Here is a 144,179-nt window from a genome sequence, read left to right as displayed (position 1 = left end):
CCTCCCCCTCTTTGACATATTTTAATGTCACAAGAAATTAACAATAAAAAAAAACTAAATCCGATAATAGATGACCTACATAATTTATAATAAGAAAATGATTTTACGATGATTACAAATAAATTCTTACACGCTAATTAATACTAATGCACTACACAGATAACTTAGTTTTAGCACTATAATTAGTTTTTCGTACCCACTTTTCGATCACTAAGTACTCGTATAAGGTCTAATTGAAGTCCTTGTCGGCTTCCGGAAGATCAGCGAACTTACGGATCGAACGAGTGTAGATCCCCTGCCTGGTTCGTACACTGGCCACGCGTACGATTCCATCTGATCCAGGAAAAACCTGCTCCACACGTCCCAGTTTCCACATAAGAGGTGGAGCGTCTTCAGCGTTTCGTCAGCTATAAGGACTAAAGACCCAATTTTCAACTCTGGAGCCTGTTGACACCATTTTGGCCTCGACTGCATTTGGGATACCACCTCTCGACTCCAACGTTTCCAAAAATGCTGTTTGATTTTTTGGATTCTCTCCCAGCGCCCTAACCTCGATTCTGGTATCTCGATCACGAGTTCAGGCAGAGCTGTAAGGCTTTCTCCGATAAGAAAGTGAGCTGGGGTTAAGGCTTGGAGATCGGATGGGTCGGTAGACATGGGAGTTAAAGGACGGGAGTTTATTATGCTTTCGATTTGACACATAAGGGTTACAGCCTCTTCAAAAGTAAGATTAGCATTCATTGTAACTCTTTTTAAATGAAATTTTGTCGATTTTACGAGGCGTTCCCACAAACCCTCAAAATTGGGTGATCTGGGTGGAATAAATTTCCAAGTGATATTTGATTTAGTTAAATGAAGTTGAATTTTCTCTTGCGTTTCTTTGCTTGTTAAAAAGTTAAAAATTTCATCTAATTTACGTTTAGCACCAACAAATGTTGTTGCATTGTCACAATAGATATGTGAGGCTGTACCTCGTCTTGCGCAAAAACGATTAAGCGCATTTAAAAAGCATTCCATAGTCAAGTCACTAACGGCTTTGAGGTGTACGGCTTTTGTGACATACGAATAACGCGACCCAACCTTTGACTATTTTAGGGCTTCGTTTACCCCCTTGTTTTATATAAATAGGACCGAAGTGGTCCATACCGATCTTTATAAAGGGTCTACAAGATACGACTCGATCTGTCGGTAAATCTCCCATCTTTTGAGTAGCTAAACGCGGAGATACGCGAAAGCAACAAATGCATTGGTGTATGACACGTTTTACTTCATTACGTGCCCTAAGAGGCCAGTATTTAGTCCTTAGGGATGCTAGAGTTTGCGTTGCTCCTGCATGAAGCAGAGAGATGTGCTCTTTTTGAATAAGTAACTTAGTTACATGATGTTTTGCCGGTAGTACGATGGGAAATTTTTGACCAAATAAAACTATAAATAAGCCGCTGGCGCCACTGAGGCGGTTAAGGATTGTACATACAGATACGCTTAAAAACTATTTTTTTTTTGTAAATTTTTACATAAAATAAATAAAAATATTGATAAAAAGTGATGGTTGAGAAAGTTGCAATGATAATGAGATGTTGTAAGAAGTGGATGGTTGAAAAAATGCAAAACTTAATTAAGTATCAAAATTTTTCTATTTGCTTTAAATACGTAATTATTGCCGGCTTACCCAAGGTTTTTTTAGGTTTTATTGTTCTTGTAATTAAAAAATACATATATTGAGGCAATTGTGAAGCTTTTTGGAAGCTAAAATTGTAAATCTAGAGGATTCTTTAGTTCTTTGTAATGTTATATTCACGTATTTTGTAATTTGCACACACAAAAAACGGTGCTTAAACAATTTAAGACCCAACAACTTTCCAAAAAATTTGTTGTTTAATAGAAAGGGTATACCATATTTAATAGGAAAAATTTAAGAATTTTAGGGCTTGTATGTATTCAATCAAACCAAACTTAACCCAACTCAACTCAACCCAACATAACCTAACCTTACCTTATTCATGATAATTGTGACATAATTTCGATTTGGCAACGCTGTAGTGATCAGTTTTATTTTCCTGAATAGGTGAATGACAATATTCTGACAATTAATTATAAATGACAACGTTTCGAAATTAAACAATTTGGTAAACAAATGTTTCTAATCATTATATTTTATTTATTTAATACAAGAATAAAATAAGTATAAATATTTCAGATCAATATAAAAGTGATTAGCCCCTAATAATACCATAGTATATTTTCAATATGTGACATTTGACAGTCGTGATGATACGTGTATGTAAACATTTTTACGAAAAAAACGTTTTGAATGCGTTCTTTTACGTTTACTAGAACTATTTCTTATTTGAATATATATATTTTGGATGAGTTTATTTTTGGTGTTTGATTTTTCACGAAGCACGCACACTTCTGGAAATTCCGCTTTTTCTTCCTGGAAACTTAAGAGGCAATATGTACTAATGCTTGGTCACCAGACTTGAGTCCCTTGGATTTTTCTTTGTGGGGGCTTTAGTGAAGTTTTAGAATCATTTTCATGTGAAAGGTTTTTAGAGATCTAGAATATAAATCTGAAATCTTAGCAATTGTTATGCCATAGTTTCTATTTTAGCTGAAAAAAAACTCAAAATTTGTTAAGATTTTCGTAAATCAGTCAAATTTTTTACCCTGATTGGAAAAACCATTACCGTAAAACGGGGCTACTTTGGCACACGGGGTAACTTTGGCAGAGCGTGCGCGCCTTTGTTTATATTAGGCTTGTTTGTCTAGTTAATATTCAGAGTCCGAAAGTTGTTCAGACAGGTCGGTATGTTCCGCGGCGCGAAATATGGTGCGAAATTATAGTAGGTTGCCTGGATCGAGGCCCTATAAAAACTACACGAAACAAAATTTAGCGAATGCATTGCAAGCTGTTAGGGAAGGGAGGATGTCACAAGTACGAGCTTCCAAAACATGGAAAATACCTAGAGGCTTCTCTCTCACTCTTCAGAATAAGCTGTTTGCGAAACATGAGGGTCGTGTAGGTCACCCCACCATCCTTACCCAACAGGAGGAGAGGCTAATTTCAGAGACCATCAACTAGGTAGCAGATTGAAGTTTTCCCGTTACTTTTAGTGACGCCAGAGAAATCGTGCAAAAATATGTTACAAAGCAAGGCAGAAATATTCCTGGATGGCCCAACAATCGACCAGGACCCGACTTTATTGAAAAATTTAAAACCAGAAATAATATTAGCATTCGATTGGCATATAATATTAAGCGTGCACGTGCTTCGGTTGGGCGCGCCGATATAATGGAGTTTTTCGATAACATTAAACCTGTTCTGGAGTCCATCTGCGAAACAAGTGTTTAATTATGAGACTAATTTCACAGACGATTTCGGGGCCAAAAAAGTTTTAGTTCGTAGGGGTACTAAAAGGGTTGAAAGGGTTCAAGAACATTCGCGTTCAGCAATAAGTGTAATGGTCTGCGGAAGCGCAAATGAAATCCTACTACCACCAATGGTAGTCTATAAAGCCAACAACATTTACGAAAATTGGACTGTTGGTGGCCCTCTAGGGGCAGTTTATGATAACAGCAGCAGTGGATGGTTCGATATGAATCTCTTTGAGGTATGGTTTTTTAAACTGTTGCTGCCCCACGTCAAAGAAAATTGTAATGGTGAATCAGTTGTTCTTTTAGGTGATAACCTAGCCTCACATTTTTCTCCAACCGTGGTAAAGGCTGCTAAAGAAAATAATATTTATATATGGCTTTCTTTGCTCCCATGAAAAAGAAATGGAGGGCTATTTTAGACGATTGGAGAAAGACCAGTCGCGTAAAAGGCACTCTGCCTAAAGAACACTTTCCGAATCTTCTGGATCGCTTGTGGAGATCTCTACAGGAAAGAGTAGAAAACAATTTAAAATCCGGATTTCGTGCCACCGGAATTTGTCCATATGATCCGCAGCAGCCTTTATCCAAATTGCCAAAAACTCCAATTGATGCATCTACGAGTGATATTTTAAATGATAGTTTATTAGAGTTTCTTCAGGAGACACGTGGACAATCAAGCACTAACCCTAAACGAAAGCGGGGACGAAAAATTATTCCCGGCAAAGAAGTCGGTGAAGTAACTAAAGAGGAGCAAGACAAGGAAAAACTAATTGAAAATGAAAATAATGACAAAAAGAAGATTGCGGGAAATGGGAAAGGCAAAGGCAAAGCAAACATTTTTAAAAAATCGACATTAAAAGATGTCAATCTACCATCATCTTCAAGTACCCATAATGAAGACGAATGCGGAATTTGTGCTGCTTATTGGTCTGGTTATACTGGACCAGACTGGATTCTATGCAATGGTTGTTTTAAATGGACCTGTGGTATTTGTACCAAGGGATCCAAAGAAAAATATTATACCTGTGAGGCATGTGAAGATGATTAGTATTTATGTTATTTTGATTTAGTTCCTTTCTTTTACTGTGCCAAATATTAGAAAAAAATGTTTTGTTAGTTTTTAAGTGTTTTGTTTATTTTGTTTAAGAATATAGAAATTTCATTAAAAATATTGAATGTCTTATTTAAAAACTAAAAAAAAAAGCATAATTTGGTGCCAAAGTAACCCCAGGATGGGCCTACATTATGTTTATTCACATTTCTGTTTGGGTGCCAATGTAACCCCAAACACGGGGCTACTTTGGCACCCATCTTTTTAATTTTTTTTTCGAAAACGGTTTATTGTAAAAACACTATTTTAAGGCAGGTTATAAGTATGACCCGTATTGTTACTCTTGATTTTTTTCAAGTTGATTCGATTATAAATGCAGCGCCTAGAATCAAAAATGCCTCAAAACCTGCACAAAGTAGCCCCGTTTTACGGTAGTTTTTCCAATCACTTTTTTTAAAATCTTCTGAGCATAATAAAGTATTCACATGTGGCAATTTAGAACAGGAAAAGGCAGTCTTTTTTAAAATGTTATAAAATGTTTAATTTAATAATTTAAACCAAATTTGCGATTACCAAATAACTAAAATAAAGCACCGTACTTAAATATCTTGGTTTCTAAGTTTTCACACTTTTTTATTCGTTGCATTTACGTTTGTATATTATATTGTTTGTTGTAAGTCGTATTTACACAGCAATACAGTAATAGTATTGCTTGTCTTTCCGTTTTAAAATAATCCTATTTTAAAGTTGTTTTTAAAACAAATTGTGGTAAAAAGCAATTACCATTTTTAGTAAACATTATTTCAGAAAAATTAAAAAACATATTTACATAGGTAATTCAAGGTTGTTTCAATGTTCAATATTTGCAAAAACAATGTCGGTTCCGAAAAAATTCTCGAATAAAATTATACGATTGTTAATCGTCGCACCCGGCGCAGATGCTCCCAACTGTCGCGTTCGATATCAGCCCAGAACATTCGCCGGTGCTATATATACATCGAAGCCTGCCGTGACCTAGTCAGTCTAAATCTATCAGCGAACAGTTAAAAGCGAGAGTGAACCGAGCTAAATAAAGCTTACGTTTTGCGCAGTGGTAAGAAGTATTGAAAAAATTAGTAAAAATGTCTCTGTTGCCGTACTTGTTCGATGAGCCAGCTTATTACGCCATTAGGCCATCAAGGCTATTGGATCAACACTTTGGTTTAGGACTGGATGCAGATGACCTACTACAGCCATTAAACCTAAACAACCGTCTGGTTACCAGGACACCGGCCGGTTATTTAAGAAACTGGCGTTCGAACCTTGCTAGTCAAGATTCCGGCTCTACAGTAAGTTTCGACAAAGATAAATTTCAAGCCAATCTGGATGTCCAACAGTTTAAACCTGAAGAAATCACCGTTAAAGTTACCGGGGATAATGTGCTGACTATCGAGGGCAAGCACGAAGAGAAACAAGATGAGCATGGTTATATTTCCAGGCATTTTGTTAGGAGGTATGTTCTGCCGAAGAACTATGATATTAGTCGCGTAGAATCAAAATTATCGTCTGATGGTGTGTTGTCAATCACGGCACCACCAGTAGAATCCAAAGAGGTAGAACACAAGGCTATTCCAATTACACAAACTGGAGAACCTGCTAAACAAGCTGTAGAACAGAAGAAATAGGACGTTCAGGTTGGAATTGAGAATCGAATTAAGTAAAACACTCGGTTTTGTTCCTCTACTTTTATTTAAATACTGTATAAAATACATGTTATGATGTGTATATTAATTATTTATTTATAGAAAACCAGAAAAAAAATTTTATATTTATTTTATTAGGTTAATAAACTTAGTATTTAGTAACTATTTATCATCGTTTTTAATTTAAATATCCCTCATTTAAAAAAAAAAAAGAAAAAATATTTTTTCTTTTTATATCTATTTAAATAGAAATAAAAAAATAATATATATTCGTCATAAGTAAGACGTAATATGAATTCGTAACATAAATGCATTAATAGTAAGAATGTACCTTAAAATATCCCAGAAAATATATTAATCATTTCTGCCTTTGTTAACTTTATTGTTATGGGTATTTTCAAGAAAATGAAAATACCGTTTTTTTTTTAATTAAAATTTCTTTGTTTTTTTGGCCGATAGGTATCAGACAAATTAATTATTTAAAGTCGATTTACCTGCTTTTAACTGAGCTAATTTTTGTAGCGAACCTCAGAGAATCGCTAATATAAATAATTTTATAGCACAACATAAGCTAAATTAAAGGTTATGAAAAGTATTGCAAATTACTATAAATTATGATGACCAAAGGAAAAATGCGATGTATTGAGTATTTGTCACTATGATATATAGGAACTTTTTTTTTCTGTGCAGATGATGGAAATGTATATCGTCGATTTTTCATTCTTAGGGTTTAACCATGCTTCTCTGAGAGAGCTATTTCAGTTCAAACCCTAAATGACAAGTAGCATGGTGGGCACAATGGCTACAAACAAGATTATCACTTTAAAATAGAACATAAGAAAGGCGATATCAAAAGGAATTAAAATAACTACATATTGAAATTAACAGTCCTAAAGAGTGAAATGCAGCCAGTATAATGTGTAAATAATTTAAGATCAGTAGGATGACCCAGATTTGGCCTTATTTATGAACTGAAGCGTGTATGAAGCGCTTGTTCGGAATCGTATGGCGGCCATGTTGCTTGCAAAAATTGACAGGGAGGAACAGAAATGACGTTGTTGACATTGACTAAAAGAACGTCATTGTCATTTTGAGTCACATTTAAGTTTGTTATTCGTTTCAATGGATGCGCTGGAAGCCTGGCCTGGGATTGCTATTTTAAATTCACAACTTTCTTTTTCTAAAAAGTTGTCTTTTAATATCAGGAGTAATGTTTTAATTGATTTGCAGCAATTCCAGGTTTCTAATAAGAAAATGTGATTTATTATATTTATTACTATTATGTTTTTGCATTGTCGATTTTTAGTCTTGAATAAAATCAAATTCAGTTGATTTTAATCAAGAAGTTTCACTTTTTAAATATTTAATTTTTAGGTATAGAGACTAAGAGAGCAGATCACCCGGAATTAATCAGAATGAATGTCTTTGTTACAACTTGTGTTTTTTTTAAGTTTCTTTTCATTTTATGTAGATATCTGTCTTTATATTAAATTTATTAATAAATATATAATAACTATTTATTCAGTTTTTAAAATCTGTTTAATTTTTTTTAAGGAAACAGAAACAAGTACATACTAAACAAGGATATTTCATCCTTTATTAAATCTATGTTTCTGTTAGTAAAATAAGGATAATATTAATCTAATGATAATGCCTTTAGACGTATGATGAGAACATAGCACAAAAATCTTGACTACCTTTTCTAATCTGTTTAAAATTCGGATTAAATATTTTTAGATTAATTCTAATTTATATAATGTTTGTTATATAGAAGTTAGTTGTTAGTTAGAAGAGCGTTTGCAAATGATCCATGAACAAGCATCGGCTAAACTTCATCTAGAAAGTAACAGAATGAAATCGCGTTTTGATATCAAGGCGATAACTATCGGTTTTAATCGTAGAAACCAAGGGCAAGTCACCAAAGATTTAGCAGAATTGGAAAGATCAATTTTATAACGTTCCAGAATCAACAGCGTGGCGACAACAAAGATAAAAATTGAAAACATCGTCAGCCTTATGACTCAGGTGGCCTCATATTTGACCCTGGAGGTGATGTTTCATCTTAAATTAAGGATCAACATTGAGAGGAGATTAGTATTATGAAAATGTAAATTAATTAATTATTCTCGTATTCTTTGTACTCTCTTTTATTTTTTAGTTTAAGTGAGTTAATTTTATTTTTTAGGTTCTTACACTTCGCTTAATATTTTCGCCTGGTGAGCTCAGTTTTTAGTAGTTAATCTTGTTTGAGAATCCATTCGGGCCCAAACTTAAGTTATTTACGTTAATTTATTTTTATAAATCCTGGTAGTTTGAATTTTATATGACTTTGTGTAATAGCTTGCTTTGACTGTCAAAAGTTTTTTTTTAATAATTGGTCTTTAGCCGTAAAAGCAGTGTGGAATCTTCCAAGAATTTTTAAGTATCATATTTCATGGGCGTTTACAAGGCGATGAAAACGCGAATTAAACGCGGTTTTTATCACTTAAGCGACATTTTACTCACTTTTATTATTTGTCTGAAAACTATTTAAGGTAGAGAGGGAACGCGAGTTAGATGAAAGTGTTTACGTGTGAAAGTGCTGACGTTTTTAATAAAGAGATTATCACAGTCTAGTTGAAATCTATATACTTTGAGATTATGTTCCCAGCATAAATGTGTTGGGTTGGGTTGGGTTGGGTGGTTGTTTCCAACAACAAACAAACAACAAACAACAGTTTTGTAACAAACTTTTGTTGGGTGGTGTTTGTGGTGGAGGCTGTGGTGTGTTTTCCAGGAAGAAGTGCGTACCTGACTTATATTCGGCGACTTTTATCACAAACGGTGTAAGTAATGAGTTTTTTATTAAATTTATGAGGAGCGGGGATTGTATGAGACTATAATATACGATATAAGCAATACGTACAATGCATATTTCTCCGTTGTTCCATTTTGAGCCAATCATTTTTCAGAAATGAAAGAGTAACGTGCTATAGATAATAACACAACAATTCAGTAACACATGTCAAAAATAGCCATTCAATAGCTAATCTCAAAAATCCAAATATGCCACAACTCCTATGCAGTAACACCTGAATTCTGGGCTTATCCAGTCCAAGTAAACAGGGTCCATAGATAACATCGCAATAGTTCAAATTTGATCAATTAGCTTTATTAAATTTAAGCCTGTAAATAGATCTTACGCTACCATAATATAAACCTAAGACACTAGTAATGTGAGCTCTAGATATCAACATTTCATCAAAAGTGAAAGATTTTTACTCTCGATCTTTAAAGAAACAGAAGTACCATCCAGAAACAATCTAATAGTACTAATTATCTTATTTGGGTGCCTTTCTAAACCCACAAGTCACCCCTTTTCGGTACACAAAACACACAAATTTTTAGCAAACCCATAAACTTGCCTGATCCCAATAAGGTGAAGGTGAGGCAGTAAACGTGGAAAGCTTAAATAACATGTACCAACTGGAATCATAATAGATCAGAGCTAAACTCCACAAACCCATGAACAAAAAAGATATCGACCGATTTTCTCCTTCAATAGTAGGTAATCGGTTCTTAAATTTCCCCTCCACCTTTCAGGGAAATAATTTGTCGTTCATTGTTAAAATTTGCCGATTTATTTGCCGAAAATGATATGCATGAAAGCGTTGATTGAAGAGGCGAGAAGATACGCATATTTACGGGCAAAAACGTGACCCAAAAAGCGCGCGGCGGGTAGATGGCGCCACGCTCAAACGCGCGCGGAAATCTTTTTGCCGTTTGTGTCTCATTATTGTTTAGCGGAGCTCGCCAGCATCGTCTAAGGGAGTTTTTGCATGTTTGGCGTATTATTTTGTATTATTATTGTTTTGAATTATGTCAAATTCAAGCAAAATTAACGAGTGTGCTTATCGGGGATGTACTAATACTAGAAAGAGAAAAAACAATTCTCTTAGTTTTTTGAAAATTCTTTTAGTTTTTTTAAATGGGAAACTGAAAAATACCAGCAAACGAGAGAAAAACAAACTTCTAAGAAGCCGCATAGCAAAATACGTATCGTATCTAATCAATGATTGAAAACTAAATGTTGCCTCTTCAGTCAATGTTTAAACAAATAAAATAAAAAATATTGACAAAGATTGTTTAAATAATCTTTATATGTAAATACTTTTACTACCATTTATTTATGATTATTTCGTTATGTAAAATTTTCTGCTAAAAATATATACGAGCCCCGTCTTATTTCAGTCGGCCCGCTTAGTAACAAATGAATTTATTATTCTTTTATCGAATCTTTATTCCACAATATTACAATACCAAAAAGTATCTCATATAAACATTATGTGTTATCTCTAAAATTAGATTTTGGTTGATTGATGAATTTTTGAATCATATTTTAAATAGTAGAAATAAATTTCTTGTTTCTATTTTTTATTTTAACTCTTTAGGCATATACAAGGGTTCTATTCATTAGGTTCGAAATCCACTAGCAAGAAATTTGGAATAGTTTTAATCAGGGGTAGTATCAGAACTTAATAAACCCCATGCCTCAAAGAATTGCGACTGTTTTAAAAAATAAATATATGTTCAATATAAATGAGTTTACTTTCCCATTTTGTTGTGTTTATAGAGTAAGTAAAGCTTATTATTTGTTTAAAACTATATAACACTATAAAATTTGTCTTTTTTTTTTTGGAGTTTTAAACGGAAATTATTAAGAATTTTTAATTGGGCCAACTGAAGTGGGACGGGGCTCGTATAATATGAACAATGTAATTACATGGCGATTATTCATAATGCCCAATGCCCGGGCAGTTTAAGAAATATGATGCTATTTATTAAACCAGAATATTAACCCAAAAATAATCCAATTTTACCATTTTCTTTGGTTGGATATATAGGGTTGGATTGTTTTTGGGTTATGTATGCTGCTTATGTATTTTTGAAATCAATTATTTGCTTGGGTATTGGTAATTGTTAAAACATAAAATTTATCTTGCTTTAACATATAATTTTAATAACGTTTCGGTCTTCATATTCTTGACCTTTATCAAATCTACAATAGACATTTTTAGATTTAAAAAAAATACATTTAAAAGTTTTCAGCTAAAAACTTCCCTATAAAACATAAAAGTCAATCTAAAGGTGAGTAACATATACAGGGTGTTCCGTTGATCATGTTACAAACTTCTATGGCAGATAGAAAACGTCAAAAGAAAAACAAAAGTTTATATAAACATGGGTCCGGAAAAGCTTCCTCAGGGAGCTAGAGCTCTTTGAAAATAACCTTTAAAAACTAGTTTTTTTTTATAGCTCTGGAACTACTTTAGCTACCGCAACCAATTTTGGGAGGTAAATTATTGTTAGTACGTTTATTCTTTTGAACCTACTAAATAAAAAAAATATTTACCAGCTTCAGGGCTTCAGAATCAGAAGAGTATTTGGTAAATTTGGGCCCATTTATTTAAGACTTTAATTTCTGCCCCAACATGGTTTGGACATTAGATTATGATGTTCCTATACTTTTTACATAAAAAAAGGTGGTCTTAGTAAAAGTCGGTAAATATCACCATTTTTGTGGAAATTGACTAAAACCAAACTAAGATGCTGTATCTTGAATTAATTATTTTAATAATAATAATAATGCTAATTCATTGCCACTGTCAGTATTTTTTAAATTTGTCACTGTCAGTATTTTTTACATGATATTAATTCCCTTTTTATTACGGTTAAGTAATGGATTACACTTTTGCTGAATACGCCGATATGCTTTTAATTTATGGGGAAGTTCGATGTAATGGTAGAGCTGCTTCTAAACTATAAGAGTGGTTTCCCGAAAGGCGAATCCCAGCTCACACACTTTTTGAAAGGGTCAATCAACGGCTCAGGGAGACTGGCTCTGTTAAAATAAAACGCCAAGATAATGGCGCGCAAAGGAACATTCGAATCCCGGATTTTGAGGAAGAAGTGCTTCAGCGATTTGAAGATAACCCATCAGTAAATACTCGAGCAGTTGCTGATGCGATGCATGTAAATCATGTTAGGGTATGGAACGTTGTTAATGAACAGCTTCTTCGGCCCTACCACCTGCAAAAGGTGGCATCATTAGGACCCAATGATTTTAGGCCCCGCGTGAATTCTTGCCAGTGGTTTCTTGACCGGTGTACAGAAGAACCTCAATTTCCAAAATATGTCCTTTTTATTGACGAGGCTTTATTTACAAAAGAAGGCATTTTTAATTCTAAGAATAATCATGTGTGAAGTGAGGAAAACCCTTGGTGGATGATGAATACCCATGGTATTCATTTTAGCAGCTATCAACATAAGTTTTCGGTCATTTGTGGGCCGGCATTGTTGGAGAACGCTTAATTGGTCTAATTATGTTGCCTCCTCGTTTAACGGGAAATATTTATTTAATTTTTTTAAGAAATGTACTGCCAGAACTATTAGATGATCTGCCCCTAAATATACGACAGAACTTATGGCTACAACACGATGGAGCGCCAGCTCATTTTCCACTTATTGTCCGCGAGTTTTTAAATGAAAATTTTGGAAGGCGCTGGATTGGCCGCGGAGGCCCTGTCACCTGGCCAGCGCGCTCACCAGATTTGACACCCTTAGATTTTTTTTTGGGGGCATATGAAAAGTCTCGTATATGAAACTCCAGTCGAGTCAGAAGAAGACCTGGTGGCCAGAATTTCTGCAGCTGCTGAAGTAATCCAAACCACGCCTGATATTTTTAACCACGTCCACCTTAATATGGTGCGTAGATACAATAAATGTATCGATCGTGGCGGCCGGCATTTTGAGCAATAATTATTTTAAGTTTATTTTTGTAATACCAATTTTTAATAAAATTTGTTTACGTTTCTAAAATTGTTAATTTGTTGGTTTTTTAGTACACTTAAAATCATTTAAACATTTTATGCCTCAAGGTAATTAAAGTGACAGTTAATTAGTTTGAGTACCAATTTAATAAAGTGGCTACCTTAACTTTTTTTAAACATTTATTTTATATTTACGCCAGATTTTTTTTTAATTGTTTATTAATAATAATAGATAATTCATTTTTGTATCTCATAACTTGCTTTTCGTCAATTTTCACAAAAACGGTGATATTTATCATTTACCGACTTTTACTAAGAGCACCTTTTTTATGTAAAAAGCATAGGAACATCATAATCTAATACCCAAACGGGCAGAAATTAAAGTCTTAAAGAAATGGGCCCAAATTTACCAAATACTCCCCTGATTCTGAAGCCCCTGGTAAATATTTTTTTTATTTAGTAGGTTCAAAAGAATAAACGTACTAACAATAATTTACCTCCCAAAATTGGTTGCGGTAGCTAAAGTAGTTCCAGAGCTATTAAAAAAAAAATAGTTTTTAAAGGTTATTTTCAAAGAGCTCTAGCTCCCTGAGGAAGCTTTTCCGGACCCATGTTTATATGAACTTTTGTTTTGCTTTTGACGTTTTCTATCTGCCATAGAAGTTTGTAACATGATGAACACCCCGTATATATTTTTAAGGTTAATTTTTTTTCAAGGTATTTTTTTTTAATCTATAAGCCGTAGGCCCCAAAGCTTAAAACAATTTACCATATGTATATTTTTGCACCTTGTATAAAAAATAACAGCCTCTGGTTCTGCCGAAATTTATGCAAACTCTATTATATACTGTACTTTTAAAAATAAGCAAAATTATATTACTTATATTACTTATTAGATTTTATACTTAAAAATTAGAAAAAAAAACAAAATATGAAACTAAACCTTTCAATATTTTCTCCCAAATTTATACCATGGAATATGCGAATATGTCCTCAAACAGAAATAGCGCAATGCGAAAACTCCCATTTCTCTGCGATATTATGTCTGGTAATTTTTAATACCAAGGCTGCCAAGCGAGTTTCATCATTCCTACGTATGGGGGCGCCACCTTATAGCTTCTAAATTGCTAGATAAAGCAAAGAACGGCTGGCTGCCGCGGTCACGAAATTTTATACAGTATTTGCGCATCTTTTCCCTTTTCAATCAACGATGAAAGTGTTAACTCATTTTCTTGCGTTAGTAAAGACTTCGGTTCATAGATGTCGCTAGAAACTTTAAAAACTGTTTAAAACACGCCAACCCAAGTTTTGTCTGAAATAGTCGGAGCAAGAAGGTGTTAACTCTTGATAGTTGTGCAAGAAGGGGTTAACTGCTGAGTTAGCGCCTTCTTCCACAACAAACTAGTACGAAATTGTTTGTTTACATTACGTAGGTGTTGTTTTGGTGGTGCTGTACAACTGTTCAAATTAAGTGAATTTTTGTATTTATTGTGTTCCGCAAAATGAGTAAGTCGTATTTACATTATTTACTCAATATTATCGCTAATTTAAACTAAGCTGATAATATAAATCATAAATACTTTTTTACTTGACCTTGAAATGAAAAAATATGTAAATAACATAAGGAATTTAATTTTAGTTGTGATAATACTCTGTAATGGGTGAATTTTATGGAGAAAAACGTCTACCTCTTTGGTTGTCTCAAACCATTCGATGTTAAGTAACCAAGTAGTACAAATGCTGTTCGCCAAAAATCTTTTAGATATTTTGTAACTTTAGATGGAAAATCAAAACAAGTCTGCAAAAGTGCATTTTTAAAACTATTTAATGTCGGAAGAAAAAAATTAGAGCGTATTCGTAATCAAATTTCTTAGGGACACACTATTCGAGCTAAAGATAAGAGGGGTCGCCATATGACCCGCAAGAATCAAACACCCAACGAGCAGCTTGACATAGTTCGTCAACATATTAAATAATTTCCTGCAGAAATGTCGCATTATTCGCGAAATAAAAATGAACATCGGCTATGCTATATATCAATAAACAAAATGTATGAACTATACAAGAACCAATGTTCTGAACAAAATCTACAGTGTGTCAAAAATAATAGATATAGACAAATTTTTGTTTCCGAATTTAATTTTGGTTTTGGATCTCCAAAATCAGATACCTGAAAGTTTGTGACTCTAATGGAAATAATGACGAACACGTTAGGCGCTACAAGGCAGCATTTGAAGAACAGAAGAAGGACAGAAATTTGGCTCATGAAGGTACCGTTCTATACATAAATTTTGATATGCAAAAAACATTGCCCTTACCAAAGCTCTCTACTAGTGTTTCCTTTTATCTTCGACAAGTGTGGCTATATAATTTGGGGATTCATTGTGTAAGTAAAGGTGTTAAATTCTGGTAATAGGTTTTTTCACCTTTGGACTGAGGATAAAGGTGTTAAAGGCCCAGAAGAAGTTGGAAGCAGTATTTTATCATTCTTACAAAGCATTAATATTGAAAATGACCATTTAGTGGCCTGGAGCGATTCTGCAGGTGGACAAAATAAGAACTTTTTTATAGTTTGTTTATGGCATTATCTAGTCCACCAAGGAATTTTTAAAGTTATCGACCATAAGTTTCCTGAGGTTGGCCACAGTTTCATGGATATTGATAGAGACTTTGGGGCTGTATGACGTTAATGAGGGAAGCTAGAAAAAGAAATCCGTTTTTGTTAACTAGAATGGAAGATAAATTTATTGATCCAAAAGAATTGCCACGAAAGTTAAATTTGTTTGACAAAAAGAAAAGTAACAAGGGAGATAAGATACTTTTCCGCAATGTAAGATGGATAAGAGTTGATAAATTTGGAACAACGAAATATAGATATTCACTTGATTAGAAGGAAGAGTGGGAAGAAGTAGATATTATTAAACACAAATCGACCCTCACAACTGGCCAAAACAAAAATATGTTGGTTCCATTAAATAAATCAAGACCCATAGCAACCAAAAAATTTGATAACATTCAAGAGCAGCTTCTATTTATTCCGGAGAATTTACGGGGATTTTATATCGATCTGAAAGTGATTAATATTAAGTACCTACCTATTTTTGTATTTACTGATTACCATTTTTTGTATTTTTTTCTATTAATAAAATGAGTTAATCCTTTCTTTATTGGTCATTATTTCGAATAATAAAATAAATGGTTGCGCATAAAGGTGCTAACTCAATTTTTTTGTGAAAAAAATAAAAAACACATCTAAAACCAAAAAAAAAAATACAAGCTAATCTATACTTTTAAAGTTACTTCTATTGTCTGCCTATTTACGCACACTGATTTTAATTTGATTTTAAACAAAAAAACCTTCGACAACATAACTTTAACCCTTAATATCTCAGAACTGTTAAAAAGTGACTTGACACCTTCATGCACTAATAGCTTCAATTACAGAAACCATTATATAGGTTTAAAGTTCTAATAACTGTCTCCATATGTTAAAAATAGCCATTTGCCAATTTCAAAAATCTAAATATGCCTCAACTCCTATGCACTTATCTACTATTGTACCCTGCCCTACGCAGAAATTGATTGTGAATAAAATTTTCAGAATTTCTAGTCTTCACAAATTTTGACTAGTTGGTTCCTCAATTATTTGTGAGAGGTCGTAAGAATTAAGGTATTCTGTTAAGGGATTTGAAATATTGACAATAAGCAGCATATATTTATCTAATAATATTTAATTAAGTTGTTGTATACTTTCGTACAAACTTACACTTGGAAGCCTATAAGCTAAAACAAGTAATAAACTTTTAGTTTTCAAACCAAATTTCAGAAGCAAATATTTGACATTGCAACTTTAACTTTATAATATTATCTATAACACGTTTTTCCTCTGTGTTACCTGAACATTAGATAAAAACACTCGTTCGGATTGTCGAATTATATGGGATGGGATTACATAAAAAATGTTTATCTAAAGATCTTGTGGAAAAATGGATTTTGAAAATTATTCTTGAAAAAAAAACTGGTTCCTGTTAAAAGATATATTGGGAAAGGAGGTGGAAGTAAGAAGGCTTGGTTATGTCATATACAAGTAATGATATTAGTTAACAACCAAAAAATACAATTATAAACTGTGCTACATCAAAAAATAAAAGTGATTGTATTGTATATTTCAAATACATACATCGGTCAAGTGATTCGATCAGTTTATAATCTATGAAACGGCGATTAAAACTAATTAAAAGAATAAAGAATGCCTATTACAGTGTGGCAGACGGATCTGAAACACTTCGGCCTGAGGTAAGGGGAATGCAGTAGTGGAGACAACATGGCCGACTTCATTCATAAAATGGACAGTGGCGTGTGGTATTATGTGAAACTATAAATAATTTTAAAATTCTCAAAATAAATTTTCCTAATTAATTATTCATTTGTATGTTTTATGGTTTTAGAAATAAGTTCTTTTTTTTGGTATACAGGGTGTCCCACAATCAACGTCACAGCCTATAACCTTTTTATTTTTAATTATAAAAATTAAAAAAAAACTTAATAGCTATAGGACCACTACCCAAAATTACTCAAAAAACTACCCCCAACAAATACATCCCCCAAAAATGAATTTGTCAGGGGTAGTTTTTTTAAGTAATTTTGGGTAGTGATCCTATAGCTAATAAAAATATATTTAAAAAAAAATATACTTAAAAATAAAAAAGTTATAGCCTGTGACGTTGATTGTGGAACACCCTGTATACAGGGTCGCACGCAAATATCTCTGTTGCTAAGCCGAATTTAAAAACAAAGTTTAAACAAAAGTTCCTAAGGTCACAGGGGGCCACGTCACTGTAATAGTATGTATTTTGAAGGTCATTAAAAAAAACAAAAGAAAAGTCAAACGTCGACTAAAATGAGCCACCTGGTATATATTATAAAAAACGAACAGCATAAGCGTTTTGGCAATGATAAAAGTGCGATTAAACTAGGAACGGGAATTTTTATGTTTTTTTATGCGAAATTTTCACTCTTTTTGGTATTTCCGAAACAGTAAGGTAATTTGAGAAAAATATAAGGTAAATAACTTACCTAATTTTTCGTTTACTGTTATTTATGTTAATGTTTTTTTTAAGTCTCACACACTTCACTTAAACATGTTTTTATTTTCACTGGTGAAATAAGCGAGCTCGTTTTCTTTACCTTCAGCCTCGTATTCACTACTACTGCCATTAGTGTCACTGTCCTCATTTCCTATTGTGATGACAAGGGGCTCGATTTCTTCCAAGGTCAATTTCCCAGAATTTATCCTCCACAGTTCTGACGTGCTGGCAAAATTTCTGCCAATCATTTTCGGAAATCGAGGATATAGCATCCTCAGTAACCTCCTTTAAGGTTGTAATGTTAAAATTGTCAGTAGTATTCCGACTTCTTATTAAAAATTTGAGTCTTGCCCAAGCTAATTCAATTGGGTTTAACTCGCATAAATAAGGCGGTGTTCTTAATGGAGTATGCCCATGGGACCTTATAATCCGATCTACTATATAATTTTTTTGGTCACCAGATGGTTTGTGGCGTAAAACCAAATCGAAAAGATCAAATTTTCTGGCACTTGCATCGTGACTTATACCTATAACATATAGTATATGTAATACATATTAATATACAGGATAAACCTTATTCCACCCCATTTATTTCAGCCATTATCTTAAAAAAAAAATTTGCCAATCGATATTAGACTGCAAGGGACAAATTTATTTGGTATTTTTAACCCCTTAGCTTTAACCCCACGCAGGGGTGACTATTAACACCAAATTCTTAAATGGTAAGGGCCACATCATCACTCGACACCCCTTCCTATTTGAGATTTTGGGGTTGATAGTCACCCCCGCATGAAGGTTAGAGTTAAGAGATTGAAAATACCAATTAAATTTGTTCGCTTGAAGTCAAAAAACATCATCGAACATTTTTTTTAAAGAAAATATCTGATAAAGAGGATTTTGTTAGGGTTTTATCCTCCTGCACTGAATGATGAGCATTGTCTAACACTATTGCCGAATTGGCAGGTATATTTGGGAGAAGTTTTTCCGTGAGCCATCTAGTAAAATTTTCCCTATTCATTTGACCATGGTAATCACCTGTGGCCAATCCGGCTTTAAATATTAAACAGGCATTGTCCACAAAACCCTTGTCGGAACCTGCATGAACAATAATTATTAGCCGACCTAAAATATCATTTAAAATACATTGTACATGTATATATATTTCTCAAATTTAACGGGTCCTTGCCCGTGAAAAAATATATGACTGTAACTTATACACACTGTTTTGTATTGTATGCTTACCCCTTGAACTAATATTTTTTAAAACACCAGTAACCGTATCGGTCTGTCAACATTTCTTGAACGTCAAATCGTTATCCACCCAAGTTTTGTCCAAGTAAATAAAGTTTCGGCCTTCTTCACGATATTTTCGTATTTCGCGAAGATATTTGTATCTCCAGGAAAGAATATTGGGCCTCTCCATTAAGATTTTCCTCTTATTTTGACACTTACGCCAAAAAAAGCCATTTGACTTTAATAAAAGTCGAAGCGTTTCCCTGAAATAAGAAAAATTTGCCTCTTGTTTTAATTTTCTTAACAACTTTCTAGTTGTCGGAACCACTTTATATTCCAGATAAAATCTGGTGATACAATGCCTAACTATTTGAAAATGACAACTGTCATCTTTTTCGACGACAGTTTTCCGTGGCTGTTTTTTCCCTGGACTAGCTAACATTTCATCAAGCTTATTTTGTCGCCTTTCTTCATCTTCCTTGTGAATTTTTCTCACAGATGATACAGAGACTTCGGTATAAAGGGAAACGCGATCAAGCTTACGCTTAAGAGGCAATTTCAACGAATTATTTGCAGCTTCTTCATCGCAAATCCTAATAACAACATTTTGAATGCATAGTTGGTATACAAAAAGCAATAAAATATAATATGAACTACTGTTTTTTTAAGAGGCACAATGTATTTCACTTTTTTTTAAATAAATTATTACAACTTACCTGTAAACGTTTGCTATCACTTCCCTTGTTTGACTATGAAGGACCTTACCCTCAGTCAATTTATTCATTATAATAAATATTATTATTCGTATATATGTAGACAATAATAAAACAAACTAAAAAATTAAATATTAGGTATTTCATGTAAGTAATAAAACAGTGAAACTTTAAACCTACGAAAATTACACTACCTACTTATAGGTATACACAACACTAATATCAGTTTTTTTAATTAATAGCCACAAATAAAACAAAATAATAAATAACATATAAAATAAACGGAATCCAAAAATCAACGATAAAACCTACGCCATGTCCACCCTTCAATAGTAATCAATGTTTTTAAACGGCAGCAAGCATTGTAAATGGGTGACAAAGACGCTGTCCAATGAACTGTCGAAATAATTCATAACAAAAACACGTGCGGCGAGGGAAACCAATCACAAGCGTTCAGGTTCATAATGGCTGACCCCTATTATACAAGAAGTAGAGGAGTAGAAGTAGGAATGTAGAGGTGGAACGTAATGTTGCCAGATTTACTAAACATGATCCATTTTTTGGACAAACATTTAATTGTACCATATTTAATGGTAAAATAATTGCGTATTAAAGCTAAAATGGAATAACTATTCAGATTATAGTTCTTAACATTTTACCCTCTATATCTTGTGATTGTAAAAAATCTTATATTGCATATTATTAGAAAGTAAGTCCCACACAATTACGTTTTGAGGTTAAACGTGGCAACATCGAATATTTTGGCCCACATTCCTGCCGCTGTTTCAGATCCACTAGCCAGACTTTAAAAACTGATACAGGCTGTCTTTTATAAATAATTTGTATACCTACATGGAATAAGGTGATCTAAGCAAAAAACCCTTGTGATTGTGAATTATTCAAAATTCCGACCTTATACCATGATTGAATATTTGGAGAGATACGCAACCCTGTGTTATAAATTATACCTGGTCGACTATCGATTACCGTCCAATTTCATTTATCGACTGGTGCTACCACCAAGCGGCAAACCCAGGAACAATTCATTTCAGCTGCTGGCTGCGTTGAGTGTCATTTAGGGCCAAGTAATGTATTGGAGGGTGCTGAAATCTCGTACAACTTAAATTTTATTAACAAATAATAAATTACTTCCTTGATAAATTACTATCCTTTGTTGAGACAAAAATGAATAAATGAAAAAAAAATTCAAGAAGTTTTTATTTATTAATTACAAAATTAACAAAAAAGTTAAATAAAAAGTTACAATTCCAACAAAACTAACATGATGCTTTTTACATTCTGTGTTTAAGAGTGTAAAGTTTTTATATAAAAAGCATGTTGCACTTAATTTACTAAAAACGAATGCACAAAATATGCGGGGCACATTTTGAGATATAAATAGATTAACCTAAATATAAAGAATAAACTAAATAAATAACTTTTTGCAAAGAGTAGCTCGTATTGTCACAAAACGGGCTTGTGAAACCAACCAATATCTCAAAAACTGTGCAGCATAGTGAGATACAAAAGTAAAGTACAACTATTTTAGATAAAAAAGTATTGAAAAATAAATATCTTCAACTGAAATTGATATAAAATTAAAAACAAAAAAGTTACACACTATATATTACAATAACACTATATAAAATATGGAAAATTGGTCACATTTTAATTTGCGAAACAGGTTATATGGCAAATTATACCCTTAATTATATATATTATATTATACCCTAATTACCAGTTACTAAAACTATAACTAAAAAAAGTTAATATACAAAAAAATAAATAGTTTGTTTAGCAGGATGAAAGGTCTCATCGCGATAATACAGGATGACCAAAATATGGATGAGCAGTATAAAGTTAAAGAGCCAAAAACTTGAAAAATGCCAAATACTTCCTAATATTTAGGAAAAAAGTGAAATTTGGCGAAATAGTTTGTTATTTTTCTGGCGTTATTTGAAAATATAAAATAAATTAATTAATACATTATTGTGAACACTGTTTCTCCTCTACAAGATTAACTTTTAACCCTTCACCATGGACCATGAGTCTCTCGGACTCCGCGCTATGCGCATTACACTGCTACTCCCACCACAATCGGCGTTCGTTGCTGCCGTTTCGGGTACCTTTCGCGCATGATACTAATACTCCAGAAGATATTGGTATCACGCGCGAAGAAATACATTGAGATGAGCCTATCTCTCTCGCACGCCTGACGTCATTCGATGACAAATTTCCCCAGGAACAGCTTTTAATACATGAACAGAGTTTTATTTAATACATTTTAATATGACGTTTCGTTTTTGCTTTAGATGTTCGATGGATTTAGGGTTAGGGCATGGTTTATTTATTTTGTGTGTATTTTGTGTGACAAATATGGCAGAGTTTATTAAATTATAATAATTAAATTTTTTTATCATGGTGTACTGTGCAGTTGTGGGTTGTTCAAGCAACAACAACAAAAAAAGTAAGGTAGTTTCGGATTGCCGATTCTTTAGATTTCCAAAGGACAAACAAGTCTGCCGACAATGGATTACAAAACCATTTTAATAACACGTCTACCCATAAGCAATTTAAAAAAATATAGATTATAGATACTTAAGAATGTGAAATTAATTGGTCGTATGTCATCAATGGCATCATGTTTTTTCTTTTGGCATTTACTGGTAACACTATTATTACCAACAACCAATGGGTACTCATATGTATACTTAGCGCACACAATTTTATGAAAGTTAATTGTCACAATAGGCTGTATATCAATCCTCCATTTTCTGTTTTATTTTTTTTTACAACATAATAAAATATGCACATATTATATCACTGATATTTTTCTGCAGAGGCATTCGTCTAAAGTAAAAAAAAGTTAAATAAAAACCATAAATCCTTTTTTTTTGGCTATAAAGTATTATTAATTTATTATTAATTAACAAGCCTTCAGACGTTTAATATTGTGTATATTTATTTTCAAATTAAAATACCTTAAATAATAAAAATCGTTTTTTAAACCTTATCCAAAACCAAAATAGGCATTTATATTATATAAGGCTTTACTATCCTTGCACGGATCCACGAAACCTACATACTATTAAGGAAATATTTTACATACTATTATAATAATCATAGCATATTTCATATAATAATACTTAATAAGTAATGTTAAATAAAAAAGGCTTTAAAATACTGCTTTTCCAACCGACAAATAGAATTTTTGTCATCGAGTGACGTCATGCGCAAAGTCACACGAAATTGCATCGCCAAGTGGGTTTATCTTGCCAGTAATAGTATCATGCCTTTGGCGCTTTTAGTTCTCTACCACGTCTGAAAGTGATAGAATTGTCAAACTTTTCTTTCTTGGCTTTTTCGTGTTTCGGAGTCTGTCAGACTCAGTGTCCGTACTTACATTATAATAAATCTCTACATTATGGCAAGTTCTTTGCCCGGAAAATCGAAGCAAGCAAATCGATTCTGATAATAGTGATATTGAGGAAGATAGTGTTCTGTGTTTAGAGCGTGATCATGATTCTGCAAGTGAACAAGAAGCTAGTGATGATGAACACGAACAGGAATATGTGCCCAACGAAAATAGCATGTCTGAAAATAATAAAGCTCCTAGTGAAAGTGACTAAGTGGGCAGAACTAATAAAAAGTGGACCTAAAGAAAGTGATAGTAGTCGACAAGAACTAAAATCGACTCAAAAATATATCTATGGAAAAAACCGTTTTAAATGGAGTACGCTGAAACCTGTGAGGAATGTTCGCACCCAAAAGCATAACATATTACGGTTGCCATTGTCTCGTTTAGATATAGAAGATCGGACTAATCCAAAAATATTTTTCTATAAACTTTTTTCTGCAGAAATGTATGAAGTTATTATAGCCCATACAAATAAACAACTAGAAAATATGAGGCAAAATTACAAGCGGCTTGACAGACCTGAACTTTCTAAACTTACAATTGATAAGCTAAACGCTTTTATAGGCTTACTACTATATACAGCAATTTTTAAGTCGAATGATGAAGACATCCGAAGTATTTTCGCTACAGATGGTACAGGTCGAGATATTTTTCGAGCGGTAATGTCAATGGAACGTTTTGCGATTTTATTAGTTGCTCTACAATTTGATAATGCCGAAACCCGAGAGGAAAGAAAGAAAAACAACCCAGCAGCAGCAATTAGTGAGATTTTTAACATGTTTATTGAAAATGCCAAAAACTCATATATAATCGGAGCTACAGCTTGCGTGGACGAAATGCTGGTAGGATTTCGAGGAAAATGCAAGTTTAAAATGTATATACCATCGAAACCTGAAAAATATGGGCTAAAAGTTATGGCATTGACAGATGCCAGAACTCAATATCTTTATAATGCATATATATACGCAGGGAAAGATATATATATATATGTCCTTCTAAATTAGGAAGAAAGACTGCGTTCACATGTAAGTATATTATGTAAGCGGTCTATTTGTCTGCAATGTTCAAAGAAATGTTGTATACACTGTATGGATTGTATATTTATATGGATAAGAGCGAGATAAAATAAAAAGAAATTTTTTAATATTTGGTGTTAGTATAATAGTATTTTATTTGAGGCGTGGTTCAGTGTTTTCTCTAATTATAAATCCTCATTTTTCTTCAGTTTTATATGAAACATTTATACTTTTTTGTAATAAATAAATAAAAAGTACATTGGGAATTTATTATTTACCAAAAAAAATAAAATTTTTAAAATTGAAGCACGTTATTACACACGGTGTCAGGCAGACTCCATGTCCGTAGTTGTATAATAAAAGTTGATGTCCGTAGTCAAGGGTTAAATACGACGCTCCGTCTTTAGAGGGCCTTCATCAATTTTGCTTCATCTTGTCGGCCACTTGCAGTTGCCAATAGCTCTTTTAATAATTTTTTCAACAAGGTATCTTGAATTTCCAATGAGTAGTTGGAATTATCCTTATAAAATTTTGCACACCTCTCTCTCTTTCGCTCATGGCGCAGTTATGGAAAGTACCCAAAATACATGTTGGAAATGCATGTGTGACAAACTATTAAAAAGATAATTAAAAAATGCTATTTAAAATAACAAAACTCAAATATGCCGCCTATAAGAAAAAAGTTGGTGATATTCCTCTAAATATGAAACACCGTATTTTAACTTTGCAGATACCATTTAGTAAATGAAACAATGGACAAAATAAGTGTGATTATAATGTTTGTTTGGATATATTTTTTAAAATAACGATACGAAAAAAAAACGAAAAACTAAACTGCGTAACTTTTCTCTAATTTAGCCGACCTTATATTCTCTACTGTCTCCGAGACCCCATGCACTTATCTTTTACACCCTGTATCGTCAACTTTTTGTAATTTTGGGACTAAAAGTTTAGCAAAACCGCCATATTTTTGATGAATCTTGACCAGTTTTTACTTAAAGACCTTAAACATAAAAAAAAAATATATTGATTTATTTAATAATAAATAAATTGATTTAAAATTTCTAGAAAGAAGAACAGAAATTGGCTCATAGAAATCAAGAGTCTCTAACTAAGATCTCTAAGATAAGAAGCTTTGGGTTTTGTAGATGAAATGCATAATTTTCTGTGAGGTTTATAATTTAAAAGATTTTGTAATATGGTTTTGAGATTCCCATTTTAGGTTCTTATAAATCAGAGTCTTAATTAATAGCTGTAAAAATTTATCAATGAGACGTTGGCGTAGGTTTGGTTTATTTATATGTATTTTATCTAAGAATACTTTATTATTTGACTTGTATATATTATTACTTACTCTTAAAGTATCTAACTTTTATTAAATGATTTCATTGTTTTCACATAAATTTAAGAAATCGTATGATGGGTTTATTAGAGACGATAAATTATTTGATTTAGCAAAACTTTTATTAATTAAAAATATTACTGCCTTATCGTCTATTCTGATTTATCTTTTTTCACAAAATATTCACAATTGTGTTCACAATTTGATATTTTTAGATGGGAAAAAGTAGAACTACTTATATTGTTTATAGATGCAACTTCAAAATAATAATTATTAACATTTTTATTGGATTCAATATCTAAATTTAAAACTTTTTTAATCGTCTGACTTTCCACTGTCCAATGATTTTTGCAACCTAATACACACCCCACAAAAATTATCGCATAAATAGTATTTTAAGATATTTTTAATATTTTTTGGGAAAATTTGTATATGTATCAACTTAAAAGATATTTCTGGTTTCTTATCATGGACAAAAAATGATCGGAATTTGTTACATATTTTTTTGAAGCAAAAATGCTCGCGTAGATTATTCCTGTATTGGCGAATGCATTGATATCGAAAACGTTCCAAGCAAATACTGTTATCCTAAAGTGAAAATTTACATTTATTATTAATAATGGATGTGCCTGAACGTTTAACAAGACATATGACTAATGAAGAAGCCGCTAGAATCATTGCGCTCATAGAAGATGGCCGCATTCAAAGATACGTCGCTCGGATAATGGGAGTTCAACAAAGCACCATATCCAGAGTTGTTAATCGCTACCAAGAAACAGGACAACTATCCAGACGACCCGGACAAGGCCGCAGAAGGGTAACTTCGGCAGTAGATGATCGTTACTTAAGGTTAACGGCTTTAAGAATTAGGCATACCACCTTTAGAAGACTGCAAACAGATTTGTTGGCTGCTGGTAATGTCCGAATAAGCCTACAGACAGTTCGAAATAGGCTGGTAGAAGCAGGTTTACGAGTCAGAGTGCCAGCTAGAGGTCCACGTCTTACCAGAGAACATCGAGTAGCAAGATTGCAATTTGCTAGAGAACACGCGAATTGAAATATTCAAGATTGGTCCAATATTTTATTCATGGATGAATCAAGATTTTGTCCATATTTATCAAATAGGCGTGTACCAGTATATAGGCGACGTGGTGAACGGCACGATCAGGTTAATTTTTGTCTGAACTTTTGAACAACTGAAAACTTTGGTGGTGGCTCTATCATGGTTTGGGAAGGAATTTCTTTCGCGGGTCGTACGGAGCTAGTTGTGGCGTTAACTTTACAGTGTTACTATTTTGCCAAGAGTTTGCAGAAGGTAGCTCAGAATTATTGGAGGCTTGGGATTGTTCGAAGGTTCACTTATGACCGGCTATTAAAGTATATAAACTTGATTATAACTATTGAATAAGAGGGCGCCACTTAGTTTTTTTTTTATAAATGAAAGAATACTAAGAAAACAGATTTGGTATATAGGTTTCAATTAACAATTAAATGACCCTGGATAAAGTAGATTTAAAGAGGCAAAAAAAAAAATCTTAACAATACAACCAAATTATATTTACATCAAAGATATGTATACACCTCATTTTCTAATCTGTTAAATGTTAATAATTTATTATGAATTAAAATATGAATAATGTTGATATGATTAAATAAAATAAGTTTGTCAAAAGTAACATTTAAATTATGATTAAGCTACTAGGTAGATTTCAGCACTTGAAAAATAAATTGCAATTATTAAAGTTTTTAGTAAATATTTGTATTACGCAGGGGAAAGTTCATGAACCTTTTTACCTAAGGCATATCAGCCTTAACCGAGTTATATCTACTTAACTACCAAAAAAGGTACTGAAAAATATTGAACAAAAAATAACTAAAATTATAGACAGGAAATTGACATATTAAATTATGATATTGATTAAATATTTGTAGCAATAAATTGAAATTAAAAGTATATTAATAAAAATTTAAATAAGTGAGAGAAATCTATGGTTAGTAATATTTAAATAAACGGAATAGACTGGCCTGTATATTCCTCCAAGAAATGAACGGTTAGCCTTCAAAATCAAGGCTGTAAATGTGTGCCATTTGTAGCTTAGCTATCCGGACTGGGAATCTCTAATACTAGCTCTAACTCTAGCTCCAGCTTCACCGCTTTCAGCAATTTCCCGGGGAAATCAACAGCCTGTAGCCATCAACAATTGAAGAAGAATAAAGAGGAAAACGGAAAAGTAAATCCCTAAAACAACGGTTGCCATTGTGTTCACTGTCGATAAAAATGAAGGGCGTTCAAAATGTGACACACTCACCTTGCTAAGTTTCATTATCTATCCATCAAAATCTCGGGCATCCTGCACCAGAATTATGAAATAGACAGTTCCCTAAAGGAACAAGATTAGGGACTATAAATTATAAACCATATTGGCCACTTCCTGCTTCACAAACTTCGGAAATAAAAAAACTGGCCTTTTACGTGCGCTTCTACCTGCGACACGGGAACAAGTCCTCAAAAAATGGATGCAGTACCGACTAAATAGGTTACGACCCCACCTCTCGCCTGAGCTGTCAATGTCAATCCAATCAGAGAAAACATTATTTAAGACCAACCAGAAGAGTGACGGACCGTCAACAGAAAGCATGAATAATAAAACCAGGAGAGTGATGCGTTACAGCAGTAATGTAGTAATGCGTTACAGCAGTAAAGTTTTCAATGCAAAACGATGCTTATAGCCTCTATTTTGTCGGGTTATAGTATAAGAAGAAACAAAGATGACAGTCCAAAGTTATAATCGAAATAAAATTAGATGTACTAGGAAAGAACGCTGAAAGTCCATGCGTCAGCGGAAAAAACGCTGTGGATTGAATGGCGCCTTTAAAAATATTACTTCGTAATATTATAAAAATATCACTTTTAAATCAGTGCGACTGTGTTGTTGTGAGTGATAACTGATAAATATTGTAAAAAGGTGCATTTTTGAGGTTATGGAGAATAGTTTGCCTAGCGCTCTGACGAAAAAACGAAGGAAAGATGGACGTATTTGTGATACTACAAAGAAACTTCGCTTGAAATCTAATGAGACTGGCAGTGATTGTAAGTGTAAGAATTTGAAATGTTTTTCGGTTGTAAACGAAGAAACGCGTCGTATAATTTTGCGCGAATTCAATAATTCTTTATCATCATACAATGAGCTGAACTCGTATCTTGCCGGACTAATTTCCGTAGTGCCCATTCAGCGACGACGACCCCGTAAACCGCAAAATGAAGTCACCAAGTTTAATCAGTCATCATACAAATATAGAGTTAGAGTCTTGGGGCAAGACGGTGTCACTTCTGACGTTCAGATATGCTTCAAAGCGTTCCTGTCAATTCACGGAATAAGTGGGCGGCGTGTTCAAACAATTCAAAGGTCTCCAGTTGACAACAGAGGTAAGCACAGAAATAATTGCGTGTGTAAAGCAGCACATCTCGTCTTTCAAATCCCGTAGCAACCATTACAGCTTAAGTAAGTCCAAGAAAACTTATCTATCGGAGGACCTAAATGTTGCAAAAATGCATAAACTGTTTAAACAAAAATATCATGATATGAAATTATCTTACGACAGCTATGGAGAAATTTTTAACAAGAACTTCAACATTAGTTTTGGGTACCCTCGTTCAGATACCTGTTCTTTCTGTGACGAGATAAACGTCAAAATACAAAATCTTCAATGAAAACTCTCAAAGACGGAAAAAAGTACTGCTGAAATTCTCAGAAGACTTTAACTGAAGAAACTGCAACTGGATAAAGATATTCATTGGAGGAAAGCAGATACCTTTTACAAAAGGAAAACAGCTGCGAAGAATGAGAGTAGAAAGACCATGGAAATGGAATCAATATGCATCGATTATGCCAAGAACTTGCCAGTTCCAAACATTTCCACAAATGACGTGTATTATTGCCGTCAATTGTCAATTTACACATTTATTATTCACCTTTTATCGGATAATCAAGCTATTTTCTATACGTATCCAGAAGTAATAGGCAAAAAGGGAAGCTCGGATATTTGTTCGTTATTGCATTATATGCTGTACAATCATCTTAATCAGCAAACGAGGAAACTAAACATTTTCTGTGACTCATGCCCAGGACAAAATAAAAACAGGACTATGTTTAGATACTTGCATTATGTTATACATTTCCAGAAACGTTTAGACTTTATTCAAATGACATTTCCGATTCGAGGCCATTCATATATGGAGTGCGACAAGGACTTCGCTGCAGTGAATCAAAAGCATAGAGCAGAAATACGGCAAGACTGGATAGAGGCTTTCGAGTTAAGTGCGGGAATAAACCATCGCCCTTTAAAACTGAAAATGTTTAACAACACTTTTTCCGGCAATGGGAAGTGCTTCTAAATACATTTTACAAAAAAAATGTCCCTTTCCAACTAGAGTTATTAGGGAAATAAAATTTTCAAAGGAAAATCCAAGGCTTATGTATTTCCGGACAACATTCAACGGGGAGTGGCAGTCAGCTGATATCGTCGGAAAACCATTGGTGCCAAATATTGTTTGAATTTACAATACAAAGTTGGGGGGTTTGGGGGGAAGTTTGAATTACCTGGAATTTCTTACGAAGGTATAAATTTGTATGCATTTTCCGATGAGATTTTACCTTATCCAGTTTGTCATGTTTCAGGTCTACTCCCTTTATCAGGTGCTAAGTTCAAAGACCTAACTAAGCTTGCAAGATTTTGTGGAGAATCGGCACAGGAGTACATTTGCAGCCTGCCACACAATTGAGAATTTCTATTTTATTTCGTAGTCTCCATTTTGTCACCAAACAATAAAGATTTATTTTGTAAAATTGAGCTTTTATTGAAAAACCGTATGTTCTTGATAATAAGAGGAAATATCGATGAAAGTCACTGGACCCTCATCTTTCTTTCTCAGTCTTTTGCGATCTCTGCTAGAATTTTTTGTTGAACGGTTTCAACCTCAATTTTATCGATATTTCGATTTTATGTTTCATGCACTTTCATCCTTATTCCCTCTGGCTCTTCATATGTATGTACCCCATGTATATGCCATATATCGGTGATAATTCTGTGCTAATGCATGATAATGCTCGTCCACACGCTGCTAGAGTTGTTCGGCAATACTTAGAAGAGGTCGAGATACTCACCCTAAATTGGCCTGCACGTAGCCCGGACCTTAATCAAATAGAACATGTCTGGGACCATCTAGGATGGCAAATTCAGCAACATCCAGCACCAATAAGAACACTAGATGATCTTCAAAATGTTCTTTTTGACTTCCGGGCAAACGTGCCGCAAGAATACCTCCAGAACCTGTTTAGAAGCCTTCGAAGACGAATGGAAGCTGTAATTAGAGCCAGGGTCGGTAACACACGCTATTAGAAATTCATTGGCTTAAATAAAGTTCATTTTTTTTGTATACATGTTTTGTACAATTTTTGTATATTTTGGTATATCAAAATGTTTGTCCTCTGTAGATTGAACTGATTTAAAATAAATATTGCAAAAGTCGTATTATTTGGTGATTAATTATCAATATCAATAAAATTTAAAAAAACAGGCAAAAAATTTAAAATATTTAAGAAATAATAAGTGATGCTATAATTTTTGTGGGGTGTGTATTAATGTTGCATTGCAAAGCACTTCGAAACTACTGCACACTTCTTAGCTTTGCATTGTATCCACACCTATTTCTTATTACTGAAAATAAATTCTCTAGGGGATCTTGATAGAGGTGCGTAGTTACAAATATTAACAATCAAAAGAGTTTGTCAAATGTCCAAATAAATCTGTTAATGCTTCAATTGAGCTAAAATAATTAGGATCAAATTTGAGGTTATTTTACGACGTAGGTTGTCTATCACGATTTGAATCAAATAAAGTTTTACTATTGAGAGAGTCAAATGTGGTGTTACAAAGTTTGCAGTGTTTTCGGCAGTATCACTGTCAATTGCATGCAAATAGAAATATGTTTTTATTGCAGATGTAAATGAATTGTAAAAAATTTGGGTAGCCAGTTTAACTCTAATTTTTTGCCAATTATTTGAATTTATGTGGATATCAGTAATTTTCGGTAATGCTCTGGTGGTTTTGCTTTCTTTATCTAATAAGTACGTTTTAATAACCTCTTGCCAAGATACAGAAATTCCAGTTATTCGAAATTCTAACTTCGGATTTATTATTTCTTAGGCGTTTTCGTAAGCGAGGAATATTAAACATGGAAAATACATTAAAATTGTTAATGTTAACAATGGGAACTCCTATAGTTGGTGCCCTGATCACAAACTAGAGTGACTGGGAAAAGTTGTATATTTTGTACATCACATATATATTTTTTGAATAACATATGCATATGCTATTATTTATGCCAGCATATTCCGTTTTATTAGCCCATTTGAAGTAAAATAGTATATCTGAACTTTTCAATTCTCAAACGTGCCATTAATAAAAAAAACTACTACGAAGTTGGCAACCTCGTTTTTTCGCCCAAGAAATCCCAAATCCTCGTATCCTTCAATAAAATACCAAGCAACACATTATATTATTATTATTAAATATATATTTATTTAACGATTTTTCAGTAAATATTTGGTATATTTATCAATCGCATATTTATTAAACTAAATATGCGATTGATAAATATTGAAAAATAGTAGAATATATGTGTATAATATACTATTCAGTTTATAAAAGGGAGAAACTTACGCCATTTAAAAAGATTGACATGGAATTTACGTCTAGTTTTTAAACTCGATTACTCCACCTCAAATATTTGATGAAATGACCTCGATATATGCCAGTGCGTAGCATATGATATATTCAAACAAGTATATATCTTATAGTGTAATAATAAAATATCAAACACAGGGATATCTAAAAAAACTAGGAAATGCCTTAACGTGTATGACACACAATAATTATACCAAACAGAAAATACAAATAAAAGAACTCAAGAATACAAATTTGCTTAAAACTAAACAAGGATTAAAAATAAAATTTATTTTAGAAGAATGCAGTGGGTGTACTTTTTTTATTAAATAATATTTACGATAAATCCCTTATGGAAGCCATTGATAAAAAATCAATTTTTTTCTTTGTACGTCAAAAAGTACCCCATGATTCATAAAACATATCTGCAAATTTAAAACAAGAATATCTACGATGGAAGTAAAGTTATTTAAAAAAAAACTTTTTTTTAATGTTTTAACACCTTGTAGATCTGAAAGTAAGACGTTTAGAACATACATTTACATAACCATTTTTTTCTTCCTTTTTGTTGGAGAATCACCCTGTGAAGTTTGTCGGTAGAGTTCCTGGACAGTCAGGATATTATACCACAATTTAACCTTTTTTAAAAATTCCATATCGTCGACGAAATGTGTTAACCTGCTAACTCCACTTTTTCACCAAAACGGTTTTTTGTATGACTAATATTAGAAAAAAACCTTGCTTTCGTAAGCAAAACCGCTACATCCATTTGAGAGACACGTTAGCGTATTTTTTGGCCTCAATAATCCCTGCTACCTCCACCCGATATAAATTTGACACATGCAATACTGCTATGTCCAGTATTTGCATTACGATTTGTGTGTAGACGTGCACGTGGTTTTGTTGCTCTTGTATTTTTGACGATTTTTCTTAGTTTTTTTGAAATTAGTTATATTCTAGTGTTTGTTTATGGCTAAGGTACGAATAAAACAATGGTTTTATAACATAATTTATCAAAACTACATTGTTACCTATTAAAAATTTGTATTGTTTTGATCAAAAATTATCACCATTTACTAGAATGGAGTTAGCGGCTTTTACATTGTAAATATTTGGGCATTTAGTTTAATTGAAAGGATTAAGCAGTTTTGCATTCTTTCTGAATGATAGAACAAAAAAGATTTTTTAATGTAATAATTAAATATTTTTTGTAGATAACGAAAAAAATTAAATTAAAGAATTATTCAAAAAATGTTATTAAAACATTTAATATTTCATTATTATTTGTAAATATGTTTTGCCTAATATTTTTAGTTGGTATAAACTGAATGAAATATTATTCTCTTTACACGAGTTATAGGTTATAGATCGTTTCGTTAGTATTTAATTAGTACAATAATTATAATAAATTTAAAAAAAATAAAATTAGCTTTATTCACTAAACTATAATTGTTGCAATCATTTATTAAAAAACCATTTTTTCGGTACTATGTTCTTAACTTTCAGATGAGTACCCGTGGAAAGTTAATGGTTGCCGTGGCAAAAGAAGCTTCTAATAAAACCAACTATAAAGAACCATCAACTTCGATTCTTAATAATAGCCAAGAGATTGCTCCCTCTGTAGATAATGAGATTATAAACTTCACAGAAAATTATAATTTTGTACAAGATGCTGAGAATGATGTGAAAGAATGCGAAAATTATTTTGATGTTCCTTCGATAAGCTTAACTGCAGTTGAAAATAATGTTGGATTTGAATTTTTGGAAGTACTTTCCACTGAAAAAATGGAAAATTGCACAACAGAGATAGTGTTTTCTTATTCCGGTGACATTGTACCTACAAGCGATACGCTCTTATCTGAAGATTCTTATGCCGCCACAGTTTTGGATATTATAGATAAATGTTCTATGGATATAATCCTACCAGCAAATAATGAAAATATGGAAGCAAGCAACACATCATTAGTAACAAAAGAAGGCACTCAAAAAGAAAAAAATGTGACACCCCTGAGAGAACCAAATAGACGTTTAGTTGATCCTGACGAAGAAATTTCAGATGACAGTAATATGGAAATACGAGGGGCAAGTAAAAAGTAAGGTTCCCAATGCTGTAGCTCCGCCGCGCGTGTTGCTAGGCGAAATTCGGCAACACCGCCGTGTGCGTCTGTTCCCCCTGTTCATTCTTAGCGGCCGGGAAAGTCGCTACGACGCTCAGTACCGGCCTGACAGCCGTTCGAGATGGAGCCCGCAATCGCCGTCCGTTTTCTCAACGCCAAGAAGTTACCGCCTGTTGAAATTTATCGGCAGTTAACAGAAATTTATGGGGAAGCTTGCATCAGTGTGCAACACGTCCGTAAATGATGCAGGGAGTTTTCCGAAGGACGAACAGACGTTCACGACGAGCCAAGAAGTGGAAGGCCATCGGTGTCCGACGACGTTGTGGCAAAAATCAAGCGTCTTCTCCAGGAGGATCGGCGAGCAACGCTTCGGGAACTGGCTGAAAAAGTGCCTGAGGTTTCAGAGAAAACAATCGACAACATTTTGACTGAAAAACTCGGTTATCGCAAGGTGTGTGCGCGGTGGGTACCGCATATGCTCTCAGAAACCCACAAAGAGAACCGCGTCAAGTGTGCTCGGGAGTTTCTTCAGCAATGTGCCGAGAATACCGAAGAATTTTTGGACTCTATTGTAACGGGAGATGAAACGTGGTGCCATTACGTCACGCCGGAAACCAAACAACAGTCCAAACAATGGCGCCATTCCGATTCGCCCAGACCGAAGAAATTCTAGCAGACGCTCTCCGCAGGAAAAGTGATGGCAACGGTTTTTTGGGACCGTAAAGGCGTCCTTCTCGTGGATTTCATGCCTACTGGGACCACCATAAATTCGGAAAAATACTGCAAGACACTAAAGAAACTCAGAAGAGCCATCCAAAATCGCCGGATCGAGGAAGACTCACGAAGGGCGTTAGGCTCCATCACGACAATGCGCGCCCACACGTCTCTCGCAACACCAAAGCCTTAATCGAACAATTTGGCTGGAAAATCGTGGAGCAAGCTGCCTATAGCCCTGATCTTGCACCGAGCGATTTCCACTTGTTCCCGAAATTGAAGCAACACCTGGGTGGACAACGCTTCGCTACGGACGAAGAGGTCCAGAATGCAGTCACCACGTACCTCAACGGGTTGGCGGCGGAGGTTTTAGAGGCAGGTTTTCAAAAGTGGATTTCTCGACAGCAAAAATGTGTAGAAAAATTTGGCAACTATGTAGAAAAGTAGCTAAGAGACCAAGCTTTCAGATAGTGTAATTCGCAATTTCAATAAAAAATGTCTTACACCTGAAAAAAATGTGGGAACCTTACTTTTTACTTGACCCTCGTAACTTTAGAACCGTATTCAGGCAGGTCTACAACTAGCTCAGAGTTAGAGGATTTACAAAAAAAAACGAAAGAGAAAATTTGAAGTAAATAAGATGGAGTGGTTTGCGGAAAAAAACAAAATTCAACGAAAAAAAAGTGAATCGTATTTAGGTTGGGTAAAAACCAATAATAAATTGACTTATCAGAAGCCGAAAGAACCTAAGAAGATGAAGAAAAGGTGTGAATGTCAAAATAGAAAAGGGGGTTTATTGAAGTGTAATTTAGTGACTCAAAGCATAAGATTCTCATCATAAAATTATTTGAAACTTTTTGGAAACAATTCACATGGGGTGAAAAGAAAGTGTACATAAATACAACAGTAACAGCTCAAGGAACAAAGCGACATCGAAATAGAAAAGAAACGGAAAAATCTAGGAGATCCCAGTCACTGATCTATCACTTAAGAGTTGACGAGTTTAATGTGAGAGTCTGTAAAACCATGTTTTTAAACACATTAGATATAGGTAGATGGACAGTCCTTCATTGGAAAAATGACTTTAAAAATGAAGACACTCCAAAGCGCCCAAGCGATAAAAGACTAATAAACGAGGATCGAATTACACCATTTCTAGAACGCAATGAACAGTTACAAGCATTTTTAAATTCTCTTCCGGTAATGGAATCCCACTATTGTAGGGCGTCTACCAATAAAAAATACCTTTTACCAGAATGGTCATCAAAACAATCGCTTTATCAATTTTATGCAACAGATTGGTGTAAGTCACGACATAAGATTAAGCCGCTATCAAGAACAAAATTTAACACGGCTTTTGAATTGAAAAACCTTGCTTTGTTTAGGCCCAAAAAAGATGAATATGAAAAATGTACAAGATATAAAGTAAGCCAAGTTAGTGAAGATGAATATCAGTTGCACATTTCGAGGAAAGAAGAAGCAAGACTAGAAAAGGAGGCAGACAAAAAAAACAAGCATGTGTTTTAACTGCAGATATGCAAGCGGTTTTGTTAGCGCCGAAATAACAGGTGAGCAGTTTGTACTATAGGACGAAACTCCAAGTTCACAACATGTGTTTTTATAATTTAATCAACCATGCCGGTTTCTGTTTTCTATGGAATGAAACCGAAGGAGGTGTTAATGCCGAAGAATTTGCTTCAATTTGGGCATATTTTTGAAAAGAAAAAATGTTACCTTCTATAAAGGCAAACGATAAAGCTGAAATAATTATATACAACGATGCATGCAGTTACCAAAATCGTAACGCAGTTATGGCAAACTCGTTATTAAATATGGCTGTTATAGAACAAATAACCATAATACAAACATTTTTGGAACCTGGCCACACCCAGGATGGAGGCAGATAGCATGCATTCTTGCATAGAAAGATACTTGCGCAAAAAAATCGTAAATGTTCCGGCTGAATACATAAAACTTTGCATGACTGCTCGACGTAACCCTAAACCTTTTATTGTCCAATATTAGGAACACACATTTTTTAAGAGTTTTTCCGATGTTATGGCTTATAAAACTCATCGTCCAGGAAGAGTTAAAGGAGACAGCAAAGTTACAGATATACGTGCTTTAAAGTACACACCCCAGGGCGAAATATTTTATAAAGAAAGATTTGGTGATGAATGGACAATTTTACCTCAAAGAAGAAATGTGATACAAAATAAAGCTTGGACTGAACTAAAGCAGTTACATGGAAATAGACTACCCATTAAAGCACGAAAATATGCTGATCTACAACATATTAAGAGTACTTTGCCACCAGATTACTATGATTTCTATGATAACTTACCATACACTTAGTTTTCCTTTATCGCCTTTTATAAATAACAATAACTTATGTTTAATAATAAGAATAACTTTTAGTTTTGAATTTTTAAGATTTAATCTTGTTTTTTTTTTTTAAATAAAAATTTTTAATTTTTTTTTGTTAGGTGAAAAACTGCTATCTCCAATTTTTTTTAATAAAAAAATATCTGTAATACAAATTGGATTTTTTTATTTTTTGAGATGTCATATTACTGGGCCGACATAATATGCTAGCAGTTTTTTATCTGCAGCTAGTCTTAAAATATTTCTATGACGTTTTAATGCTCTCCTGACAAATTTGTTAAATTGGAGATAGCAGCTAACACATTTCGTCGACGATATCAAGAATTATTTAACGACTAAAATAAAGGTTTTATACTAGTTTTCGATAACTAAATATTCAACGTTTTATTAATGGTAAGTATATTTGTTTATTAAACATATAAATAGTAAACAATAGTCTATAGTATAGTCTTTAAATAGTAAACAATATACCATACTTAAACGCTTAACTTACTTAATACTTAAACGTGTAAACCAAAAATAAACCTCGCGTGTTGCTTAGGATGATAATATTTATTATATTGTGACTTAGGCTCTTATTTAATTGCATTAAAAAAGACTACACATGCTCGTTCTCTTCTATCATGGTTTCGACCTTAGAACATTGAAAGAATTAGTATTGCAATTGAACTATGGGCCGTTTGTTTGCTAGCAACATCTCTGATGCAATGATGCCAAATGCTTATGTAGAAATGACAAAAAAACCTACTTTATAATATCGTAAAAATGTATCACTTATTTAACAGGCGCAAAATAATAATATTCCTCTTTAACAACATTTTTTTTTTCATAAAATATGAAAAGATATTCTATAAAGAAGTCAAACGTCCCTATATTAGAGAAAAAGGCAACAACATCGCAACGCCGCCCGATCGCATTGTTGATTGACCAATGACGACGTCGAAAAATATTTACATGATAAATATTTATTATTATATTACGCTTTAAATTATAAACAATGTTACCATTCATGAACTCTTTATGCGTTTTTCTAACGTACTTCGTTAGAGTAAAGGTACTTATCTAATAAAAAGCATTTTCATGGAAATTAAATAATTTATAATTATTATAGATTCCTTAATAAATTTCTTTTTTATTAAAGTTTTTATTATACAACAAAGCCGTTTATCAAGATGACATCAGCTTTTGCCTGTAGTGTTGCCAGTTCAAATTTTTTAGAAGCGGTTTTAGAAATAAAAATGTTAATATTTGTTTTGCTTTAAAGATGCTATTTTCACGTTTAGAATAACATATATCTATTTATACTTTAGTTAGGTTTTTTTAATCCAAAATCTGACATCAATAAGTTAAATTACGATTATTATATGTGTTCATACATAGCCGAAAATGTCCTCTTTTTAAAATGCGTGTAAACTTGACAACAGAGAATCGATGACTATGTTTATAAACAAAACACCCTCCTTACCCCTGGCACATGTTGAACTCAAACAAACTTATTGCTTGCTAATTCTAGGCTTTCAATGTTCGAAGGTTCCGACCTTTTTTTTAGTTTATTTTCTTTGTCAAGATATTTTCCAAACCAGTTTTTAAATACATAACTCGAAGCTACGACTGAATCGTACGAATGGACGGCAACGAAAACCGCAATTCTTCTCTTAAAAACTTGTAACATGCAGGCGACTTATAATAAAAAGAAAGTGCCAAATGTCGCTCATTGGTCGTCCAAAATTTTTTCTTCGTTGGGGATAACTGCATGTTAATTAATGTTTTAACAGCAGTACTTTTTCCTGTTAATAAATGGGCGAAAAAGTTCTTAGACGCTAGATTTGCCTTCTTTTTAAGACGTAAATATTCATTTTTTTGAGCTTTTAACTTTTTTTCTAATGAAGTTAAAACTATAGATTTTTTTTTAATAATAGATTTTGTAGAAGATGCGGTATCTGGATAATCTACAATGTTCTTTGGAACTGTCCGTGTGCTTTGGGAACTGGGAGTGTATTTTACAAATTTAACATTTTCACGTTGACCAACGACGATCTCATCTTCGTGAAGCCTCTTACGAGAATAAGTTTTTAATGGTTTATCTGAAATATAAAACAAATTATCCATCTTCTTAAACATTGAAGGATCATTAGTTTATTCAAAAAAGTTAGCCATAATTAAGTATAGTCGCCTTCGCTCTTATCGTGCGGGTTCAAAGGTCACCAAGTAATATGAATCAAATTGAAAAATCAGTGGCTGCCAAAATGTTGTTTCCGTGAGAGTTTGACAATACATTTAACGCCGTCATGTGACATATTAAAGCCGCGTATACACCTTAGATCATAATTATTAACTGACGTGATGCCTTTAACGCCGTAAAAATGTCTGCGGAATACTACGTATCCGAGATTCGACATGTAAAACATACGTTGGTTATTTCCTTTAATGACATGAAAAAGCCCATAAGTATAAAGCCCGTTGGGTATACGCCTCATCGGTATATGCCTAGAATCCCCGATTTTCTGCTAAGTTGCCAGACATAATATTTACTTTTCTTTTTTGAAAAATTGTCCGAAATAGACGGAATTCTTAATAACAATTTTTCTTTACGCAATAATATCTAAATCTAAGCATTTTATATTTTTTTATGAGAGCAAAAATGCCTCCCTAACCTTTCATTTAAATTGTACATATTTCATTTAAAAATGGTTGCTACCTAAATTTTTGAGAAATTAGTATACGATTTAGCATGACCCTATGTATGTGCCTAACATACTAATTTGTCGATTTGAGGGCACAGAGTCTAATTTTTAACGATTATTTGATCTTGTCTTCTTCTTTGTTTATGTGTGAAGGTGTTTTTTGTAATAATTATTGGGAAACTATACATTTTGGTATAATGACAAACAATTAATTTGTATTGTGTGTGATGCAGTGCAGTCAGAGACCAGAACACTGCTTTCTTTGTTTAAAGGCAAGTTCATGTTACAATCTCACTTTTAAAATGACATTTTAATTTTATGATTTATTATTTGTCGTTTGACCCAATCTATACAGCTTCAACCTGGTCAGATCTAAGCCCAGCACCCACATGCTTCTCATAATAAGATTTTGACCCTGCCCATATAAGCTCAATGGCATTAAACTGCCAATGGTATGGTGGCAATCTTAAAACTTCATGGCCATATTACGTACTATTTCGTCAACAGCATATATTTTTGGTCTTTTCAGCGATTTTGCAATTGAAAGAAGTTCGGATTTTAGCATATATGGCAAGGGATTCTGATTTTCTTTTACTAACCATTCATAAATTTCGCTTTTTCTCCAACTTCCATTTGGTTGTTTAATCAAAATTCTTGAATGATACGACGCATTGTCTAATACTATTAAGGAAGGTTCTTGCAAGTTCTTGCAACTGTTCCTTTAACCATTTTTCAAACATTTTGCAATTCATATTGTCATGATAATCCATACTTTAGAAGAAAAAATTAAACTTGCACCTGGAACGAGTCCCGTTGAAGACCCGGCATATAAAAAAATAAATCGTTTTTCCTGACCACATCCTTTCTTTTCCACATCCTTTCTTTTCACGCTTTTCACAGATTCATCTTGCCGAGATTTTATTCCACTCCCGTTTGAAAATATTCAAGTTTCATCTAAGAATACCACTTTCCTTAACTTTGATTTTTCATTTTGTGTATATTGTCTTAAAAATCTCATTCGTTGGCTCACAATATTTGGTGGTTCACACAAATATCTTCTATTGTAATCTTTTTTATAGCGAAAACCTATACTTTTAATTAATTTTGATAAAGCAGAAAGTCCAATTTCCAAAGTGCCGCGTTGCTTTAAAACATCCCTCAGAAATGGCAGCGTTATATTTATTTTTAGCCTATATAGTTCATAAATCCTATCCCTTACTTCCATTTTTACACATTCACTTAAATCTTCAGTCTTCAGCTTCTTCCTTTTACACTTTTTTTCCTTCTTGGGAATAAGATTGTTCTTGTTTCCATATACAACCTTTTGCACCATTCTTAAACTTATTCCAAGCGCTTTAGCTACTTCTTCTTGTACATTCTTAGGCAACCCTTTATTTTCTTTTTCGTTCTCGAAGTAATTAATAACATTAAGTACCATTTTTTTGGCTTGAGGATTTAGAAATCCACAAAAAGGCTTTTTCTTTTCCATAATTTGAAATTTAAATTATCTTGTGACAAATAATGTCATCCGTCAATCGAAACGAGACAGGCATGTTTGTTATGAAAGTAATTGTTTTAGAACCACTGACATTTATCATTTTATCTTCTTTTGATACATTAACGCTGCATATATATGTTTCGTTTATCTGACGCGTTGTAGTTAAAAAACGTTGTTGCGCAAATTGAAATGAAACGTAACTACAAAAGTTGATAATCCGATACACCCGCACGATAAGGGCGATTTTGACTATATTTAAAAATACAGACTAGGTATTTTGCAAAAAACAAATGTAATCACTATTGTGACATTTATCATACCTCCTAGAGTTGTAGAAATGCGAGTATGCTGCCAAGTATTCTCCTTAGTTTTCGAATAACTAGGAATAACTTCCTTAACTGAAAAAAAAAAGTTTATTAACTTGTATCCTTAATTTACTACCAGCCAGTTGTTTTAACTACATTTGTGCGATATCACTAAAAATAAGACGACTGAAACAATTTGCGAACAATTAGGTAAAAACTTTTTAAATTCTTTATACAGGGTGATTCAAAAGTAAGCGGCATCCTTTCAGGGGCGTAATCCCTGTATGAAAATAAGGCAAAAAGTTCATATTAATATGGGCTCGAAATTGCTTCCTAAGGGAGCTACGCCCCTTTGAATAGGACCCCTTGAAGACAATTTTTTCTCTATAACTTTAAAACCCTTTAGAATTAAATTTTGAAAATTGGTGTACTGCATAAACATTTCGTTGTGAATAAGATTCTAAATTCAAATTTTTTAAATTTTTTTTAGGTGCGTCACATGCGGGGGTTGGTAAGGGTAAAACATCCCTTTTTCTTTTACTCTTTAGGTTATTGTGATTTTGTTTGAAAATTATACAATTTTAGAGTCTTATACGTAAAAAAGGTACTCTTAATTCAATTCGATAGAGCGTACCATTTACGAGAAAATCGACTTTAAAAATTTTCTGATTGCGCATGTTTAATACATAATAAAATTACTGGATACGCATTTAAAACGAAGTTGTTTGCGGTTGTTTTTTGGTTTTTGGCATTTAAATGACTGATAAATGTCATTGTAAAATACAATTTACTTTGTCAAAGTAAAATTAGTTTCATAGAGTGTTTTACAAATTACTATTTATTATTAATAAGAAGGGCATTGCCTTTGTTGAGTTTGGTACTTTGTGTTTCTAAGTTTAAAAAGCAAACATGGATTTTACGTATCAAGAACAAGCTGATATTCACATTATGTTTGGAAGAGCATTAGAGCAAGACGATTGTATCATGAGGCATTTCCTAATCGACGAGTGCCACACCGTACGGTTTTCGCAAGAGTAGATCGTAATTTAAGGGAAACAGGTAAATTCAAAAATGTGAGTAATATCGCATAATATCTACTTAAATTTTGCTTAAGGAACATTTCAAAGACAGGAAGTTGTTGGGCGACCAAGAAATGCCAGAACCCTAGCATTAGAAGAACGCGTGCTAGATCGTATTGAAGAAGATCCATCTTTGAGCACTCGCATCATCGCAAATCAAGAAGGGTCCTCTCAGTCAACCGTATGGAGAATTTTGCACGATATGTTACTCTACCCTTATCATATTTAACGGGTTCAGGCTTTGGAAGAGCGAGATTTCCTTCCTCGTGTACACTTCTGTAATTGGCTAGAAGAAAACCGCGTTGCTTTTGAAAATTTTAAGAAGAAAATTTTATTTACTGACGAGGCCGGCTTCACAAGAAACGGAATTTTCAATATCCACAACAACCACCTATGGACGGATGAGAATCCCCATGCTACGGTACAGAAGGCACATCAGCAGCAGTTTAGTTTAAATGTGTGGGCGGGAATAATCGATGGGCATTTAAAAGGACCTGTATTTATGCCGCAACGACTTAATGGACAAATTTACACAATTTTTTTACAGAATGAATTACCACAAATATTAGAAAATCTACCACTTCAATTACGAGCACAAATGTGGTTTATGCACGATGGTGCTCCCCCATATTTTAGCATTCTCGCTAGAGAACATTTAAATAATGCCTATCAAAACCGCTGGATAGGTCGTGGGGGTCCAGTGCCATGGCCACCACGTGACCCTGACCTAAACCCCCTTGATTTTTATTTATGGGGACACCTAAAACAACTAGTTTATTCCCGCCCTATACCCACTATTATGTTCTCAGACAAAGAATAGAGGAAGGATTTCAGACAATTAAAAACAATCCAAGAATTCTACCACGTGTGCACCATAATCTAATAAAATGATTAAGAGCTTGCTGTGACGCGAATGGTAATAATTTTTAACACTTTCTATAAATTGTTAAATAAAATGTGATTAAAAAGTGTCTTTTTTGTCGATCGTAATGCGAATTAATTTTCATCAATAAACATACGCAATCAGAACATTTTCAAAGTCGCTTTTCTCGTAAATGGTACGATCTATCGAATTGAACTAAGAGTACCTTTTTTACGTATAAGACTCTAAAATTTTATAATTTTCAAACAAAATCACAATAACCTAAATAGTAAAAGCAAAAGGGATGTTTTTACCCTTACCAACCCCCGCATGTGACGCACCTGAATAAAATTTAAAAAATTTGAATTTAGAATCTTATTCACAACGAAATGTTTATGCAATACACCAATTTTCAAAATTTAATTTTAAAGGGTTTTAAAGTTATAGAGAAAAAATTGTCTTCAAGGGGTCCTATTCAAAGGGGCGTAGCTCCCTTAGGAAGCAATTTCGGACCCATATTAATATGAACTTTTTGCCTTATTTTCATACAAGGATTATGCCCCTGAAAGGATGCCGCTTACTTTCAATCACCCTGTAGATACCAACAAGTTTAAAAGAAAATTTTAACTTTCTTTATTTAGAAATATATGGTTTATCATATATCTAACATACACTCACTGGTTGACATATGCTTGATCTATTCCAAGACTGGAGTTTTGAAGGAAATATATCCACTTAAAATTCAAGTAAATAATTTGTTATTTAGATTTTATTGCAAATACAAACAAACATAGAAACATTTACCAAACACTTACCATTTTTTGGATTAGGCTGCGAAATATTCTCTTGAATTTGCGAGGTGCCAGGAATTATTTTTGTATCTACAAATAAAAATTTTCTCTAAAGACCTGTATTACACAATTTGGTAAATTTAAATTGATCAATCCATTCAGTTTTTTGTTTCTTATTAGTAATGAGAGCTAAAATTGCTTTTGTATAACATCTGCCTCTATATATTGTTTGTACGGATTCATATTTAAAGCTACTTAATTGGATCTTTCATAACTCAATTCAATTAAGTTTTTAACTATCTTAATAATATTGGAAAGAAGGAAGAACCAATTACATTAACTTTTAATTATTATAAACAAACTAAGATCAATCTCTAAATACATTATTTCACTTAAGGTATAATACATTCTTTATAAAATTATAGTTTGCCCGGCGAATAGACGTAGACAGAAAGAATTTTTAAAAATCAGAAAACAAAAATATGTGGCATTTGCGAGATTGTCAGACTTCATTTACGAATTTCGTTATCTATTATTTCTGATTTTTTGTATTAAAAATTAAAATTAAAATTTCTTTTGAATTGGACTAATTTCATTAAAAATATCGTGATATTATTGTTAGTTTCATAGTTTTATACTATCAATAGTCTATTTGTTAAATTAAAAATTCTAATTAATATACCCAAGGAATATTACGTTTTCAACTAATGGCTAATAAGTGACAGCAACGGCCTAGAGGACGCATTTCGGGTTCTAAATGGGTGGGAGCTTACCGGCACTCGACGTACGCGATTTTTTTATTGGTCAGCCATCAAATATTTAACCCATTAAAGCCGAGAATAGCAAGTTTTTTAATTTAACGAGTTTTTAGCATTTAGCTTGTTACATTAGGTGTTCAAAGCATCATTTGAAGCTTTTTACAAAATTTGATATGCGATAAATAGAAAAGCAAATCTTTAAGCCTTAGTCTACTTCTAAATACACATACTAAACAAAAATGTTAAAAAACAGTCTATACAAAGGCTTGCAGTGGTAAACAGATTGTCGACAAAAAAAGTGGTATCTAATTTATTTTTTTTTACCCAATTCGGCAATCATTTGTAGAGACATGTAAGAGACATGCTGCCGGCTTTCCAACTATTTGTTCATAGTCTATAGGTTAGATCTGGAAATACCGACTCATTGACTTATTATATGACAGAATCTCTTCTGGAACGAAATGCTGAATAGATTTTGTTTTTAAATTATTAAGTGTACGAAGTTGATACATCTTGTCAGTTAGGTCAATCTTAGAATTATCGCCAAAATGAATATATTTGCAAATTTTAAAGAATCTCTCGCGTCTCATAGCATCTGATATCATGATGTTTTTCATGTCATCTGAATTTTTCCAGTAATTTCTTTTATACTACTCAGGGTAAGTATTCCTATGAAAAGATTTTATTCATCGATAGAAATGTTTGGATCTGCGCTGTTTTTTAGTAAGGCGTAATTGGTGGATTCGGTTATAATCTTTTGCGACACATCATTAAAGAAAAACAGCTCAAATATATCCACACAACTTATTTGCTATACTTAGAATAGTTGCTACAAACTCTTTGTTACTGTGTTTGTAAATCGCCCTAAATAAATTTCGGTTCAGTAGGTCTTAGTTTTGTTCAAAAACAGTGGGCTGCGAAGGCAGTTGTGCATATAGGTCTCCTGATGGACCCGACATGGCCAAAATAGGGCTTAGTTTTAAAGTTTATTTTTTAGTGTCACTTCAGTGTTCTACACGGGTGCTTATGGAATGAGATTCAACAGTTTCATTACCTTGTTAAAGTATTTCAATTGAAGTGTCCCAAAATTAGTGGACAAAACGCTAACCCTGTATTCTTTGGTCAAAAATAACCTCACTTTTTCCTATAAACATATATCGGCAAACGGCCTCCAAGGGAGCTACGCCCCTTTTAAAGGGGGCACCTGAAGATGGTTTTTTCCACTTATTTTCGAAACGGGTAAATATAAAAATTTTAAATTTTGGTATTCTCCCAATTTTCATATGCTGAATTTAGTTCTCATTTCATAATTTTCATTATTTAGTCAAATGCGTATCATTTAGGGGGTGAGCCTAAAAAAATACCTAAAAAAAAATTGTGTGCAATTGTAAAATTTTCCATTTTTTTTGATAAAAGAAAAAATATTTACGCTAATTTGACATTTCGTATTTCGCAGATGAATGTTGACATTTTGTATTTAATATTAGATAAATGTTGCCAGTAGCCTACTATATAATGTATTAAAGAAATGAAAAATACGCGTCAAGATTTTTTTTTGTATAAAAACGGCGCCACATACAAAGAAAGATAAGAGAAGTTTTTTGTCACAAATTTAACTTGGAATTCAAAAATTATTTTAATTTAAAGTATCTAAGTAGCGTACCATTTTTTCCTTAAAAAAATTGAGAATATTACCCGGTTGCGCGCCAATGGTGAACATAAAATTCTTAATGGAATGCCAAAAAATACGCGAAAACTACCTCTTAAAACCCTCCAAATTTAATATGCATATCTCGACCGGTTTCAGAGCAATAAATAAATCGTCAATTTTTAAAAAAAAAACTAACACCCCGTATCTCGGAAAACGAAACATTTGCGAACATACGTTTATATAGCAAACTGTCATTATTTTTCCATGCTAAATCAGCCTGATGAGGTTTGGTTGGATGTATTTATAAAGTGTATTTATACGATGTTATTGGACGCGAGCTTAGAACATTGAAAGGCTAGAATTAGTAAACAACAACTTTGTTTGAGTCCAACATGTGCACAGGGGCAAGAGGGGTGTGTTGTTTACAAACATATTTGCCGATTCTCTGTTGTCAAGTCGACGCGAATTTCCAACAGAGGAAATTTTTTGCTATATTTTAACAACCATTATAACGTTAATTTAACTTACTTGTGTTGTATTTTATAGGAAAATTTAAATTAAAAAATATAAATACTACAATTAACCTATTTTAAGAATAAATATAATATCCTTAAGCAAAAAAATAACAAAATTATTAACATTCTTATCCCTAAAACCGTTTCTAAAAAATTTGAAGCGACAACACGGGAACTTAAGCGCCTGAGCCATACGCATAGTGTCATCTGTCAAACGGCTTTTTGTTTATGTTCGGGATTCGTGTATTTTCTTTAATTTTTTGGTTTCAAAAGGAAAAAGGCCACATTTTAGTGTTTTTTTTAATTGCTAGGATGGCAAAAACTTGTGTCGTTTGTGCCGCATCATGATAAAAAGGTGATTCAAGCCGATCTTTTCACAAGTAAGTACCGATACTTTCATAACATCACATCATGGGGTAACCATCATCATAAACGTAGAATAGGGGATCTTATAGATATAAACCTAATAAAAACTTGAATGTGAAAGTGTGTGTAAAATACCAAAATATTTATATTTTTAAATCTAAATATATTTTTAAACATATTCATCTATCAATAGGCTATAAAAAATATAAAACTAGAATTTTATCCCTGGTTTTATTGCAGGATTTTATGTTTTTTTTGTTGTTTTGGCAGAAAGATGGCATAATACCCATATACCTATCTATATATAGTTATGTTTTTTAATATAGACATTAGGTAGATAGATGAAATTACTAATTTTTTATTGCCTTTAAAGAATTTTGAAATTTATTTAGATATTGATATCTAGGTATGTATAGTTAATTTTGTCTTTCCCTAAAATTTGGTCGATAATTTTTTTTTTGTTTTACCATATTGCAACTTATAATAATATATATATAGTAATTGGCACCACATATTATTTTATTACTGTAATTTTTTTTGCTTTTTGATTAAATATCAAATACTTATTATAAATTGCCTAATATATGCCCAAAGGGAACAATGGATTTCATTAATCGAAATCAACACAATTAAAAAGAATATATTTGTTCAGATCACATCCTTAGAAGTGATTTATTATATAAGGAAGATAATATTATCAGTAGCCGGACTTTATTAAAAAAATCAGCTCTACCTTAAAGGTAATTTTTTTTTTAATATATTTTTCTAGTATAAAAAAATCGTCACAAAAAGTATTAGTGTTACTCATATAAGCTTTATTTATACCTAATACTTATTAAATTAGGTATGTGTGTAAAACTATTTTTTTACATTAACATTACATTAATTTACCAAGTGATTTACCCTTCAAAGCTGCAAGGGTAGTTTTCCTGAAGAGTGCAAAAACTTCTTTAGCTTCCAAAATGGTATATAGTACAAACAGTGAAGCTAATATAGACAAGTATGGATAATTAAACTAAATTAATATTCTTGATACACCAAATTTTGTATAATTACAGATCTGATCATTCATCATCAACAATAACTGCATCTGAGATTAATAGTTACTGTGGGGTCTAGGTCAATAATTACTATTTCCCATCCAATCCGTTTTTGTTTAACTGCTACACATTCCCTGACTCTGCCAGGGAAAAGGTAAAAATACACTCAAAATAGACATCATTATAGCAAATTTAAAAATTATTGTTCAATTCTTTCTCTAAGTACAAATAAGACTTTTATGCCATGTATCATCTTATTCTATATATCTTATTTAAAAGTGATATAGTATTTTATTGTGTTATATTTGTAATTAAATGCAATTAATCAAATGTATGATATTTCAAAGATTCTTTATAATAACATACATTTTATTGATTAATTGGATTATCATAATACATTTTTTTAATTTTTTCTTTTTAATATTGGTAATACTATATTTTTATGTATATTACTCTAGGGTCAAATTAAAATGATATCCTGAGGACTTTTTAAAAGCTAAATCACTTGTCACCAAATTATGGAAAAAAAAGAACAAAAAATTAAAATTCGAAGATTGCAACAAACAAATTTGCGCCAAAGAAATTGAATTAGATGTCTCAAGTTATTATTAAAATACTTAAGAAATATTACATATTTTATTTGACTTGTAAAAGTACTTGTTTGTATATTACTACTAATAAACTATCTAATCTAATCTATTGTACATAGTCTTTATTCTTAGGTAAGCTTTGTTTTTTAGTATAAATTAATCTGATATAATAATTGGTATTAGGTATTATATAGGTCACTGTTAAATATCTCAAAACCATTGTACAGGCTATATACTCATAATAAAAATCTTATAACCTATAAAAAACCTGCAACTCCTTCACAATTTGAACCTCCTTGTAGTTTTAACTCTTTCCGCTGAAGCCATACTGTCCCTTTGAAAAAGTCAGCACCATAGAAGTATATATTATGTGATTTAAAGTAAGTGATGTAAAACTGAGTTTTGTATAATATAATAAAATTTTGCAAAATGTTAAAAATTTGTGTCTTAAAACATGATTTATTAAGAAATCTATAATATTATATTAATAAAATATTTTATTTCCATAAAAATGCTTTGACAAAAATGCTGCATTTTATTAGGACCTGTTACAGGTTAAAATTGGCATTTTATACTCTTTATTAAAAGCACTGATTACAGTTATATTTTCAAAATAGATATTTTACAAATATTAATGATTGATACTAGTAATGCCCTCTCTGTAATAGCCTCCCAAGTAAACCATAGTTCTGTTCTCTAGCCATTTCAAATTACAGTATTCTTTTTTTTTAAGGACACATTTAGTTTTGTACATTTCAGCTTCATATTGTACTGGTTGTTAATGAAATTTTATTTATACTCTTATAAAACCCGGTTCTGGACTAAAGAAATATTTTAGAATTTAAATTATATCCCATATTGATTATTTAATTATTTTATAACGAATAATGATTAATTGGGCATGTACAATTATTGTGTATGTTGTACTGTTTATAGTACAATATCTGATTTTGGCTTGACCATACCAGATATGCTGGTTGATTTTACTCGGACTGACCTATCTAATTTTTGTCTCTTTTTATCTAATGTAAATATTAGTTTTCTTGGAAGATAGCAAGAAGTTGCTGGTCTAGGCAAAATCGAAATTGATTGTCATAGTGACACATATTTTCATTGCCAACTTCCTTGGGCCACAAATTTTGTTATTTATTTTTTATAAAAGGTTTTATGGTACTTATAAAAAAAGTTAAGTTATTTTGTTATATATTTCGATTGGCAATACACTTTGTGCGTGATTGCTTAAATACGGGTTTGACCTCTGCGGTCGTTCCTTTTTCCCAGACCGCCGTCATGAAGTGAAGAGTGCTTTAGTTCTTTTTGAAATTCGTGTGAATTTTACCCATATGGGGATATAATTGACTAAATGTGGTGATAGTAAATCAACTTTTTGGGCGTAATGCTGTAATTTGTTGTTTTGTTGAATTTACTGGCCTTTATGGCGATTTAAAACCTAATAATTTTTCACGTGCCCTCGAACATCGGCAAAATAGCGGTTCTGATTGGCATTGGCAGGGGACAATTTTAATTAGCAAGTAGGTATTCTTGAATTTATCGTTTATACTGATAGTATAGGTTTTTTCTTTTCTTTTGGCTACTAGAGCTACATAACATGGATTTTGAATGGATTTTTTTTTGTACGGACCTGATTTCTTCATGCCACATGGTGCTTTCGTTTTGGGGTTATGTACTCTACTGGCTCTAATCTAGAAGGAGATTTTAAGCAACTGTGAGTTAACGTCTAACCTAGACCACTACCAGAGCTTGGCGTATTGTGAAGTGGAAGAGGTGAAGCTTGGAAGCCTGCAGTTTTTCTTTGACTGGGAATTGGATGTCTGGGAGAGTCTCGAATATGAAGTAGTCTGCTGTGTATGGAGCTAAGTGACAGAACATAACATTTTTTTTTTTTATTCACTTGTTTTATTTTATTTTTATTATCACGACTTTTATCTTTGAGTTGAGATACATACATAAGCTTATTCAAAATTTTATTGACATTATTTAATCGATGCTATTTTATTATTGAATATTACTGATATGAGTACATATATATGTGACAAGTGACTCCTGTGAGGTAAGACGCAGCCGGCTTCGTAGTACTACGAGTATATACTTGGGTTATATTACTTATTTTCAGACTACTCCTAAGATGTCAAATTTTCTCAGATTAGCTAGTAAATATTAGAGTAAACTAATAAAAGGGTAATTTTAAGTGGGGAAGCTTCAAAGTTAGGGTTGTTATTTTTTTTTGCTTAGGTCAATGTCCGTGGCGGGATATACCGGGCCATGTAAATTATTAGTTTAATTGAATTGAAGCTTCATTCCCCAAAAGGTTTGGGTGTAACATAACTTATTTTATTTTGACAACCACACTTTGATTGTGTATTTTTTTTGTGTGATGTTGTGGTTCCTTATTACCAACTTAAATAATTATTCCTCGTAACGATAAATAACATAACATAATTCTCTGTGATAATCAAGACTTAAATAAATTGTTATTTTCTGTTGTTAATTTGTTTTTCACTTGAGTTGAGTAGGTTGGAATATCATTGGTAATTTGGAAACAATAGTGTATACTGATTTGACTTTGATTTTGTTTTCCAAGTTTCGTTTTGAACTTGCCTAAATAAATTTTAATAAACATTGGGCGTCCTTTGGGATTATATAAAATCCAAAACTTGGTGGCGCTATACTGATTTTGACATTTAGTTGGGTAACTCTTGGGTAGTTACTACCTAAGAAATTTTGGTTCATTTGGTTGAGAAAGAAGCTAGAACCCACATCGGCTTGAGCTAGCAGCATTGTGAAGGATTCCTTCTCTGGGCGTTTCAGGTAAGAGGGGTTAAGTTCCTCCGGGCATCAAACAACTTTTGGAGACCCTCTTAAGGCCAGAAACCTTTCACTATTTTTAGTACTTCTTTTCTTTGATTAACTTGGCATTCATCGCTTCACCACCATCATTCCATTTTATTGCACTTTAGAAAAAAAAAATATAACAGACCTTCCTCTAACGAAGTCCGTTAAAAAAACACATAAATAGCTCATCAATGGTAATATTACTTATATTTAAACTCTATAATAATTAATAAAAATTTATCAGGTAAATATTTGTTGACGACGTCACTGGTAGAGAGTGCTTGGATCGGTGGCGTCAACAATGCGTTCGAGCGGCGTTGCGATGCCATTAACGTTTTCTCGTTGCTTCGTACTTTATTTTCATTTATTTAACGTATATTGACTTCGATATAGAGTATCTTATCAAATTTATTTTTAAAAAATGCTTGATATTTTATTAAAGGGGAGCAGTAGTATTGTTTTAAGTTTTCGGAAAAAACTGAAAACTTTTATGATATTATAAAGTGATTTTTGCCATTTCTCTATAAGCATTTGGCATCATTGTATCAGAGATGTTGCAAGCAAACAAACCTGCCCATAGTTCCACGGCATGCTACTTCTAGCCTTTCAATGTTCTAAGGACGCGAGCCTGCGGAGCAGACCACGCTCCCTCAGAATTCGGATTTTTGGCTGATGAGAAAAGGTCGGGCGAAGGTGTGAACGTAACCGGTCTTTTACGGTGCTTTTTGATAATGTTGTAGGTTTTTGGCGTTTGGATTGGGTTTTATGTGGTTAGTACGGATGAGAATTGGGATTTGAGCACACTAAGAAGGAAACGAATGAAGACTGAGAACTTAGACCTCGACTCCTAGCAATAGGTTAATCGCCGGGTTAGAATTTAACTTTTCAAGTTTTGCCATTAGGTTGTCGATTTTTTTTCCAACATCCCGTCAGGCAAACTTAGAAGATTTAAGAGGTTTGTGTTTTTGATAGGAAACTCGGGACATTTCATGTGCGATGATGAAGTGCCATCCTTTGGCTCCGCATTCCTGGTGTTAGAGTCCGTGTCGATCGTTTTTCTCAAGGTCTCAACGAAGCTTTTTTTTGTTTGTTTATGTTTGGGTTTTTTGGGCTTTTTTAGCCCCAATAACTCGGATGCGGATGGTCGCCTCCGCAATTGCACCATTCTGCCGGGGTTGCTCTGTTCTTATCACAATTTGCATAAAAGTGATCGCCCTTGCGTTTATGGCAACCCGGCTTTGCGTTGCAATTGCTCGTGACGTGACATTATTCTTGGCAGCGATGACACTGCCCAATTTGCTTCCTGTTCTCAATGGAATGGCTCCTTAAGCACTCGACCCGGACCCTAATTTTTAAAAGGTTTTCAATCTCAAACACCAGCCTCTTCCTCTTTAGGGACGAGAAACCTGATGAGGTCCGTGGGCCTGGGCCGGTTTTAAACCAACCCAGTTCCTCCGGCTCGAACCTCATCGTTCTAAGTTCCTCCTCCACTTCTTCCAGTTTGAAGTTTTAAACAAGTCCTCTCAGTATCACATTCAGTTTCCTGTCATCTTCAAGGAAGAAAGAATGGAATTCCATTCCCTTTTCCTTCAGAAGTCCTGTAAGTGCTCTATGGTCTTTGGGCGTTTTGGGTAAAAGCGCTAATCTCAATCTATTCTTTGGACTTTTTCGATGTTTATTTAATTTTCACAATATAGCTTGTACTTTGTGGCCCAGTTGGTTGTGTCTCTTAACACTACGTTTGGGACTTTGTTTATATTGGGATCAGCGCTTCTCCCCTTACCCGCTAAGGAAAGGCTGTTTAGGGGCACGTATAGTGAATTTTTTTAAGCTTTTTCAGTGGATTTTTTAAAGCTTTTTCCGTTCAGAGGCCGGCTCGCTTCCGCCTTGTGAAGACGGAGATAGGCACGCATCTTCCTTGGTTCTTTTCTTTTTTTTTTTCATTTTGATTACTAGCCAGACCCCCCTGCATCGTCAGATACTCTTCGAATTTGGTGTTTTTGTTGATAAGGGCGTTGTTCTGGTTATACACCTCCTCGAGTTTTCTACTTAAGTCGGAGATCTGCGTCTTGAGAGCATGGTTTTCTGAGATAATAGAGTTTATCTTGTATTCAAATAGATGTAGTTTTCGGGTGAGCTGTGTGTTTTTGAGATTAACCTCGTAAATCTCGTTTTCCCTACTCTCAATTCGCACATCTCTTTCTGAATTTCCTCCTCGACTTTCCTTAGGCGTTCCTCACTTTGCCTCAGCTTCGCACTCTGAGGTGTCGCTTTGCCAGTTCCCAGGTAGGGGAATGGAGGGGTTTTAAGTGTTTTGGACAGTCTGGGGTCGATGCGGGATTGTGAAGAGTTTTTTGAACTTTGCGGAGTCATCCGAAGTCTTACCCCGCTCTCTCTCTTGTCTACTTTTTGATCTCTTGTAGTCCTCGCTTTTAGTTGACCTATCTATTAAGTATCCATCCGATAGGTTCATTTTTTGATCTCCTTCCGGCGTTGGTTGAGCCCCCCACTGCCAATGGGAGGCGAGTCGACACTTTTCTCCGCCGTTTGTTCTTTGGAGTCTTCTCTGGTTAGTAAATAAAGTGGGTGGTTCACGCTGTGTATATATATGTACAGGGTGTCCAAATTCGAAAACTCTGGGTTTGAGGTTTTTGCATTGCTACTTTTTTAAAACGAAATCTTATTATATTTAATTGTATCTTCATTATTATATAACATATTATTATGAAAATGTAAATACATAAATTATTCTTCTAGTTTTTGCACTATTTTATTCGTATTTTGTAGTTAAAAGTTCATTAGTGAGGTTTATTTAGGGTTCTACTTCGTTTAGCTTAGTCTTTGTTTCTATAGTGTCTAGTTTTTAAATAGTTGATCTCCTTTGAAGATCTCATATTTTCCCCAATTTACTTTATCTAGGTTATATTATTGTAAATCCTTTCTAGAATTTGTACTTGTATACTTTTTTGCTTTGACTGTCAGTATTCTCCTTCAATTATTGGTGTCTTTCGGCAAAAACAATGAAGAAAATTCTAAATATTTCGAATTTGTTCCATCGGACTTTAAAAAGGACGCGTTTCGTGACATTTTATTCAGTTTTAATTGTTTAGTCAGTTTTATCTTGGAAACAAATAAACGACAGTCAAGGCGAGTCAGGTTAGAGTTTTTATCGTTGACAATAAAAGTGTGTTCCTAAATTTCGTTACAATATTTAAAAAGTAAAACTTATCTTGATATAGTTTTTTGGTAGAACACGATTATGTTATCTGGTTTCTTGTAGAGATGTAGGATTTTGAGATAAAAAAATATACCTATGTTTTTTTTTAAATAGAAAACTCTGTATATTTTAGCACTCGTCTATAGGCTAATTAATTCCTTGTTTAACTACTCATATATAGCACACAAGCATACAATAATAGATTACCAGAGATAGATAGCCCGGGTTCATGTACTTACCATAAGAACTTGAAAAGGATTTTTTTTCCTCTCACATAATCCTTTTAGAAAGTATTGCACATCAGATAAGTGGGTCCTGGATAGTATACTGGACTCACTTATCTGATATGCAAGTGTGTTACTTGAAAGGGAATTCAAAAGTTTATTTTTTTCTTATAATTCTAAAATACCCCAATCAAACACATACATAAATAAATAAAACATACCTGTGTTCTGTAGAAAAAACTAAATAAAAACTGTTTTTTACTTTTTAAAAATTTTAAATAATAACAGAGATACAAAAAAGTTGCAAAATCATAGATTTTCATAATTACGTTAAAGATTAACAACTAGGAGAGCTTTCACATTTTTAACAACCGCATACTTCAGATTATAAAAAAGTAGCATCGCAAACAACAAGGCTCATCTCCCATAGCAACCAAGATAACCTAGTGTGAAAAGTGTCATAATTTGGATAGCCTTTACAATTTACATACAGTGACCGCGTAAAGTTCCGCATAAATTCGATAAAAATTAGAGACATGATTTTTTCAGAACACGCTCGAACCTGTCGATTTTTATTTTAGGTTGCGCATTATTTCACATAAATTTTTGTATACAGGGTGGAACAAAAAAAAAGATATCGCGTCAGCGGTAATTTTTTTAAAATGGAATGCTATATTTTTTATTGCATTTATGAAATATAGGCGAAATTCCAAGCAAGTTTCGTATAACACACCTTATCTCATAACTCAAATAAAATGGAGGATGTTATAAACTGTGAAAACTCTTATTAATATATCAAGTATTCAAACTGATCCCCATTTACATCTTGGCAGAAAGCAAGACGGTTTACAAACTCATGTAAAACACAATCAATTATTTCGGGTGATATACGTCTAATTTCATATCTAATTCTATTTTTCAAATCTTCTACGTTGTTTGGCTTCTCAATATAAACTTTACTTTTCAGGTACCCCCATAGAAAATAATCGCAGGGATTTGGGTCTGGTGACATGACCGGCCATTCTATTGGCCCTCTTCATCCTATTTATCTTCTTGGGAACATTGTATCCAAGTAATTACGGACATCTCGAAAGAAATGTGGCGGTGCGCCGTCTTGCTGAAACCACAAATTATCTGTCGGAACAGCAGGGTCTTGTTCGTCTGGGTATAGGGCAGCCAATGCATGGATAAGATCTTCTTGAAGAAAATTGAAATAGCGTTGTCCTGTTAAGTTTTCTTCGAAAAAGTATAGCCCTATTACTTTATTTTCCACCATACCAGCCCAAATATTAATAGATTTACGGTACTGTGTATGAGCCTGAGTTGCCCAGTGTGGATTTGACACTGACCAGTACCGACAATTTTGCCGATTTACTACACCGTTTAAACAAAAAGTTGCTTCATCCGAAAACAAAATTCGTAACACAAACTGACGGTTATTATTGCAAATGTTCATCATTTGTTCACAAAATTGGTTTCTTCGATCAGGATCGTCCTCATTTAATTCGTGTATTACTCTAATTTTATAAGGGTGGTATTTTTTTGCTTTTAAGATGCGTCTCACTGACGTTCCGGCTATTCAACTGAAATTTGTGAAGTTGCATTATTTGGATTTTCTTCGATGGAGAACAGAACGTTTAATTTTGTTTCTTCGGAAATTTGTGGACCACCTGATCTTGGTCAATCCCTAACTTGACCTGAAGTTATGAATTTGTGCTCTATTCTACTAACTGTTGACTGAGAAATAGGATAATTTGAATATTTGGCATTAAACAGTTCACTTACATCTTTTTGCGTGCGCACTCGATCCCCGTACCCTAGCATCAAAGTATATAGATTTCAAATTTTTCAGGTTAGACTGTTTTTTTTTATGGTAAACACAAGCACAAGAGGAAAGTCCTATGTCACTCTTGGAGTGGTGCTTGCGCGAAGATATTTCTGGGCATTTATCTTGAATCGCTGTAGGTTGTATAAACTGTGCTAGCATCATCAAAATTTAACTTCGTTGGGTTTCCGTTAAAAGCCATAATTTATTCTGATAAAAACTATTAATTTTCAAACTGACAGTGACATTCGAAAATGGAGAGCCTTTACAAGTGCAACCATGGAAATAGAAACAATTGTCAGTGTTTATAACATTATTTTTATCCTCGATTTTATCTTAATTTGTAAATAGACGTACTTATTTGTTTTCTTGTTATTTAAATGTACTGAATATTTCGGAAACAGTTGCGTTTTGAGATAAGGGTGTTATACGAAACTTCCTTGGAATTTCGCCTATATTTCATAAATGCAATAAAAAATATAGCATTCCGTTTAAAAAAATGACCGATGACGTCATATCTTTTTTTGTTCCACCCTGTATACAAAAATTTATGTGAAATAATGCGTAACTTAAAATAAAAATCGACGGGTTCGAGCGTTCTCAAAAAATCATGTCTCTAAATTTTATCGAATTTATGCGGAACTTTAGGCGGTCACTGTATGTATCAGTACATCATATTGTACTGCTATAATAATATTTGACTTTTAAAATTGCAAATTAGGCTGAAATAGGGTCAAGAAAATAATATAATATAAGAATAAAATCTATTTAGCTTTTTAAATAAAAAATTAATGTATTTTTTTTTAATTCTATAAAATAATTAATTGCATTTTATACATGTTGTCACAACTGTACCTTCACAAAATAAAAGTAAAATAGACAGTCGTTAAAAATTGAAGTTCAATTTTTCAAAAACGTGTCTAGTTCGTTTCGTTTTAACATTGATGAGAAATTAAAATTTTAATTAAATAGAATGGCGAAATACTCAATTTAATATTTTAAAATTTGCTTTTATAAACCTATATAAACTTAGCTCAGAAAAAAGCTACATAAAATGCTCTTTATACCTAATTATTAAAAAAAAATATATTACGATTATTGTGTATATTTTTGTGGAGTGGTTGAAGTATTATATGATATTTATTAATATTTTGTTAGTTAGCTCAGTAAGTATAAATTAAATCGTTTGTTATTCGATATATTAAAATATTACCTTGTACGGCATTATATTTTAAAAGTAGAAAATGTGTTAATGTCGTTATAAGTTGCACGAGAAAAGGGTCGAACTCAGGTACAGATTTCTGTAGCATTTTATTACTCTGTTTGTATAGCGATAAGAAAGGGAAGGCCTTGGCAATATACATTTTTTGGACACTTTTGGACACAGACGCACTAGTCTAGTAAGTGCGGGTATACAGGATGCGGTAAAAACGGATGCGTTTCTACCGCATGGGATATTCGCTATACACACAGCGTTGCAAACGGATATGCACTAAGAAAAATTCCAAAATTTAATGGCTTCGAGAGTTTCATCGAGAAATAATGTCTTCATTGCTAAGAATTATTTGTGGTCTTAAAACAGAAGATTTTTTGCCAGAGTCAATATAACGTAAACATTGAAGACATCCATATTTTGAAAGAGGTGTAGAAAAAAAAGTCGACAAACTTTATACATAAATATATACAGGGTGTAACATAAGTGATGACTTTAATTTTAAGGGGTGATTCCTTGTAATTTTTTAATAAAAAAAGTTCATATAAGCATATGTCCGGAAACGCTTTGTTTTCGAGATACAGGGTGTAACTTTTTTTTTAAATCGATTTTTTATTAATATCTCATAAACGCATTTACCGAATTTGTTGAAATCTTTACATTTTGTTAGTCACTTTATAAGGTACTTTTTGGAATTCTCACATCTGGCCTAGAAATTTCAGGAGCGTGCCCACGGGCTAAGTCGGATGATTTTTTTGTAAAAAAAATATCGCCCGGTACATTTTTTGATATTTTTTTTTAAATAAAGCAGCTAAAAATGAAACCTTTTTGTCTCTTAATTTTTTTTCGTATCTTGCTTCGTTTAGAAATAAATTTTAAAAACCATATTTTAGCACGTCTCCGGCCTCCATAAAAAAATGCTTCAAAATTGATTTTATTGGGAATACTACATATCAGTGGCGGCTCGTGGGAAAAAAAGTAGGTGAAGATCTGCATGGCCCAGAAAACAGTATTATAGCTTATTATATAAGCGAATCGGTTAATAATATCCTCGTAAAACGGATGTTGCATTTGCATAAGTTCTTTTAATAGTTCTTTATGTAGTGAAATAATAGCCAAACTAGAAAATCTTTCTTGTGAAATAGTATTTCTTGTAAATGTTTTTAGCCTTTTTAAACATGAAAAACTCCTTTCTACGGACACGCTTGTCAATGGAGTGGTGAGAATTAGACAAAATAAATTATAAGCTTCCGTAAAAATGTCTTTATTAGGTTTTAATTTTATTATTACTTCTTGCAAATTCACATTTTTATAATTTTCATCGGCATACAGAAGGCAAAGTTCATTTTTTAGTCTTTATTGTTTTGTGAACTTTGTACCATAAAATTCCAGTAAATTTTGAAAAGTGTTCGAAGGAAATGTTAAACTGTACGTTTCAAACTTTGTTGAATCTGCTAAGCATACAAATTTTAATTTCTCACAATCTTGAAAACGTACATCCATTTCTGATAAAACATGGTCATATATTTCAAAATATAAAGCTCTATATTATTTGATAATTTTTATTTTGTTCAATCCAGCTTCACATCTTTTCAATGTATTTAAGGTAGTCAGACTGCTGGCTTTATCAAAAATTGTATTAAAAACTTCTTCATATCTTTTATTGCTTAACAATTGACGCGTTCCTTTTATTTGATTTAAATAATAATTAATATCCAGGGATTTTTTTTGAAGAACATCATATAAAATATCTGTTAAATTGACAATATGGCTAAACACTGTTGCTAAAAATGTAAACTTAAAGTCATTAAACTCTCTTAAAAAGCCTTTAGCCAACTGAATTGATTTACGATCTGACTCTTCAGAATTCATAATATTGTCAAAAGTCTGTTTCAGTTTTTGCCAGTCATCAATAATTACATTAATTAATTTTTAATTAGAAGTCCATCGTGTCTCTGTAATTGTTGGCATACGTCTAGCTGATGTAGATGTCAGAGCGTAGGATCGTTTTGGTGAACTATGGAAAAATGATGGAATTCCTGCAATAGTTGCAAAAAAAAATGCGGCATTTTCAAATCTTCCTAAAGCTCTGTTGTAAAACAAGATTAAGTCGGTGTGCTAGACAATGCACAAAAATTGCTTGTGGGGCATGTTCTTTTTTATTTTTTGCTGAAGTCCATTCAAATGCCCTGACATCACACTCGCTCCATCATAACACTGTCCTATTAGCTTATCTTTGTATTCTAAAGGTTCTAAAACTGTTGCAGCCATAGTGAACAAATGATCAGCGGTTTTCCTAGCACTAACATCATAAAATCCTACTAATATCCCTTGAGAATTAACAAATTTTAATATTATTGATGACTGTGAGGTCTGAGTTATGTCAGTAGTGTCATCAATTTGGAGGGAAAAAAATTAGTATCCTTAGTTTCAGATCTAATGTAGTCACTAATGTAATTTGAAATACGTTCAATTATTTTATTTTATTTTATTTTATTTTAATTACACCACTCCACAGAAAAAATTCCAATTATTGAGTGGGGGAAAAAAATACAATATTATACAAAAAACTAGAGAAAAAAAAGAATACATTATTAATAGCAATAGTTTCCTACAATATTATACAATACTTGAATAAAAAATGATTTTGTTTATGTCTACTATCTAGGAAAAGCGTACTCTTTTAATTTCGGACAAACTGCAGTTGAATATGTCACATTGATCCTGAACAGAATTAAAAGTGCCACATGCTCTACGCATTGGAGAATATTTACAAATATTCGTTCTATATAGGTAAAATGTGTCAGAATTTCTAGATGATATGCGGGGCACATGAAGATTTACATGTCATAATAAGTCTGGCGAATCAATTTTATTATTAAGAAGTTTAAATAAAAATTTAAGATCAGCAGATTTTCGCCTCTCCTCAAGACTACTAAAGGAGTACCTTTCTAGTAGGCGTTGATGTGAAAAACCAATTTCTGGGTACACTCCGTCACATATATATGAAAGGAACTTTAAGAATTTACGCTGAACATTTTCTAGTTCATGTATATGATTCATACAAAATGGTGACCACACAGAAGAAGCATATTCCAGTATTGATCTCACATAAGAAAAATACAAAATTTTAAGACTAAAGATATTATTAAAGCTATGTGCGTTCCTAATGACAAAACCCAGCATTTTGTAGCTCCGATTAACAATGTCCTGAATGTGTGGCTGAAAGGAAAGAGTGCTGTCGAATGTCACCCCCAAATCCTTGAACTCCGTTGATCTCGGGACAGTCTCACTGTCCATAGTATAGTCATACATAATCAGGTTTTTCTTCAAAGAGTAAGAAATAACTTTACACTTGGCAGCATTAAGAGGAAGATTGTTATTTTTGCACCATGCATTGAGGAGATTAATATTATTTTGCAATTCCATACAATCTAAGATACTATTGATGCCATAATACAATTTTGTATCATCCGCATATAACAAATTATTTACAGTGAGCTGTTCCGATATACTATTAATAAATGTGTTGAAGAAGAGCGGTCCCAATATGGAGCCCTGTGGAACTCCAGACGTTGCAACTATCTGAGCCGAACTACGGCCATAACATTCCACGTGCTGAAGACGACCCGTAAGATAAGAGGTAAAAAAGTGTATTAGGTGAGAAGAAAAACCGTAGTTTTGGTTAAGATTATTTAGAAGAATACCATGATCCAGACGGTCAAAAGCCTTCGAGAATTCTGTATAAATAACGTCAACCTGTGACCTGGCATTTATTGACTCAGATATATGTTCTGTAAGACAAACTAAGTTTGTGGTGGTAGATCTACCTTTCATAAATCCATGCTGACGATGATCTATAAGACCCCTCATTGAAGGAAATAAGGCCGAATGAAGAACACGTTCAAAACATTTAGAAAAGTTGTTGATTATTGTAATTGGCCGATAGTTCTCGATGAGATTTTTATCATTTTTTTTGTGTACTGGAATTATCTTTGATGACTTCCAGAGGTTCGGGAAACATTCTTGTTTTAGAGCCAGATTAAAGAGAACTGTTAACGGTTTAGCAAAAATACAAGCACAATCATATAAGAGAAAAGCTGGTATTTTATCAGGGCCAACTATTGATTTTGGCTTGATAGTCTTTAAGGCCAGTAAAACATCATTTTCAGTGAAATCAGACAAAATTATGGACTGTACATAAGGCTTTTGAGTTATATCAACATTATTTTGCGGCGATTCACCAGTAGTGTAAGAACTCTGGAAGTAATCGGCAAATGCATTGGCAATACCCTGAGGGCTACTTAACAGCTCTCTTCTCTGATCAAACATAGATTGTAGTAACGAGCTATTTTCTTTTGAGTTCTGAATTAACATAATTTTAACTCATCTTCAAGCCCTCTACAATATTGCTTATAAGACAGATTAATATCTCTTTTAATCTTAGAACGTAATTCTTTAAATCTGGCTAAATCTTGAAGATGACCAAAACGTTTAAATTTTTTCCACTTGTTATGTTTTTCTTTTAGGGATTTCATTATCTCTGCGGTAAACCATGGCGGATAGGTTCGTGTTCGTTTTACAGTTTTTGGAACAAGCTCATTAAGACAGGAATAAATTTTTTGATAAAAGAGCTCCAGGGCATTATTGACATCCCCAGCGACTCCCAAATCACTCCAATCAATTCCAAGGAAGCTATCATATAGAACTCTAACATCAGCTCTCTTAAAATTATAGAAAATATTTTCTACTTTACAAGTATTACATTTCTTGCTCTTGACGTCATTAATTCTTATGAGTAAAGATGGATGAACTGCTTCCTCCTCCACCAAAGAATCAGAGCAACCCTCCACTGTGCAAAGCTCAGAATCAGACGAGATGACAAGATCCAATATCCTACCTTGAGAATTCCTAATAGAATTAATTTGATGCCAGTCGAAAAATTCCAAGAGGTGAATAAACTGACTTAGTCTACTGGATGAGGCAGAATTAACTGAATAAGAAGTAAACTCGGGGATATTAAAGTCACCCAAAACAAGTACTCTTTGATTATATAAATAGATTAAAGTAGATAAATATTCAAAAATATCTTCATATTCCTGGGAGTTGAGTCCGGGCGGTATATATAATAAAATAATAAACAAGACAGAAAACCCAAGAACCAACTTAGTTCCTACAATCTCGACCATATGTAGCACCTCATAAATATGGATTTAAAAATAATATCCAAAAGACATTTATAGCATTTAAGTTTGTTTAATCTAGAATATGTGAATAGGCAGTTTCTTATTTATAAGTATGTAACTAAATATCTGTGTGTCCAGAAAAGTCATTAATAAATACTTAAGTGCCCTATTTAGTTGACAGATGTAGGGCCCCGGCACGGAATAATAGTTGTTTGGGACTGAAGAGAGTTTAGTTTTAAGTTGAGACTCGGAAAGTAATTGTATTAAGATTGTGCGAACCATTTTTGAGTTTTAATTAAAACAGTTAATTCAATAATCACTGTTTTATTTTGCCCACAACACATAATAATAAGATTTTGAGGTAGCTTTAAATTTAAGTTAATGACCGAAAATGTTTGCTTCACGGCTAAAATAACACCGCTACCCCTCTTCTCTCTCATCTCTGTATAGTTACGATCACAGCGGTATACCGAATATTCATTTGGAAATAGTTCTGACGAAAAAATGCCATCATTCAGCCAAGACTCCGATATCGCAATAACATCGAAGTCCGTCGATACAACCGCGTTAAAAAACAACTTAGTTTTCGTAGGAAGTCCCTTGGCATTCTGATTCGACTGCAGCCGATGACGCTCACGAGTGTTGCGAGAGGAGGAGGCCGCGAAGTCCGTCCTCGGTAATTGCTACAGGGTGCCCCCAAACACATCCGATTTATATTTCGCATTGGCTTGTTTGAATGCGTAGCAGGTAGAATAATTCCACACTGCATGATTAACTGCAATATTTAATTTATATTTATTTTTTAAGGAAACGCAATTATTACATTTGTAATAACTATCGATCGCTGCGACAGAACAAGCTTTAAGTTCATGTGCTCCTGCGCAAAGTGGACAAACTGTATCACCCCTGCAAAATTTCACAGAATGACCAAAACTGTTACATTTAAAACAGCGTGTTATTGATGTTGAATCATAAATAATGCAATTGTCGAGACCTACAACGATTTTTTTAAGATCTATCAACCGCTTATATGTAACATTATCCAACTGCAGAACAGCCTGGAAGATAATTGCATTCTTTCTAGTAGGCCATATTTTAAGAACGCTCATCCTAGATGTATTATTAAAAATAAACTTATTTTGAGATTTTAAATGATTTTCAAGAACTTCCTTAGAGTAATCTTCAGATAGACCAACCAATCGTACTAATGGCATAGTCGCTTTAATTTCACGAATCTCATATCTTCAGCGAGTTTCTGATTGGCCAAAGTTTTCATTTTGTCTGCACTATTCGCTTCAATCGTAACAAGAAGACCAGCATTCGAAATGTGCTTAACATGACTGAAGGTAATATTTTCATCGGATGGCTTAATGCGATTTAAAATATCCGTCTTCGTATGACTGTTATGTTGTTCAGCATTTTTGGGTTTTATGATAAGCTTCCTCTTTTGGTTGCTTAGCGCGTTGGCGTACGTGACTTTTGCTTGAGTTTCGGTGGATTGAAGAATGGTAAGTTTATCTTCAACAATCTGCAAGATGGATTCTTTGAATGAGGAGATATCAGTCTGCATGGACTCTCTGATGGTATTTTTAATATCATCCAGTGGAAAGTGGCGGCAAGATGGACAACGCCAACTCAATCCGGGAACCGTAGTTATAAGGTCATTTATAGCGTCACCCGGTATTCGCATGCATTCAGCATGGTACCGTATTATCTCATTTTGAATTTTTTTTGACCCACTAAAAACATTTTTAACTTTGTTGTAGTGGTTTTTGGTTTCGATAGGGCTTACATCCATTAACAAATTTAATAACTCTTTAAAATTTCCCCTGTTTATTGAGTCAATTTTCTCGTCATGTCCGCGAAACGGCAACTCTTGTTTACTGAGATACAAAACTGCGTCGATAACTGTTTTCATACAAATTCTATTTAATCTAACATTTTCATTAAATTTTAATTTATATAGTCGAGCATTTTCTTTTAAGGCGTCGGCAATGGTGTTTTGATTATTTTCAAAGTTTCTAAACATTAATTGGCATTTTAAATGCTCTCCAGAATCTGCATGTTTATGTAAGGACCTATTAATATTAATAAAATCTGTAAAGCCATCCCTATTCCATACAGATTGTTTGTTTGAAAGTAGTAAACAGGGCCAACAATATAATAATCTTTGCAGCACCGTGCTGCTACACAGCCAATTAAATTCGGTAAACCAAGAAGGCTTAAAATTAATATTATAAGACTTGCCTCTTTTCTTTTTAATTCTATGCTTAGAATATTGGTTGGTCGACGATATAACAGCACATCCCTTTTATCTTCATCCATCCAATGCCTGAAGGGAGTAGTTCCAGTATGTTGCACACTACGTCATTAATCGGGTTCATTTTTATTTAGTTTATTATAAATATTGTCTAAAAAAATATTAAACATGAACCAATCTCCAAATTCAATCTCCACAACCTCAAAAAATCTAACACACTACTAACTAATATCCAAAATCCCAAACTAACCACAAATAAACGCCCGACACCGAGAAAAACAACAGGTGAATACCAAACTGATTGATCTGCACCCGCCTCAGTTTTTTATGGCCGATTATGTGATGTCGCGCGAGGTTGACGTCACGTTGCCATGTAACACGGGATCTTCACTTGGACATAAATTAGTATATAGGGGTTTTGCAGGTTGCGGCGCGGAACTGATTAATAGAATTTATTGTTTATTAGATAAACTGATATACCTATTATTTAATAAAAACTAGTTATTTTGGTACTTTTTGATTGTCTTAGATCAAAAAAGAATACTCATATGTTGTTTTTATTTTCTTATTTTATTTATATTTTCTGGTGAAGCTCACCTTCACCTACTTCACCTGACGAGCCGCCCCTGCTACATATTTATGCAGGTATGTATAAAAATTTCTCTGATAAGAACATTCCTATGTCTTACATTAACATTTACCAGGTACTGGGTACTGTTAGTTGAATGTGTTTTACTGTGCAGATAACTATGAATAACGCCGAATTTGCTCAAATGCATTTCATGTATGGCCTTGCAGATGGAAATGGTGCAGAAGCATATAATAATATAAGCAATAATGACGCCACAACTAGAGGAAGCAATTCTGCAAGAAGTGGAAGACGATTCGTCAACTAGCACGCGAAGATTATCGTTACAGTTTAACATCAGCCACGAAAGTATTTGGAGGGTTTTGCACACAACTTTTTTATACTTCTTTACTTTATCCATTCCATATTCAGCTGGTGCAGGCACTGTTGCCAACAGATTTTCCTGCACGAATAGAGTTTTGCCAGTGGTTTCTTCAAAAAACTGACCAGAATCCAAATTTTACGCCTAAAATTCTTTTCACAGATGGGGCCTGTTTTTCACGGGAAGCCATCAGAAACTTCCACAATAACCATCTTTAGGACTTTGAAAATCCCCACGCCATTGGAGAAGGTGGATTTCGACAGCAGTTTTCCGTGAATGTTTGGGCCGAAATTATCGGTGATCATCTTATCGGACCGCACTTTCTCCCTCCTAGGCTGAATGGTGATACTTACAGACAATTTTTAGAAGAAATATTGCCAGATTTATTAGAAGACGTACCACTAGCAACAAGAAATACCATGTGGTTTATGCATGACGGTGCACCTGCTCATTTTAGTCTTGTCGCTCGAAACTATTTAAAGGATACTTTTGCTCAGCAATGGATAGGTCAGGGGAGACCTCAGCTATGGCCAGCACGATCTCCAGATCTGAATGCTCTGGACTATTTCTTTTGGGGATATCTGAAATCGCTTGTTTATGCGACGCCAGTTGTGGATGAAAACGATTTCTACGCAATGTCATACGCAACACACCAGGAATTTTCGAACGTGTGCACCAGTCGATGGGAAGAAGATTGCGTGCTTGTATTGACAGTCGTGGTTCTCATTTCCAGCATTTGATTTAATAAAATTTTGATGATATTTAAAACTAAAGTAAGTTTTTATTATTTTTCACAAAAATTAAGCGATCGTATTTTTAATTGCTACAAATATCTCGCACAAAAAAAATGGTGGCGTACACAAACAACAAATAAATTTTAAACAGGTAACCATTTGCGACGCCATTGCATTAAAATTTAAACATCAAAAATAGCATCTTATTAATTTTTGTTTTCGGTCAAGTATGCGTTTTGCAAAAAAAATATTTAAGTTTTTTCTTAGTTGTTAAATAATAAACATGCTGGTAATTTGTCAGTTAATTTTAAAGCATTTTATTTTTTTTATGGAGGCCCGAGACGTGCTGAGATATGATTTTTAATTATTTATTTCTAAACGTAACAAAAAATTCTATGTTATACGCAAAAAATTTAAAAGACAAAAAAGTCATTTTTAGATTCTTTATTTAAAAGAAATATTATACTTACAAAAAATGTACCGGGCGATATTTTTTTTACAAAAAAATCATCCGACTTAGCCCGTGGGCACGCCCCTGACATTTCTAGGTCAGATGTGAGAATTCCAAAAGGTACCTTATAAAGTGACTAACAAAATGTAAAGATTTCAACAAATTCGGTAAATGCGTTTATGAGATATTAATAAAAAATCGATTTAAAAAAAAAGTTTAACACCCTATATCTCGAAAGCGAAGCATTTCCGGACATATGTTTATATAAACTTTTTTTACTTAAAATATGACAAGAAATCACCCCTTAAAATTAAAGTCATCACTTATGTTACATCCTGTATAAATACTCGGCAGTTTAATAATAAGTTTTTCAACTATTACAGAATGTCTAAAAAATCATTTGGCGAATTGTAAACAAGATATTTAACCCTTTATAGGTTTCTGGTACATATATGTACCACTTGATGTTTCAACAAAATAATAATAGATGGACGTGTATGGTGCTTCTTAAAATGTAGGCATAATATCTACTAGCGAGCAGTGGTCTATTTGTATACCACTGTAGGCATCTGGGTTCTTGTCGACGGCCTACTACGTCTAATCTAATAATGTGATCGCCAGTTTAAGACGCGCTGGATGTTGGGATTAATCCTTTCAATGGAAACTACCACACATAACTCACAACAACTTATTATATTTCTCGCAACTTAATAAATTAATTTAGACATTTAGCCTCTTGCCACACGCTCAAGTTACTTTTAGAGTTCAAGCTCAAGAGAGCTCTCAAACACGAATAATGGTGGGTTGCGTACCTCGCACATTCATTAACCTGAATAAAAAGAGACAGATATAACCGAGGACAGAGATAGACATGTGATGGAAACGCAGTTCCCTACACACTCCCTCCCCAGTGACAACGACATTAAAGAAAATAAAATAGATTTACAAAGGTTTATAAAAGCTTAAAACTTAAGTGTTAGATGAGATGTAACATACTTAGGTCTTAAAATAAAATCGCCTTAAAATAAACATTGATTATATAGTTATCAACTAAAAAAAAACAAAATATAATTATTTTACACTGGGTGCAAAAGTGACTTTCTTACGAGGGTAAGTTCTAAGAAGAGGTGGTTTCACAGTACCATCCTGATTAGAAGTGCTTTCGGAAGGTTCCACTGGGCCGTTGAGTTCATCAGCAATAAAAAATGCTGGTTTTAATAAGTCAACCGAGATACTTTTCGATTTACCATTGATGTCAATATCAAAAACACGATCAGAGACGCGGTTTAAAACTTTATGCGGTCCAGTATAAGGCCTTTCGAGAGACTTCTTAGCTATGTTTCTAAAAAATACATGAGTACAGTTATACAAATCTTTAAAGTAAAAAATTCGTTTTTTATATTTATGTGCAACAGGCACAGGTCGAATTTCACGCATATATTGTCTAAATTCTTCGATAAAAATGTTTGGATCTGGAGTAACGTCGTCCGGAAGAAAGAATTCTCCAGGAAGACGTAGAGTAGAGCCAAGCAAAAATTCTGCCGGTGAAGCTTCAATATCTGCTCTAACATGGGAACGAATTCCCAACAAAATGGTGGATAAAGAACGAGTCCATTGTTTGGATTCAGTATGGCACATGATAGCGGCCTTTAGTACGCGGTGAAAACGCTCAATCATTCCATTCGATTTAGGGTGATAAGGGGTAGTACGAATACGCTGACAACCAATTAAAGAGAGTAGGGCCGAGAAAATGCGTGATTCGAATTGAGTTCCTTGATCCGAGGTAAGCAATCTAGGAGTACCATAACGCGAAATCCAAGTATCATAAAAAGTTCTAGCAATAGTTTGGGCAGACGTATCCTTAATAGGAATTGCTTCAGGCCAGCGAGAAAATCGGTCTATCATTGTCAGGCAGTAAGAGAATCCTTCAGACAATGGAAGAGGACCAACTATATCAATGTGAACTTGATCAAATCGTCCATCAGGAGCAGAAAAATGTTCAGGAACAAGTTTCACATGACGGCTAATTTTGGATTGTTGACATTCTAAACAGTTCTTGCACCATGTTGCAATGTCACGATGCATGTTAGGCCAAACATACCGTTGCCGAACCATCCGATCAGTAATTCTACTACTAGGGTGAGCTGGATCATGAATTTGATGAAAAACTTTTTGGCGAAGGCTGACAGGAATAAAAGGACGAATAGTCTCACCTGATAATTCGCAATACACACTAACCAAGTCTGGACCCCACTGAAGCTTTTTTAGCTTTAATGGATGATCCAACGAAGTAAAAATCGATTTTAATTCATCATCACCGTCTTGTAATTCCGCGAGTTCTTTCACATTAAAATCAGGAGGCAACTGTACAGGTTCAATACGAGACAAGGTGTCGGCCACCAAATTTTGAGAGCCTGCAATATGCTCAATATGGGTAGTAAACTGGGCAATAAATGATAATTGTCGTAACTGTCGCGGAGAAGCTTTATCAGAGCGTTGCTTAAATGCATATATGAGAGGTTTATGATCGGTGAGGATTTTAAAATCGCAACCTTCTAGCAAATAACGAAAATATTTAATAGCTTCAAAAATAGCAGTAAGTTCACGGTCATAAGCACTGTAACGGAGTTGAGACGGAGAAAATTTGCGTGAAAAAAAATGCTAACGGTTCCCAAACACCCTGATTCTCCTGCTCTACCACTGCTCCCATAGCAAAATCAGAAGCGTCAGACACCACGCGGAGATTTGCCTCAGCACGGGGATGAACAAGCATTGTTGCGTTAGAAAAATCATGTTTGGTTTTATCAAACGCCTCAATAAGCTCGTCAGACCATGCAATCTCACGTTTGTCATTTTTAGTTGAATTGACAAATAAAGAGTTCAAAGGAGCTTGAGTTTTCGCAGCATAAGGAATATTGCGGCGGTAAAAATTCACCATTCCAAGAAATCGACGAAGGTCAGCTATAGTTTTAGGTTTAGGGGCTTCTAAAATGGCAGTCACTCTATCAGGAGTTGGACGTAGGCCTTCAGCACTAACCATATAACCCAAAAACTCAAGTTCTGGAACGCCAAGAACGCATTTGCTAATATTCAAACGAAGGTGAAATTTCTGTAGTCTCTGGAAAACTGTTCGTAAATTATCAATATGTTGTTCTAGTGAAGAAGAGGCGACTAAGATATCATCGATATAGATAAAGACAAAATCCAGATCGCTCAAAGCACGATTAATATAACGCTGAAAAGATTGGCTTGCGTTTCTAAGACCAAAAGTCATATAAAGAAATTCAAATAGACCAAATGGCGTAATTAATGCAGTTTTTTCAACGTCTTCTGGGGCCATAGGGATCTGATTGTAGGCTCTATGCAGATCTAAGGAAGAAAAAATAGTCTTACCGTGCAAATTGACTGTGCAATCGTGCAGGTGCGGCGTAGGATATTTATCAGGTAGAGTTACTGCATTCAAGCGTCGATAATCTCCGCAAACCCGCCAAGAACCATCTTTTTTAGGCACTAAATGAATAGGACTTGCCCAAGGACTAGAAGAAGGGCGGCAAATACCTGCCTCGACTAAAGCTTGGAATTCGTCTTTGGCGGCCTTAAGTTTTGCAGGAGGGAGACGACGAGCACGTTCAGATACAGGAGGACCAGAGGTAATGATATGATGAAATACATCACTGCAAACAGGAGGGCTCAAAGGAGAAGTGCCTGTCAATTGCGGAAATTCGGCAAGGACCTCGAAAAAACTAAAGTCGGAACTGAGCTTATTAATAGACTGGTAGGCAGCTGGTCTGTCGATTGCTTTTAAATGGACGGCAGTTCTAGTATCAATAATACATTTCTTCTTAACATCCACCGTCAAACCATAATGCGAAAGTAAATCCGCACCAATAATAGGATAAGGGACTGCAGCTATAACAAAATTCCAGCGGGTAGGACGCCTTAGACCAAGATCAAGTTCCCTAAAAGATTCTCCAAAAGTGTCGATTCGAGTGTCATTCGCAGCAAAAAGTTGTATTCCCGAGGGATTTCCCTTAATTTTAGGAATGGCAGGAAGTAGTGAAATGTCAGCACCAGTGTCAATCAGAAATAACTGACCACTAGTACGATCACGAACGTGGAGACGATTAGAAATTCGAACACCTTCTCCGACCATCTCCAACCGGGAAGGTTCACTTAGTTTTTTGGTTTATTGACCCAATCGTCATACTTAGAACACCACTTCCGACAAGAGGTTGGATTATCTGGGTATTGAGTATGAGCGCGGCAGAGAGAAGAAGAATCTTCTCTAGAGTTTGACGCTCTACGAGAATTCGAAGACGAGCGTGAACGTATTTTCTTAAGCTCTTTTTCAAGGTGTAATACTTTCTTGTTGAGAGCGGCAATACTATCCATAAGTTGCTTCATTTCTGAAACTGCAGGGACTGAGGTAGCTGATGGCTTAGAGGCAGAAGCAATATAAGGCTCTGAACTAGTAGATGCACATTCGGCAATGCGGTCAGCAGCCTCAGCTAGACGATTAAGGTCTGAGACACCTGCTGAAACGAGAATTGCACGGTGCTCTCGAGGGAGCTGTTCAAGAAAAATTGATCTAATAATATTGTCATCGACCGTGCCGTTGCTAAGACCTCTAAGACGGCTTAGCATCAACGACGGCTTGCCATCAATTCCTACTTGCCCCTTCAACAGTTTACGCAGCTTCATCTCATCCGACTCAGCGTAAGTTGCAATAACACGGGCTTTAATTTGCTCATAGATATTTACAGGTGGCGGATTCATGATTATAATGTCCCTAACACAACCTAAGACTTCCACATCTAATGCTGCAAGAACAGTGTCAGCTTTGGTGGATTCAATAAGAATACGGGCATTTCTCATGGACACTTCAGCCTGAATAAACCAAAGGGCAGGGTCCACTTGCGAGAATGGAGGTAATTTGGGAACTCTATAATGGTCCAAGCGGAATGAAGACTGCACGTTCACACCATTAGCACCAACAGCCTCACCATTACCATTAAAATTTATGCCCGGCATTGCAGCAGGAGCTGCTTCAACCGCAGGCTGATCAGCCTCAACCGTGAGCTGATCTACTTGCGCCTGCAAACGAGCAATTTGCGCTAGAGCAGTAGCCAAAGCTTCATCATCGGCCATTGTAAACAAATAATTCTAAAATATACACAAAATTTTAAAAATACCTAAGCTTTAAACCGTTTTAAAAATAAGTTTTAAAGAAAACCTTTATAAAATCCAGCGAAGGCTGTCACAGAAGAACTGCAGGAATGTGGGCGGGACATCAAAGGTCTATCATCTCAGCATCAAAAAAAGTTCAATGCTTCCAGGAGATCCAGTACACCAGTCGGCAGGGCAGCAGTAATCCTAGTCCAGGTCCAAAACAGCACATTACCAGGTCAACATCCTTAATGATAGTTGAAAGCAGCAAATGCAGCAGCAGGGCTTTCAAATTCGAGTTATATATGAAAAAATATCAAAATGGTGGAATTAGTCATTTTATGGTGAACACTCTGTGGTTATACTACCACCAATGCATGCGTGTATTACGGGTTGCATACACGATATGCATAATATGGCGGACGGTAGATTCCTGTTTTACCGATGTAGCCGGTACAGCAGATTCCTTCTCCAGCTGTCAACGTCATCAAATGTCAACGTCACCATGGAAATTCAAAAATGGCGGACCGGAAATACGTCATGCGGCTACCTCGTGCAATCAAAAACCAAACTAGGATAATTTGTTCATACCAGACCATAAATTCCAACGGCGGTTGTGAAAAATGTCCATAATATGTTAGCAGTTACCCAAAGGAACTAAACATCGCGTCATTTTTAGCAAATCACGTCGGGGTCACCAAATGTAGGCATCTGGGTTCTTGTCGACGGCCTACTACGTCTAATCTAATAATGTGATCGCCAGTTTAAGACGCGCTGGATGTTGGGATTAATCCTTTCAATGGAAACTACCACACATAACTCACAACAACTTATTATATTTCTCGCAACTTAATAAATTAATTTAGACATTTAGCCTCTTGCCACACGCTCAAGTTACTTTTAGAGTTCAAGCTCAAGAGAGCTCTCAAACACGAATAATGGTGGGTTGCGTACCTCGCACATTCATTAACCTGAATAAAAAGAGACAGATATAACCGAGGACAGAGATAGACATGTGATGGAAACGCAGTTCCCTACACCACATTTACTCTCAGCTCCATCTAGTACAAAATAAGTACACTATTCGTCTCAAAGTGGTACAAATATATACCACTGGCATTTTTAAAAACTACAGTGCTCTTAGAGAGTTTTTTAGAGTTTTCGGCCTTTTTTTTAAATGTGGTAAAAGTTTTTTAGTGGAAATTTTGATATATATGGTAAGTACAAACTAGTTAGTTATAGATTAATTTACAAGTTTTAGTATGTCAGTATAAATAATCCTTGTTTACGACGAATATTGGTAAATGTTCATTTTTAGGTTATAATAAACATTTTCAATGACCTGATATATTTTGTAGGAAATACTTATTACAGAGTTTCTACTACTTTAAACTAGTGTGGTATATACCATAGAAAATATTTATTCCAACCACGGATGAAATATCAGTGCCGCTACGATGTTTTTTCCAAGAAACAAAAGTGGTACATATTTGTACCACTAAGCGTTAAACATAACTCTTAACGAAATTTGTTTATTTTTGTTTTTTGTCGTTATTTTTAGATGAATGATAATAATAAACATGTTTTTGCCAGGTCTTTTTTGAAGATACGTATTTTGGCACAAAAGTCGTAAATTAGGCTTATTTTTATTGAAAATCTTGTTGTATAACATCTTTTTTTATATAATTTATACACATATACCATAATAAAGTATTTTTTTAGATGGATAAAAAAAATAAATTCAATTAAGAAAATCCCAATGATGTCGAGTATCTTTTATCGGTCATAGATGATGACATGGCCATAAATTCAGAAGCTGAAGGTGATTCAGACGCTGATGACGAATTGCCTCTTTCTACATTTGCGAATACTTCTTTAACCCGATTTTTAAGTCCAACTCTCTCTGATCAATCTTTTCTAAGTACTTACGTGGATGAAGGTGAGATTGGAGAAGAAAGCGCGAACGAAGAAGAAGAAGCAACCAAATTTGCCGAAAAACCGGAAGAAGCCTCTCCTAGAAATATAAATGAAGAGGAAAGGGATGAAACAAGCTCATCAGATGTTTCGGATGAAGAGGCGGGCCTAACTACACAAACAATATAAAACAATAATATTGTTTTGTGATAACTACTTAATGATAAGGGTTTATTTGTTATAATATGGATGGAGATTGATTTTATGTATTATTAGAATATAACCTGATATGAAAAAAGTCTGATGATATACCTAATAATATGTATTTCTTTAAGAATTAACTTTTTTATTTACTGTTTTAACTATAAATAAATAATAAATGCTATTTTAAGTTTTGTTAAATAAATCAGATACAAGCAAATGCAATATGTTTCATTTATTATAAATAATTTCTTATAATATATTATGTGGTACACATATGTACCACTAAACATATTGGTTAGTAAGTTTACGGAATGGCTCTCTGGTACAAATATCTACCACCCCATAACTCAAAATAAAATCAAAAAAACTTTCTTTTCACACTTAAAATTTCTTAAAAGGAACATACTTAAAAGATATTTTTCAAAATTGTCTGTATTAAGTAACCCCCAGGGTTCTGCCCTATAAAGGGTTAATATAATAATTTCGGTGTAAATGACTAAAAACGCGCGTAACAACCGGAACGTGTATCGCAATATTAAGATTAAAACGCACTTTCAAAGAGAATAGATCATATTATTTTTTTAAACCGTCACAAATATCTTTGATAAAAATTCGATAATAAGTGAACCATTTATTAAAAAAAGAGTACGATAATACTTACTTTTCCAAGATAAGGGTACCGCATTTTTTCTTAATAGTTTTCTTTGACCACTTATGTAAATATCATTTTTCAAAAAATGATTTTCACATATTCGTTTATTTTTTAGTAGTGTCTCCTCCATTAAAAAAATATCCATATTTCCACAGTTCTGAATCCACTCAAAAAGTATATGTGATTTAGACACTGGGAACTTAAAGAAACTCACATGATTGTTTTTATGTTTCTTTTTATTAAGACATCCCCTGTAAACACACCTATTGTTTTTTGTCGTCGCCATAAGTGCGTCTTTTATGCTAAAGAAACAGCTTTTATACTCTATTCCAGAAGTGTGTAGAGCAATAAAACCTCATTAGGTATGCAAAAGTGGTACCTGGTGATCCACCAATATTTTATGCCACTACCTTAGTTGGGTATTAGTTTCAATGTAAAATTCTTTCTTTTCGTTGATTGCAGGTAGTGCCACCCGGTTTTGGGTCAATTTATGAGTTTTGCCCATTGTTACCTACTGATAAACATTGAAAACGGTTCGCCAAAGGCGTGTAACTGGGACTTGTTTTTTACCTTATAATTAATGTACTTAAATGCTATTTTATTTCAGAAAGTTACTTTTCTTTAAATGGAATAATATATTTTTTTCACAAATTTATTGAACATAATATAGTAGTAGAGTAAAACAGTTGAAAATGTCACTTTTGGATCTGGCACTTTTTGAACAGTGTATAACAATTTTAAATTATAATAGATTGTAGTCTTCTTCGTCATCTGACGAACTGTCATCACCTCTCGACATTATAATTAAAGGATCGACTGTCTGATCGATAAGGTTGTCAAGATCCCACATTTTGTCCTCTTGCTTAATTACATGCTGGACTGCTTTTCGCCAATTCTCTGGTGTCGCTTCCGTAATGGCTTGATCAAACAGTAGCTTAACATCTTTCATTTTAAAAGTCGTGTTTTGTCTTGCTACAAATCCTTTTACCTGCGCCCATATCAGTTCTATAGGATTTAGTTCGCAATGATATGGCGGTAAGCGCAGTACAGTTATATTATATTTTTCGGCTATATCTTCCACGGCGTATTTCATGAAACGAGTTTTGTGTAAGTTTGCTATTGCCAGCAGTTCTTTTTTTATCAAATTTGCTTCAAACGCAATACCTTTTGCAGTCAGCCAATCGATAATTTCTTGCTTTCTCCAACTTGAAGTTGGCGTCTTCTCTATTCGCCGTGAATGATAGCTTGCGTTATCCATAACCACTACCGAATTAGCCGGAAGAAATTTTATCATTTCACCAAAATAGTCCTAGAAAACGTCTGAGTTCATGTCTTCATGGTAATCTCCTGTGCGAGTCGACTCAAAGGTTAGCAGACCTTCTTTTAAAAATCCCTTTTCGCTTCCAATATGTGTGATTATAAGTCTTTTTCCTTTTCCCGAAGGTACTTTAATACCCGTAGACAGGCCTTCTATGAAAGCTTGGCGAGCACTGGTTATATTTTTGTCTTGCCACATTTTTTGGACTATATAACCTTCGTTAATCCACGTCTCATCAAGATAAAAAACTTTCTTTTGCTCCCTGCGGTACTGCTTGATACTTCTCAAGTATTGTCGTCTCCAACAAACAATTTCGTCGCTCTCCAGTAAAAGTGCTTTGCGGTTATGCTTTTCCCAGGCAAAATCCATATTTTTTAAAGTTTTCCATAAAAGTTTTCTACTTATCAACGGAATACTGTCATCTCGGCCAAGCTCCATTAAAATTTTGTCTAGGGTGGGTATTTCCTTTTTAAAATAAAAAGAGTGAACTTTTCTTCGAATTATACATTTAGCATTTTCATCAAGGACTTTTGTAGGTCGTCCTGGCTTTTGCTTGGGAGATTCCACTTGACCTGCTACTTTTCTTTCCCGCAACAATTTGAAAATGGTGGACTTTCCAATTCCACTCATTCCAGAACATTTTTCAACAATTTCTTGCACAGTAAAACTAGGGTAATCGTGTTTTATGCAATCATGTACATTTAAAATAATAACTTTTTCACTCAGCGATAGTGGAGAATTTTTAGTACATCTTTTCGTTGGACTGAATACCTCCATTTTTTAAATATTGGGATAATAATATTGTGATTACACTACAGCGTAGCAGTGACTACTAACGTTTAAAATATGATTTAAAAGTATTTATAGTCTGTATATATTACCTGACCCCATTTTTGCATGTTACAAAGCGTTAAAAGATAGGTACCTATACAAAAGGATTAAAAGTATTTATTTAGTATTTAATCTCTTTCAAAATAAAGGCATTTAATCCGTGAAAATTAAATTCATAAATATTATAAGTACCTGCGCCTATGAACTACCACGAAATGTAGCCAAACAGAACGGAATTCCCCAGTTTATTGCTCTATACACTTCTGAAATAGAGTATAACTACTTTACTAAAACAAATTAATGTTTATTACACAAAAATCCAAAAAGCACTTCGAAATATACCTGTTAAAAGTATTTATAGAAAATAGATTATGCCGACTCAAAGCGCACGAGTTTTCAGGGCGTGTCATGCAAGGCAGGCACGCAATAACTGTTAGCATACGCCTTTATCAAAATTCTCGGGTTCGCCAAAGCACAGTATAAAGAACAAGACAGTAGGTTCACTCTCTTCTAAACAGTGCCGACTTTTTTTACGCGGTCGTAAATCATTATTTAGTTTCGACGGCAATCCTTTACGATACGGGGGGTATTTGAAACATTTTTAATAAGGAATATTTTCGTACATCGCGGCGGGCAGCGTGTAATATATGGAATTTTTTGAAATTAAAGGCACTTTGTATTATTGTTAAAATGAAATTGAAAGAATATTATTAAGTATCTCTTTTGAACAAATAACTGTAAGAAAAACACTTGGTAGATAGCTTTAAAATTAAGTATATTAGAATGTACACTGTGTCCCAATTTGGTTGTATTTGCAGGTTATCTCTGTTATTTTTAAAGATAGAGATGTGCGGTTTTCGCGAACCTGTGTCACTTTTTTGTAAAACTTTTATTGCCGCAAACAGAATTGAGATACCTTTTTTTGTTTCTGAGATACAGGGTGAAATTGAAAATTTTCACTTTTTGACGACTTGCTCTATCTCACGAACCATATAAGTTATAAAAAAAGTAAAAACTGCTATGGATAGATAATTTTAAATAAAATTCAGTGGCGTAGTCAAAAATTTTATTAAAGGCATTATTTAAGAGATATGACCCAAACTTGCATTTTTTTAAATGGAACACCCTGTATCTTTTCATACCAATAAATTGCGCTATTTTTTCCGATTAAAATGATATATAATACTTGGTATCTTGTCATGATAAATGGCCAAAATATGCAAAAAAAAACAAATCATAGCGAAAGAAACATTAGTTGGCCATGAAACAGAAAAAATTGAAGTTGGCTGTTTAAATAGGGATAGAGCGTAATTTTTAAGAATGACTAATAATTTTGAAAACAGTCACAAATATGACATGATAGCTTGTTTTATTGAGTGCCAAGAAAATAGTGACAGGGCATCCGATTTGTATTTAAACAGGTATGTGTTAGTGTCGTTACCTAATATTTGCTATTATACTTAAAACAATTTTTCTAAGATATCCTGAAAGGCGTCAACCAAACAAGTCTATTTTTCGGAGAATAAAAATGAGTTTGATTAATAATGGATCATTTACAAAGCCAAGAAATAAAAATTACCATAGGCAAAATCAGGAAAATAATGATAATTATAATAATAAATGATAAATAAATAATTGCGGTTTTAGCAAGTGTTGAGGCAAATCATTCAAATTCCTGTCGAAATATTGAAACTAATTTAGGAGTGTCAAAGAGTCAAACACAGCGAATATTAAAAAAATATAAATATAAACCATACAAAGTTAACATAGTTCAACAAATACATCCCGGGGATGCGCAAAGGCGAATAGTTTTTTGCAATTGGTTTTTAGAGCAAACTCGAATTGTTCCAAATTTTGCCAGAAAAGTTATATGGTCCGATGAAGCATATATAAGTTGCACTGGAATTTTTAACCGTCATAATAACAGGCATTGGTACACTCAGAATCCATACTTATTACGGGAACGCCAACAACAGGGCAGATTTGGATTTAGTGTATCATGCTTTATTTTGGGCACTAAAATAAAGTATGTTTTTTATGAACACACTTTAACAGCAGCCAGATATCTGGAAATATTGCAGCGGATTTTACCAGAACTTCTAGATGAGATACCGTTGGCATTGTTAAATAGCATATATTTTCAGCAAGATGGGGCGCCAGCTCATAATTCTCAAATAGTAAGGCCATTTATAATCGAGACATTCGAAGATCGATGGATTGGTACCCACGCTCCAAATAGGTGGCCAGCTAGATCACCGGATCTTTCTGTTTTGGACTTTTTTGTCTGGTCTTTCTTAAAAAACAAAATTTATTTAAATGTGGTGCATAATTTGCAAGAACTTCAGGATGCTACAGTTCAAGCCTTTGAAGCCTTGCAAGCAAGGCCGCTTATTATTTTAAATGCCTTGCGGAGAATAACAACTCTATGCCAATTATGCGTTCAGGAAAATGGCAACCATTTCGAGCAATTTAATTAGTTTTTACAAATTTTTTTATAGGACTGTAGAATTAATAAATAAAAAATAGCTTGTTAAGGTTCTTTGTTAAATTTATTCAGTTGTTACAATATTTTTTTTAATAAAATTGCTTAAAACAAGAGTTTTTATTTAAAAACCTTTTAATTATATAATATTTAAAAGTCTTAGATAACCAAATGGTTATAAAAACTTCTATCACGGTACGATTGACATCTTTAAACAGCCAACTTCAATTTTTTCTGTTTCATGGCCAACTAATGTTTCTTTCGCTATGATTTGTTTTTTTTTGCATATTTTGGCCATTTATCATGACTTAAGATAACAAGTGTTATATATCATTTTAATCGGAAAAAATAGCGCAATTTATTGGTATGAAAAAATACAGGGTGTTCCATTTAAAAAAATGCAAGTTTGGGTCATATCTCTTAAATAATGCCTTTAATAAAATTTTTGACTACGCCACTGAATTTTATTTATCTATCCATAGCAGTTTTTACTTTTTTTATAACTTATATGGTTCGTGAGATAGAGCAAGTCGTCAAAAAGTGAAAATTTTCAATTTCACCCTGTATCTCAGAAACAAAAAAAGGTATCTCAATTCTGTTTGCGGCAATAAAAGTTTTACAAAAAAGTGACAGAGGTTCGCGAAAACCGCACATCTCTATCTTTAAAAATAACAGTGATAACCTGCAAATACAACCAAATTGGGACACAGTGTATACAATTAAATCTTAGCTTTACGTTCCTTTCATGCTCTTTTCTTAACTGACCAAGAAACTACCTACCTAATATTACATACACTTAATTAATAATAACTTCGTTAATATACCCATTTTTAAATAGTTAATAAAATTTACATAATAATGTCATAACAACACTCAGCATATGGAACTCGGTAACAGTGAAATATAAAAAGGCAGTTAAATAAAAAAAACTTATTAAATGCCTAATTATTTGCTTTTTAAATAGGGGATGAAAGAACAAACCACTAAAATTCAAATAAAACGAAAATAGGTGTTTTACAACCTAGAATTCATATAAATATGCAAAATAAATATAGTTTTACATTGTCATTACAAGATTATAGTACACATCAATATTTTGAAACTTAAACCCTTAAAAACCACCCTTAATAATGAAAAAAATGCAGTTTTAAGTATGGTTAGACAGTATAAGTGGCTAAAATTTATATCTTTCAAATGATTGCAATGCAACTAATAATAAATCGGATAGCTTTCACTATTAAAAACCACCACTAATAACAGAATATTACCAAAAATTTTGCATTTTTTAGATTAAAATCACGATTTAAAAAAAATATGTACTCTAAATCGCTGATACTTTTTGAACATATTATTGGTACCTATATATAGTCCATTGTAGAAGGCTACGCTTTAATTTTTGAAATAAATACATAATTTTTTATGATACATTTTTTTAAAACTGCAATTATTTTTATTTTATTCCTAACTTTTTTAATTTTTATGCTAATGACTCAATCAAGTTTATTTTTAAAGTTTTTGATAGTACATACTTAAAAAAATGTGCTAGATATTTGTCTAAAAAACGTGATTTTTAAAAATTATTTCACGTTATTATTTTACGTCATTATATTTTGTTATCTAAAAAAAGGGTTTATGTTCACACAGTTGTATCTCAGCGCCTATAGCACCTAGATAAATCAAACAAAAGCCAATCTTTTATTTTTAAACCAACTTTTGTTTATTAGATTTTTTTGTAGGATCTCAATTTTCCGAGATATTTAAGAAATACTGAAGAAAAGCGTGTATTTTTTTCAGTGAACTCATCCAATTTTGTTTAAAAAAATTGTATATAGACTTTCCTCCATTTATATAACCTGGTATTATTTGCCATTACAGAGATTTCCATGATGTTTATTCTTATCTTGAACACAATGTTTAGTGATATTTCAGCCTGTACTAACAAAAGAATTTTGATTAGCTCTGAGATGAGACCTCGTATTGTTTTTACTATTCACTGTATTGAGTCGGATAGTCTTTCCAATAAAAAAAGGCGGCCGACACTCTAAATATAGAAGAGTTATGGTGTCATAATAAAATTATATTTAATATTTCATAGCTCGAGTTTTAAGAAACAATGAAAAAAATATTTATTTTTATCCAACAGTACTCTATTATTTGATGATAAACTAAATAATATGCATTAATCACAGCAGTAAATTATGTAATATTACTGTTTAAAATATTATGAAATCAGTCTTACCAGTGATAAAGGCTACGATTGAGGTAATAAATGATTTTTCTCGGGTGATCAATGACCTACCACTGTTCCCAAAAGAAAATGCCTCCCAGGCAAGATTTTTCTTTATTTATAAATGTTGTCCGACTCTATATTTTTTAAGAACAGATAAACGAGTGCAACAAGGTGAGCTAATCACAAAATAATATGGGTAAAATGTGGAATAACGTAGCTACTATGTACATAGTTACAAAGTAAAAGGCATAACGCAACAAAAAAATATATCTAAATTAAATAAATTAGATAAAATACGTAACGTTTTACAAATTTTTTAAAATGGTTAATTTCATATTTTGTTTCTTATTCTTTTCTTTTATTTGTTCCTTAATCTGTCTGTTAGCAAATTTTATAGTAAAATATATTCGGACCCTAATATATAAAGATACAAAATAATCACAAGGAAAATATTCGCATGGGTGTACAAACGAAATATTTTTGAACAAATCTTTGAGATTTTTTCCAATATTATTTTGGATTGCCATTTTGTTAAACTTTTCTACAAAAATATTTTCTAAATTTATAATAAAGTCTACGATTTGTAAAGGAGGCGCATTTAACCCTCCAAATTGTTTAACTTTAGAATAAGCTTTCGACTTTAAAAATACTGTTGCTTAATTCTTTAAATTATGGCGGTCAATATAATTTAAACAGACTTCACACGAATGTTGTAACAAACTTTTTTTTAATAAGTAGCCAGTAACATGAACCAACGCATTACCATCAGTACTAGATATATCTCTATAATCACTTGTAAAAACTTTTAATGGATTCACCGTTGTTGGTTCTGGGATTATTTTTTTACACTTTTCTAATAACTCAGGTGTTATTTCTAATAAAACTTCTATTATATTATCTATGCAATTTGCACCGTCAACTTGATTAAAATACTTAAGTGTAAATAATTTTTTAAATGCTCTTGAAAACTGTATTGGTGTTGGATTTCTAGAGTTACCACAACAATTTCTAATTTGCCCAAAAAAGTTTTCAATACAGTCTTGGTTTAGGTTTCTCGTAAGCAAAAATGTATACTTTTTAGATTTTAAGATTTCCCACAAGGCTTTAATGGAACTGATCGTTAATTTCCATCCATATATAAAATGCATTTGTTTATTTAAACATTTTTCAACCCATTGTTCTTCGCCCGATTTTTTAACAATTTTTATGACCTGCAAATTATCAAACATAGATTCGATTTCATCTAGAAATTTCAATTGTTTTTCAGTGCCCATAAAAGCGTCAAAATTGTTTAAATGGCAAGAATTTAATAAATCAAATAAACTATTCATTGTTTTTATAAATTTCGCGGTAACACTTGCATCTGGTGGTAAAACCTTAAAATCTATATAGGTCTCAAGGGCAGCTGCTAACGAATGACTGAAGACTTGCGCCGCATATTTTACTTTCATTTTCTGAAAGTTGCCAGGATATAGATGTTCATTAGTCAACTTATGACAAAGTCTATATTCCTTTTTTTTTGTCACATTCATAGAAAGTATCTAAATAACACTTTTTTGCTGTCCTTTCTGACAACCGGAAGTTGTAGGAAAAGAAATTATTTCTAGTAGATTTTAGAAGATGTGGTACATCAAACAAGTAAACAAGTCTTATATCATCTACAAAGAAGTAAATATTTTCTGGAGTAACTTTAAGAAGTTTAGTAACTAATTTTCTAAAATTAGATCCCTGGTCTGAAACAACTCCAACCACGTTAAAGCCTATTGCACTTAATTTTTTGACACTTTCAAATAAAATTTCTTTAATCTCCTCCGGTGCTGTGGAATTATAGAAAAAATATGCAATGGGTTGTTTCCAGTTACTGGCTATCCCACGCACCATAACTACTAACGCATTGGTTGCTATTTTTGTGCTATATGAATTATATGATTCCTGAAAACCCACTATTTTATCTCTTGATATGTCATAAAACAAATGTGATTTTAAGGTAATTTCGTCTAAACAAATGATGCAATCTTTCTCTTTTTCTTTAAATACTTTTATCCTAAGTTTAAGTAAACCAAATATAAATTCATTAAAATCTGGGTTTATCGTCCATTTTCTGGTAAAACGGTTAAGTGTGCTTTTTGAAGGTAACCTGTAAAATGTTGAAAATTGTTTGTATGCCTTGGGACCTAAGAAATAAACACTCAAAGCGAATTTCTTGAATTCATCAGTATACCTACAACCTCTTGGCGATTTTTTTAGTAAATTTAGTTGCATTTTTAATGCATTACATTTTGTATACATATTGTTCTGAATAATTCTTTTCAAAATATTTATGAATATCTTCTATAGTTATTCCTGTTTCGAGTTCCATTTGGCATTTTCGTTTTTTTGATGATGTACAAGGTGTTGCAGCTTATTTCAGTGTTTTCGTTTCTTCCTTTAATTTTCGTTTTCTTGGAGTATTGGCTGAGAGGGCCAATACGGTTTGTGTAGATTTATCTAAAATTTCCAATAAATATTATATTGACGATTCAGTTAAAAAACAGAAACACCCTGTGTTTGTACTTGTTTTTTTTAAGGAAAGTTCAAAAAACTGCAGCAAAAGGAAAATATTTGCGCCATCATTGATATAATTTTTCAATTAAACCGTCCTTTTTATACTAGGTTTTTTTTTCTTCAAGTGGCTTAAATCTAATATATTTCACCTTTTTAATGTAGATTTATAGGTTGAGTAGATATTTACTTTTAATAAGAACGGAAGAAGTAAAAATCAAATCAATAATAAGACAGAATTAACAGATTGTTACCATAAAAAAAGTTTTAAAGGAACATAAAGAATATTTATTTCCCTCTTTTTTTAAATATGTAATAACTTTTATAAATACATGCCTCAAAAATTATTTAACTTATATACATAAATTTGTTATTATAAAGTATTATACTCTATTTCAGAAGTGAATAGAGCAATAAACTGGGGAATTCCGTTCTGTTTGGCTACATTTCGTGGTAGTTCATAGGCGCAGGTACTTATAATATTTATGAATTTAATTTTCACGGATTAAATGCCTTTATTTTGAAAGAGATTAAATACTAAATAAATACTTTTAATCCTTTTGTATAGGTACCTATCTTTTAACGCTTTGTAACATGCAAAAATGGGGTCAGGTAATATATACAGACTATAAATACTTTTAAATCATATTTTAAACGTTAGTAGTCACTGCTACGCTGTAGTGTAATCACAATATTATTATCCCAATATTTAAAAAATGGAGGTATTCAGTCCAACGAAAAGATGTTCTAAAAATTCTCCACTATCGCTGAGTGAAAAAGTTATTATTTTAAATGTACATGATTGCATAAAACACGATTACCCTAGTTTTACTGTGCAAGAAATTGTTGAAAAATGTTCTGGAATGAGTGGAATTGGAAAGTCCACCATTTTCAAATTGTTGAGGGATAGAAAAGTAGCAGGTCAAGTGGAATCTCCCAAGCAAAAGCCAGGACGACCTACAAAAGTCCTTGATGAAAATGCTAAATGTATAATTCGAAGAAAAGTTCACTCTTTTTATTTTAAAAAGGAAATACCCACCCTAGACAAAATTTTAATGGAGCTTGGCCGAGATGACAGTATTCCGTTGATAAGTAGAAAACTTTTATGGAAAACTTTAAAAAATATGGATTTTGCCTGGGAAAAGCATAACCGCAAAGCACTTTTACTGGAGAGCGACGAAATTGTTTGTTGGAGACGACAATACTTGAGAAGTATCAAGCAGTACCGCAGGGAGCAAAAGAAAGTTTTTTATCTTGATGAGACGTGGATTAACGAAGGTTATATAGTCCAAAAAATGTGGCAAGACAAAAATATAACCAGTGCTCGCCAAGCTTTCATAGAAGGCCTGTCTACGGGTATTAAAGTACCTTCGGGAAAAGGAAAAAGACTTATAATCACACATATTGGAAGCGAAGAGGGATTTTTAAAAGAAGGTCTGCTAACCTTTGAGTCGACTCGCACAGGAGATTACCATGAAGACATGAACTCGAGTTGCTCGACGTTTTCGAGGACTATTCTGCCGTGCTAAGAAAGAAGAGCATAAGTCGATTTTTTTTAAATTTCTGTTTTTTGCATTTTTGGAATCTTTTGGGATTGACTGATCATATAAAAAAAAAAAATTCCCAAAAAAAATTATTTTTTTTTTAAACGATTTTTTTTAATTAAAAAAAGCACAAGTGCACTCCATTAAATATTTTTATTCAAAAACATAAAAAGAAAAGCATAAAGACCAACTTTGTTCCTAATACATAAAAAGAATGGCATAAGTAACCATGAACATGGGCACTTATGCTGTTCTTTTTATGGAATTAGCTCAAACCATTTGAACGTGTGTGCTTCTTGTGCCAGCTATAATAGCCGCATATGCTTTTCTTTATATGTATTTACAGGCCCACATAATTTGTTGAATAAGCGTTAGTCGCAAATTAATAATTGGTAAGAGACGACGGACGTTCGTGTAGGTGGCTTTAATTTGTTTTGCTCTGGTTTCTCATTTTGTTGGTGTTTTTTTGTTGTTTATGCAATTGTGATGGAACGTAAAATGGTAAGTAGTATTAATGTTTTTATTATTTTTTTTTAAGTGATTACAAATCAAATGATTGCAATTAAAAATATTTCATGCTTTTATCATAATTATGGGACTAAAAGTTGGTATTAAGACATAGGTTCTTATCATGTTTTACCGAAAAATTTTTAGTGCAGCTACTAATTTTAACTATACAGGGTGTCTCAAATTCGGGGAGGGTGTTTACATACGGGATCTCGAAAACCGCAAGAGTTACAGGGCCGATTAAATGGAGGCAAAATTGTGCGTTTTGGACTTTTGGAAGAAAATACCTAACGTTTTAAAAAGTAATAAAATCCCGAATACCTAAAATATATCCTGGATTTATAAGTATTCGAAACTAATATCCGAGATTTCCGGGAAAAACACGACATTTGACTAAATGGATTTTATTTTGTATAGACTTTATTCTAAGAGATACCTACTTGAATTTCATAACTCCTTGTTATGTAAAACATGTACTTAAAAGTCATGTCCCTATGCTGTGTCTTACAGTTGGCATTCTTGCTAAGCATGCCTTAATACTATCAACAGGAATGGTCCTTTCCATATTGACATTTTCATTTGACAATTTTCCTAAGCGCTAAGTTGTCGTGTTTTGCCGTTATCCATATAACCTGTAAGGTGATGTGTAGGGACATGACTTAAGTCTCCGATAGTACGTAAGTACCACATATTATCATTTGTGAAAATTTTGTTGCAGAATATTCCATCAACATCCAGTATGCGATCGCGAAACATTATGGCGCTGTCTTTGAAAACTTCAAGCCCAAATATTGTCCACACCAACACCACTGATGACAGTGATAACAGCTTTAATGAGTTCTTGACATCGGATGTACTGAATGTGAGTGTACAAGACATTAATTTATCTGTTTTTGAAAGATCAGACTTAAACGAAAATATCGAAAACGCCGATCCCAATATTATAAGTAATAAAGACAATGTTAGAACCCCAGAGGAAAATGTCGAGAATAATATCGATTTATCTGAAAGTGAGGTATCGTCAGAAGAAGATTACTTTGCTGTGGTTGCTGGTATGAGAAAAAGAAAAAGATATGTTCATTCCAAAGAAGAACGTAACAAGATTAGAAAAGCGAAAAAAATTCAATCTTTACGTTGTACGGCCACCTTGCAATTGCCAAAACAAGTGTAAGGAAAAAATTATAAGCGAAAGAAGATTGGAAATAAATAAAAAATTTTGGGCTTTAAATTATGAGTCAAGAAAAACATTTATATCAAATATGTGCGAAGAAAGTTTAGTTAAAATACGTAAAACAAAAAACCACAGTACCTTTAAAAGAAATAAAACCATTTATTACTTTTTAAAGACATCAAATAATGAACGAGTTAAAGTATGTAAAGAATTTTTTGCTGGTACACTTGGCTATAAAAAAAATAATGGTTCTCTATTAAAAAATATAACACCTCCAAAAGACAAAAGGGGAAAACATAATAACCAATTAAAAAAAGTAAATACAGAGAATATAAATTTACATGTAATGTCATTTTGCCCTACAATATTGCATTATCGAAGAGAGCATGCCCCCAAAAAGCTATATTTGCCTAGTGATTTGACAATAACAGGTATGCATACAAACTTTTTACAAACTTATGGTCATTCGTCCTGCAGCTATGAATCTTACCGTAAAGTAGTTGTGAATGACCTTAATATAGCATTCACAAAACTAGGGCATGAAGAAGTGAGTGTGAGAAGCTCACAAACTTCATGAAGTCTCTCATTCGGAAAATGAGACCGATGAATGTGGTGAATGTTCTAACCATAAAATCCATTTAAAAAGGGCTAATGATGCTCGACAAAAATACAGGGCCGGCGAAAAACTTAATTCATCTAATGACTTACATGTAAGTGTGGACTTACAAAAAGTTATTATGTTGCCTCGTTTGGAGGCGTTTAAAGAGGTTATATTCACTCCCCGAATAATTGCATTCAATGAAAGTTTCGTTCCTTTGGGGAAATTTAACAAAAAAAGACCGCCATTTGCTGCAATTTGGCATGAGGGAGTGACTGGAAGAAAAAAAGAAGATATCACTAGCACATACCACAATTTTTTAACCACTTATGCGAGGGACTATGAAAATATAGTGTTTTGGGCGGACAACTGCACCGCACAAAACAAAAACTATTGCTTGTTCAGCTTTTTAATTTACATTATAAACTCAAATGAAATATGTGCAAATACTATAACATTTTGTTATTTTGAACCTGGACACACGTTTATGGCAGCTGATTCCTTTCATCACCTTGTGGAAAAGCAGCTTCGAAAGCAAGGTAGAGTTTATGATTTTCAAGATTTTTGCGATGTAGTTCAAAACTGCAGTTCTGTTAAACCAATCGTAAAAGAGATGAAGAAAGACGATTTCTGTCACTGGCCATCGCTAAGCTCTACTTACCAAATTAAGTCCAAGTCGGTATCGATACGAGATTTTAAAGAAATATCAGTTAAACGTGGATCAAAAAGCTTATATTTTAAAAAAGAAATAAATGGGACAGAAGACATTTTTGAGTTTTTACCAAAAAAATTTTTAAAAGGAAATTCTCAACTAAAAAAACCAGAACCTTTGGATCAAAATAAAGGCATATCTGTTGATAGAAAAAATACTATTAATAATAAATTACTTAAATTAATGCCAGAACATAAACAAAATTTTTGGAAGGTACTGCCAGTTAACCAAAATAATCAAAATATTCCTGTTGATAATGACGAAAATGATGAATAAAAGCTGTTCCAAATAAAACCCAAATTTTAACATTTAATTAGACTCTAAGGCATTTTAATTTAAAATTAAGTTAAGCAAATATTTTAAGAGAATAAATCTTATGTTTTTAAGTAATAAATTTACTGTACTAATCTCTATATGTATTTTTCCTTATAAATTAGTAAAAAAATATACTTTTTTTATTATTTAGGCTTCTTTCAAATCATACAATGCAATTAAAATCAAATAGAGCTTAAGCCTATTTTACTATGTACGTTGTAATCTGTATGGGTTTATAATACTTACCAAGAAAAGCATATGTACCGATTAGGCGATATATGCTTTTCTTTCTAGGGATGTTGGCATAAAATAAAAATTAGATACCCTTATGCTTTTGTTTTTTCTTATTTTTGAAAGAACTTTTACATATTTAGAGATAATATTTTAAAGATATAGTTAAACACATGCAAGGAATTCAGTAGGCAAAAAAAAACCGTAGAATTTGCCATAAAACGAAAGACTTTTAATAAAATACAAAAATAAAACTTTAAATGCGTTTTTCTCAAAAGTAGCAAAATGGTACTTATGCTCTTCTTTCTTAGCACGGCAGTATTTTGGTGAAATGATAAAATTTCTTCCGGCTAATTCGGTGGTGGTTATGGATAACGCAAGCTATTATTCACGGCGAATAGAGAAGACGCCAACTTCAAGTTGGAGAAAGCAAGAAATTATCGATTGGCTGACTGCAAAAGGTATTGCGTTTGAAGCAAATTTGATAAAAAAAGAACTGCTGGCAATAGCAAACTTACACAAAACTCGTTTCATGAAATACGCCGTGGAAGATATAGCCGAAAAATATAATATAACTGTACTGCGCTTACCGCCATATCATTGCGAACTAAATCCTATAGAACTGATATGGGCGCAGATAAAAGGATTTGTAGCAAGACAAAACACGACTTTTAAAATGAAAGATGTTAAGCTACTGTTTGATCAAGCCATTATGGAAGCGACACCAGAGAATTGGCGAAAAGCAGTCCAGCATGTAATTAAGCAAGAGGACAAAATGTGGGATCTTGACAACCTCATCGATCAGACAGTCGATCCTTTAATTATAATGTCAAGAGGTGATGACAGTTCGTCAGATGACGAAGAAGACTACAGTCTATTATAATTTAAAATTGTTATACACTGTTCAAAAAGTGCCAGATCCAAAAGTGACATTTTCAACTGTTTTACTCTACTACTATATTATGTTCAATAAATTTGTGAAAAAAATATATTATTCCATTTAAACAAAAGTAACTTTCTAAAATAAAATAGCATTTAAGTACATTAACTATAAGGTAAAAAACAAGTCCCAGTTACACGCCTTTGGCGAACCGTTTTCAATGTTTATCAGTAGGTAACAATGGGCAAAACTCATAAATTGACCCAAAACCGGGTGGCACTACCTGCAATCAACGAAAAGAAAGAATTTTACATTGAAACTAATACCCAACTAAGGTAGTGGCATAAAATATTGGTGGATCACCAGGTATCACTTTTGCATACCTAATGAGGTTTTATTGCTCTACACACTTCTTGAATAGAGTATAATATCTAAAAAAATCGCAATCATTCTATATTGTGTCGAGCTGTGCCAGGGATGCAAAAGGTACGTGGTTTTTTTAATTAAAGGTAAAAATGGACTTTTCTGGGACATTTTTCTATCATAGAAAAAAATAACAGTCAGAATATACATTTCAGACGAATAAAAAGACTTTAATCCATCATCATTATTGGTAAAAAGATGCACATTTCAAAAAACAGAAGAGCTAATTTTTTCCTTTTTCCTTATTTTCACTTTGGTGACAACATTTTGTGCATGAAAATTATAAGGTATATAATAAATGCTAACAGCCTTTCTTTCTTAATGTTTTACTGAATAAACATGAGCAAAGAGAGGTAAAAAACTATCAGAATTGAAAATTTTGTGATTAAAAATATCATAAATCATAAGAAATTCTCATGTATTTTTTTTAGGGTTAAAATTAGTTTGGTATTTATCATAACAACAAACATATTTTTTACTTTAGTTTTAGTTTTATTTACGATAAAATAAAAATAGGGTGTTTCCATTTTAAAAAATTAACTTATTTTGATTGATATTGATTAATAAAATTACGATGTTGTTATGGTTGGCAAACGTCATTTTTTAACTAAAAATTGAAATATCTCAAAAACGGTTAAACTTGGTTTAAGATATTAAACATAAAATGAGTTTAGATTTTTTACACAAAATGGAAAATTGTAGTAATATACAGGGTGTTGCATTGAAATTAACGGAGTTGATATCTATTTCCGGCATAACCGGAATTGTTGCCAGATTTTTAAGATTTTCATAGCCATAGTTCCCGGAGGACTACCCTATATAGGATTTATGTCGATTAAGTGTTTTTCTTATATTTTTGTTAAAGCTAAGTACCTAATTTGAGGGTTCATTCCATTTGCAATTAATGGATAATCGAATTTTTAGTAACCTCTAAAAATTTTACATGAATATTGAAAATAATCAATAATATCTTTACATATAAAATATATAAAAAAATATCTTAATATTTATACCTATGTATTATTGGGTATTTAAGCTCGCCCCTGCTTATACTGTAATGTAGCACCGAACATAAACTAGAATTAATAAAATAAAACATAAAATAGAATAAATCTTGTTCTTTATACTGTGAATGTAGGTATAATATGTGTAAATACCTTCTATTTGACCTCTTGCAAAATCAAGTGTTTGAAGAGAAACATTTTTGTATGATTTTGCATTGTTTTGATCTTGTTCCGTTTGCACAGCGGCGTCTTTGTAATCTCTAACCTCATCTAAAATATTTATTAAAATTTAAACATACAGAGGTATACAGTAAAAATATAAATCTACCTATAAAAATGGCATAGGAGTTTTTAATTTCGGTTAAAATACTTACTATTTTTTAGCAAATTCAGCGAAGGCACAGCATTATATTGCAGGTAACTCTTGACATTATTTTTCATATAACTGTCCACGGGAAAGTGTAAATCGCAAATAATTAATTTACTATAACACTGCTCAGGTGTTAATTGGGCATATTTATGCGTACCCAGGAACCCTAATGCGAGTTTCCAAGTTTCACATCTAAAGGTATAATTAAAAAAAAAAATAATATCGAAACAGAATAGTATGATAAGCTAATAAATAAAGTATAGATAATTAATTTAAATTATATTACCTAGTTTTATCTTTCGGGCATCGAAAAAATGATCTTCCCGGTTCCCTTTTACTTCTGCAGCCATCTACGCAACATATCGCCGGCATTTTTAAAGACGCCCCTGTATAACTAACCACCAAAAGTTTTATGCGATAAGTAAGCCTGTACGCGGACACGAATAAACATCGACGGGCCGAATGAGACCTAAATTCGCCACCGGGCAGCAAAAAAAGAGTAGCATCAGAAAGCGAGTGAGAAAGGCAACATTTTGGGCGGCGCTTAGAGTGATCCTTCTATTCTAGTTTATGTTCGGTGACCAAAGCGACGTTACGGTATCGCCATCGCATTGTCGGGTACATTTAAGGCATAGAAATAGAGAAGGATAGAATGGGCCAAGACCAGTGTTGCCAACTCACTGAATGTTTTCTCCACTGTTTAAGAGCTAAAATCCGCTAGACCCTAAAACACGGTGTTAACGGTTTTAAACGGTCGCGGCCGGCAGAGGGTTATTATAGTTATAAAAAGTATATTATATTTTTTATTTGGCTAGTTATAAGAATAAAACAAATAAATGAGTAGAGTAACGAAACTTATAATTACCAAATTCCCAGGAAAATACAAACAGATAATCTGATTAATTCGCATTTTGTATTTAAAACTACAATCTACAAATAGTTAAATAATATAAGTCATTTTAGCTCAAAAAAAAATCATTTTCTAGATCATCCGTGTCACCGATGCCTATTTCTTGGGAGTTGGTTCTGATCTTTTTAATAATATCATTTGGCAGCAAGAAATCTTTACAGCAAATACCATTTTTTCGTAGTCCATTACGAATGGCGGGAATTGAATTAATTAATGGAAGTTTCATGCGATTTCTAAGCTTATTTTTAATAATGTTCATTAGGCTGAATTGTCGTTCTATTTCGACATTCGAATGCGGCAACGATAAAAACCCTAAGGCTACCAGAGCCAGTTCTTTAAATACGACAATATTTTGAGAATCCTTGTACAGTCAACAAAATTGAAAATGTCCCTCGCTCCGTGGCTCTTTACCCATTTAGACGTAATTTAAGCACAATTTGGCTACACTGTATTAATGAAGAAAGTATAGCAGCATTTTTCGAAAATAAGTAACGGGGGCTGATGCGGGGGCAGCTTATGCGATCGATCCCATTATAACATTGTGTATAAGGTACCATTGTAAATTTTAAGATCTATTTTTAAGGAGGGTTTTTCCATATTAATTGGCGGCACGATGATGCAGGTAAAATGTATAAGGTGGTAATTATAAATAAATTTGATGGTAAGTAGAATTGTACTGTCTTTTGTGTTTATAAGTGCCTCGAGTCTATTTACGTGTTTAATTTTTTTTATTTTTTTAAGTGTTTTATGTAATATTTTTTCATAATGCCAAGATTGCCTGGACAGAGGGAGAGTATCATGGAAATTCGTACTAGAATTATTGTTATGCATGAGATGGGTGCCACCTTACGAGAAATAGCAATGGCTACGGATCTTTCAGTAAGTTTTTTTTGTATGCATTTCGTTTCAATTTTTTGTTAGGTAAAATCTATTTAAACTAAACTATGAAATTTGTCAAGAAAAGTTTGAAGAATCTTCAAAAATTCTCTTTAACTTTCATTTAGAAAAAAAAGGTTTGTTTTTATATGGAACCAGCTTTTTTTGATATCCCGAAATAAGCTAATAAATTTAATAGATCAAAAACGAAAATTATTATCTCATCGTCCTGGGAATCTATTCAAATAGGAGTAATTTCGAGGGTAATTTATAATTTTTTCATTAAATTTTTTATTTAGAAAAATAGCTGAAAATTACATATCTTAAGTTTAATTTATCGATAGATATGTAAAAAAGTTATAAAACTTACCTATATTTTTTAACAAAGAAAAATATACATGTAATTGGATCTATCAAAATAAAAAATGTTTTTGTTTTATTTTTAAAGTAAAATCATTTTAGATATGATTGATTGTTTTTTTTGAGGTAGTATTTTTTAAATCCAAGCAACTCTTATACAGGGTGAGTTTTTTAAAGAGTTGCAACGCGATATCTTAAAATCATTCAAGTTTTTTCTAAATATTTAAAAAACGAAGGTATAGTTTTTTTTTAGATAATAAATAAATTTAACGCAGTACCATACCCTAAAAAAAGTATTAATGGGTTTAAAGGTTTCTCAAAAACGGTAGTCGAATGTAGTATAGATAGGCGATATTTTGAATATTAAATTTAATATCCGACTCACTATGGCACCAGTTGAGGGTTAAGGGGAGTGGCCCTATTAAAAAATGTTTATTAAAATAATATTTAGTCCAAAACGCACCGTAAGCCAATCCACTACCTATTTACCGCATTATTTGTATCCATCTAGTATATTTTTATATCTGTATTATTATTGTATTTATTATTATACCTGTGAATGGGTTTTTTTATGCCAAATTTAAGCTTTACCTCGTTAATTATATTTATTCGATTTAGTAATATGATACATATGTATATGCATTTTACGATATTAGACTGAGCATTGACATAAGTGAGCTTTGACATAGGTAATTTACGAAAAAGAAGAGAAGAATTCTATCGCCTGCTTTTATTATAATTTAAAATAATTTTGTCTCTTCGCGCCGGTTGTTATTTTTAAATATGAAGGTTTTATAAAAGTCATAGCAAACATTTTAATCTGAAATATTTTCACTTTGAAAACTTTGTCAATATTTTCGCTTTATTTGCTTTTCACCATATATTAAAAAAAGTTGTCATAGAAATATATTTTGACGTAACGCTCTGAATGTTTTAAAAAAACACCAATAAATAATATAAAATTATATTATTGTTAAGAGACGCTGTTATTGCTTTTTTAGTACCTACTTTATTAACTTATTCTTAATAATAAAATATTTACTGCTATTTTTTATCTATACCTATACATATAGGCCACCCCTTTGCTAAACTGTTGTCACTAACCTAATAGTATAATAGATATCTATTTAATTAATTAATACTAATTACTGCATTTGCTTTTAAACAGGTCAAATAAGTTAGACGCTGGATCCAACGTCAAGAAGCAGAAGGGTATGTAGAAACCAGACAACATCCTGGAAGGAAACCAGTATTGACCGAAAATATGAGAGAAGCTATTGTTACCCAAGTAAGAAATAACCCTTTCACAAATAGCCGGGTGGTCAAAGAAACCATGAACTTGGATGTTAGTATGCAAACAATTAGGAATACTCTTCGTTCAGCTGGAATAAATTGTAGACGACCAGCAAAAAAGGCCAAATTAACGGTCGACAACGCAGAGCGAAGGCTTAGGTTTGCTCAAGAAAATATTGACCGAGACTGGTCAAATGTGGTATTTACTGAAAAAAACGTTTTCTTCGGATATAAGGTCCCATCAATTAGTGTGGAGACCTACAAGTACCAGATATGATTCCCATTATGTCCAAGAAACTGAAAAAAGCGGGAGAATAACATTGTAATTATCGGGTTGGATGACCCAAAATGGACCCGGAATGCTGGTAACCACGCCACCCCAAATGAATTCCGCGGACTACGTGGACATTTTGGAAAATTCTTTTCTGCCTTCATACAGAATATTATATCCGGCTGGACCAATATCCTTTATGCACGATAATGGTCCAATTCATACCTCCTGTATGGCGAGAACATGGTTTGAGAAACATCCGGAATTTAATTTAATTCCATGGCCATCCAGAAGCCCCGACTTAAACCCCATCGAAAATTTGTGGGCTGAAATGGTGAATTCTTGGGATACTTTTAATCAAGGCCAAATTAGATCGAAGGAAACGTTACTAGCCCACGCTCAAAGAGTTTGGGAATCTTTCAGAGGGAGACCCGATTTTAGTAATTACGCGGGATTAATGCGGAAAAGGCTGCAACAATGCATTGACGCAAATGGTTTTTATACCAAATATTAATTAAGAAGCCATACCAATACCAAATGCACCCTGTGATATTAAATAATTATTATTTAAAAAAAAGGTATAAGTTTCGAAAAAAACACAATACGTAGGCTATTTAAAAGTTTAAATAAAAAAGTATTTTTATTGTAGATTTAAATTTATTTACAAACGGAAATATTACTTTATTCATCACTTCAGTAAAAAAGTGTGCTTTACTCATGAAAACCACATATATTTTTTTCTACCTCATAAACAATTTAAAATATGGATTTGCCGAACAACATTTTGAATTAATCGAACAAGTGGGGACAATTTTGAACAGTTTTTGTAAAAACAATGTCCACTTAACTTCATAATGAGTAAAAAAAAATTCAATAACGCAAACTAACTTTCTTAATATGCAACTTATATCAACTTATATCAACCAACTTCTTTTGACGAGTTCTACACCCTGTATTTTTATATAGGTATACGTATAAATAAAATGTGAGGAAAAAGAAACAAAAATCTTAATTTTTTTCCCATATTATGGTAGTACTTAGTACAAGTACTTAGTTTTACAGCGCTAGACAGGGTATTCCAAAATAAGTAGTTTTGGTAGTATCTCAGCTCGTATTGCGTTATTAATGCTAGGAGGCGGTGCTAACCATAGCGCGCTATTTTTTATGAAACCTTTAATGCTTTAAACAGGTTTGAGTTCGCGTTTTTCATTTCCTAGACACAGGATGAAAGAGAAAAATCTCAACATATACCTATCGTTTCTGTTGTATCACTTAAAGTTTCTATTATTATAATGTTTCCCTTTTTTATGATTACCTATATTTTGGTTTACACTCACTACTGGTTGCTGCCAGAATTAAAAAACTATTATTTTATCATAGAATTACATCTGTTTGTTTACTTATTTTTAAATACACACCATATATTTAAAAATAAAAAAAACAAATAGGTATTTTTTTAAATTATATTATTTTATACAATAATGCACACTTTAAAAGTAAAAAACAATTTAAAATTTGGATTGGTATTTTTATTTAAGTTGCATTTTATTTTTCAAATGTTGGGTGAGTAATATAAAGTAATACTTTGATAAAAAAAAATTCAAAGAAAACATCGATTAGATCGATAAGATCAAGCAAACAAATTATAATTTGGAGTTATAGTGTCCCAATAAAAAAATTACTGAAGTTAATTTCTCAAAAGTGATGAACCAAACAGAATTTTGAAGAGCGCATTTAGCCAACGTATAAAACATTATAGCGCATTGTCCTAAAAACTTTACATAAGGAAGAAAAACAAACTGATTGATTTTTTTAATATCAGCTAGCACAGCCACAAAAATATTCGAAACGTCCCATTGCAAAAACCCCACCTACTGAAAAATGAGTTCCGCCACCCCTGCCTATTTATACACGACTAAACTCGATCGATACTCTACACCCTAGCGCCCGCCGTACGCTACCCCTTTCAGTCAAAAGCCATGTTGCCAAATTGTAAGGCAACGAAGTCCGAGAGCAGACGCGAGGGACATTTTCAAATTTGCCGACTGTACACAAAAACTTCGAACCAAAAATGGTGCGTATTGTCAATACTTTTCCATGGAATTAAATGGAGTTTTTTCCATTGATTGTCGATCAGTGCTATTTCTTCGTTATTTTTATTTATTAATTTTAATAAGTCTATAATATCTCTCTCATTATGATTTAAACAATTTTTAACCGAAAATAATGAAATTTTTTTAAAAACTTTTATATTGTCAGGGACTCGACTTTTGATTTCGACTTTTTCGTCTTTGTCGTTAAAACCTTTTGCTACCATAGTTTTTAATTTTTCAAAGAGGTATCCGAGGTAACATCTTTTATCGATATATTCCTCCAGCTTATCGGTGAATACATTAAATTTTGAGTTTGGTGTAAAAGCTTTATTAACTCTATTAACATCAATTAATATTGATTTTAAAAAACAAATATAAGCATAATTGAAGTCATCTGAGTACATTTGATGTAACAAATCCGCAGTATAACATTTATCGTTACTTAATTTAGCTGTTTGCAAGTGAGTTTTAAACTCTAACCACTGAGCTGGTATGCGACTAACAGCTGGCTCAATAGACAACCATCTAGTTGCACAAGCTTCCACTATCTTAAGAGATTCAGAACCGTCATTAATTGTTTTATACAATTCATTATATAATGATTGTCTTATGAAAACCAATCATAGGTTTCACGAATTAAAAATTCTAAATTTCGTGGCAGTTCTTTTGTTGCAGCTGATGCAGCAAGCTGTAATGAATGGCATATACAGCGAATTAAAATAATAGTTGGATTATAGGCCAATAACTTTTTATGAACGCCATTGTTTACACCAGTCATTACAGCTGCATTATCTGTCCTATGCTATATAAATTTTGAATTTTTAAATTTATAATTTCTTAACATACCCAAAAGGCATTGCAAAATCCCGTCTGCATTACCAGAATTCAATTCCCCTAGTCCCAAGCCAGTTGACATAATTTTATTGGTTTTTGCGCTAAAATATATAATAGATCTACCTAAATATTTGATAAAAGAAATATCATTGGACTCATCAATTAATATGCTATAAGTTAGATCTCCAACATTATCTGTAAGCTTATTACGGAAGTAAGGTGCAATTACATTTGTTCAGAATTACTTCAGAACATTTGGTCCGTTGCATTTGCAATTGTTCAGCTTCAAAACCTAAAAAAGATTACAATAAATGAACGTATTTTTATTATGTAACACTCAAAAAACCTTTAAATGAGGATTTACAAGTGGGTATTAAGTTCGATACTTAATATCGAAGAATGACATGCAAATTATATTGCTAGTTTGCCATCGGCCTTTTTTACTGAGTCTAGTTGACGTTCTGGCTTAAAAGGCAATTTGGTATTTCCCAAAACAATCGTTGCGTTGTTCTTATACCTTTTGCTATTTGCATAATTTTTCAAATGAGAGTATTTATTTCCAATTGTGGTCATTCAAAATTTAAACTTTGCCAATTTACCGTTGGTTGACTCAAAGAAAGTTAACCATGGCGATAAAATGGGATCTTTCATCCAAACTTCTCTAAACTTTTGACTATACGTATTTGCCATTTCAAAATATAGGATCTAACTAAAATATATTATCAACTAATAAAATATATAATAGTTCCAAACATTGTTACTAAACTTACCGTTATTTTAACTCAGTAGAAGTTAAATTAACTATTTATTAACCATGTGGAAACGCAATTCTTACAACACAATTAAATCAATAGTGCAATTTCAATAAACAGATCAGGGGAATCACCGAACACGGCTTGTTCAAATATTCAGAGGGCGCTCAACACCAGCGCATTGACCGAAACGAATTGCTCGGGCGAATGTATTTTTTCCCGCTGCCTAGTGCCTACACTTGGGCATGGGCCTCCGAAAAGTAAGATGGGAAAGATATAATTTATTAATTAATTATAAAATTATTCCGCTAAAAATTCCGCTGTCCGCTAAATCTAGTGGCAAATCCGCTAAATTGGCAACACTGGCCAAGACCTGCGCCGATTGTCTAATGACCTTGGTCGCCATTTGTATCGTCTTCTTCTCTTTTATGATAATATTCCATGTGTCTTTCGTTTCTTAATTTTTTTGCCTTTGTGGTGTTTACTTTCGGAAAATCACAGATTAAAGTAGCTCAGGTTTGCCAGATCCGTGTAAAGAAAAAGCGAGACAGCGAAATTCAATTTAGTCTGTGTAAATATAGGAAGAGGAATGGTCGGGGAGAGGGCTGCGATTTTTAAGAATATCAATTAATCCTATTTTGTTTTTAACATTCTCTAAGGGCCCGGTATAATAAAAACGAACGTTAACCCCCGGTTAGCCAACCAACGGTTGAAATCTAACCGGTGGTTCAGAGCTGTTCCATAGGTTTGTTCTAGCAGAAGTTTGACCAATACACAAACGGTCTGGTATCTGCGCAGACGAAAGTACGCGTTCTAGCAAAACTAATCCAGGATTCTGACTGCCTGTCAGAATTCAGTTTGGAAATTAGTTTCAAACCACAAAAAGTAGTCCATAGAATTTCCAAGGGATTTCGGTTTGGGATATGCGCAAGGTATATGTCAAAACTTTGTTTTATTTTTTTGTTTGTCATTTAGATAATCAATAAGAAATGTATATTGGATTTGGAGTTTGATCTTGTGGTTTGATCACGTTTCATTGTGGGATAATTGAAATCTGATTTTTGCTGCTTTCAAAGTATTACGGGTTGGCTTTAGAGTTGATTTACTACTGTATTTATTAAATATCTAAAGATAGGTATATAAAAAATTTAATAAAATTCTGTGTAATTTTACATTATATATTGGGTATATAAATATATCCTAATTTTTATTATTACGGGTTTTAAGAGAATCCAAAATGTCATCAGACTTTTTAAGTTCGAATTCAAATCATGGATTTGATTCTAATGTATCGAGTGATGATGAACTAGTAAATATCCTATTCCAAGGCCACAGGAGACCAAAAAACGAAGGCTACCTCGAAGTTACTGTACCACTGTACAATAACCAGGAATTTGTGGAGCATTTTCGAGTTAGCAGACAAGTGGATCAAGATACCATAGATTTGAAGAAAGTGAGTTTTTTAAGTCACAATCAGGTGGAAATGGCAAGCTATCAGCCTATAAACAAACACTATTTTTTTGTGATTTGCTGGTCATGAAGCTTCTTTATTTAGAGATTTTGGAGATAGATTTGACATCATAATTAGCTGCCTTTTTTACGTTCTTAAAAAGATGATACATCTCCTAAGTAGAATGTCACCAAATGGCCATCTGATCTTAAAAAGACAACTATTGAACAACATTTCAGAGAAAATGGATTCCCATGGGCCATTGGGCCTATTGATGGTACTCATATAAAGATTGATAAGCCTAAGAATGATCCAAATTTATACTTAAATAGAAAGAATTTTTACTCCATCCAGGTCAGTTAAATAACAAATACCTATTTATAGTTTTTACTTTAGTTTTACCACTTAGGCGTCCAGCATTTTTTTGATTAATATAATTTTGGAATATTAAGTCTGATGATTCTATTTTTTGACCTACAATAAGTGACCTTTTGTTCACTCAACCTTTTAAAATTATTTTCAGATGCAAGTGGTTTGTGGTCATGATTTATTGATAAGGGATATTTTTGTTGGATCTCCTGGCTCTGTTCATGATAGCAGAGTTTAAAAAAAAAATTCTCTATGTGCGGAATTGGTAGAGAGGTGTCAAGATTTTTATTTACTGGCAGAAAGTGGCTATCTGTGTTTAAGAAATCTTTTAACTCCATATAAAGATAGAGGACACTTTACAGCCATAAAGATAAACTTTAATTTAAAGCTATCAACAAATCGATATGCCTTTGAGCATTTTTTAGGCTTGCTGAAGCAGAAATTGCGACAATTGTACCATATCAAATTAAGCAAAATTGATAATATAGTGCACTGTATTCGGGCCTGCTGTGTACTACACAATTTGTCTCTAATGGGAAAAAATTTAATTGTCGAAGCTGAAATAAACATAGAACTACCTTTACCCCTCAACGAGGCCGGACAACAGTACAATAATCAAGATAATAATGATTAATTAATGATAATAGGGATGCTGCTTACCACAGAAATTTAGTTTCTAGACAAGTTTTAAGGAAGCCTTGGGATTAAAAGAATGTGGGTGGTGAATCAATGAAATCATGAAAAGTATTTGTGTCATCTTTATTATACAGGGTTACTGGTAATTCGATACATTCCTTTGGAGATGTAATAGGGGAGGGGGTAAGAAGTAAATTGAACCCTAATATGTATTATGCAAAAGTTGATAGTTTTCGACATATTTAATTTTTTCTGTTTTTCTTCAAAATGTAGACCTTAGTGGTTTAAAAGGCAGTTTCCAGAAAATCCGCTGTATATTTTTTTAACTTTTTAGGCAAAATACATGCTCAACACAATAGTGTTACGTTTGTAATGGCAAAAGTCCCGCAAATAGTTGTAACCATAGGTAAATTCTCGATGCAAAGTGTAATTTTTTTTTCTTAAATAAAATACTACACTTTCTAGTGGATATTTTTTGAAAAAAAATTATGCTACATTCTTCAAAATTTACGTAAAACTTTCTTATTATCTAAGCTAACTCATAGGCTATAAATGCTACCAAAAATTTTAACAGAATTTTGTATTTTTATTATTAATAGTAAGAACGCACTTGAAAAATGCCAAGTGGTATTTACTTCTATGGTATTTAAGTACTATAGCAACAATTTGTTTTTTTAATTTTATTGTTAAACATTTGATGTGTAGATAGTCTGACAGCAATAATTGTTGTGGAAAGTAGTTAAATTACGAGTTTCGAGTTTATTTTTCGTGTTTTCAAAGAAGGTATTCTATTGGTTTCTGCGCTATGGCCACCTTTACTAACGCTGAATATGCAGATATTATGTTTGTTTATGGGTTTTGCAATGGTAATGCCGCGGAGTCTCGCCGAGAATACCAACGTCGCTTTCCGAACCGCCGCATTCCAAATGTCCGTGTTTTCGCTTCGACCTACCGAGCTATCGCTGAAACTGGATCCGTAAAACCAAGAAGAGGTGACGCTGGCGCTCCTCGCGTATATCGAGCAGAAGATGAGGAGGAAATATTAAGACATTTTGAAGACGATCCAACCACATCCACTAATGCCGTAGCGCAGCAAACAGGATCATCGCAATGGAAAGTTTGGTCCACGATTCGGCAAATGGGAAGCCATCCTTACCATTATACGCCTGTCCAAGGATTGGAAGAAGGGGACCCGATAAGAAGGGTAGAATTCTGCAGATTTATTATAAATTCTGATGCAGACAATAGAACTTTTTTAACCGACATTTTGTGGACGGACGAGTCAAAGTTTAGTCATGAGGGCATTACAAGTTTTCATAACCTTCATTTTTGGGCCGAAGAAAATCCCCGTTTAACAAGAGAAACCAGTTTTCAAAGAAAGTTTTCTGTAAATGTGTGGATGGGACTTATTGGCCGAGATGTAATAGGACCACATTTTTTCCCAGACCATTTAAACGGGGATATTTATGAAAATTTTTTACGACATGACCTACAAGATCTTTTTGACGATATTCCTCCCGCCGTTAGAGGACGAATGATATTTCAACATGACGGCTGTCCAGCTCATTTTTGGCGGTCAGTTCGGCAGTTCCTGGATGAACGTTTCCCGAATCGTTGGATTGGTAGGTCAGGTCCAATAGCTTGGCCAGCACGAAGCCCTGACTTAACCCCGCTTGATTATAGCATATGGGGTCAAATGAAAGCACTGGTTTATGCAACCCCAATAATTACCCGGGAAGATCTTATCCAAAGAATAACCAACGCTGCCCAGCAGATCAGGAATACCATAACAACTAGAACAACAAAGACTGACTGAGAAAGCGCTGCCGAGCCTGTATTCGCAATAGAGGCTCTCATTTTGAACAATATTTGTGAAGGTAAATACTGATAAATGCGTTACTTTACAATTTATAATAAAAATACAAAACCATGTCACCTAACTTTAAAGCATTTGTATCCTGTGAGCTAGCTTAGGTAATAAGGAAGTTTTAAGGAAATTTTGAAGAATGTAGCATAATTTTTTTTCAAAAAATATCCACTAGAAAGTGTAGTATTTTATTTAAGAAAAAACAATTACACTTTGCATCGAGAATTTACCTATGGTTACAACTATTTGCGGGACTTTTGCCATTACAAACGTACCACTATTGTGTTGAGCATGTATTTTGCCTAAAAAGTTAAAAAAATATACAGCGGATTTTCTGGAAACTGCCTTTTAAACCACTAAGGTCTACATTTTGAAGAAAAACAGAAAAAATTAAATATGTCGAAAACTATCAACTTTTGCATAATACATATTAGGGTTCAATTTACTTCTTACCCCCTCCCCTATCACATCTCCAAAGGAATGTATCGAATTACCAGTAACCCTGTATAATCAAAGTTTACGGAATAGAGTACTATTCTATTCCGTATTCTATTCGTATTCTATTAAATATTATTCTACTAAAAGATGTTCTAGCACAATTGGAAAGTGATTTAGATGAAAAAGATGAAGAACATGTTGGATGTGATAACGGCCCTAAATGGTGCCATCTAAAATGTACCAGGGTACGCAATAACTCTATATCTGAGTTGAAACAAGCATACTTTAAATGTGATGCATACTAACTTAATCTAACGTTATTCTGTTAATTAAAAGTAACGTCCTTAGTAAGTAGCGTAGATGGAGTTTGCAGGTTTAGGACCAAAAAATCAAAAACTTCCTCTTTTGAAAATGTGCCGACATTTCGACGTTTATTTACGTCTTTTTAAAGGCTGTTTACTGCGAATAATTTTTTTTGTCGATTGCATATGGTATACTAATGATGGCAGAATAATATATGTAGATGGGCACATATGTGATTATACTTTTGAACAAACATAACATAAATCACACATAATAGACAATAACTTTTTTTGTTTTTTTTTTATTCTTCACATCAGTAACATATCAATTTTACGATATATGTATATATATATATATATATTTACAAATAAACGAACGCGGTCAATTCTTGGTCCTAAGCCTGCGAACTCCATGTAAGGTATTTTGTTAATTTATACTAAAAGATTTTTATGTTTTCGTTTTATAATAAAATTGGTTAATGTCCAGTATATTTAAATTTGAGTTTCAATAAATCTGTTTGTATAAAATGTGTTTTTAAGTGTAACTTCCGTAATTTAACAGGTTCCTCCAATTGTGCCGGTTACCGTTTCATAACTATACAATTCCTGTAATTTGGTTCGGTTATGAAGGTATATTTGGTTTGGTTTCGCTTTTTTTCAGTACCTTCGGTTTCGTGGATTAATCATATTTATTAAACGAGTTTAATCGACGACATCCGTTAATCCTGTATTAGTACGTTATGTTATAAAGTTTTTTCATTGCATTCAATATACTTGACTGCAATTTAAATCCAGGATTTGATCTTGATATAATGGGGGTATGTATTTATATATTTTTTTTAAACAGTACAAACCTCCATATTTGAAAAAATAGTTACGCACAGGACCCATTTCTTCATCATTTAGGAGAGCTATCTACTAGAGCTTTCATCACTGCTTAGGAACAGGAACTCAAATATACCAACAGCATTTGCATTTGCATTCATTATGGGTATTATAAATAATAATAGGTACCTATAATACAAAAATGGAATTTATACCCTAATATTAACAAACAAAAACAAGACCAATGATCAACAAGAAACCAGAGCGTTCCATTTCAAACCGATATTTTCAGGAACCATAAAAATACCGCTTCTAACCATCTCTGCGTGAACCAAAACACATAGACCAGCGTTACTCAAAGTGTGCTCCGCGAAACCTCCGGTAGGGCTTCGCCAGCAGTCATAATAAATGAATGCATGTATTAAAGCGGACCCTATAAGAATAAAGTTACCTAAGATAAAAATAAACAACCAAAACGAAACGCCTACTTATAGGTGTTACTGGGACATAAAATACGAAAATTTAATATATGTATTATTAAGTAAATGCCCGACCTATTACATCGAAATGTTAGAGCGTTACTCGTACGCCACCATTCGCCCCCGGACTATAAGCAATCGAAAGACCTCGGTTCGTTCCGCTGTTTCTCGTGCTCGAGTTATGTTGTACCATCCTATACAACATTATAATTGAAGCACCCTATATATGATAGAAACATGATCCATTATACGTGGGCGCTACAGAGATAAATCTCGGGATTACCTGACTATTTCTTTTTCTCGCGAATTATCATATTATATTTCACTTATTATGTTTTACACCGTAGTTTATCAACTAGTATTTTACGTATTATTTTCATACCATATTTTATCTTATAATATTTTAATGAATATGTTTTTTGTCGTATTTTGTCGTATCTATTTTGATTTAGTATTTAAGACCCTAAAGTTAGATCTTAAGCAGTAGTAAGAGTTGATTGTTGCCAGCCTTAACTTTTTAATAAATGTTTAAAAAGTTCTGTGAGTTACTTTCACTTAACCTACTCAAGAAACTAGGTTGCTTCTACGAACTAAAAGAGGCTGCTGGAAGCAATACATTATTCTCGTGCGTCGACGCGTACTTCGGAGAAAATCGTCTGGCTCTCCGAAGTTTCTGAGGAATTCGAGATGATTCGATGGTTGCTGGTATAATACAGGGTGTTTCAGAGTTGTGGTGCCAAAACCTTAGGGGAGATTCCGCTCAGCAAAATAAGAAAAAAAGTTTATATGAACATGGGTCCGGAAATGTTTCGTTTCCCAGATACAGGGTGTCAACTTTTTTCCAAAAATTAAGTTTTTTATTAATAACTTAGAAATGCGTTAGTCGATTTCATTGAATTTTTTACAGTTTATTTAAACCATTATCAGACGTCTACTGAAGCAATTAAATTCGATACGAAATTTCCAGGGGCGTACCAATAGAGCAAGTATTTTGTCTTTTCGTAGAAAAAAATATCACCTTGCAACTTTTTTGCGGTTTTTATTTACTTATTTTAAAAAACCCACTAAAATACAACTTTTTGGTCTCTTGACTTTTTTTAGTGTCTCGCTTCGTTTTTGAGAAAAAATTACAATACGGCACCACGGCACGTCTCTGAACTCCATAAGGAAAAATAAAAATGCTTAGGAATTATCTAAAAATGTATCGCAGTGTGTTTATTTTTGAAAACTAAAAAAAAACATCAAATAAAATTTTCTCTAAAATAATACATTATTTCTCAATTTTATTAGTAGGTACGAGAATACATTTTTGTTAAAGTAATCACTGATAACAAAATTACAATAAATGTTTAAACTGACAACCTCCTGCTTCGATGCAAGCATTGCAATGTCTCACCATACATTGTCGTACTCGTTCGAAAATACCTGCAGTGTTCTGAATAGTCCGACAAGAATCGAAAATTCTTTGCTGTAATTGTTCCACTGTTTCCACGGGGGTAGCATAAACAAGGTTTTTTAGGTAACCCCAAAGGAAAAAATCTAAAGATGTAAGATCTGGTGAGCGAGGAGGCCATGCAATGGGTCCTCCTCTACCTATCCATCGTCCAGGGTAAGCTTCATCCAAATAGTTTCTTACTTCTCGGTAAAAATGAGCCGGTGCACCGTCATGCTGAAATATCATTTGCTACCTGCTATTTAATGGAACTTCTTCTAGGAGTCCTGGAAGAGTATTGCGTAAAAAATCTAAGTAAACATCTCCATTTAAGCACGGTGGTAATACAAATGGGCCAATCAATTGATCAGCTACAATTCCTGCCCAGATATTTAGATGAAAACGCTGCTGGTGGCCTGTAACGTGCGTTGCATGAGGATATTCTTCATGCCAAACATGATAATTATGGCTATTAAAATATCCATTTTTGGTAAACAACGCTTCATCGGAAAATAAAATGTTCCTATTAAACTGTGGATTGTTTATAAGGCTACGAAGATACCACTGGCAGAAAAAAACACGGAGTGGATAGTCGGCTGGAATCAATGCATGGACTTTTTGCAAATGGTAGGGATGCAGCAGCTGCTCATGCAATATTCTCCAGACTGAACTGTGTCCAATTCCCGTAGCAATAGCTATTTCACGAGTGCTAACGAATGGTGCATTTTCCACTCTTTCCAAAATTTCCTCCACGGCAGCCACAGTTCGGGCAGTTCTTCTGGGAGCAACATCAGGCCGTGTTACACTCAATGTACCAGTTTCTCGTATTCGCCTTTCGATATTTGGAAATATTTTTCTGCTGGGATGTCGCCTATTGGGAAATTTTCGACGATAAATTCGTTCGGCTTCTCGATAATTGCAACGGGCCTCACCATACACAAGAAGCATATCTGGTAATAGGTCAGCAAAAGTGTATTCCATTTTTTTTCACCACCAACTACCAAGATAGGTATTTTAGAACTAACACTGTTAAATTTAAACTTTAACAAATGCAGAGCGTTGTAAACAAAAACACTTACTTTGATACAAAAATAATCTTTAGAATGGATAGGAATGTAATTTCGGTATTTTCGATGTTAGTTACGATTATTTACGATTTCGATGTTATTTCGATGTTATCTACGTGGTAATGTTTTTTTTAGTTTTCAAACACACTGCGATACATTTTTGGATAATTCCTAAGCATTTTTATTTTTCCTTATGGAGTTCAGAGACGTGCCGTGGTGCCGTATTGTAATTTTTTCTCAAAAACGAAGCGAGACACTAAAAAAAGTCAAGAGACCAAAAAGTTGTATTTTAGTGGGTTTTTTAAAATAAGTAAATAAAAACCGCAAAAAAGTTACAGGGTGATATTTTTTTCTACAAAAAGACAAAATACTTGCTCTATTGGTACGCCCCTGGAAATTTCGGATCAAATTTAAGTGCTTCAGTAGATGTCTGATAATAGTTTAAATAAACTGTAAAAAATTCAATGAAATCGACTAACGCATTTCTAAGTTATTAATAAAAAACTTAATTTTTGGAAAAAAGTTGACACCCTGTATCTCGGAAACGAAACATTTCCGGACCCATGTCATATAAACTTTTTTTCTTATTTTGCTGAGCGGAATCTCCCCTAAGGTTTTGGCGCCACAACTCTGAAACACCCTGTATAAAGGAGAATTGTTTGGCGCGGAGAATTTATTAATCAAGCAACGTACCGCAAAATTTACTCACACCGCGCTCAGTATTTTATGTTCGCTTGTCTTGTTGTTTGTAGTGGTTGTAAAATCTTGTATTTCGTGCGTCAGGAGATACTATTTGTCATAAAATTGACCAAATCAAATTAGTGTTAAAGAAGAATGGAGCGTGAGCTGGCTTAAAGGTGTTGCAAAAAATGTGGTTCGCTTGGATGATGCTTCGGCATCGTATTTGGTTAGTTCCTGCATTCCCAAGCAGGAGAAGCGCACACTATCGCTGAAAAGCTAATAAAACCATGTGTGGTAGACATAACAAAATGTATACTCGACGAAAAATCTGTAAAGCATCTTTCTACAGTGCCGCTTTCGAACGATACAGTTACGCGCCGAATTGGGTATATGGTAGTAAACATAAAACAACATGGTTTCTGGTTTCACGGTTTCAAAATAACAAATTCGTCTTGCAAATGTATGAGTCGACTGATGTTGCTGGACTGGCCATCTTGCTAGTAATTGTGCGATATCCATATAAAAATTCACTCGAGGAAGACTTGCTTATGTGTTCATCGCTGCCTACTAACACAACCGGAGAAGAAATTTTTAACACGATTAACATATTTTTTGAAGAAAACCAACTCGATTGGAATGATTGCATTAATATTTGTACCGATGGAGCCAAGGCAATGACAGATAGAACAGCAGGAGCAATATCACGAATAAAAATGAAAGCGCCAAATTGTAGTTCCAGCCACTGCATCCTGCACACAATCACTCGCGTTTAAGAAAATGCCACCAAATCTAAAATTGGTTCTTGATGAGTCAGTAAAAATAATTAATTTTGTCAAGTCACGTCCACTACAATCCCGATTGTTCTCAATATTATGTGAAGATTATGGTAGCGATCATAAAACACTATTGCTCCATACTGAAGTGAAATGGTTGTCTCGGGGTAAAACTTTAACAAACTTTTTTTGAACTAAGAACAGAATTAGAAGCTTTTCTTACAGATGTTCCTTTTAATTTAAAAGACCGTTTGTCCGATAAAAGCTGGTTATTTGGCCTAGCATTTTTAGCAGACATGTTTGGGAAACTTAACGAATTAAACCTGTCACTACAAGGAAAACAGACAACAGTTTTAATGGTAACAACAAAATAACTGCCTTTAAAAGAAAATTAGATTTTTGGATTACTTGTTTTGGTAAGAGAGAAATCGAAAGCTTTTCATTGCCAAGTGAGTTCCTTAGTCACCACAGTCTTAGTGATACAGAAATATTTTAAAATGAAATATTTGTTGAATTGGTGCCATATCTCAATGATCTGCAAGGGACTTTTGAATCTTACTTTCCTGAAGAACAGAATATAAAACTGAAAATAAACTCATGGATTCAAAACCCTTTTTCATCTAAATTGTAGAAGCCTGAAAATATGTCAAATCAGATCTATGAATTATTTCTAGAAATGACATCAAATACAAGCATGGAATCATTGTTCAAACAATTTCACTAAATGATTTTTGGTGCAGGGTTCGTGATGAATATCCACAACGTGCCATAGAAGCTGTGAATGTTCTTCTGCCGTTCCCAACAACATATTTGTGTGAAACGGGATTTTCAGCATATACAGCTACAAAAACAAAATACCGCAATAGACTGGATGCCGAACCAGATCTGAGAATTCAACTTTCTTCTATCAAGCCTGACATTACCCAGTTGATGAGGAATAAAAAAACAATTACATGCCTCGCATTAAATGAACTTAGTGTTATCATTTGCTTACTAACTCACTACTTACTGTATCTATCTTTTTTTGTATGATTATTAATAAACTATTCACATATAACTGCTTTTGCTTTTAGTTTAGAGTTTAGGGTTCCGTTAAAAATTTAATTTTTTAAAAGGATTCCGTCACAAAAAAAGTTTGAGTAACACTGACATAGGCTGACTATTGGTATGCTTTTGGCCGACTGTTGGGTTTTCATGAAAAATCTTTAATTTTACAAATTATACTTGGTTGCTATGAGACGTCACATGTTGTGTGTATTTTGTTTGCCTACCAGTCAGTATTGAATGATTATGTGAAAAAATGATTATATGTAAAATGGCCGACTACGATTTAGGGTAATTACCCTATACTGTTTGATTATAGAAACATACAGGAAAAAAACTTGGCTTGAAAATGACTTCTAGTTGCGTAAGCTATCCAAAATTTTGTTTCTCAAATTACACTAGTAGCCCCATCTTTTAATCGATTTTCGAGCACAAGATCAAATATGGCGACTGTCAATATTGCCTCAAAGATTCGTTTTATGGTTTTTGTCATTGTTTGGTGAAGGAGCCAGTAAAATAGTCAAAATTAAACACAAAATCGCTATAATATTATGAATCCTCTCTCTGAATAATAGCTAATAGTGGTAGTAATATGTTCTGTTTGTCAAAATATAGATTGTTCTCTAGTGCATTAGAATTTTTTTTATGGTACCTACTACTAGTATTGTACTATTACCTACTCTCCCATTTATTTTTGTGAGGAATCAAACATTTTCAGAACTAGAATATTAATAGTTCTATAAATATATTTATAAATTTTATTATTATACATTCACAAAAAAAGATTTTATGTAGTGTTATTTCTAAAATGTGATGTATACGTTTTAAAGAAATATGTTGTATCCGGCTACAACTACTTTAAATGATACACCAAACCACAGAATAAACGATCTCACAGAAGCGAAGGCTTGCGTCGGCTCCTCTGATATCCGTGAACCAGTTTTTTATAAGCCCAACTGACAGATGCACCCGGCGCAAATACACTGAGATATCTCGTAAAGTTGTAGTAAACGCATACACCGAACGAAATGCTTTTATTTTTAAAATTAAAATGGTTATATTCATATAATACGGGAGCAAACTACAAAATTTAGTTACATTTCAAATAGGATTTTTTTTTGTTAATATTTTTGTAAATAATTATTATTTTTATAAAAATTGTTATTTTACAGTTTTGATACACGATAGAGGTGTAGGTTAGTATACTTTTAATTTGTTTTGGAATGGAATTTTTGTTTAGTTGTTTTATGATAATGGTAAATAATATTTGCCTTTAGTAAGGCACTAGCTGATAAAAAGTCTGCTATTTGTGTGATGTTAATATGTTAACAATATACATATACATATGTACATAGGTAGGTATTTTTAAATGAAATTTTAGCTGGAAGGTTTATACGCAGGTATGTTTTCTCGTATATTTTAAACACAACACATTTAAGAGTAGGTATCATCGGCTTTTATATATTTATATATAAAAAGATATATGTATGTATTATTATATACATATGTATAGTCGAAGTCGTTTATAATAGTCAGTGACGTCAGAAAAAACCAACAAGCAACACAACTAGAGTGGCTTAAAATAATATTTAATTCCCTAAATACAAAATCCATTAAAAGCCGGTGACACGCGCCTACTCCAATTGTGTGAACTCAGTGGCTGTTGTCATAGGCCCGCCCTGCTCGCATAAAGCGCGCAGTGGTGCCAAGTATATTGCTCGTCCTTTTCTCTCTTGTTTCGCGGTAAATGGGGCAGCGAGATAAACAGTCATTACTTTTAACAGAATGGCAACGCCTATAAACGCAGAAACATGCTTTCCTTGTTATACGTTGATTTGATACATCCCATGGGCGTGTTTGCGGGTTTATTGTTTATTTTAGTGTTGTTGCTTGCGTTATTATACGTTATTATAATAAATAATATATATTAATATATATTATAAATTTATTTTGTTACTTATAATATTATTAATTTACGGTATTTTTCTTCGGCGTTTAATACGGTGTTTTTGTTGTTTTGTTTGTGAAATTTGTGAAAAAAGTGTACTTCAAATATTAATTTTCAGTATAATGGAACAGGGAGAAGCTTCGACTAGTCGTGAACCTCCTCCAAAAAAAGTGAAAAAACATTTAACTATGGGCGAACATGCAATGGTAAAAACTGTATATGAAAGTATTCGCGCTCAAAATTCCGATTTATGTGCCGAAGACGCAGCACATTTGTGCGGAAGTTTAACAAAATTATGTCCTAGGACAGTTCTCCGATCGCTTAAAGTTAATAACAAGAAGCAAAAAAAGGAAACAAGAGGTAGAAAGAAAATTGTTCTAGAGGATGATATAAAATATATATGCTTCGCCGCAAAGTGCATAGTTTTTTTTTTAGAAATGAAATGCCAACACTAAAGAAAATTAAGGCTGAAGTAGATGTTGATGATTCTTTAACCAAAATATCCCTTGGAGTTTTAAAGCGAACATTACGCGGTTTAAACTTCCGGTATTTGAAGCGAAATCGCAAAAGCTTTTTAATTGAGAAAGATGACATTGTGTTGTGGCGAAGAAAATTTTTAAAACAAATACGTGACCATAGGCTTAAAGGGAATAAGATATATTATACTGACGAAACTTGGTTAAATGAGGGACACACTCGCTCAAAAGTATGGCAGGACTTAAATGTCACAAGCTCACGGCAAGCATTCCTTGACGGGTTATCGACAGGCTTGAAATGTTCTTTCGGTAAGGGCCGTCGTCTGATTATTACGCACATAGGGAGTAACTCTGGATTTTTGGATGGCGGGCTTAACGTTTTCGAATCTAAAAAAAGTGGCGACTACCATGAAGACATGAACAGTGACGTATTTGAAAAGTGGTTTTCATCAGTATTACGGCTTGTGGAACCCGGTTCGGTGATCGACATGCATATAGACAATGCGCCGTATCACAGTCGCCGAGTAGAAAAATTACCTACGTCTGCTTGGCAAAAAGCCGACATAATAGACTGGATAAAATCAAAAGACATCCAGTTTGATGAAAATTTGCTAAAAGTACAATTGCTTGATATTGTCCGGGTACATAAAGACCGGTATATTAAATATGTTATCGATGAAATGGCGCATAAATGTGGAGTTACTCTATTGCGATTACCTCCATACCACTGTGTGCTGAATCCGATAGAACTTATATGGGCGCAGATAAAAGGTGAAGTTGCGAGAAAAAATACAACCTTTAAATTAAATGACGTTAAGCTGTTGTTAAGTGAAGCTATTAATGGCGTGACAGCAGATGATTGGAAGAAGTGTCTGCAGTAGTCTGCAGAAACTAGTACTGCAGACTATAGGTACCTGACCTACCTGAAAGAGTTTTAGGGTTTGCGACGCTGATTATTTACTAAAAATTCTACCCGTAATTAGAATAATAGGAAAGTAATAAATAGGTTCTCGAACTTGCAATGCCTTTATTTTAACATTTAACACGACGTTTCGGTTGGTAGTATCCCCAACCGTTAACAAGTGTAAACTGTATCTATTTATTACTACTCTACCAATGTCTACCACCTTCAAAAACAGAATAATAGGAATTATATATATAATAGGAATTTATAAATATAGTAAAGGTACTAAGCCCATATGTGAAATTCAAATCATTTTATCTTTTAAAACTAGAAACTCTTTGTATGAAATAAGCTGGAGATAGGAAGTACATATTTACCTCTTTATTACTATCCCATTATAATAGGCATTATAAATAATAACTAAAGAAAAATTGTTGCCGCCACTGAATTTATTTCCCTCTTCCCTTGCTTCACTCGGCGCGCCCTAAAGCTGAAAATACGTCACTGACTATTATTTCCGTCTCCTAGTATAGGTACCACACATACAGTAGTGGCCATAATTATAGCAACAAGTACATTTTTCCTTCAAATTATATGATGTGGTAGATTAGAAAAAAAACTGGTATATATTATGATGTATTTTTTACAAAGCTTTTTATTTATGTTTATTTTTTTGTTACTTTATAAAAGAAATAAAAAATGGGAATTTTTTTTAGGAAACGGGTTGGACAAAATTATAGCAACACATTTTAGAAAAATCAATTTATTTATTCTCCAAAGTCAAAATAAGATTACAATAAAATAATATTCTTCAGTATTTAGTATAGTACCCTTTAGCCCTTATAACAGCAATGCATCTTTTTGGCATAGATAAAATAAGTTTGTTTATAACATCATGATCGATTAACAACCAAGTATCCTGAAGAGCTTCGAAAAGTTCTCCAGCATTTTTGAAATTCCTGGTTCTACACCTGTTATCCACAATTTCCCAAAGATTTTCTATTGGATTTAAATCCGGAGATTGGGAGGGCCACTTCATAACATTAATTTTTTCATCATGGAGAAACTCTTTTATTAGCCTTAAAAAATGTTTTGGATCATTGTCATGTTGAAAATGATATAACAGCGGCATATTTTCTTCAGAATAGGGTAACATAACATTCTTTAATATATCCTTGTACATAAATCGATCCATAATCCCTTCTATTCTGTGAAGAGGTCCCATACCATACCCCGAAAAACAGCCCCACACTAAAACTGAACCACCACCATGCTTAACTGTAGGAGAAGTGTACCGAGGATTAAATCTTTTGCCTACAGGACGTCGAACGTATGCAGCACCATCACTTTTAAAAATAAATTGAATTTTGATTCATCGCTAAAAATAACTCTGTGCCACTGATCAATAGTCCAGCCCTGGTGTTCTCGAGCAAATTCAAGTCGGGCCTTCACGTTCTTCTTGGAAAGAAGAAGCTTTTTTGCTGGTCTGCGTCCAAACAACTTATTTTCAAATAGACGCCGCCTTATGGATCGTTCACTAAGATCGGAACACCCACTGCCATCCAAAAGCCCTTTAATTTTTGAAGAGGACAAAAATGGGTTTTGCCTGGAAATCCGAACAATCATTTTGTCACTTTTTTTTGAAGTTTTCCGGGGACGTTCCGAATTTTTTTTGGGTACTACCAGCTCTGTGTTATTGTATCTTTTCACTATATGTGATACAACTGATCTGTGAAGAGCAAAATTTTTTGTAATGGATGACTGTTTGATGCCTGACTTATACTGATTAATTATAAGTTGCCTCACTTCAACAGACACGGTTTTACCACGACTCATACTGTTATTTAAATAAGTTAATAACTACCAAGAAATCACAATATAATTGTTTCAATATTGCACTTCAACAGATTGAAAGAGCACTAAATTTCAAATGTTGCTATAATTATGACCAGGTGAAATATTTGCAATTACAAATATTTATTGTCAGCAAAAAAACAGGTAGGCTTTTTTTATTTGAATGAGAAATTTTGTTTAAATATTAAGAGGCCATCTAAACCAGTGGCGTACTTTTACGATTAAAACATACATATAATAGTTATTATTAAATATTAGTAAAATTCAGATTTGTTGCTATAATTTTGGCCACTACTGTACGTACATATTTTATAAAGGTATTAGACGTTGTATAGTCGCCGTCCATTCTGATTTTTAAGGGTTTTACTAAAAAACATGTTTTTTATTAATCGAAAAAATATTATAAAATAGATAATGTATGTACTTACATATACAGTGCTTGGCAGATGGTGTGCCAAACTTTATTAAGAGTGACGAGGCCTCTTATAATCTTTAAAATTCTTTAGCTTGAAGTTTGGCACATCGTCGGCCAAATACCCTATACATATGTATAAATACTTACAAATTTAACTTTTTTTAACACACAACACCACATTTGTTTTTTTAGATTTTTTTTTTTTTTTAATAAATAAAAAGTTTGTACATGACGTAAAATTTTTAATTTTCTCACTGCTGATGTTTTTTTTGTGTTTTTGACTTTAAAACATCTATTATTAGTCAAACGATACTCAGTCACAAAATAAAAAAGTGGTGGGGACGCTGCCGCTCGTAGGCCATGTCAACGATGAATCGAGCTGTGTTGCCGGATGGCACTTTTTTTAAATGGTTTTCCGCCAGGAAATTAAAATAGAAAATTAAATGCGCGTGTGTATTTTTAAGTTTGTTTTACTAGACAGAAAAGCAGGAGATTTCATGCCGCGGCTAGAGGCGTTATAAAATAAAAATTATATATTTCTTAGGCTAGTTTTCATCCAAGTTTGCAGCTCTTAGATAATTCTTTTATATTTTTTTATAGGTAAGGTCCCTTTTATATTATATAATCATGCATTTTATAAACCATTCAAAAATTCCAAATCATTACAAAGATATACAGAATATTAAAATATTTATCTAAAATTTTAAATCCATTAGTATTTTTTAGGTACAATTCAATTAACTCCCATAAAAAAAATACAAAAACCCTAACAGGGATAATAATCTTTTTTGGTTTCGATTGTTCAGTTGCTTATAGTTTTTTTTTCGCAAAAGATGTGCCGAACGATAACAAAAGAATTTTTTTATTGTTTGAACAAAGATTCCAGAAATAATTTTTAATGAAAAAAAATAGTAACAATCTTTTTTTGATTAAAAAATATCTAAGATATGTATACCTAGTCTTAAAAATAATAATAATAAATTTGGAAATTTTAATAAAAAAAATACTGCTTTTTTTCTTTATAAAGCATTTTGCAAATGGAGTTTTAATGTAAACATATTTTATTTGAAGATAAAAATAACATTTGTAAATGTCATTAAGATGTCAGCTAAACGCCGTCTTGGAAAAAAAGTTATTGGAAAAAAAAGTCTTGTGATCATTTAAAAGGTCTTATTGAGTATTGAGTATTTTTTATTTTATTATACAGGAGGTCTCTATTTTAACTTGTTTCAAAGTGAGAGGCTAAAAAATACTTTTTTTAACATTTTTATTATAAATATTTTACGGGAACTATCAATAAGTATCAATAAATTACCCAAAAATAACGATATTTAACTCAGTCTTATTGTAGATTTTTGCTTAAAAGCTGAACAGCATTTTGGTTGATTTCAGTTGGAGTATGTATCATTTTCTTTCCAGTAAATTTACCAGACTTCTCCTTTTTCGTGGAGAACAATCTTCTCTGAGGAACAATATTTTTATTAGGAGCTGGGGTGTCTGTTTTTGGAAAAGACTGTGTTTTTTCCCTGATGGCCGCTAAACATGGATTAGCTAGAGCCATCAATCTTTCAAGGCATTCCATTTCTTCATTAGTTTTAACTGAATTCAAAGTTTCCTGGATGGAAGTGGAAATGAAGATGAAAGTGGTAGTGAAAAAAGGTATAATAAAAACGATGAGGTGCCGTGGACCGAAGTTGTTAAAAAGAAAAAAACATTCCCACCACTAATTATAAAACCAAAAAATGCCAGTCAGGACAGCGCCGTCACTAAGAACGCCGTTTGTGAGAAAATTAAACCATCGGATTTAGCTGTTGAAATTAAAAAAGTAAAGGCTGTCGGCCATGGTAGTGTTGTTATCGAATGTAATAAAGTCCAGTTCAGAGATCTATTAGAATCTTTGATGTGTCGCAGATGCCGCACTAACTAGTCCGTGCGCCTATGTCATATTTATTGTTGCATGATATATATGTTTAAATGGCAAAATTTTATATTGTCTATCTATGAAATCATTTTAAATATACGTAAAACTCCATGTTTTATACTATTTTTTATTTTTCTTTCAAAAATGTCAATTTTTAGAAAGAAAATAATATCACAAGAAAATAATATCAAAAAATTGACCGCGGACTAAAATCCAAGCATCTTACAAAATATTTTAAACACTTCCAGCACTCACAGACTTGTCACCTCTTTTTAGCCAGTCTATTAAACAAAGATAAAACACCTGCGTTCTGACAATTCCTACTTTAGGCTGTGCAAGTGATTGTGTATCTCTCTCTATCCCACTGAATTTAAGAATTACGGGGCCGTACCCAAATAAATTTTTGGACCGTTTTTGTATTATTTTCGTCGTGTTTTTAAAGAGATCATTACGGATGGGTCTATCGCCTTTAAAATAGTTGTTGGATGGGTCTATCAGCTTTAATAGTTGGGAGGGGGGCCATGTGAGGTTATTATTTGATGTGTTTTGCCGGTTATGCTTTTTACACGTTTATGAAAATAAAGAATTTAGAATTTGGCCTGTATGCCTGTAAATTTTTTGCAGTTTTTACTGTGAGGAACAGTGTTTTTTTATTTGTGTTTGTGGATTTGTTTTGGTATTATACCTAAAGACCTTAAAATGTCTCGACCCTGGAAAAATAGGCAGGAAAATTTGGCAAATGAAGAGGAAAGTGTTTGTGCGGGCTTATGGAGACCGTGGGTGTACAAGAAAGACAATAACATTTGTGATAAAAACAATAAGAGTGATCTGGGCAGTGATTTAGACTTACATAGTTCTGATAGTTCATTTTCTAGTATTGAGGAAGCAAAAAGAAGCAAGAGAAGTAGAACAATCTAAGGAATGATACTCAGTTCACAAATGATTGTAGTGCTTTGCAAAAAATAGCGTTTTTAACAGGGGTTCCCTATAGTACAATATGCCTGTAAAAAAAAGGATTAAAGACAGAATAAAAAGGAAAGATGCAGGACAATCAAAGGGACTTGACATGGATATTGCCAAATTGCTAAGGAAAGGTGTGTATCCTAAATACAAAAACAATAAGGTTCTGACCATATAGACACCTTATCGGCAAGGGACAAACATTTCTCAGTCTCAACCTTGCGGAGATACCTGATAAAACTTGGATTTAAGCTTAAGATGGTTAACAAAAGAGCTGCTGTAATGGAATTGTCACGTGGTGTATAGAATATTTGAGGAAAATTAAAAAAATTTGGGAGGAAGAAAGATCCATATATTATTTAGCCGAAACATGATATGATACATTTATGATTGATGTATGATTTCCATTCTCTGGGAAAAAAGTCCCTTTTTTGCCATAGTAAGAAAACCATATTTTTATTAATAAAACAAGTTTAAAATTTTGTTTTTTACAGCTTACTGCCCCTGTTGTCCTTCAGTGATACAATAAAGACTGCTTCTTCCACCATTCTCTGGGAAAAACCCTGTTTTGCTATGGTAAGAAAAACACTGTTTTTAATAAGAAAACAAATCTAAAATTTTGTTTTTTACAGCTTACTACCCCTGTTTTCCTTCAGCAACACAATGAAGACTGCTTCTTCCTCCATTCTCTGGAAAAAAGTCCCTTTTTTGCCATAGTAAGAAAATCCTATTTTTATTAATTAAACAAGTTTAAAGTTTTGTTTTTTTCAGCTTACTGCCCCTGTTTGTCCTATGCTTTAGAATCCATATGCTGATGTGCGAGATGAAGTTGGAATTCATGACGGCAACAGAGAAACTGTTTCCTTCCTTAATGGAAGAAACTGCTAAAGAACAATGGCAAAAAAACAGAAGTTACAAAATTTGTATTAACTTTTTGGGCCAGATTCAAAAGAGTGGTTAAATTTATAAAAGTATTTAGTATCCTCACTGTAGTTTTAGGATCCAGTATACTTAAAATGTAGTGTTTTGTATAAGATTTTTAGTTTTTAGTATAAGCATTTATTTTTGTTAATTTTTATCTAATCTCTCCTAATATGCATAATAACTAAATACGAGGCAAACAAATTAATAAACATTACATTCAGGATGTAAAGTGTGTTCTTTTTTTATAAGTAAAACTTGTGTCTTTTGAAGGCATAAAGTATAGACAGCCAGATGATTTTTAATGTAAAAGTTTATTTAAAAAAATATACTTCCAATTTTCTGACTACATAATTACTTTTTATCAAAAGAAGTTGGTACTAAATATAGAGATGGGGGGGGTTTTCATGAGTATATTATTATAATAATATATCATAATATGTATTAATTAAAAAAAACTATAATAAAGGACATTGAATATGGCAGCCACAATCCCCATTAATAATCACCACCATGTAAAAATAAATCTCAATTCCCAAAAAAAGGAAATATATAAAATTTGAAGACAAACCAAAACATTTTACACTTTTGTGTCAAAAAGTAACTATTTAATGCCTTAATCCATAGAATAAATGGGCCTAAGTAATTTGTCACCTACTCTCTCATTAAACTCAAAAATGCTTTATTGTCAATATAAACATAGAAGTTGTAGACAAAGCCAATAGACTGTACATTAAAGGAATAAAAACGAGAAACTAATTTAAAATAAAATAAAATAATATAGTAAAACTTTGAAAAATACTTAAATGCTAATCATTAAAAATTCATCATAGTTTAGGTGCTACATAGTTTAGTACGCTTTTCTAGCAAGAAATATTTTCTTCCTTGTACGTAGGCTTTTTTCAGTCTTAAGTTGTCTTATTTCTAGTGGAAGTTTATTAAACAGCTTTCTACCTCCATATATGATAGAGCTACGGACAAGTTCAAAATGAGGAATAGGTAGCCTCAACAAATAGTTTTGTCGCGTATTATAGTGGCTTCCTAAGTGGAGTTCCTGTTTATATTTTCTAAAAACTAAGCAAACTGTTTCCAAAATAAAAATACAACACAGGGTTAAAATATTATGACTTACAAAAAGCGGGCGACATGAATCACGAGGCTTGGCCCCACATAGATATCTAATGGCCCCTTTCTGGAGTACAAACACTGAACTAAAAAGTGAATTTGAACATGAACCCCAAAGGCAAATTCCATATCGAAGGTGCGACTCGATAATCGCGAAGTATGCAGATCTGGCGATGGAGAAATTAAGACTGGTGGCAATAACCCTTAGGGCGTAGCAGCCTGATGAGACTTTTCTACATACATTCACAATATGGTCTTCAAATTTAAGGAACTTGTCTATGGAAAGACCCAAAAACTTACTGAACGGTGGCATGTTGATGGCTTCATTATTTAAACATATATCATTTGTATTACATTTAAGGATATTTGTTTTGGAAACATTAAATGTCAAAAAATTTGCATCACACCAGTCTTGACACGATTTGATAAGTAGGAACGAAACCACTCAAGGGCAGTTCCCCTGAAACCATAGAGCTCCAGTTTCATCAGCAGCACTCTGTGACTCATGCAGTCAAATGCCTTGGACAAGTCACAGTATACCGCTGCTGCAACTTCACCAACATTCAGTCGGTTGTACAGGTGCTCTAGAAAGCTAAAGATAGCATCATTTGTGCTCACATACTCATGAATGCCAAACTGCTGAAGACTCAATAGGCCAAATCTATTTGAAAATGAAACCATCCTCACCTTAACGAGCCGTTCCACTATCTTGGCTAAAGTAGGCAATAACGCTATAGGTCTAAAGTTAAAAGGACAGTCGCGATCGCCACCCTTGTAAAGAGGAACAATCATTGCTCTTTTTAAGCACTCTGGGAAAACTCCAGACATAAATGAAAAGTTAATTGACTCGGCCAAGACTTGCAAAGCAACAAGAGGTAAAATAGAAAATATTTTAAGAGAAAGCTCATCCCAACCTGATGAACTCTTATTCTTAATATTAACCATTAACTGTTTAAGCTCTTCTACACTTGTGGGGGCAAAAAAGAAAGATTCGGCTACTACCACATTGCTGAGATAGCTCCTGGGATCTATTTTTTGTGAGAGATTGGCTACAAGGTTACTAGCAATATCACAGTAGAAGGAATTGAGGACATTGGAATCTAAGGTACTTGGAATAACCAAGACATTTTACCCAAGACATATTTTACCCCTAAGCTCATTTAAAATCTTCCAAGACTCTTTTGCTCTGTTGGAGGAATTATTTATCCTCCTTTGAAAGTAGGTCCACTTAGCCATTCTGATTGAGTTTCTGTAAATCTTGCGGTATCTGTTATAATAATTTAAAAATGTTGCATTGTTCATAGCGTATTTCCTAATGTAAAAAAGGAAGCGCATATTTTTCCCAGATACTCCTAAACCCTTAGTATATCAAGGTTACTCAAATCTTATATTTAAATTAAATATTATCTTGCTATCAACTATCCTGAATTTCTAACTTAATAAAACTAAACCCAAAAATCCCGAATAATAAAGTTTTAAATACAAATAAATTTTAAGGCCGGACCTGTGCAACTTTTCACGCTTGAGTGGCTGTGACTAAGGTCAGGCGTTTAACAAAATAGTACGTGGGCACATGCAGTCACATTTTACGAATCAAATGTATAAATGCTTAAAACATTTATTTATTTTATGAAATGATTAAATATCGCTTAGAATAATACTTTATGACTCTTTCCACATAAAATTTTGCGGTTTAAAGATGCATGTCATGTGACAATACAAGCAACACCGGCACACGGACTATTTGCGGTACGTCAAAGATTCTAATAGATCTCTGAACTGAACTATAATTTAGATTCTTTAAAAAAACTGCAAAACAAAGTCGAGGCAGAACTATCTGAAAACTATTCGGTGCAGATTCCACAAATATCAAACCCAAAGATCGTTGTTATTGAAATTAATGTAAAATACTTAGATAATGAAGAGGATTTTGTAAATAAAATTAAAAACCAGAGCTGTTTGCCTACTACCGTAAATACTAAAATAAAATTAATTAGAAAATACATTCCGAATGGCAAACGGCTGTATAATGCTGTGTTGGAGGTATCGCCGGAAATCTTTAAATGTCTTATTAACAATAAGAGAATTTTTATAGAATGGGATAGCTATGCAGTATATGAATATATAAGTGTTATACGATGTTATAACTGTTGGAAATATGGTCACAAAGCAGCAAACTGTAGACAAACTGGTGTCACATGTCCTCTGTGTAACAAAAATCATAAGAGCACAGAATGTAGTTCTAATGAGCAAGAGTGTACAAACTGTAAAAATGCACATGAGATTTTGAAAATTGCTAAAATTAATTTCAAACACACTGTTTTTGACAAAAACTGTCCTTGCTAGTTGAAGGCTGAAGAAAAAGTGAAATCTAAAACAAGGTATATATAGCAACTAAAGCAGCCACTTTCTAATCATAATATAAATGACCTATGTAATTGTCCATATTAATGCTCAAAGCCTTTTTTCGCACTTTCAAGAAATAAAAGATCTATTATATAACAGCAGCCCTCTAGTAGTATGCATTAGTGAGACACATCTTACATCTGACATAGAACAGAAAGAAGTGGACATACCAGGGTATACTGCAACAATATGCTATTCGAATAGTCGACGAACCGGTGGTACTATAATTTATATTAAGAATGTTGCAACCCATTCTGTTATATGGAACGATGCAATGGACTATGAATATTGGGCTCTCTGGATCGTTTTACATGTGGGAAAAGAGACATTGTTGATAGGATCGATATATAGGTCACCTAATTCAAATTGCAGACAGTTCTTAAACTACTTTGAACAAAAATTAAATGAGGATCTAATACATCAGCAGAAAACATTTATTTTGGGTGACCTTAATATAGACCTCTTAAAAGAAAACAATGAAGCAAAGCGATTGAAAAGTATTGCAGAAACTAGTGGCCTTAAGCAGATTGTTAAAGCCCCTACAAGAATCACAAACACATCATCTACGCTCATTGATCATATCTATACAAATGAGTTTAAAGCCATAGAAATACAGAGAAATTTTCCTGTAATAACTGACCATGAAATTATTGGAGTACAAAATTGCAGTGACTCTTTCAGGCATAATAAGCTGTATACTTACGAAAAGAACTATAAATCGTGAGACTATTAACCAAATAAATGAGGAACTGGTGGGCGGGAATTGGAATTACACCTCGACAGATGTAAATATTGTATATAATGATTTTATAAGCATAATCCAAACAGCTTTAGATAAGTTTGCGCCTGAAAACAGATATTCTGTAAAAAAATATCCATGGATTAATGCGGCGGTTCAAGAGGTTCAACGGGAAAGAAACTTGGCTTATAGAAGATTTTGCTTTACAAAAACCGACTGTGACTGGAAAAGCTATCAAAAACTCAGAAACAAAGTAACCTCGGTAATGCGTACTGAAAAAACCAAATATTATGATAATAAAATTGATCAATGTAAATCAATGTAAATGCAATGTAGTCGCAATATGTGGAGGACCTTAAAAGGTTTACTGGGAAATAACAAACAATCTGTTGATTATATGGATGTTGATTTTGGGACATATACAGGTAGTATAGAGGAAAGCTTTAATCAATTTTATTCAGATAGCTTACAAGATATTGCTGCAAGTATTGAAACAATAGAATGGACTTGTAATACAACTAATTCTCCGAATATACAAATTTCACATTTTAAAAATGTCAATCTGTCACAATTGAAAAAGACAGTTTTTGGATTAAAAAATAAAAAAACTAGTGATAATGTGCTTAGTGTGAAATTGGTAAAAGATTTATTTAGTGTCATTGGATACCCTTTATTGCATTTAGTTAATTCATGCCTATCAACTAGCATAATTCCAAGTGATTTAAAAACTAGTGTAATGATTCCAATACCAAAGGTAACCACTCCAAAGATTCCTGCAGATTTTCGACCAATAAATTTATTGCCTGTCATTGATAAAATTATAGAGACAATTGTATGCCAGCAGTTGAGACAATACTTTGAACAACATAAATTGTTATATATTGGACAGTCAGGGTTTAGGAATAATCACTCTTGTGAATCTGCTCTTCAGTATGTGTGTGGGACATGGCGAAAAGACATTAACGAAGACAAATTAGTTATTAGTGTATTTGTGGATCTTCAACGTGCTTTTGAGACATTAGACCGTAATATTCTTCTTAAAAAACTGTTATATTATGGTGTATGTAATAGAGCTTTGGACTGGATTAAAAATTACCTGGATAAGAGGTATAATAGAGTATCTATAGGACAAAAGTTTTTAAATAAAATAGAAAGTATCGTAGGTGTACCACAGGGTAGTGTTCTTGGACCGCTGTTGTTCGTTATATATATAAACGATATCTATACTGTTTTACAAAACTCTTTCGTAAATTTATTTGCAGATGATACAGTAATTTGTGTGTCAGGTAAAAATTACAAGGAAGCTACAAATATTTTAAATTCAGAATTGAATATTTTGTATCAATGGCTTTGTAAAAATAAATTAAAACTAAACGAATCAAAAAGAAAGTGTATGCTAATAGGTACCAAAGCAAATTGTAAAAATTTTTTAGATCAAGGTTTAAATATTGAAATTAATAAGTCAAAAATTCAATTTGTCAGTGAAATAAAATATTTAGGAGTACTCTTAGATCAACAATTAAATTTTCATGGTCATGTAAATTATATTTCTAAAAAGATTGCCAAGAAAGTTGGGTTTTTTAGGAGAATTTCTAATTGCTTGTCTCAATGGACTAAAATGTTAGTATACAATACAATTATTTTGCCGCACTTTAATTACTGTTCCTCGTTACTTATATCATGCTCTCAGGAATATATAAATCAGTTACAACTTCAACAAAATAAAGTAATGCGAATTATTCTTAACGGTAATAAATATACACCTATCAATCAGATGCTTCAAATATTAAAATGGCTTCCTGTGAAGCAAAATATTCTTAAGGCAAATTTAATTTTAATTTATAAAATAGAGCATGGATTTATACCATCATATCTGCAACATTTTTTAGAGAAAAGATCCAACTTTCAACAATATAATATAAGGTCAAGAAATGATTATCATATATCAAGAGTTAGATCAACTTTATTGCAAAAATCATTGTTTTTTGAAGGGTTGCAAGCTTTTAACTCTCTTCCATTAGAAATCAAGAACGCAAGTAATTTAAGGTTATTTAATAAGAATGTTAAAAAACATTTATTTAGAAATAGCGTTATGTGATGTACAGTTTATGTATTACTATAGGTTTAACTTATTTTTTATACTACTAAATTTAGCAAATTGAATGTATTAGCCAAGTGCTAAATAAAGAATATTATTATTATTATTATTATTATTATTAAGTCAGAAACTTTTCTTTACGTTTGCTGATATCCTAGCAAACTGGTTTGTTTTTGCTTAATTCTAATATAGCTGATTCACAATTTATATTGGTGTCTGATTCATCTAATACTAGATAATCACTATGCTCTGCATTATCCCCTAAAAAAATTATTATCTAATATATCCGGTACCTTAATTATATCAAATTATAAGTAGAAAACTTAATTATTATTAGATTTATTTATTAAATTTAAGGGGCACTGAAACCACTTCCAGTAAAATCCAAACGATGTACCCAAACTTATGGCTCATTTATTATATCAAAAATTGCCATTCTAGCAGTACAAAAAGTTTCTTCAAAAAACTGCCCAGAATCCAAATTTTACGGATAAAATTCTTTTCACAGATGAGGCCTGTTTTTCACGGGAAGCCATCAGAAACTCCCACAATAACCATCTTTGGGACTTTTCAACAGCAGTTTTCCGTGAATGTTTGGGCCGGAATTATCGGTGATCATCTTATCGGACCGCACTTTCTCCCTCCTAGGCTGAATGTTGATACTTACAGATAATTTTTAGAAGAAATGTTGCCAGATTTATTAGAAGACGTACCACTAGCAACAAGAAATAACATGTGGTTTATGCACGACGGTGCACCTGCTCATTTTAGTCTTGTCGCTCGAAACTATCTAAATGATACTTTTGCTCAGCAATGGATAGGTCGAGGATAGGGGAGACCTTAGTTATGCCCAGCACGATCTCCAGATCTGAATCCTCTGGACTATTTCTTTTGGGGATATCTGAAATCGCTTGTTTATGCGACGCCAGTTGTGGATGAAAACGATTAGAGAAACCGGATTGTAAACTCTTCTAATGTCATACGCAACACACCAGGAATTTTCGAACGTGTGAGCCAGTCGATGGGAAGAAGATTGCGTGCTTGTATTGACAGTCGTGGTTCTCATTTCGAGCATTTGATTTAATAAAATTTTGATGATATTTAAAACTAAAGTAAGTTTTTATTATTTTTCACAAAAATTAAGCGATCGTATTTTTAATTGCTTAAATTTGTACAAATATCTCGCACAAAAAAAATGGTGGCGTACACAAACAACAAATAAATTTTAAATAGGTAACCATTTGCGACGCCATTGCATTAAAATTTAAACATCAAAAATAGCATCTTATTAATTTTTGTTTTCGGTCAAGTATGCGTTTTGCAAAAAAATTTATTTAAGGTTTTTTCTTAGTTGTTAAATAATAAACATGCTGGTAATTTGTCAGTCAATTTTAAAGCATTTTATTTTTTTTTATGGACGCCCGAGACGTGCTGAGATATGATTTTTAATTATTTATTTCTAAACGAACCAAAAATTCTATGTTATACGCAAAAAATTTAAGAGACAAAAAAGTTTCATTTTTAGATGCTTTATTTAAAAGAAATATCATACTTACAAAAAATGTACCAGGCGATGGCACGTGCCTGACATTTCTAGGCCAGATGTGAGAATTCCAAAAGGTACCTTATAAAGTGACTAACAAAATGTAAGGATTTCAACAAATTCGGTAAATGAGTTTATGAGATATTAATAAAAAATCGATTTAAAAAAAAAGTTTAACATCCTTTATCTCGAAAACGAAGCATTTCCGGACATATCTTTATATGAACTTTTTTACTTAAAATATGACAAGGAATCACCCCTTAAAATTAAAGTCATCACTTATGTTACACCCTGTATAACACTGTTATTATCATAGATAAATAACTACACGACTACGTTGTCTAAAACTAAATTCGTAACCGTCGTACTCGTAACCTCTAACTTGTCAACTCTAATGAATCACCAAAAAAACACAGGCTATGCTATGCCTGCACTGAACAACTGGCAACATAGCACTTCCCGCCTTGATTCTAAATTTTGTGACCGAGTGTGCTTTAGACTCAAGTGTTAGAATGATGGTAAATGAGAGGAGCCTGAACGAAAAACCGGTTCGGTAAAAAGGGCTAGCCTTCGCTTCTGTGAGATCGTTTATTCTGTGACCAAACAATAGCATAACGAATAAATTGCATAATACCTATGTATTAAATCAATATAGGAAAAATCTTAGAAGTATATTTTAGTGTGTTTTTATTTGGAGGAGTTTAGAGTACAGTATAAGATGTAAGATCAGTTCATATACCTACAATAAAAATTAAATTAAGTTTTCTAATTTCATTGAATATATCACTATAATCTAACATACCAATTTAGAATATAATCTTATATGCGTAATTATTACAAAAATAGGAAGAAAATAGACTTCATGTTTTTTAAAGAATTATTAAGCTTGAATTGAACTATAGTCTACCTAGTCCAGTTCAAACCTAATACGTTGATTGAATATTTGGGATTTGAGAATTTGGAAGGAAATAGTAAAATATCAAAAATAATACCTTTCCATGAAATTGGTACAGCTGATTTTAAAAGTCTCTTTCGCTTATTACTTACTGCAATATATATTTTGTCAAAATGTTTCTCGCAAACCACTTTGTTTTTTAATAAATTTTCATCCATAACATAATATGTTTCCGCATTGCCTATATTTTCTAACCACTGGTTAAGCAACACCGGTTTTAAAATCGGAAATTTGAAAAAACTGAGAACATTGTTTTTACTTTTTCTTACATTATTGCACCCACGATACGCACACTGATTAATTTTGCCTAAAGAAGCCATTGTCTCACAAACTAAACACATTTACATATATCTATCTATTTGTGATTATGATATCCAAGAAAATTTTTTAACACTACCAAATTGCAATACGGCAAACACGAATCTGTGCAAAAACTCTCCCACACGACTCGCGGATGGTCGGCCGATTACTAATGAGAAGCCGGACGAAATTATTTTCGCGCATACTGGAGAGAATCCCCATCTATTTTTCATGCATATTTGCGGTCAGGCTTTAGCACCGGTATGAAGGTTGAATGTGGCGGGGCGGAATAGTCTGCCACCCAAGATGGCCGATTGATTCTGATTGTCTTATTTTTGACGTACATCAAATATGACAATAGTGACGTTAATGACATTTTAACTGTCATATTTGACGATTGTCTTTTTTAAGTTTTCTTTGGGTGGAAAACAAGCCTCATGATTATCTCCCAATTTAAAGTTTTTACGTAAATTTATAGCTTTTTGTAGTTTTTTTGAGTCCTGGGTTGATAAATTATTTTACAAACGTGCCAACATCGAATCATCGTGCAACTACATAAAGCAGGAGACAGGTAAATTTCAATTACGACATACCTAAGTGTTTTCTAATAATGTTTAGGTGTATAGTTCAGTTCAGAGATCTATTAGAATCTTTGATGTACCGCAAATAGTCCGTGTGCCGGTGTTGCTTGTATTGTCACATGACATGCATCTTTAAACCGCAAAATTTTATGTGGAAAGAGTCACAAAGCATTATTCTAAGCGATATTTAATCATTTCATTAAATAAATAAATGTTTTAAGCATTTTTTTTAAGAATTTATACATTTGATTCGTAAAATGTGACTGCATGTGCCCACGTACTATTTTGTTAAACGCCCGACCTTAGTCACAGCCACTCAAGCGTGAAAAGGTGCACAGGTCCGGCCTTAAAATTTATTTGTATTTAAAACTTTATTATTCGGGATTTTTGGGTTTAGTTTTATTAAGTTAGAAATTCAGGATAGTTGATAGCAAGATAATATTTAATATAAATATAAGATTTAAGTACATTAAATGAGTTTAACCAAAAATTTTAATTTCATAAGTTTAGTTTTTAGCGCCATCAGTCCCTTATAACAAGTCAAGTCTCTTTGCTTTGCAATATGTCAAGTTGGAATAATGTATTGACTACTGTTAACCCACTGCATAGCTTTCATCAAATAGTATTAAACAATTTTAACACTGCTTTCCCTGTTGTCAATATTAAGAAACGAAATAGAAAACCTTGATATACTAAGGGTTTACGAGTATCTGGGAAAAATATGCGCTTCATTTTTTACATTACTAAATACGCTATGAACAATGCAACATTTTTAAATTATAACAGATACCGCAAGATTTACAGAAACTTAATCAGAATGGCTAAGTGGACCTACTTTCAAAGGAGGATAAATAATTCCTCCAACAGAGCAAAAGAGTCTTGGAAGATTTTAAATGAGCTTAGGGGTAAAAATAATGTCTTGGTTATTCCAAGTACCTTAGATTCCAATGTCCTCAATTCCTTCTACTGTGATATTGCTAGTAACCTTGCAGCCAATCTCTCACAAAAAATAGATCCCAGGAACTATCTCAGCAATGTGGTAGTAGCCGAATCTTTCTTTTTTGCCCCCACAAGTGTAGAAGAGCTTAAACAGTTAATGGTTAATATTAAGAATAAGAGTTCATCAGGTTGGGATGGGCTTTCTCTTAAAATATTTTCTGTTTTACCTCTTGTTGCTTTGCAAGTCTTGGCCGAGTCAATTAACTTTTCATTTATGTCTGGAGTTTTCCCAGAGTGCTTAAAAAGAGCAATGATTGTTCCTCTTTACAAGGGTGGCGATCGCGACTGTCCTTCTAACTTTAGACCTATAGCGTTATTGTCTACTTTAGCCAAGATAGTGGAACGGCTCGTTAAGGTGAGGATGGTTTCATTTTCAAATAGATTTGGCCTATTGAGTCTTCAGCAGTTTGGCTTTCGTGAGTCTGTGAGCCCAAATGATGCTATATTTAGCTTTCTAGAGTACCTGTACAACCGACTGAATGTTGGTGAAGTTGCAGCAGCGGTATTCTGTGACTTGTCCAAGGCATTTGACTGCATGAGTCACAGAGTGCTGCTGATGAAACTGGAGCTCTATGGTTTCAGGGGAACTGCCCTTGAGTGGTTTCATTCCTACTTATCAAATCGTGTCCAGGCTGTCAAATTTAATGGTGGTATGTCTAAGGAACTTAATATAAATGTGGGTGTTCCGCAAGGATCAGTACTTGGTCTTTTAATTTTTCTCATTTATGTGAACGATCTGCCACAACTGCAGGTAACTGGTGTGCCGATGATACCACCATCCTCTGGCACGACTTTGATGTTTCTCAAATGGAGGCCAATATACGTGCAGATTTGTTAAAAATAAAAGACTGGTGTGATGCAAATTTTTTGACATTTAATGTTTCCAAAACAAATATCCTTAAATGTAATACAAATGATATATGTTTAAATAATGAAGCCATCAACATGCCACCGTTCAGTAAGTTTTTGGGTCTTTCCATAGACAAGTTCCTTAAATTTGAAGACCATATTGTGAATGTATGTAGAAAAGTCTCATCAGGCTGCTACGCCCTAAGGGTTATTGCCACCAGTCTTAATTTCTCCATCGCCAGATCTGCATACTTCGCGATTATCGAGTCGCACCTTCGATATGGAATTTGCTTTTGGGGTTCATGTTCAAATTCACTTTTTAGTTCAGTGTTTGTACTCCAGAAAGGGGCCATTAGAGATCTATGTGGGGCCAAGCCTCGTGATTCATGTCGCCCGCTTTTTGTAAGTCATAATATTTTAATCCTGTGTTGTATTTTTATTTTGGAAACAGTTTGCTTAGTTTTTAGAAAATATAAACAGGAACTCCACTTAGGAAGCCACTATAATACGCGACAAAACTATTTGTTGAGGCTACCCATTCCTCATTTTGAACTTGTCCGTAGCTCTATCATATATGGAGGTAGAAAGCTGTTTAATAAACTTCCACTAGAAATAAGACAACTTAAGACTGAAAAAAGCCTACGTACAAGGAAGAAAATATTTCTTGCTAGTAAAGCGTACTAAACTATGTAGCACCTAAACTATGATGATTTTTTAATGATTAGCATTTAAGTATTTTTCAAAGTTTTATATAATTTTATTTTATTTTAAATTAGTTTCTCGTTTTTATTCCTTTAATGTACAGTCTATTGGCTTTGTCTACAACTTCTATGTTTATATTGACAATAAAGCATTTTTGAGTTTAATGAGAGAGTAGGTGACAAATTACTTAGGCCCATTTAGTCTGTGGATTAAGGCATTAAATAGTTACTTTTTGACACAAAAGTGTAAAATGTTTTGGTTTGTCTTCAAATTTTATATATTTCCTTTTTTTGGGAATTGAGATTTATTTTTACATGCTGGCGATTATTAATGGGGATTGTGGCTGCCATATTCAATGTCCTTTATTATAGTTTTTTTTAATTAATACATATTATGATATATTATTATAATAATATACTCATGAAAACCCTCCATCTCTATATTTAGTACCAACTTCTTTTGATAAAAAGTAATTATGTAATCAGAAAATTGGAAGTATATTTTTTAAAATAAACTTTTACATTAAAAATCATCTGGCTGTCTATACTTTATGCCTTTAAAAGACACAAGTTTTACTTATAAAAAAAAAACACACACTTTACATCCTGAACGTATTTATTAATTTGTTTGCCTCGTATTTAGTTATTATGCATATTAGGAGAGATTAGATAAAAATTAACAAAAATAAATGCTTATACTAAAAACTAAAAATCTTATACAAAACACTACATTTTAAGTATACTGGATCCTAAAACTACAGTGAGGATACTAAATACTTTTATAAATTTAACCACTCTTTTGAATCTGGCCCAAAAAAGTTAATACAAATTTTGTAAATTCTGTTTTTTTGCCATTGTTCTTTAGAAGTTTCTTCCATTAAGGAAGGAAACAGTTTCTCTGTTGCCGCCATGGATTCCAACTTCATCTCGCACATCAGCATAAGGATTCTAAAGCATTACATTATATATACTTTATTGTGTCGCTGAAGGACAAACAGGGGCAGTAAGCTGAAAAAAACAAAACTTTAAACTTGTTTAATTAATAAAAATAGGATTTTCTTACTATGGCAAAAAAGGGACTTTTTTCCAGAGAATGGAGGAAGAAGCAGTCTTCATTGTGTTGCTGAAGGACAACAGGGGTAGTAAGCTGTAAAAAACAAAATTTTAGATTTGTTTTCTTATTAAAAACAGTGTTTTTCTTACCATAGCAAAAAAGGGGTTTTCCCAGAGAATGGTGGAAGAAGCAGTCTTTATTGTATCACTGAAGGACAACAGGGGCAGTAAGCTGTAAAAAACAAAATTTTAAACTTGTTTTATTAATAAAAATATGGTTTTCTTACTATGGCAAAAAAGGGACTTTTTTCCCAGAGAATGGAAATCATACATCAATCATAAATGTATCATATCATGTTTCGGCTAAATAATATATGGATCTTTCTTCCTCCCAAATTTTTTAAATTTTCCTCAAATATTCTATACACCACCTGACAATTCCATTACAGCAGCTCTTTTGTTAACCATCTTAAGCTTAAATCCAAGTTTTATCAGGTATCTCTGCAAGGTTGAGACTGAGAAATGTTTGTCCCTTGCCGATAAGGTGTCTCTATGGTCAGAACCTCATTGTTTTTGTATTTAGAATACACACCTTTCCTTAGCAATTTGGCAATATCCATGTCAAGTCCCTTTGATTGTCCCGCATCTTTCCTTTTTATTCTGTCTTTAATCCTTTTTTTACAGGCATATTGTACTATAGGGAACCCCTGTTAAAAACGCTATTTCTTGCAAAGCACTACAAACATTTGTGAACTGAGTATCATTCCTTAGATTGTTATAGATATTTAGATAAATTTGTTCTTTTAAAACTGCTTGATTTCTTCTGTAGCTTCTACTTCCCTTGCTTCTTTTTGCTTCCTCAATACTAGAAAATGAACTATCAGAACTATGTAAGTCTAAATCACTGCCCAGATAACTCTTATTGTTTTTATCACAAATGTTATTGTCTTTCTTGTACACCCACGGTCTCCATAAGCCCGCACAAACACTTTCCTCTTCATTTGCCAAATTTTCCTGCCTATTTTTCCAAGGTCGAAACATTTTAAGGTCTTTAGGTATAATACCAAAACAAATCCACAAACACAAATAAAAAAACACTGTTCCTCACAGTAAAAACTGCAAAAAATTTACAGGAATACAGGCCAAATTCTAAATTCTTTACTTTCATAAACGTGTAAAAAGCATAACCGGCAAAACACATCAAATAATAACCTCACATGGCCCCCCTCCCAACTATTAAAGGTGATAGACCCATCCAACAAGTATTTTAAAGGCGATAGACCCATCCGTAAAGATCTCTTTAAAAACACGACGAAAATAATACAAAAACGGTCCAAAAATTTATTTGGGTACGGCCCCGTAATTCTTAAATTCAGTGGGATAGAGAGAGATACACAATCACTTGCACAGCCTAAAGTAGGAATTGTCAAAACGCAGGTGTTTTATCTTTGTTTAATAGACTGGCTAAAAAGAGGTGACAAGTCTGTGAGTGCTGGAAGTGTTTAAAATATTTTGTACGATGCTTGGATTTTAGTCCGCGGTCAATTTTTTGATATTATTTTCTTGTGATATTATTTTCTTTCTAAAAATTGACATTTTCGAAAGAAAAATAAAAAATAGTATAAAACATGGGGTTTTACGTATATTTAAAATGATTTCATAGATAGACAATATAAAATTTTGCCATTTAAACATATATATCATGCAACAATAAATATGACATAGGCGCACGGACTAGTTAGTGCGGCATCTGCGACACATCAAAGATTCTAATAGATCTCTGAACTGGTCTTTATCTTGTTGTATTATCATTTACCAGGATATAATTATACAGGGTGTGCCAACAAGGTGTACGGCTAAGATAGCGCCTTAACTATACGAGGTAGAGCAAAAAGTTCTACAGCAAAGTTGTAGGGTTGACAAAAACCTACGAACTAAAAATATTTTTATGTACACCGGGTGTTTCACAAAAAAGTTACTATAAAATATGATTTTTTTTAAATGGTACGCCTTGTATAATATGGTACTAAAATGTGAGGCAAAAAGAGTACTTTACTTTGGTATAACGTTTTTAAAATTTGCGTGCGACGTTGCAACTTAATTAATTTTTTTATGTTATTTTTTGCCTTTTAGAGGGTTCGTTTAAAAAATCATAATTAAGTTAAAATTTATTTTGCGCCTATAAAACTTGTACCACAGTTAGTCTAGGGTACCTCCTCTAGGCTGACTATGATAATTTGTAATTTTTTAATACAAGGTGTTTTTAAAGAACTTTCAAACTTGCTGAAATTAAATACACAATATCTCAAACTTTTCAAATGGAACACCCTGTATATTTTTATCTAATTAAGTTTGTCCCTCAAATACCTTCATTTTTTATTTAATATATCCTATAGCTAAACCAAGTACTTTTTGAGATATTTTAACTTTTCTGTAAAATACTAAGCATAAAACGGGTATTCTTTAAGTTTTGATCAAGATTGCTTAGAAAAAATTATTGAAGAATTAGAATTATTACTTTTCCTACAATTATTATTATTATTATTACATACTTGAAAAATTAACCAACACAATTATTCACCTAAACTGTTAAAAAAAACAGCAAAATTAAATTACATACTAGGTAGGTACTTACGTATTTTTGCATAAATGTTCATCGTTACACTAATTTCAAATTTTAAAGATCAATTACAATTATTATAAATTGTGTTCAATATGACCTCCTAAATTTTGTACGCAAGCGTTTACCCTTTTTGAGAATGAGTCATTAACCTTTACCAACATAATTGGCGTGACTGTTTGAAAAATCTCCCGAATTTTATTTTTCATATTTTCACTTGTGGTAGGAGTTGTTTGATAGACTTTTTTCTTCACATATCCCCACAAGAAAAAATCCAGTTTGGTCAAATCTGGGGACCTTGCGGGCCAAGAGACCGGCCCACCTCTCCCTATCCACCGGCCATCAAAATTCTCATTTAAAAAATTTCTAACAGCATGGCTATAATGAGCTGGAGCGCCGTCATGCTGAAACCAAATCCTATCTCGAACATGGTCAAGCAATGTTTGTAGAAGGACATTAAAATCGTTTTGTAAAAAGTTTAAATACATTTCACATTTTCATTTTCAGATGTCCATTAAATAAGTGCGGTCCAATAAAGTAATGTCCTATTATTCCTGCCCAAACATTAAGCGACCATCTATGTTGATGATGAATTTCTCGGGTGAAGAATGGATTGATGGTGTCGTAATAATGAAAATTATGTTTATTAATACTGCCATTATTATGGAATGTAGCTTCATCCGAAAAAAGCACAAAATTTAAAAATTCAGGCTGACGAATCTTATTTTGCGTCCACTAACAGAAAGCCATTCTTGTTTCATAATCCTGCGGAAGTAATTCCTGCAACAATTGAATATGGTAAGGATGGAATTTTTCGCTTCGAAGCATGCGAGATATTGATGTCGCACTAAAGGGTAATTCTTTAGCAAGCTGCCTAACGCTTTTATGAGAATCTTCAACGACACTTAAAGCTACTGTCATACTGTTTTCCTCATTTGTAACTGGCTTCACCCGTTCATGTTTTTCATAAATTACACTTCCTGTTCTCTCAAATCTTTCTTTTAGTTTTTGAAACACTTGTGCTTGGGGATGTCTCCTTTCAGGATTAAGTTGCGCATAAATTCTAGATACCAAAAGGCTATTTCTTTCAGCAACTCCAAGGGCATATATCATATCAACAAATTCCTCACGAGGAAAATTCATATTGATTACAAAATGAACAATAAAAATTAAAAATGGATTAACTAATTCACTGATAATAATTTCTAAAATGGTTTTTGAAGAAAAAACATTGATCTTGTTTACTGCTGTCATAAAATTAATAATCTGACAATTATCATTTGACGTTTAAACCAATGTTTTTAAGCAATCTTGATCAAAACTTAAAGAATACCCGTTTTATGCTTAGTATTTTACAGAAAAGTTAAAATATCTAAAAAATTACTTGGTTTAGCTATAGGATATATTAAATAAAAAATGAAGGTATTTGAGGGACAAACTTAATTAGATAAAAATATACAGGGTGTTCCATTTGAAAAATTTGAGATATTGCGTATTTAATTTCAGCAAGTTTGAAAGTTCTTTAAAAACACCCTGTATTAAAAAATTACAAATTATCATAGTCAGCCTAGAGGAGTTACCCTAGACTAACTGTGGTACAAGTTTCATAGGCGCAAAATAAATTTTAAGTTAATTATGATTTTTTAAATGAACCCTCTAAAAGGCAAAAAAAAACATAAAAAAATTAATTACATTGCAACGCCGCACGGAAATTTTAAAAACGTTATACCAAAGTAAAGTACTCTTTTTGCCTCACATTTTAGTACCATAATATACAGGGCGTACCATTTAAAAAAAAATCATATTTTATAGTAACTTTTTTGTGACACACCCAGTATACATAAAAATATTTTTAGTTCGTAGGTTTTTGTTAACCCTACAACTTTGCTGTAGAACTTTTTGCTCTACGTCGTATAGTTAAGGCGCTATCTTAGCCGTATACCTTGTTGGCACACCCTGTATATTTAATCAGACATATTTATGTCACTGTTCTCAATTTAACGTTTTTTTTTACAATTAAGTTTTAATTCTTGAACCTTCGCTGGGAAAATATCAAGTATTTCCTTTTCCTTGTCTTCATCTAGATTAAGATATTCATGCAAATATTCTTTATTCACTAGTTTGTATATTAGGAATTGTCCAGACAGTCACAGAAATCATAGAATTTTTTAATGTCTATTGAATCCATCCTTACAAAAATCTTGTCTGTCATGTAAGTCCAACTAAAAATGTCACCAATTATTGAGTTTGCTCCAAACACTTTTCTGTTTGTTGAGTAGAAATGATATTCACATGGAGTAAAAATGATGACACATCCAGATTGACATATCCTTCTCAAAGACTGATTTCTCTAATCGACTTAATCCACCTTAAGTTATACCTTTATGGATAACCATGGTCATTTAGTCAATTTAGAGAAAAAGTTTTGGTTGGTTTATAAATATTTAAAGGATGAAATCAAAAGTGAACTTCAAAACTACAACAACGATCTTTAAGTGTTGGTCATTCTAGAAAATAGAAAAAGTTTCAACAATCTAAAATATTTTCAAAAAAAGCAAGAATCTTGAATCTCCTCATTTAAGGCTCCGCTACCTATCTTCTAGCCACACAGCTGAGGGGCAGCGGTAGAGGTGAGAGACGCGGTAGTAATAAATGTCTATTTTAGAACGGTTAATAAAATTTCAGGCACCCTCTTACGCCGGGATCCGATGTAATTTCAGGGTTGGCCTACATATATTTGGTGCAGGTTATGCAAGTATAATTATATACCTGCATTACTACCTAATATTGCTATTATATATGCATTTTGGGTTTTTTTTTTGTTTAGTGCGTGATAGTTCCGGGATGTAGCCGTGTGGTTTCGTTGCTATCATTTTTTGCATTTTATTTTGGTGGTTACATACTGAAAAACTGAAAAGTGTTCCTGTGTTTTCATTAGTATTTTTTTTTGAAATACTTGTAAAATATGGATGCTAGAAGAAAAGGATTTAAAGGTCGACTTAGGTTAAATGCAGTTAGAAAACGTCCAGGTCCGAAAAAAGGACAGATTGTAAGTATATATGTAATTACAATGTTTTTTGTTTTCATAATTATAATTTTTAATGTCCGTTTAATTACCATTGCTCTTTGGTAAGAAATAAAAAAAAGTACGATCCGCACCAAAGCACTATGTTGGCAGAATCATGACGTGCGCATTATTCATTTAGAGAAGAACCAATAAAAAAAGCAGGAAATATATTTCCGGAATTTTATTTAATTAAAATATTAAACAATATACGGGGTGTTTTAAGAAATAGAGCGTTTATAGTTTTTCGCGAAATCAAAAATGTAATTTTCAGGTCCTTTTTATTGGCATAAAACATAGATTAATCTACCATAAATTAGTATCTGATGGAGACAGCAATTCTCTGAAAAAAATTTTAGATGCTCATCCATATAAAAATGTTATTGTGATAAAAATTGACTGCAGAAATCACCTTCTACGAAATTACTCCCGGAAAATTCGAGATTTAGGTAAAGACGTCAATGCTGGGCCATTAGTTCTTCGGAAACAAATAAGCGTAAGTACTTCCTATTCGTAGAAAAATTATTTTTGGAAAAATACTTATGTTTCTGGTGAAGAAAAACATATTTGTAGATTTATAACGTTGTTTTTTTTGTAGAAAAAACAGCTAAGATTACGATATGCAGTTACGAAAGCCATCGAACATAGAAAAAATGAGGAAGTTCCGTTTTTGGAGAATACAAACTTTGTGCAGAATTGAGATATTTCTGTCATGAGCAATATAAACCCAGTGGTAGCATATTATCAGACTTAAAAACGACAGGTAGGTTCTAAAAGCCCGAAGTGTAAAGAATTACGGTTTATGAATGCCTTATAAATATTTATAATTTTTTGTTGTTTCAGACCTATACGACAAATTATATAGCTTTGTCAGCTATCTTTCAAGAAATAGCGTGAGTTTAATACAAGATGTTGACAATAATGTATCGGAGCAATTTAACTCAATCATTGCAAAATTTATTGGCGGAAAACGCATTAATTATATCATATCAGGCTCGCTGTTTGTAATTTCTCATAATACTAAAAAGCCTATATACACGATTAAAAAATTCCTTAATCATAAAAGCCCGATTGTCTTAGTTAAAAACAGGGAATTAAAGAAAAAATATATTAAACGGAAAAGATTATTCCAAACCAAAGAGAAGTCTGGACTTGATAGAAGTTACGGTGATCAATGTCAAAAGCCTGATCTAACACCTGAGAAGATTTTCTAACTAGTATTAAAAAAAAATGCAGAAGAAATCAAATTAATTGAAGAGCTCACAAAGGAACAGAGCCAATCTGATTTGTGGCACTTAGAGCGAAGAAAGCGTCTTACGGCATCAAATTACTACGCAATTTGCTCTAAATTTAGGGCCAGAAGCAACGGCAATACAAAAAGGCTCGTGGAACAACTTCTGTACCCAAAAACAATTTATTCTGCTAGCATTGAGTGGGGCAAACAAGACACAGGCCATTGGCGTTGTTGTTTTGTAGTATTATTTTTTGATAATTAGTCTTTCAGCTGTTTGTTTGCTTATTTGCGGTTACAATTTCTTTTTATTATTATATTTAAACAGTTGTTTTCATAACTTTTACTAGTGTTTAAATAATAATCAGGAGTTGCTACTCTGTTATAATTATTATAACATAACCTCAACATGCCGGAAATACGCTTGAATTCTCAAGTACGTGTCCTTTTTGGGAATCTCATTGATTATTTTAAGGCTGAAAGAAAAAATAATGGGCAATCAATGTTTTAGAAACATTAATTGATGAGAAAATATTACCATGTGGCTTATTTGTAAGCGAAAATATTTCATTCTTAGCAGCGACTCCCGATGGCCTATTGGTAAGAAGGGGATTGTTGAAATCAAATGCCCCTTTAGTGCTAAAAATCTCACCCCTGAAGATGCGATAATGCAAAGAAAAATATCACTTTGGGAGAAAAACGGAGAAATTAATAAAAACCACAAATGTTTTTACCAAATACAAGGCCAATTGTTGGTAACTGGGAGATCCTACTGCTGCTTTGCAGTTTGGACACCTTTGAGCATTAAGAAGGAAATTATTTTGAAAAACGATGTATTCTGCGAAAACATGAAAAAGAAATAACTTTTCGATATGTTATTTACCTGAGCTTGTAGATCCTCGCAAAAATAGAAATATACATGTGAGAAATATTTCCCTAAAAGAATATACGATTGTATAAGTTTTTTTATATGTAGCCAACTTTGTATATTTTGTAATAAACGTCTTGTTTTGTTTGATTTATGTATTACTGGTCTTTATTTTTATTGTCATCGCATTTTACAATTATACCAAATCGAAAAAATTTACCATAAAAACTCTTATTCAAAGTATCTATCTGAATTGGATATTAAAATAAGAACTTCTTCTTATAGTAATGGATGTATAGCAATGGAGTCAAGCAAGTAGGTGGGTAGGTATGAAAAATAAAATTGTGAACAGTCAAAGATAAGATTGTGTGCCAACTTATAGTTTTTATTTTTTTACCTAGATTAAAAGTCAAATATTTTAAAAAAGCATGATGTAGGTATTAATTTTGTAAGAATATAGATATGAAGAACACGCAAGAATGTTGTTTTTCATATGTTATTTTCTACCAAAATAAGCAGAAAAGTATTGTTAGTGGTATCATTTAAAGCAATTTTCGAACCATTATCACAAAAAAATAAAAAATGTACAAGGGCGAACCACCTAATTGCGATACACAGTAGATCGACACAAACTATTAAATAGTGATTTTAACCAAAAAGCAAGTTCCCTTTCTCAATAAAATATAATAAAGTATCACATACAGGGTGACAATTTAAAAACTTGAAATGGCCATATATTAGGAACGATAAACTAAATAAAACCATATGTTAGGAACGAAAAACTGGAATAAAAAAACGCCCAAAAAAGTTTCTATAAAACGAAAGAGGAACAAAACAAGCATATTATCCCACCCTTATCTGCAACCCCTTGGACAGGGTGACATACACCCCTTAAATCTTAAATAGAAAGAGGACTCGAGTGACATCAATTTCCTAAAATGTGGCTTTCTACGGTATCATTCAAGATGATCTATTACTGGACCCCCTTTCTATTTAAGATTTTAGGGGCGTATCTCTCCCTGTCCAAGGGGTGCATATAAGGGTGGGATAATATGCTTCTTTTTGTTCCCCCTTCGTGTTATA

The 144,179-nt window shown here is 33.0% G+C and overlaps 2 protein-coding genes and 3 long non-coding RNA genes across 8 annotated transcripts; 4 read left to right on the top strand and 1 right to left on the bottom strand.

Moving 5' to 3' along the window:
* Positions 1–5,436: 5,436 nt before the first annotated feature.
* Positions 5,437–6,273, top strand: LOC126740748 (protein lethal(2)essential for life-like). The gene has a single exon (XM_050446909.1). The coding sequence runs from the start codon at positions 5,548–5,550 to the stop codon at positions 6,088–6,090; it is 543 nt and encodes a 180-aa protein (XP_050302866.1). The 5' UTR covers positions 5,437–5,547; the 3' UTR covers positions 6,091–6,273.
* Positions 6,274–38,050: 31,777 nt separating this feature from the next.
* LOC126740745 (uncharacterized) lies at positions 38,051–94,102 on the bottom strand. Of its 4 annotated transcripts, none has more exons than XR_007661983.1 (5): positions 79,148–79,423; positions 78,998–79,068; positions 44,912–44,977; positions 42,171–42,248; positions 38,051–39,752 (listed from the first exon to the last, which is right to left on the bottom strand). XR_007661983.1 is itself a non-coding variant. In XM_050446905.1 (5 exons), the coding sequence occupies exons 1-5, from the start codon at positions 93,882–93,884 to the stop codon at positions 39,274–39,276; spliced, it is 807 nt and encodes a 268-aa protein (XP_050302862.1). In that variant the 5' UTR covers positions 93,885–94,102; the 3' UTR covers positions 38,051–39,273. The 4 variants fall into 4 exon arrangements, 1 of the variants encoding a protein (XP_050302862.1); XM_050446905.1 differs by lacking the exons at positions 78,998–79,068; positions 79,148–79,423 and adding exons at positions 93,597–93,713; positions 93,818–94,102; XR_007661982.1 differs by having other exon boundaries at positions 78,998–79,415.
* LOC126740762 (uncharacterized) lies at positions 50,359–52,141 on the top strand. Its single transcript, XR_007661992.1, has 2 exons — positions 50,359–51,339; positions 51,406–52,141. It is a non-coding gene; the product is annotated as an uncharacterized LOC126740762 (long non-coding RNA).
* On the top strand, positions 87,924–91,236 carry LOC126740764 (uncharacterized). The gene is made up of 2 exons (XR_007661994.1): positions 87,924–88,103; positions 88,828–91,236. It is a non-coding gene; the product is annotated as an uncharacterized LOC126740764 (long non-coding RNA).
* Positions 94,103–119,540: 25,438 nt separating the features above from the next.
* Positions 119,541–121,936, top strand: LOC126740763 (uncharacterized). Its single transcript, XR_007661993.1, has 3 exons — positions 119,541–121,619; positions 121,676–121,759; positions 121,815–121,936. It is a non-coding gene; the product is annotated as an uncharacterized LOC126740763 (long non-coding RNA).
* Positions 121,937–144,179: the final 22,243 nt, after the last annotated feature.

This window comes from Anthonomus grandis, chromosome 9 (genome assembly GCF_022605725.1).
Source record: "Anthonomus grandis grandis chromosome 9, icAntGran1.3, whole genome shotgun sequence".
Lineage (NCBI taxonomy): Eukaryota > Metazoa > Arthropoda > Insecta > Coleoptera > Curculionidae > Anthonomus > Anthonomus grandis.
The sequence above is the reverse complement of the archived record's forward strand: the minus strand, read 5'-3'. Positions and strand labels throughout refer to the sequence as shown.

Coding starts and splice junctions, on each gene's coding strand:
- LOC126740748 (XM_050446909.1), top strand. CDS start 5,548: ATGTCTCTGTTGCCGTACTTGTTCGATGAGCCAGCTTATTACGCCATT.
- LOC126740745 (XM_050446905.1), bottom strand. CDS start 93,884: ATGAAAAATAATGTCAAGAGTTACCTGCAATATAATGCTGTGCCTTCG. Junction 93,714..93,817: donor GCTGAATTTGCTAAAAAATA/GTAAGTATTTTA, acceptor TAAATATTTTAG/ATGAGGTTAGAGATTACAAA. Junction 39,753..42,170: donor CATTTCTACAACTCTAGGAG/GTATGATAAATG, acceptor TTTATATTTCAG/ATAAACCATTAAAAACTTAT.